At 43.9% G+C, this 144,179-nt stretch overlaps 2 protein-coding genes across 10 annotated transcripts; one reads left to right on the plus strand and one right to left on the minus strand.

Annotated features, from left to right (window-relative positions):
- Positions 1 to 11,979: 11,979 nt before the first annotated feature.
- On the plus strand, positions 11,980 to 15,498 carry LOC135525242 (homeobox protein DBX1-B-like). The gene is made up of 4 exons (XM_064952962.1): positions 11,980 to 12,346; positions 12,525 to 12,629; positions 14,808 to 15,010; positions 15,190 to 15,498. The coding sequence occupies exons 1-4, from the start codon at positions 11,980 to 11,982 to the stop codon at positions 15,496 to 15,498; spliced, it is 984 nt and encodes a 327-aa protein (XP_064809034.1).
- Positions 15,499 to 16,545: 1,047 nt separating this feature from the next.
- Positions 16,546 to 108,338, minus strand: LOC135524152 (neuron navigator 2-like). 9 transcript variants are annotated; one of them, XM_064951383.1, is made up of 30 exons: positions 108,283 to 108,338; positions 96,091 to 96,471; positions 85,461 to 85,586; positions 67,129 to 67,258; positions 58,123 to 58,429; positions 57,084 to 57,747; positions 55,752 to 56,192; positions 55,361 to 55,432; positions 54,587 to 54,747; positions 53,034 to 53,210; positions 48,251 to 48,303; positions 47,819 to 47,842; positions 47,591 to 47,665; positions 44,424 to 44,507; positions 44,190 to 44,313; positions 43,884 to 44,035; positions 41,783 to 41,958; positions 34,567 to 34,647; positions 33,961 to 34,114; positions 33,575 to 33,725; positions 33,335 to 33,432; positions 33,115 to 33,210; positions 32,825 to 32,993; positions 32,396 to 32,631; positions 21,424 to 21,578; positions 21,191 to 21,262; positions 20,763 to 20,959; positions 20,499 to 20,617; positions 18,740 to 18,943; positions 16,546 to 18,456 (listed from the first exon to the last, which is right to left on the minus strand). In XM_064951383.1, exons 2-30 carry the CDS (start codon positions 96,414 to 96,416, stop codon positions 18,322 to 18,324), a joined length of 4,959 nt encoding a protein of 1,652 aa, XP_064807455.1. In that variant the 5' UTR covers positions 96,417 to 96,471; positions 108,283 to 108,338; the 3' UTR covers positions 16,546 to 18,321. The 9 variants fall into 9 exon arrangements, with proteins under 9 accessions (XP_064807455.1, XP_064807451.1, XP_064807449.1 ...); XM_064951379.1 differs by lacking the exon at positions 108,283 to 108,338 and adding an exon at positions 99,704 to 99,799 and having other exon boundaries at positions 53,034 to 53,207; XM_064951377.1 differs by lacking the exon at positions 108,283 to 108,338 and adding an exon at positions 99,704 to 99,799.
- Positions 108,339 to 144,179: the final 35,841 nt, after the last annotated feature.

The raw sequence follows: 144,179 nt of genomic DNA on the forward strand, positions 1-144,179 counted from the left end.
GGGAGGGGGCAGGTTCAAAGGGGTTTTCTTGTGATGGACACAGAAGGAGAATCATTTTGGCAGAGAACAATATAGTGTCAATATCACTCTTTTACTGATCTGATTTAGGATATGTGGGTTCAATATGTGGGGAAAAAGAGAGGGCTTCCATACTTTAGGTCTATTATTTCTCTCGTCTCAAAATGCGCACTAGCCAATGAAAATCGTCGATGTGGTTGTGCGTGATAAAACGCCACATGTTAGCTGTTCACACACTTAGCCCTACGATAACAAATTCTGCATTAGCCAATCAAAGATCTTAGACTTTGTATCCTACAACCAATGGCATTTAAAAAAAAAATAGGTCAACTTGGCCATGAGACATATTTTATGCCTCCGAAATCAAGGTTTACTTTTGTTCCTCTTGGTCTGTCTTGGTCTGTCTTGGTCTGTCTTGGTCTGTCACAATTGTTGTGTGTCAAAGTTGCATGATGCATCCTTGACTCGGCTACTAACTACTAACCTTAGACAACTCTGGAGGCACGTTAGACCAAATTAAATAGGCACGTTTTCTCATATATGATAAAATTTGACATTTTTGCTTATCACACACGTCCATGTGCTTTTATGCAAACATTTGAAATTAGGTTCAGAGTGTGAATTATACCGTGACATTCAGGGGAGGCTCTATTGGGTGCACGTGCACACATTTATTTGATGGGCCTATGGGAAAATTACAGGGGTGACATGAGCTCCTCTCTAAATATTGATAATTTGACCGAAACGTGCGCCTCCAGCAAAAGCATCAATCTCACCGGAGAAAGCATCCGAGCGAAACAGCGCCCCCCTGTTTCTGTATGTGTAGCCCATGTATCTGATGCTGTCTGGCCAAAAAGAGGGCCACTGTTTCGCTCGCTTGGATGCTTTCTCCGGTGAGATTGATGCTCTTGCTGTCGGCACGCATCTTGGTCAAATTATCAATATTTAGAACCCCCCCCCCTCCCCACTTAAGTTTGACTTTTGTTTCCTTAAGAGGAGCTCATGTCTCCCCTGTAATTTGCACTCTATGTAAGTTTACTGTACATAAAAAAAGATTAAGTGCCTATGGATTCAAATAGCTGCCATGTACCACTATTGCCATCTCTTCCAGGTGGCACGCATCACTAAAGTGGTTGACTTGAAATCTGCATGGCACGTTAACTGTTGCTATGCGCCCCCCCCTTGTGTGAAGATGTTTTGTTAAGCAAAACCCTGTTCACTGCTAGTCCTCGATGTGTTGATTCAAATAATGCATATGGGATGAAGTGGATGATTATAATAATGCATATCAAATGTTGTTCATGTAAAAATGTTCTTCCTCTTAATCTTAATTTTTCAAGGTTTTGGCAGCACTTCCCTTCGCACCACACCTAACACAATAAATATAATTATACATTTCAAAGGAAAAAACGACATCTCACCTGGGATTCAAATTTACCACAAACTGCGAAAATTACCAAGAACCAGGCTCGCTCCCCTGAGCTTTTTGTCCAGTTTATATTTTGCACACATTTTTGTTCGTTTTGACTATCAGATCATGCCATTTGACCTCTCTGTTAAAGGACGTTTTCATGAAAAAGTGTTCAATCACGTCCACCTACATCAACATCTGTAATTGGCTGATGCAGAATTTGTTACTGGAAATAATCATGTCCAGCTGGTCAGGTTAGCATATAGAGCTAAGTCTGCCAGGTTATGTGGTGGGAACAGCGAACACGTAGCATTTTATCACGTGCAACTACGTTGATGATTTCAATTGGCTGATGCATATTTTGAGACAGAGAAAAAGTTGAAACGTAAAACTTTTTATAATGTTCACACGTATGGACCCAGGGACTTTAGGTAAACCCAGCCTTTCGATAGACCTACTCTGTTTTTGAAAATTAAACAGATGAGTCAAACAACACTGTGCTCCAGAACCAGAACTGAAATCTTAATTCCTGAGACCATATATTGTTTAATGTCAGTGGGACCTGTTGCTATTCGTGGGGAGTGCATAACCAAACAAACCTTACTAAATTAAATTGTGTTTTCACATTTCTATTGGCTATTGTTTTTTCTTTGGTTTTACCCCCCCCCCAGTTTAACATGAATGTGCTAAACAGGTCTTTTGAATGAATGACAGTTATCACATTGCGAGAAATTGAGGCGATGGAAACTTCTGGTTGCAGTTCCCTTTTTGTTTTTATACAAGTGGATTAAGGACTGATCATATTTCCTTGGTACATTTGTATAATAACAAACAATGAACTCCATTAAAAATGATAATATTTAGAAAAGCAGGCCTCCTACCTTTAAAAAAAAGAGAAGAAGAATGAAGCCGTAAAAACAACGCAAAGAACAACAACAAACAATTGTTTGTGAAATGATATCGCGTGAGATTCACAGCACTTCGGGTGTATTACAGTGCCTTAGCCTGACATTACTGCTCCTTTAGTGGGAAAAGTGAAATGTCATTGTCTGGAATTTTCCCTCTCCCTTTTGATTATCCCTGTGAGAAACCCTGCTCCTCCTAAAGTACATGAATAGTATACACTTCCAATTACACTTTACACTTAACAGGGGCTAGGCCAGGGAAGCCTTCAGAAAAAGACATACTCACACACAGAAAAGGCAAACGGCCTTTGCTGTTATGCAAATATATCAGTCGGTAAACGGTTAAATGCGAATTATATTTGAATTAAATGAGTCTTTGGCTTTCTATAACTGAATTGCAAGGCGAAGTCTCAATACAGAATCCCCACGCCGCGGCCACGCATATTAGGCACTTGGCGAAATGCGAACCGACATGGCTCACTTTCAATCCGATTACTCGGCTAAACCACATCAATACCATCCAGCCAACAGGCGCTAGCGTCCCCCCATTCAAGTTGCCAGAGAACAACCCCAGCTCCTCCTTGGTACACAAGCGCCCTCGCTGCTGCTGCAGAGCCCCCACGCTCAACCCATCAGCGAAACTCAAAAGAGCCCTTTCGACAAGGTGCTTTCCTCAGCTCTCCAAGCTCTGGCCTAAAAGAAAGCTAAAGATTGTGTCGACGTGCCCAAACTCCCACTGCAGCCCCGTCAGCACATACAAGTACTCAGGTTTAAAAAAATACTCTCCCCTCCAAGGACTCGGGGCTCTTTCGGTGTGCCATCTTATTGGTTAGGTTTTCCCAATGTGTTCCCATTATCAGAGACGCCATGCCCATACGGGGCACAGGGGCACGTGCCCCCTCAGATTTGTCCTGTTTAAAAAATATATATAATAATAATAAAAATATTGTTGTTTCTGTGTAATACTACTAGCCACATAGTAATTTTATTTAGTTGGTTTATAGCCTAGATCTCCCAACCTAATAACTAGCTACAAAGAAGCCATTTCAGGGTATCAATCAAATTAGAGTAGCTAGCTTGTCTAACTACAGGTAACTGCCAAAATAAAGGAAACACTAACATAAAATTTATTCAAGGGTGTTGGGCCACCACAAACCAGAACAGCTTCAATGCACCTTTGCATAGATTCTACAAGTGTCTGGAACTCTATTGGAGGGATGCGACACCATTCTTCAATAATAAATTCCAGAATTTGGTGTTTTGTTGATGGTGGTGGAAAACGCTGTCTCAGGCACCTCTCCAGAATCTCCCATAAGTGTTCAATTGGGTTGAGATCTGGTGACTGAGACAGCCATGACATATGGCTTAGATTGTTTTCATGCTCATCAAACCATTCAGTGACTAATCTTGGATGGGGACATTGTCATCCTATGGGGGCATAGCCATGGTAGCCAAAATAATGACATGCCCTGCATTTTTATACATGACCCTAAGCATGAGGGGATGTTAATTGCTTAATTATGTCAGGAACCACATATTTGGAAGCACCTGCTTTCAATATACTTTGTATCCCTCATTTACTCAAGTGTTTCCATTATTTGGCAGTTTCCTGTATCTTAGGTGGTATGCCTCCTGGCAAGATTGGTAAGACTTTAGAAAAGCAAGCAATACCTTAATGTACTGAATAATACTTTACCCAGGTTTTAGCAGAGATGCAGAGAAGCATATTTAGTTTATTTGAAAAAAGAACCACCAGTCAGGAGTATACAGACAGATCAAGAGGTATGCTTAGATACGCAGAAAAATATATACATCTTTTTTACATAACATTAAGCATACTGATTATGGCTCTAGATAACAGGATAAAGCTGTTTCAGGTGTTTGAAAAATACAAAATTCTACAACCTCTGGGCAGGGGGACTAGCCCCCCTCCGCACCACCCCCCAGCCTCATGTACTTTGTGCACCCTCAGATTTTTCGGGTACACGACGCCTCTGGACATTATAATGATCAATAACAATAATTACACAGTTAGCATGACTAAGAGATGTTAGCAACCAGCCCTTCATTTAAACTGGTGTTGACAACCACTAAGATTCCCCCCTTTTTGGGCTTTGTGGCAGCACTTTGGTTTTTCGTGGAGCACATTTTTATCAGAGGCGTTTACAAGACTTTTCTAAACAACCTGCCAGGTGCAGAGGGATCCCTAAAGATCCAGCTAGGCAGTGCAATGCTATGAGGACCAAAAATATTAGAATGTTTATTAAATATGTCCCCTGCGCTCCCATGACTGATTTAAGATGAATGAGCATTCTATGAGGGTTTCAAAAAGTTCTATGTTTTTAGCCATCTATCTTAATGAGAGAAAATAACCAAGTTTTGAATTGAAATGGTTTGTTGAGCTAAGGGAGGTTACATAAAGACAATATTGAGGCAAATGTTTCCCATATACAGTACCAGTCAAAAGTATGGTCACACCTACTGATTCAAGGATTTTTCTTTATTTGTATTATTTTCTACATTGTAGAATAATAGGGAAGACATCGAAACTATGAAATAACACACATGGAATCAATGTAGTAACCAAAAAACAAATCAGAATATATTTTACATTTGAGATTCTTGAAAGTAGCCACCCTTTGCCTTGATGACATCTTTGCACACTCTTGGCATTCTCTCAACCAGCTTCATGAGGTAGTCACCTGGAATTCATTTCAATTAACAGGTGTGCCTTGTTATTAAAAGTTAATTTGTGGAATGTCTTTCCTTCTTAATGCGTTTGAGCCAATCAGTTGTTGTGACATGGTAGGGGGGCTATACAGAAGATAACCCTTTTTGGTAAAATACCAAGTCCATATTATGGCAAGAACAGCTCAAATAAGCAAAGAGAAACGACAGTCCATCATTACTTTAAGACACGAAGGTCAGTCAATCCGTAAAATGTCAAGAACTTTGAAAGTTTCTTCAAGTGCAGTCCAAGTGTTACCACGAAACCCATGTGTCAATTGGTAGAGCAAGGTGCTTGCAATGCCATGGTTGTGGGTTTGATTCCCATTGGGACCGGTAAGAAATTGTATGCTCTCACTATTGTAAGTCACTCTGGATAAGAGTGTTTTCTAAATGACAAAAACAATATATATAGTTAACTAAGCAAAACGTAATTATGAATATGACCAGATATAGCATGGACTAACTGACATTGGTAGGGGATCGAGAGGAAAGCCGTCATAGACAGATTGGCTACCAATGAAATTGGGGAACAGGTGCATCGAGAGCAACACACACTGAAACGCTTTGTCCGTTGGACTTGTGCCTCTCTCCGTTTGAAAACGGGGGTTATATTTAAATGCAAAGTTAATATCGATGTAATGCTGGTCAGAACTTCTCTGTATTTTAGGCCATTCCTAATCCCTTCAATGTTCCGCAGTGGCCGGATCCTAGTCAGAAACAGATGCTGAGCCAGACTTGAAGAGGGAGAGCCCGCGCAAGCAAGGCGGCTTAGCGAAGGTGTTAAGACCAAAGCAAAGCAGCGTGCAAAATAAATACCATGCAAAAACACAATTTAAACTTGATGATTATCTTCTAATAATATAACCAATAATAGCCCACGTTACTTTTTAACAGATTTGGTAGTATAGTTTTTTAATTTTTAATTTCCCTGAATGTTGTCATAATTTGCAATCGTGATCAAACCCCCTCCTTATTAGGGTATTTATTTGTTTAAAGGAAAATAATTTAATTTGTCTAAATTCAAATGATGGGCATCTGCTCACTAAGTTGGCTACTCTTTAATATATTGAATAGACTGGCAGAGTGAAAATCAGATAAAGAGTCCAATATATTCGGTTAAACAAATAGAGGTTGCAAGAAGGCAATATATATATTTTCAAAATGTTAAATCACTTTACTTAATTAACCTGAATTTAAAACAGTTATTCTAGTAGGCTAAACGGTTCAAATAACCACGAGGCAGTATTAACGACTGAATCATTTTCATTTTAATGCAGCCACATCTTGTGTTTAGGGACAACGAGGGTGGGTGGTGAGAGTGCACCTTATGTGGATATAATATCTTAAAAATGGGTTTAAATCTTTAAACTGGATTAATTCAGCGACTGACCAGCTGTTGTATCTCTATTTGGTTAAGAGAAAACAATCGTGCTGGCTTGGAAAGCTAGTAGAAATTAGTTTCGGTCACTGGGGCTAAGCTATATTTCCTGCAAACCATCTGCTTGATTTGTACAATAGGGGGATTTTCGAGGGATCGCCAAAGAATAAAATGCTTTGAACATACCAGTGATGTTTTTTTTTCTTCTGTGAAGGTGGGTGCTGTGTTAAGGTGTCTTAATATGGGTTTGGCTACAGTTTGTCTTTGCCCTGATAAATACACGATTCAATGGTCTGAGAGTAGGCTTCATCAATGTTAATGTGGAAGTGTTTCTGAGGATGGTATTATTGTCATTGTCAACGCTATTAACCTGAAAATAGGTTAAATAGTCCAAAATAACTCCTTCGACCCTGCTTACGTAACATGCAGGACTATTGGATCAGAGGGATGGGTAGTGGGCAGCCAGCCTACTAGTGTGAGATCATTTGTCAAATAGATTTAAATCATTACAATTCATGTTGTTGTTAGTTATGGAAGTACGCTACCACACTGTAAACAAAATATAGTTGTTTCAACTATTATTAAGTAACTGGTTTCATAGCCTTTTTTTGTTTATTCAACTTTTTTACCTAAATGTAAAAAAATGTTGTTAGCCCAAACTTAGCTTCAACATAAGAAAACGTAGGCAAAACAAATCTGTAAATTTAAAATCATGTGTTTTCTCAATTTGTCTCGTATGTTCTTTAAACTAGAAATTATTATTTTGGCATTTTACATTCAAAAAAGGCCTGAGGAACTAGTTACACACACTGCTTTTAATAGACAACGTTTTCAACTAACATATTTGACACACGTTAACTACATTGTGCATGTTTATTTTTACAGTAATTAGTAGCCTATTAAACATGTCTTCGCCTGGGATTTGAACTCACAACCTCGTAGAGTGGTAGGTAGCCATAGGGGTTAAGAGCATTGGGCAAGTAACAAACGGTTGCTGGTTTGAATTCCCGAGCCGGCAAGGTGGAAAAGTCTACCCTTCAGCAAGGCAGTTACCCCCAACAACTGCTCCCCAGGCGCCAATGACGTGAGACATCGATTAAGGCAGCCCTCCATGATTCAGAGGCGTTGAGTTAATGCGGAACAGCATTTCAGTTGAGTGCAACTGTCTTGGTATCCCATCCTTTCCAACAGTATTCCAAACTTCCTGTTACCCCACAATGTCTGTGTCAATAACTGATTTCGCCTGTATTGGTGCACTTCAGAGTACATCTCAGCTCTGTTAAAAGTACACTCAAGAAAATATATTTTATTTATCATAGTGAAGGAGTAACACTAAAACAGATTAATATGTTCCACCATTAGACACCTGTACAACTATAAACAAATACATCGAATCGAAGATGAGATAATAGATTAACTGATATTCTACACAGACATGGGGTGAATATCAGGAAGATCGGAATGCCATGAACCAAGAGGTTGTCAGTGCAAATCCCAGGTGAAGACATATTGAATAATGATTACTGTATACATGAACAATGTAACCACGTGTCAAGTATGTAATTTGAAACCATTGTATGGCAAAAGCCTGTTCCACAGCCGTTTCTTAGTTGCATGAACATATGAGACAAATTGAGCAAACTCATAATTTGAAATGTATTTCACGTTTGAGTACATTTTATCATGTTGGTTGGTCATGTTTTTTTCGCGTAACACTTTTATTGTTTTTACAGTGCATGCATCTATCTTCCTGGGAAGTGCCTATAGAGCATAATTTCATGGAGATTTACCTTTTGCGCCATCATTTAGGACACACCCGGGCTATCTCTTCCCTTCGCATTCAAAGCAGAACAGTTGACTCTTCAGAAAGAAATATGTAAGGCAACCACTTGAAAATGAATGGTTAGGATTTAGGAGAACAAACCCGAGAGCAGCAGTCAAACACCATTAGTTGCAGGTCTTAGCCAACAGGCCTCAGGATTCACCTCTCCTGTCGTAATCACACAGAAAATAACTTCGAAATACTGTATATTCTTCCTCAAATAAACTCTGTTGTTAACTTCCTCCCCCTGTTTTATGATCTATTTCATCAATGGGCGTTTATCATTTTCCTCCTGCAAGCTATCCTGAAACGTTTTTGCTTTGACTTACTACAATGAAATGAACCCACGTGTGGCCCAGCATGCGTCTGATCGAGCACTCTAAACAATGTCTCCCCCTCTACCCGCAGAATACCGTGCAAGAAAAGTAAGTAACGGAAAAAATCATGCCCTCCATCTATTTGATTCAACTTGTTTCTAAACTTTTAACTCTTAAAAATATTATCTGACATTAATTGAATGACAGCCGTGTAAACTATGTATAGCTGTCATATTATAGGCTACCCAGTTTATTGGTGATTTATGACTAGGCCTATACATAGGGTACTAGGGGGTAACTAGTCCCCCTTAAGAACAATGTCTAATTGATGACACAAAAAAAAAAATTGGGAAAAAATGGTATGTGGATGAAGGTCATGCTTAGGTGCATAAACTATAAAGGGAACTAAATGGCTACAGTTCACACTTTTTTAGTTATGTCATGAAATCTTGTTTTTAGAAAAGGGGCGTTCTTCTTAAAAACCACCAGTTACTCCGGTGGAAGATTACAGCATAGGGTTTCATACAAGTGTGTTAAAATCCATTTAATCCGTTTTATTTAGAGCATTGTTAGTAAGTGATACTTAAAAGCTAAGTCTAGTTGTCTTATTTTAACGATTTAAATCAAATATGGGTGTGAAATGGTGTTGCACCATTAATATCTGTACTATGAGGAGACTTGATGTAAAGTCCCTTTCTAACTCACCTGCAAATAAATGTTATTTGTCCTTTCTTTGTTTTGTTTTGTTTTTCCTTTTCCATACCATACCATGCACTAAATTTGATTTGAATAGTGCAAGATTTTAAATCCCAGCAGTCTTTAAAATTACATTCGGGAGCAAAAGGTTTTCAACAGCTGTTTTTATTGAATACGAAAATAATTTATTGGAATGGAATATAAATAATACAATTAAATAACATTGGAATATAACATTAACTTAACTAATTAACTCAGTGTACCATTGATGTGGCAACTCTCTTGTGCTCTGCTATTGCACGATTCTAATTTGTACCTGTAGGTCACACATTTTTTTATCTTTTACTTTTATTTAACCTTTATTTAACTAGACAAGTCAGTTAAGAAAAAAATCTTATTTATAATGACGGCCTACCCCGGCCAAACCCTAACCCAGACGACGCTGGGCCAATTGTGCACTGCCCTATGGGACTCTCAGTATTGCAATGCCTTAGACCATTGCGCCACTCAGGAGGCCCCAAATAAAGCTATTCCCACTCACATTGGAGCACAACTCATGAGCCCACCTCATGCACTGCTCACACCTAATCCAGTCTCCACCTGTGGCTAAAAACAGGGGGAGAGATACCAATTGAAAAGCTCTCTCTTAAAAATGTAGATAGCTACCTAGCTATATGACATAAAAATCTGTGTAAAATAGTTTAAAGGTTCTAAAGTTGCATTAACTTTAAAGCTATCGTCACCTATTTAAACATTTACAACTGAAATGCAAGTTACATTATCGTTTTTAATGTATTTTTTTATGTATTTTACCTCAGATGTATTTTACCTCGTAGTAAGATTAGTAGCTAGTACTCCTAGCAGCTTATGCTAACTAGCTAGCATTTACTGCTAGTGAAGTTGCTAGCTAGCAAGTTAGCATAAACTAGCGTTAACTGGGCTAGTCATGGGGAACGGGGTGAGTTGCCCCCAACACACTCATCCAACTTGTACTACTTTACAAAATAAATATATATTTTTTCTCTCTAAACAAGTGGATTATTTATCTTAAGGCCTTCCAACTTGTACATATGTATTAAAATATATAGATCTAACTTCACTGGAATATATCTACATCTTTTTCAAAATGTATATATTTTTTTAGATCAATTTACCACAAAGGATTTTGTCACAGACAGGTAAAGTGTTGAGAAAATAATTTGGTGACATCTTGTGTTCTTTATGTGAACTACAGTGAGTGTGTGTGTGTGTGGGGGGGGGGGGCAGTTACCCCAGGAGGCTCGTTACCGCCTACTACCCTAACTATCATGAATTTTTAAATAAAAAAGGCCCTATGTCCTTTCTTTTTCTTTTTTTTATAGATAAATCATAGGGTTCATTCTCGTCCAGTATAAAGCTTATAATGACTGTTAAAAGATAATGAGCATCTAATTAGGCTCAGTGCTTCTTTTTTTTTTGTCCTGTGTTTTGGTCTTCCAAGAAATAGGACACTAATTGCCAAGGCGCACACTGGAACACAACAGTTATTTTGAATAAATTCAGTCATTAAATTCAAAACCGTTTCATCTAATGGTGTCTTACGGCCAAATTCCCTTTCACTAAAGAATGATATTCTAACCGCACATTGAAATCAAGCTGAAAACGATTTTCCAGAAAGATTTGTGTAAGAAATAAAAAATGTTGAGAGTTTGACAGTTACTTCATGGATAAGAGATAAGAGCGCCAAGGCCAGAGCTGCACATTATTTTCAGCGGGACCATCGACATCAGTTTTTAACACACCAGTTAAAATGCTCGGATATATAACCTGTCTGATTTCCAATGAGAAAAACTGATTGGCACAGATGACAAAGCCTATTGTGCTCATAATATCCTATTGAATATGCTACAAAAAAAATTAACAAGAGAAAAGGGTCATGCAAAAAATTATAATACAGTCGGCTGATAATAATCATCACAAAAACAATAATAATTATGATCATCATCATACCATAATAATAACAATAATACCCTAATAATAAAACAATAGCCTAGCTACAACAATATTTTGAAAACAAGTGAATGTGGATAATATTTACAATTATGACATTTTACAATCAACTTTTGTGGTCATTTAAATAGTCTCACATTGCAACGCATCCTAATAGAAATGAGGGAATCACTATATTATCCTAGTTCCTCTAACAAGTCCGAAACTAACGTCATTATGCAGTTAGGTGCTCAAGTTAATTTAATATATATGTTTTTATAAACCCCCTATTCACAGACTAACGTTGTTTTGGAGTCCTTTAAAAATAACTTTTTTTATTAGTTTGTGTGTGCTGCCACCATTATCACAGTGAAAGTTATACCAGAGTGGTAAGTATATGTAAAACGGATGACTACACTTTCTTTGTTATCGGACATTGTCTAGTCTTTGCTTATGAAGTCTAATCCAATCATAAATTGTTTATTCGGACCAATCAGGAGGCACTGAATTTCCCCTGAAAGAAATTCACGTCGAGAACTTTGTTGAACTTCATTGTTAGGCTGTCAGTTTCGAAAGGGCTTTGGTGAAGGTCCACTATAAAACCCTTCTTCTAAAGGGAAGGGCCAGAAGAGAACTGTGAGTCTTTCCACTTGGATCCTATAGGCGAGGGGAACCACCTTCAGTGAGAAAGGGCTCTTTACAATTACTTTTCCTTTACCCATCCAAACTGAGCAATGATGTTCCCTAATGCACTTGCGCCTCCCGCTATATGCCCAGGTCTTCTTAGACCGCCGGCGGGTCTCTCTCTGCCCCAGTCCTTGCATTCAGCTTTCCCCGCCCACTCGAGTTTTTTGGTGGAGGACCTGTTGCGGATCAGTCGGCCGGTGAGCTACTTCCACCCGACGATTCCCTCACCCAGCGTGTCTCCCCTGGCATCAGGAGCCACCACGCTGACCTGCAGCCATCACACTCACCAAGCTGTCATCTCCACTTTAGCACAGACAAGGACGGGTTCTCCTCAGACCGCACTCTCCATCAACCACGACCCTAACTATCTGAAGTTTGGAGTTAATGCCATCCTAGCACCATCAACGAGAAACGGTAAGATTATTGCGAAAGTATAGGCTAATGTACAAATTGTTAAGAGTGAATTTAGCCTACAAACAGGCGAGCTGCTTTGAATTTATGCAAATGCATGGAGATTATGTATATTTTGTCTATATGATTTAACGAAACGACAGACAATTAATGTAAATGTTTCTTTCATTTTGAATCACAGCATCGTCTCCACGTTTAATGCATCATGCTATGCACGCAAAAGCCTTCCCTCTGCCATATTTTGACTGTTCGTTTCATCCCTTCATCAGAGCATCATATTTTCCAGGTAAATCCACTTAACCCTGTCATGCCCATGTATTCAGCTGATGTTGTTGAACCTAATAACAATCTGCCTTTATTAGTTGAACCTAAGGAGAATACAATCATTAGTTCAGAGGTTGGGAGCCGTAGAACTCCGTGGAATCAGTCTCGCCAATTTGATGCCCTATTTAGCAGTGCTGACATTTTGCATCAGTCCCCCTAATCTACAAATTAGCCGCAATTGTCATGGTCTAAATTTGAGGCGGATCCCCTCTCACAAGAAAGCTGCTGGCGTCTCTTCATTGCTTCTTTTTCCCACCGAGCCAGTGAATTTAGCTACTGATAACTCACAAAGCTTTCAGCACCATGACCAATTGGTCAGCTCCCTCCGGGAAGCCACACTTGACTTAAACATGCTGTTGATAGGCATTTACCAGTCATGGACTAATTCCCCATTAGAGGCTATTCACTATTTCAATATTCTCACAAGACCACATAGAGTGTTATGCATGTTTATGCATAGTGCTGTTGTGAGAAATCTAAAGTTAGCAAACAGTAAATGGCACAGGATCCTGGAGTAATATAGTTCAAATATAATGACAGGCTAGCTAATGCTACAATGCTAGGTGTTATATATTTCAAGATTAAGAATAGCTATAGTGAATTCACACGTCCTTTGGCTTTTGAATAGTCAACAATAAAGATAGTGATAAGAAGAATCTAAAATGGCTACGCAATAAGGTACAGATCTGTGTTAAGAAGACTTCTTTTGAGAGCAATAAAACAACTTCAGCCTTATGACTAGCTTTTTGTGTTGATTTAATGACAATGATGGGACAAAAATAGGGCCCAGCCATCACTAGGCTATTCTCCTGGACCCAATTTCCTAAAAGTATTTTTAAAGCTTAGTTCATCGTCAGAACCTTTGTAGGAGCATCGCTAAGGGCTCTATTCAATCCGTATCACAGAAGTTAAGCGTTACAGCGTGATTGAAATTTAATGGCAATGTTCCCGTGTTGGCTGAGACAGCATTCACGGTAAAAGCTGCATATGTCGGCTCAATAGGAAATTACTTGTAAATGTAGCCCAGGTGGCGCAATCTGTAACGCTTCAGCGATACAGATTGAATAGAGCCCTAAATATCTGAGCTGTTTCCCCAAAACCATCGTTGTAGGCCTACTAAAGTTGCAATTGAAAACGCTCGTTATTTACCGACTGCCTCAGACCATGTAGAACAGCTAAGAGCGTCTTTAGATGCCTTTTGCCCTTCGCGTCACTTCATATACAGCGGATTCCCAATAAACATATCAAGATGTGTAGGCCCTACAGTATCTGTCTCTCTCTGACCACCGATAACTTCCGAACGATGTTGCCTACAAATACAAATTAGCCAATGTCTTTGCAGTTGTTACAAACACGCGTAGGATAAAAATAGACTTCAAATGAAAACAGAGGGGACTGCATTCAAATATAAAACAGTAGGCTACATAGGCCTATTTTTTTCCCCCAATAGTTGACTTTTGAAATCAATATCATGTTCAATCTATTTAGTTATATTTTGCCAATTGTAGGCTACTGTATCATAAGCTATGTAAATATCTGACTGAATATATTTAATGATGTGTAACAACATGAGCGCAATTATGTGCCAAATCTGTGATTTAGGCTACTGCTTTATTAGAGGGTAAGCCATTGGAATCGCTATTGGGAAACCGAGGCCAGATGATCTAGGCATGCGGTTGTGTTTAGTTTGAAAGTATAAATCTCTTTTGTGGCAGTAATATATGGCTTTAGTGTCCTGTCCTAAGCCTTTTTCAGTTAGTTCATTACTACACAATTACCGTTCACGCTTCATCAGCCCCTCTATCTTTCATTGGGGCTTTCGAAAGGGATACTCTGCCTTTTTACCATACCAATGCTATACGGGACCAAGCAATGTGCTAATTAGCTGCTTCGTGCCAATTCATTCAGACGGACTGCATTTAAGAACTTAAGAACAAAAAAAACGTCAATATTTATAGACTTCGAGAGTTTGCTTTAGACTACGAAAGAATTCGCTTTTATGCACGTTTATCCCCTCCACCCACTCCCTGAAAAAAAGAAGGCTAGGCTACTTTGTTAAGCAAGGCTTACTTTGTTAGCCTATGTGTGCATTTCCTGGAATGACACGACGCAAAGCTAATGGTATGTTTTTTTCTTTTAGCATCCTCTTCAGTGGTTCCTATCCCCGGTACATTTTCATGGCCGCTGGCTGCAAGAGGAAAGCCCAGGAGGGGGATGCTACGACGGGCAGTGTTCTCTGATGTCCAGCGCAAAGCCCTGGAGAAAATGTTTCAGAAACAGAAATACATCAGCAAACCAGACAGAAAGAAGTTGGCTGCAAAACTTGGGCTTAAAGACTCACAGGTAAAAAAAAAAAAAAAAAAAAAAAAAAAAAATACAAAAACAACCAGTAGTCTAAGTGAATAAGACCCACATCAATGTAAAATATTAATTGTATGTATATTTTCATTACTGGCATGTTATAATATTATTAGAATAAACCATGACTAGATAGCCTTATAATATTTAATGTATTTTTCAAGGTGAAAATCTGGTTCCAAAACCGAAGAATGAAATGGCGCAATTGCAAAGAGAGGGAGTTGTTGTCGTCCGGAGGTTGCCGGGAGCAAACCCTTCCGACTAAGATGAACCCCCACCCTGACCTCAGTGACGTCGGGAAGAAGTCTTGCGAGGAGGAGGTAGACGCGTTCAGCCCGCGCGCGGCCTTCTGCCGCTCTCCATCAGAGCGCGAACTTTTGAACAGTGTGGAGTCGCACCTCTCTTCGCCTTGCAACTCCAGCAAGCACTCCGACTTTTCAGAATCAGAGGAGGAAGAGATTACAGTGTCTTAATTATGAATAATACACACGTTATGTTTGTATAAAGTTGTTGGATCACATATATTGTTGCATATATTGTATATATAGATATTATTACCCAAATTAGATCCACAATCCTTTGATTTGAGTATATTATTTGTCCGTGATATTACCAATTCACCTAGCCCTATACATACATGTAGGGGCCATATTGGTTGTGGTAGATATTTCAGTGCTTATTAAGGGATTCACTTAGTAAATTAGATGTATTCTTGCATCTTTTGCTATTTGTACCATATTTTGTAAGGGCCACTTTCATATCAAGAGGATTATACCTGATTTAAATGCTTATATTAGATGCATTGCTTTTAATCTATGTAGATGTTAAATCTATAACTTAAAAATAAATATATTATTTGTATGCTTTGTTTAAATGTTGTACTTTGAGAGTATTTTTTCAAATAAAACTAAAATGTAAAGAACAACTGCTGCTTTCTTGACAATGGTACAACAAACAGAATAACACTTAAATAGTTTCATTATATTCCCACTATAACAAGTAAACCATTTTTGATAAGGCTTGTCACTGCTTTTTTAGCTTTTCTTATAAGAAAGACAAGCGTGTCTGAGAGAGTGCAGTGTCTTCTATTGCCTTAGAAATGAGAAGGAAAAACTCACCATCTGGGGTTTACACATTTCTACAGTTATTTTCATTTGACTATGCAAGTCAGTTAAGAACAAATTCTTAATTTCAATGACAGACTAAGAACAAACAGTGGGTTAACTGCCTTGTTCAGGGGCCAAATGATAGATTTGTACCTTGTCAGCTCAGGGATTTGATCTTGCAACCTTTCAGTTACGAGTCCAACACTCTAAACACTAGACTACCTGCCACCCCAGTATAGGGCTATACACCAGGACGTCAGTCACATAGGTAGCCTAAATAATAACAGCCCATTACATTATTTCCAACAATGCTACTGAGTTGAGACAATTGAAATGAGTTCAACACACTGAACATTGCTGAACAATATTTAAAACCACATGAGGTCAAATAAAACTTTAACCATTTAAAACAACTTAATAAATAAACACTGGTTTATTGATTTCTCTATGAATAAAAAAATAAGAAAGATGGAAAGTACCGTGTTGTGACCAGATTTATTCTCACAGTCTCATAGTTGTTCACTCTTATAGAAAAAGGAACAACCTGTGGAGGAAACCTAACTGTAGGCCTACACACATTACTCTGTAGTTTAGTAAAAGATGTACAGAAAATGTTTTGAAAACGTGGGATTCATGATCAAATATATACATCTTCACATTACAAAATAAAAATGTGCATAAACAAAATTCAAACAACTCAACAATTATCAACCACTAGATTCAATAGCATACCTTTTACATCATTCCAACATCCTAACTGTGTGGGACCAAGAAAAGACAAACGACCACTTTGATTTGTGCTTGCACCACCCTTTACAGTCCAGCAAGATATGCTAGTGAACATTTCAACCTTGCAAAATATTCACAGTTCAATGTACCTGCAATACAAATCTTGACAATACTTAAAAATACAAGTAAACTGTTTTGGCTTCAGTCGAAAGTTCCAAATGAATGTTGAAAAGAATTTGTTACTAAGAACACTCATGGGATGAATAGCAACAACACTGACAGATAATGGGGACATTGTGAGGGGGAGCAACCAAAGTGGTACCTCATAGTAGAGTAAGCTGCTCTGAGAATACTCCATTTTATGAGGGAATAAAGCCTAGTTACTTCAATACAGCAACTCCCAGGATCTCATTAACACTGGACGCAAATGGAACCGGTGCCAATTCTTCAGAATGAGCATCTAGACACGCCAGCCTCCGTCTCAAAGCCATGCAGTCGCTCTGATCCTTTTCTAGCTAGAGACCTTTCAGATGTGGGTCTACATGTCCACTGCGCCTCTATACAGGGAAACACCGTGTAGGAACATTTCATGCAGGGATGGAGCTCTGTCTAGAGCTGAACAAAAGACAAACAAGGGCATTTTGGGATACTGTTTGAAACGCTCACGAGGTGTAAAGTTCTCATCTTCCTCATTAGAGCACCAACAATCCGAAAAGTATCACTGATTTCAAGATATCCAAAACAAAAGCCTAGACCTTCTCGCTACCAGCTAGCTGCACATAAACGACGTGGAGTCATTTTCAGCAAAGTACGAGCACGTTAGCAGCCCCTAAACTCTGCACCACCTCTATAGAAATCAGGTTTATCAAAGGCATTGTCAATGCATGTGACCACCGTTGTTAATAAAGGCAGCAAGGCTTCATTTGAAAGTTAAGCACCAAAGAGATGTCTCTTCACTAAGAAAATGCACACAGGTCAAGCTCTGTGAAGCGGAGTGACCGTATGTACAGTTTTTGCTACTCAGTTTGGACCACATAGCTATAGCCTAGATTAGGTCACAGTCAAGGCAACTGGTTTGATGTCTCATAAACTACGTCATTCATTCTATATGGCTGTGTCTTTGTCTGTGACTGTAAACAGACTCCTAATAAACACTGAACACAGTAGAAATACTGAGGTGAAATTATTCAGGCTATTGAACTTCGACTGGGATTTCCATCTCGGGTTACCTGCACCCAGTACATCTATTTATTCTATTATGTATCAGTACACAGTGTAAATAGTGAGTTCCAACTGGTATATAAGATGCTCTGACTGCCTAAAGACATGAAATCGCAAAGGTCAAATTCTAACTTGAAATACATGACCGAACATTGAACCTCATATCAATGGATGATTAACGCAAAAGGTATGTTCATTTAGGATATGTCCCAATGTGAGTACTAGCTGACAGAGGGAGACTCATAGTGTGTACTCCCGTGGTGAGTCCAGCATGTTGTCTTCATGGGGATCCTGGTTGCTGTTGGAGTCGCTGTCGTAACTCTGAGTGCTGCCGGAGCAGTGGGCTGCGTCCTTCAACCTCATCAGCATGTTCATCTGTGGAGATGTATAGAGGTCAGAGGTCAGATAGCTTGTCACCTACATAGAGACACTCATGCTAAACATAAAGCCGCATATAGTCTGTCAATAAGGTGCTTTTAAAGAGTATGTTCTTGGATACAAATTTCAAGTCAAACCTTTGTTCATACAAACTATCACATACCGGATTATTGTGTAATGCCATACCAAACATACTTTCTTGATTATTTCCAAATCCAACTATTTAGGTTAAAGGTTGTCAGAAAAGTTAACAGGAGGTGTAAGACTTGTATCAACGTACCAGGGGGTCTCCGTCTGTGCATCCCTGGGGAAGCTGTTTTCTGGGACAGCCATCTTTGGAGATGGAGTATCCATCGAAGCCCACATCCTCTGGCCGGAGCTGCAGCAGCTGGGGCCATTCGTGTTGCAGGGGGCTGGCTGCCCAGGGGTAGCTCTCCATCACCCACCGTGCTGGATCCTCCCAAGGAGCTCTCCTCCCATACATCTGGAGGATGGACAGAATCATAATAACTGCTCAGTGATTTTCATTAAGAACAGTAAGTGTGTGTCAGCTAATTATAAACAGTGCCTTCAGAAAGTATTCACACTCCTTGACTTTTTGTTGTGTTACAAAGTGGGATTAAAATGGATTTCCTTGTCAGTTTTTGACAGCAATCTGCACAAAATACTCTGTAATGTCAAAGTGGAAGAAAAATCAGAAGATTTGTAAAAAATGTTAAATAAAACAGTAATATATCTTGATTAGATAAGTATTCAACCACCAGAGTCAATACATGTTTGAATCACCTTTGGCAGTGTGCCTTTCTAGGTAAGTCTCTAAAAGCTTTCACAAGTGGATTATGCAACATTTGCCCATTATTATTTTATCAATTCTTCTAACTCTGTCAAATTGGTTGTTGATCATTGCTAGACAACCATTTTCAGGTCATGCCATAGATTGTCAAACAGATTTAAGTCAAAATTATAACTTGGCCACCCAGGAACATTCACTGTCTTCTTGGTAAGCAACTCCAGTTTGGCCTTGTGTTTTAGGTTGTTGTCCTGCTGAAAGTTGAATTCCTCTCCCATTGTCTGGTGGAAAGTAGACTGAAACAGGTTTTCCTCTAGGATTTGTAGGGAATTTCCTCCCGAGTCTGTAGGGGAGTTGCAGTGATGGGACAACCAATGCAACTACCAATTGGATATTACGAAATTAGGGAGAAAAAGGGGGTAAAAGTACAAAAATGAAGAAAAAAAAACTTTCCCTTTGTATTCAGGAAAATAAGTTCATTCCTTTGGAACATTTTTTGCAGTATAACTTTAGTGACTTGTTTCAAACATGATGTATGTTTTGGAATATTTGATTCTGTACAGGCTTCCTTCTTTTCACTGTCATTTAGGTTAGTATTGTGGAGTAAATACAGTGTTGTAGATCAATCCTCAGTTTTCTCCCATCTCAGCCATTAAACTCTGTAACTGTTTTAAAGTCAACATTGGCCTCATGGTGAAATCCCTGAGCGGTGTCCTTCCTCTCCGGCAACTGAGTTAGGAAGGATGCCTGTATCTTTGTAGTGCCTGGGTGTATTGATACACCGTCCAAAGTGTATTTAATAACTTCACCATGCTCAAAGGGATATTCAATGTCTTCTTTAAAAAAAATATCTACCAATAGGTACCCTTCTTTGTGAGGGATTGGAAAACCTCCCTGGTTTTTGTGATTGAATCTGTGTTTGAAATTCACTGCTCAACTGAGGGACATTACAGATAACATTTCAGCTTTTCATTTTGAATTCATTTGTAAGCATTTTGAAAAACAGAATGGGGTATTGTGTGTAGACCAATGACAAAAACATCTACATTGAATCCATTTTAAATTCAGGCTGTAACACAACAAAATGTGGAAAAAGTCAAGGGGTGTGAATACTTTCTGAAGGCACTAGAGAGTGCCTCTATGTAGTATCTCTCTGTGTCCGTGCGTTAGTTTACGAACCATTATTAAAAGGGATAGCGCTACTACAAATGTAAATTGATGCCACATTTCAAACGTTATGTCATTGTACCTGCAGCCCCTCTCGGACAGCCTCCAGCATGTAGGGAATGATGGAATAGTTCCACAGATCTGTGAACCACACTCTGGATCCCTCCACATCCATGGGACAAGACAGGAAGAGGCGGGGCCCTGGGAGGAAGAGAATTGAAAAGTACATGTTCATTCAAGTATAGTCTTTTAATTTATTAAATCATAATGTAAAAAAACATGGCCAGATAATGTAATAACAAAAGGAGAAAAGAAGAAGATGAATGTGATTTCCTTTGAATCTTACCGATGGTGACATCCGAGGAGCTGTGGGACTCTAGGAAGCGGTTGAGGTGATGCCAGACAGTAGGGATCCACTCGATGATCCTCACCAGCTCAGCGTTGCGCTGCCGGCTGCTGATCTCCGTCTCCATCAGCCTCCTCCTCAGGAACCGACCCAGGAAGCCCTTCACTGGCTCAGTATGGTTGGCACACAGCACCCACCTAGAGAGGACACACAGGAAACAGACAACAGCAGAGAGGGTTATCAGTTACTGTTCAAACAGACCTCAAATGAGGGTTAGGCAGAGGACATGTCACTATTTAAATACCGCCCTCTTGTGGCGGGCGACATAACACAGCAATTACATTTTACATTTCAGAATCGAGATGACATCAAATAACATTATCTTGTAACTGAAAAAAAGACAGTAACACATTATAGATATGATGTACCTGAAGTTATGATGTAGCTGCAGGTTGGGAGTGGATGATGTAGCCTGGTTCATTGTTCCAATGATATAAGGACTGGGAACAAACAAGGCAATACATTTAAAATTAAGAACAAGCAAATAAACACTGTGTGAGTGTGTGCACCTGTGTGCATGCGAGCCTGTGTGTGTGTGCGCCTGTGTGTGTGTCTGTGTGTCTCTGCGTGTGTGTGTCTGTGTGTGTGTATGTGTACTGACCATCGGTGGTGCTTGCAGCTGAGCAGGCCATTGAAGACCTCTCCTAGAGAGCTGACGTTGTGCAGGTTGTCCAGTACTACCACCAGGGGCATGTCCACCCCATGACTCGTACTGTTGCAATGGTCAGCCAGGTTAGACAGGTACTGACGCAGCTCCTGGACACCAGAGAGAAGAGTTTACAAAGACAGTACAGTTAATCATTTCACATGAACCACAAAATGATTCCCCATACAGCCTCTAAAATACCACAGTACATTACTAATGACATATCAAGCATTTCATCTATAGAGGGGTTGCAGGTGCTTCACAAATCACCGAGCAATCACACCAGGCTCCATGCTGGAAGACCAGAGTCAGTCTGCTGGAACTTTGGTGCCTGTGTGTCCTCCAATCTTCCACATGGCTGGCTGTAGTGATGGGAAACCGAGGCTTTGTGAACCCTTTGGGGCTTTCATGAAATTCCAATAGTGTGCAACTGCAGCCCGCAATTTGGGGTGTTCCTGCATGTGCAAGAACGCCTCCCCTCGAGCATCCCATTGGTTCCTGCATGAACTCTTACTAGTTAGATAGCACACCGTGTCGCCCCCGGCTCCCGCCTGCTGTGTACCAAAGTCCTCCTTAGGACTAGCTGGCTAAGCTAGAACACAGTGTCCTTTTCTCCCACCTGCCGAACAGCTGTTCTCGCCGTCGTTAACAGAAGTGCTGGAAAACATAGCCCGAAAGGCAGGGGTGAACGACACGGTCTACCGGTGTACGGCTAGCTAGCCTCTTAAGGATCGGACCCTTTTTTTCAATTTTCGCCTAAAATGACATACCTAAATCTAACTGCCTGTAGGTCAGGACCTGAAGCAAGGAAATGCATATTCTTGATATCATTTGAAAGGAAACCCTTTGAAGTTTGTGGGAATTTGAAATTAATGTAGGAGAATATAACACATTAGATCTGGTAAAATTATTTTTGAAATGCAAGATAAAGGTCACAATTGTATTATTCCATTAGGCACAGTTTAGGTTTTGGCCACTAAATGGTAGCAGTGTATTTGCAAAGTTTTAGACTGATCCAATGAATCATTGCATTTCTGTTCAAAATGTTGTTTCAAGTCTGCCCAAACGTGCCTAATTAGTTTATTAATACAGTTTCAAATTCATTACTGTGCACTGTCCTCAAAGAATAGCATGGTATTCTTTCACTGTAATAGCTACTGTACATTGGACAGTGCAGTTAGATTAACAATCATTTAAGCTTTCTGCCCATTTCAGATATGTCTATGTCCTGGGAAATGTCCTTGTTACTTACAACCTTATGCTAATCACATTAGTGCACATTAGTGCACATTAGTGCATGTTAGCTCAACCGTCCCGTGGGGGACACACCGATCCTGCAGAGGCTAGGTACTGCTGTCGCCCCAGCCCCTTCTCCTGTGGGGTTGATCGGCTGCTGGCATCCAACGTTATTGTGCATTACAGCCATCTACCTTACCGGAGCGCCCCCGCCTTCCGCCTGTTCTAACAAAAAAATGTACCAATTGAAGTATAAAGAGGAGTTCCTGCATATGCAGGAATGCCAATATGCAGGAATGCCCTGAAATGTGGGCAGCAATTGCACCCATTTCCCAAATTGTGCCGAATAAACGGTTCATTACTCTGAGCTTTTCTCACAGTGCATATTAGTGACATCTGCTGGTGCATATTAGTGACATCTGCTGGTCAGGAATAAATATCAACATGTTTGATATTTACATAGGCTTGTTTTCCTATTGCGCCCATCAATACGTTATGGCGCAATGGATAGGAATACCACATCCAGGTTTCCCTTTTTTCTTCCTGGTTCATTATTTCAAATTCTGAAGACAAAAGATTATCATAGGCTAAACTAATAAACTATTATAACAAATTATTATATTATATTTTGTGCCAATGCTGATGTCTGATCCCAAATCCCCGTCCCTACTTCCTGAGCTACCATTCAGGTGCTATAAATGGGAAGAAAAGTAACTAAATGTGTAAATAAAGTGTCCACTAGAGGTCAGTGTTTGAAGGCAACTATGCATCAAAAAAGCACCGGCACCACAGTGAAATCAGTGGGATCTCACATTTTGCGACATGCGGTTCGAAAAAGCATGTGATCTAACGAAGCTTCGGACGTCATTGATCACATGGTAATGTTACTTTGAAACAAGCAACCTCGATTTTGTGTTACAAACAAAACATTTACAGAAGACGTCGGCTCCATTGCGTGATTTAAGATGTTAAATAAAAAGACTGAACAGCCTATGATAATTGAAACTCATCATGTAAAAAAGGTAGAAATATAATGTTGCCAGTATTTCAATAATAATTCATACAGGGATTTGATCCTGAGCCTCCACAAGGCAAGAGACTCACTCATTGCTCTATGGGCAGATCCACCTGTTAGGTAAGAAATGGAGAACAATATCTTGAGTAAGTCTGTAAGTGGTATCCAGCAGAGGTCTATTTGGAAGCCACAGCGGGATCCACTGTCTGAGGCATCAAACAAAGTAATTTATCACACGGTAACTGCTTGTCGACTTTGCCTTGGGTTTGAATTAAACTTTTTCAACTCACTTAAAAAAAAACTTTGGATCCATAAGTTGATGATTACCAATAACTACTAGAGAGGTTTCATTTACAATCACTGTTAAAAATAAAAATCTAAAATCGGTCCTCTCAAGATTCTATAAAAGTGCTATGATTTCAGGATAGAATCCTCTGACATTTGGCTCTAGGCCCTGAGCTATCTTTCCACCTGCTGTTGCAATTTGACCTCAGAGCATTTCATATGATTCTGTACGTAATTCAGAGACGCATCATTGAGCATGATGTTACGTTTCATATGGTATGCATTCATTTTGGATGTTACTCACCCATTTGTATATGTTACAAATTTGCAGAACGTATAATATATTACGAATTTTCTAAATGTATGATATATTACGGATTCTAGTGGCTAACATTAGCTAGTTCACTAACGTTAGCTAGGGGTTAGGGTTAAGTTTAGGCAGTAGGTTAGAGGGTTAAGGTTAGGGGAATGGTTAGCTAACATGGTAAGTAGATGAAAAGTAGTCAGTTGCTATGTAGATAAAATGCTAAAGCTGTCTGTGATGAGAATCGAACTCGCAAATTCTGGAATAACGCCCACTCATTCACCCCGACCAACCACCCTTCTACCTTTTTTGATTTAAGTATCCATCTGTCTTATTTAGCCATTCCAAACGTAACATATCATACTAAATGGAGTGTCGCGAATTTGAGACCAGGTTGGCTAAGAAGGTGAAATATCTAGTTAAAAAACCGAAAGCTTTCAGCAGAGGTTGGTGCACTCGGTTACGAGTTCCAACACCTGTCAGATGATAGTGTGACGTCCAAAGCTTTGAACGTCATTATCACGTGCTATTGTTACTTTGATCAGAGAGGAAGAGAGGCCCAACTCGGCGGAAAATCTGTCTCCCTCCAGCAGGTAAAAAAATGTATGGCCTATTTGCTACATGAGGTTTATTTGATGGAATAGATGTTTCGTAATGCTGAAGTTGTTACGAGTACCGACATAAGTTGGACACCTGACATCCCGGCAAACTGTGAGAAAATATCGGAGTTGTCTCTGCATATTCATGACATGAGGCTAGTAGGCCCAGCGTCGCCAGGGTAGGCCGTCATTGTAAATAAGAATTTGTTCTTAACTAACTTGGCTAGTTAAATAAAAACTTCATATTAGCTAGATATCTTGATGTATGTATCATTGAAAACTAAAAACTCAAAATGCATTTGTAGCTAGGTAGCTAACAGCCATGGACGGTGAAAAGATTAACTTTAGCAGCTCCAGCTGTCAGAGAATGGAGAGAGTAGGCTACTCTGGATAGGGCAAGTACCTTTGTGGTACTATTATGAAAATATTCTCCAGTACCAGTCCCTAGAGGGGAAAACTTAGGACAGAGATATACATGTAGCAACATAATATTCAGTGCTGTCTAATTTGAGTATATAATGAAACCCGTTTCTTTGATGTTTTCTGTTCTCAGGTAGAGAGCTGTGAAACCCTGCCTGCAGATGAAGATGTCCCAAGAGAACAAGGATACTTGCAAAAGTATTCATCCTATTCCTATTTTGTTGCATTACAACCTGTAATTTAAATAGATTTTTATTTGGAGTTCATGTAATGGACATACACAAAATAGTCCAAATTGGTGAAGTGAAATTAAAAATGACTTGTTTATTTTATTTTTTAAACGTAATTGGGAAAAAAAGTTTTGCGTGTATATGTATTCACCCCCTTTGCAATGAAGCCCCTAAATAAGATCTGATACAACCAATTACCTTCAGAAGTCACATAATTAGTTAAATAAAGTCCACCTATGTGCAATCTAAGTGTCACATGATCTCAGTATATATACACCTATTCTGAATGGCCCCAGAGTCTATCCAAGATATCCAAGATGGCGTAGCAGTAAGACGTGTCGAGTCGTGTCCCTTGTATATATCGTCTTTTTTCGTTTTTACACATTTTTCTTCGCACATCCTTTAAAACATTTTGCTAAACCTCAGCTTCCAAATACTCTCCTGCAACCCGCCTCACCCAATGTAGCTATTTTTCCTAAGTATTTATATTTACTTCGGAACCGGAACCCCTCAACTGAAGCAAGCCAGCTAACTACCAGCTATGCTAGCGGTCTTCAGCTAACCGGTCATCAGCTAACCTTTAGCTCGGAAAGCTCTCGCCAGTTCGAACAACGCGACTCTAACCAGAGCATAACGGACCTATTTATTTTTTATCCCCGGATTCCCACCGCAAACGGAACATCTTTCAGCTGGATCTTCACAACTAGCTATCTAGCTAAACCGCAACCCCGGATGATTTACTCCTGGCTAGCGTTTCCACCCACTTAGCTTGAAGCTTGCCCGGCCAGAGCCCCTGTGCTACCACGGTAGCAGACTCCTGGGCTACAATACCTACCACCGTAGCATACTCCTGGGCTACAATACCCGGACCCACGACCGGTCTATCGATGTCACCGCATGAAGAGGAATAAACAGACTCACCCCATCGCGACATCCCCCAAAGGCTAACTCTCTAGCCCTTGCTATCTCCTTGCTTGCTATTTCGGCCTGCTAACTGCCAGCTTGTTTAGCCCCGGTCCGCTAACTGCTACCTTGTTTAGCCCCGGCCTGCTAACTGTTAGCTTGTTAGCACAGGCCTGCTAACCGTCTGAATCGCCACGTCCCAAACACTCACTGGACCCATATTTACTCTATCTCTTTTCGATTTTTAATTTGTTTATACCTTCCGGTAACCTGCCTCACCCAATGTGATACGGAATCGCTATTATTTTTAATTTTTAGAACACACTCAAGAACCTCCAGAAGCTAACCAGCTAACTAGCTACAAGCTATTTAGTCATTGTTAGTTTTTTAAAACCTGGATAACACTCACCAATCCAGCTTCCCTGCCCCCTGGACACTGATCACTTGGCTACATAGCTGATGCACGCTGGACTGTCCATTAATCACGGTACTCCATTCTGCTTGTTTATGTTTTATCTGTCAGCCCCGTTGCCTAGTCAACGTCATTTTACCTGCTGTTGTTGTGCTAGCTGATTAGCTGTTGTTGTCTCACCTACTGTTTTAGCTAGCTTTCCCAATTCAACACCTGTGATTACTGTATGCCTCGCTGTATGTCTTTCTCAAATGTCAATATGCCTTGTATACTGTTGTTCAGGTTAGTTATCATTGTTTTAGTTCACAATGGAGCCCCTAGTTCCACTCTTCATATCCCTGATACCTCCTTTGTCCCACCTCCCACACATGCGGTGACCTCACCCATTACAACCAGCATGTCCAGAGATACAACCTCTCTCATCATCACCCAGTGCCTGGGCTTACCTCCGCTGTACCCGCACCCCACCATACCCCTGTCTGCGCATTATGCCCTGAATATATTCTACCATGCCCAGAAACCTGCTCCTCTTATTCTCTGTCCCAAATGCTCTAGGCGACCAGTTTTGATAGCCTTTAGTCGCACCCTCATACTACTCCTTCTCTGTTCCGCAGGTGATGTGGAGGTAAACCCAGGCCCTGCATGTCCCCAGGCACCCTCATTTGTTGACTTCTGTGATCGAAAAAGCCTCGGTTTCATGCATGTCAACATCAGAAGCCTCCTCCCTAAGTTTGTTTTACTCACTGCTTTAGCACACTCTGCTAACCCTGATGTCCTTGCCGTGTCTGAATCCTGGCTCAGGAAGGCCACCAAAAATTCAGAGATTTCCATACCCAACTATAACATCTTCCGTCAAGATAGAACTGCCAAAGGGGGAGGAGTTGCAGTCTACTGCAGAGATAACCTGCAAAGTAATGTCATACTTTCCAGGTCCATACCCAAACAGTTCGAACTACTAATTTTGAAAATTACTCTCTCCAGAAATAAGTCTCTCACTGTTGCCGCCTGCTACCGACCCCCTCAGCTCCCAGCTGTGCCCTGGACACCATTTGTGAATTGATCGCCCCCCATCTAGCTTCAGAGTTTGTTCTTTTAGGTGACCTAAACTGGGATATGCTTAACACCCCGGCAGTCCTACAATCTAAGCTAGATGCCCTCAATCTCACACAAATCATCAAGGAACCCACCAGGTACAACCCTAACTCTGTAAACAAGGGCACCCTCATAGACGTCATCCTGACCAACTGGCCCTCCAAATACACCTCCGCTGTCTTCAACCAGGATCTCAGCGATCACTGCCTTATTGCCTGTATCCGCTACGGAGCCGCAGTCAAACGACCACCCCTCATCACTGTCAAACGCTCCCTAAAACACCTTTCTAATCGACCTGGCCCGGGTATCCTGGAAGGACATTGACCTCATCCCGTCAGTTGAGGATGCCTGGTCATTCTTTAAAAGTAACTTCCTCACCATTTTAGATAAGCATGCTCCGTTCAAAAAAATGCAGAACTAAGAACAGATACAGCCCTTGGTTCACTCCAGACCTGACTGCCCTCGACCAGCACAAAAACATCCTGTGGCGGACTGCAATAGCATCGAATAGTCCCCGCGATATGCAACTGTTCAGGGAAGTCAGGAACCAATACACACAGTCAGTCAGGAAAGCTAAGGCCAGCTTCTTCAGGCAGAAGTTTGCATTCCGTAGCTCCAACTCCAAAAAGTTCTGGGACACTGTGAAGTCCATGGAGAACAAGAGCACCTCCTCCCAGCTGCCCACTGCACTGAGGCTAGGTAACACGGTCACCACCGATAAATCTATGATTAACCTCGGCCAACAGCTCCGCCCCCCCCGCAGCTCCTCGCCCAAGCCCCTCCAGGTTCTCCTTTACCCAAATCCAGATAGCAGATGTTCTGAAAGAGCTGCAAAACCTGGACCTGTATAAATCAGCTGGGCTTGACAATCTGGACCCTCTATTTCTGAAACTATCCGCCGCCATTGTCGCAACCCCTATTACCAGCCTGTTCAACCTCTGTTTCATATCGTCTGAGATCCCCAAGGATTGGAAAGCTGCCGCAGTCATCCCCCTCTTCAAAGGGGGAGACACCCTGGACCCAAACTGTTACAGACCTATATCCATCCTGCCCTGCCTATCTAAGGTCTTCGAAAGCCAAGTCAACAAACAGGTCACTGACCATCTCGAATCACACCGTACCTTCTCCGCTGTGCAATCTGGTTTCCGAGCCGGTCACGGGTGCACCTCAGCCACACTCAAGGTACTAAACGATATCATAACCGCCATCGATAAAAGACAGTACTGTGCAGCCGTCTTCATCGACCTTGCCAAGGCTTTCGACTCTGTCAATCACCATATTCTTATCGGCAGACTCAGTAGCCTCGGTTTTTTGGATGACTGCCTTGCTTGGTTCACCAATTACTTTGCAGACAGAGTTCAGTGTGTCAAATCGGAGGGCATGCTGTCCGGTCCTCTGGTAGTCTCTATGGGGGTGCCACAGGGTTCAATTCCCGGGCCGACTCTTTTCTCTGTATATATCAATGATGTTGCTCTTGCTGCGGGCGATTCCCTGATCCACCTCTACGCAGACGACACCATTCTATATACTTCCGGCCCGTCCTTGGACACTGTGCTATCTAACCTCCAAACGAGCTTCAATGCCATACAACACTCCTGCCGTGGCCTCCAACTGCTCTTAAACGCTAGTAAAACCAAATGCATGCTTTTCAACCGATCGCTGCCTGCACCCGCATGCCCGACGAGCATCACCACCCTGGATGGTTCCGACCTTGAATATGTGTACATCTATAAGTACCTAGGTGTCTGGCTAGACTGTAAACTCTCCTTCCAGACTCATATCAAACATCTCCAATCGAAAATCAAATCAAGAGTCAGCTTTCTATTCCGCAACAAAGCCTCCTTCACTCACGCCGCCAAACTTACCCTAGTAAAACTGACTATCCTACCGATCCTCGACTTCGGCGATGTCATCTACAAAATTGCTTCCAACACTCTACTCAGCAAACTGGATGCAGTTTACCACAGTGCCATCCGTTTTGTCACTAAAGCACCTTATACCACCCACCACTGCGACTTGTATGCTCTAGTCGGCTGGCCCTCACTACATATTCGTCGCCAGACCCACTGGCTCCAGGTCATCTACAAGTCCATGCTAGGTAAAGCTCTGCCTTATCTCAGTTCACTGGTCACGATGGCAACACCCATCCATAGCACGCGCTCCAGCAGGTGTATCTCACTGATCATCCCTAAAGCCAACACCTCATTTGGCCGCCTTTCGTTCCAGTACTCTGCTGCCTGTGACTGGAACGAATTGCAAAAATCCCTGAAGTTGGAGACTTTTATCTCCCTCACCAACTTCAAACATCTGCTATCTGAGCAGCTAACCGATCGCTGCAGCTTTACATAGTCTACTGGTAAATAGCCCACCCATTTTCACCTACCTCATCCCCATACTGTTTTTATGCATTTACTTTTCTGCTCTTTTGCACACCAATATCTCTACCTGTACATGACCATCTGATCATTTATCACTCCAGTGTTAATCTGCAAAATTGTAATTATTCGCCTACCTCCTCATGCCTTTTGCACACAATGTATATAGACTCCCCTTTTTTTCTACTGTGTTATTGACTTGCTAATTGTTTACTCCATGTGAAACTCTGTTGTCTGTTCACACTGCTATGCTTTATCTTGGCCAGGTCGCAGTTGCAAATGAGAACTTGTTCTCAACTAGCCTACCTGGTTAAATAAAGGTGAAAAAAAAGAAAAGAAAAAAAACACCACTAAGCAAGGGGCACCACCAAGCAAGCGGCACCATGAAGACCAAGGATCTCTCCAAACAGGTCAGGGAAAAAGTTGTGTAGAAGTACAGATCAGGGTTGGGTTATAAAAAAAAAATCAGAAACTTTGAACATCCCACGGCGCACCATTAAATCCATTATTTAAAAATTGAAAGAATATGGCAGCACAACAAACCTGCCAAGAGAGGGCCGCTCACCAAAACTCACAGATCAGGCAAGGAGGGCATTCATCAGAGAGGCAACAAAGAGACCAAAGATAATCCTGAAGAAGCTGCAAAGCTCCACAGCGGAGATTGGAGTATCTGTCCACAAGACCACCATAAGCCGTACACTCCACAGAGCTGGGCTTTTACAGAAGAGAAAAAGCCATTGCTTAAAGAAAGAAAATAAGCAAACATGTTTGGTGTTTGCCAAAATGCACGTGGGAGACTCCCCAAACATAATGAAGAAGGTACTCTGGTCAGATGAGACTAAAATTAAGCTTTTTGGCCATCAAGGAAAACTATGTCTGGTGCAAACACAACACCTCTCATCACCCCGAGAACCTCATCCCCACAGTGAAGCGTGGCAGTGTCATGCTGTGGGGATGGTTTTTATTGGCAGGGACTGGGAAACTGGTCAGAATTGAAGGAATGATGGATGGCGCTAAATACATGGAAATTCTTGAGGGAAAACTTTTTCATTCTTCCAGAGATTTGAGACTGGGATGGATGTTCACCTTCCAACTGGACAATGACCCTAAACATAATGCTGAAGCAATACTCTAGTGGTTTAAGGAGAAACATTTAAATGGCTTAGAATGGCCTAGTCAAAGCCCAGACCTCAATCCAATTGAAAATCTGTGGTATGACTTAAAGATTGCTGTACACCAGCAGAACCCATCTAACTTAAAGGAGCTGTAGCAGTTTTGCCTTGAAGAATGGGCAAAAATCCCAGTAGCTACACGTGCCAAGCTTATAGTGACACACCCCAAGAGACGTGCAGCTGTAATTGCTGCAAAAGGTGGCTCTACAAAGTATTGACTTAGGTTGTGAATAGTTATGTACCCTCAAGTTCTGTTTTTTATCTTATTTCTTGTTAGTTTCACAATAAAAAATATTTTTCATCTTCAAAGTGGTACGCATGTTGTGTAACTCAAATGATACAACAACCCCCCCAACAAATCCATTTTAATTCCAGGTTTTAAGGCAACAAAATAGGAAAATTGCCAAGGGGGTGAATACTTTCGCAAGCCACTGTAATCCTTCTATACCATGGTTTATATGTGTACCTATGTTAGCAAAAATACAGTTTAAAAGCCACGCACAATGTATAAACCTATTACAACTGGAGCAGACCAAACCTGCTGGGCTTGTGAACGTTAGACATTTTAGTATGAAGTAGAGTATTACTACAAAAGCAAAAAAAAGTAAATACCAGAGATGGCGAACCTCGCCCCACTGATTGTTGATCTACGTTGATCTATCTACGTCATATGTCACCTGGCAACACTCTTTTCCAATTACTGTATCCTCCAACAGTTCCAATTTGCAAATTAAGGGGAATAAACATTTCCATTTGTGAATCTCCTCTCTCATAAATTTCCATATCAGTTACATTTTGGCACCTCCACTATCATACAAAAAATATCCCTTGGTAAAGGTTCTTTCCTACATTCAACATATTAATCATGATAGTGTTTGACAGACCTTGCTGGACTTGTGGTCTACGTTGAACGTGGCAATGGTCCCGTCGGTGACCTCTCTCCCTTCCCTTAGCACTATGTGTTCGGCCAATCGGCTGGCCAGGAAACTCTTCCCGGTGCCACTGGGGCCAGACAGGATGATCCGACGGTGCTCATGGAGCTGAGACACATAGCGCTGCAGCAGGGGTTTGGGGATCAGCGTCTCAAACACCAAGTCGTCTGGGCTGTGCTCACACACACCTGCAGGCAGGGGGCAGCAGTGGACACATATATTAAAGGATAGGTTCACTGGTGTTGTTATTGACTGATCCAGACCGCTTTGAATTACAGGGTTCAAATTTATTTAAATATTGACTGCCAGCAAAAACAACGCGAGTGGTAGAGGTATAGTTCGAATTTTCCAAACTTCCGAGAGTTCCATTCTTGCCCATACCTTTGAGGGAGACCGAGATGGTGTCACTGTCTCCAACAAGGTATCCACAGGGCAGAAGTTCAGGGGTGTCAGTCCCACGTGTGCGATGGATGTCCCCGATGCTATAGCCCAGGACACTGTCTGAGTTTAGACCCAGCTGGCTCACTGGGTCCACGTGGATAATGTACTCCTGCAGGACCAGGGACCAATCAAACATCAGAAAAAGGACCACCAACCAATCACATGTCAGATACAAGTGTCACTCTAGTCACTCCTATACCAGGCTGAGTTTTTAGTGTCTGTTGATTTACCTTAAAGAGACGTCTGACCACCCCATCCAGCACATCCCATTTGGTTTTCCCACTGACACCAATGCAACCAAGCAGGAACTGGCGAGGTCTGCGCTCCTATAAAATATGAGGACGAACTTATCATAAGATCTGATATTAAGGACAAATAGGGTGAAAGGCATACATTTTTTTGGTAGCCATTGTAATTTCTGGTGGGTTGGAAGTGTTAGAAGTTTCGTACCTCTTTCCACTTGGCATCCTCATCTAGAGTTACGACCACCTTGACATGTCGTCCTTCTTTCCGTGAGCTACCGTCCCCGTTGTCCTCCAACAACATGTCTACAGAGACAGGGACATAGTTATTAGCTACAGCAGACAGGACTACAAACACACACGGACAGGTGAATGCACGTGCTCGCGCACAAAGACTAACACAGGCGCGCGCACGCACGCTCACTCACTCACATTCTCTCTCTCTTACCGAGGCTGGTGGACTCTGTTAGAGCGAGGCTATGCTGTGACTGGCCCGCTGAGGGTGATGCCATTGAGGCTTGTGAGGCTGCTCTGCTGCAGCCGCCCTGAGTCTCCATCTTCAGACAATCGTTCTCGGTCTTCAGTTTCTCTATCTCTCCCTGAGGACAGGTTACAACACACCAGGTCAAACACAGCTCACAGCATCGTATAACTTTGTATTTGGCATGCTTTGTGATGGCCAATGTTTGCGTGGCCATTGCTAGGGTGAGGAGTTTCCCCCTGACCATGAAAACCTTGACTAGGAAAATGCCAGGTCACAAGGTCAGGGAAACCTCCAGGCCCTCATCATGTCATATCAATGGTCATATGTGGTCCTGTTTCAGTCACCCTCACCTGCATGCGGTTCATTGACTCCCTGAGCTGGTCCAGCTGATGGGCGGAGCTGAGGGCCTCCAGGCGTATGTCAGTCAGCTTCATCTCCTTGTCTCGGAGCTCGCTGCGGAGCGCCATCACCGTCTCCGCCTCGCTGTCTGTGCACTCTGAGATCCTGCACACGAGACAGATGTCTGGTCAGTTCAGGGATAAACAGAATGCTAGTCCTCAAGAGCACATCCCCGAGAAACTTCATGGAGCACAATGATCATTTTCTTACAAAGATTTTTTTTTTTTTACTCAGTAACATGCTGTACAAATTATTGGTTTGTCACTGCAAAAAATTATTGTCGCTTATTCCAAGTTAATCCAGAGGCACTGAATCACTGTGCGATAGATAGGGGTTCAGGCAATTGTAAACAGGACAAGATCAAGGTCCTGTGAAGGATGTGTGTGATTGGCTCAGAATTCCAGTTGCAATGGCACAACATGACATGAGTGATCGAGTCGATATTAATTGGTTAAATAATAATTTGGTGCATCAATGACATTTGTTAGGATTAGCCATCATCAGAATTGCTCATAAAGTGAATGTGGGTTATTCAGACATTTTTCATACTCTATTACCGAGCGAGAGAACCAGTCCTCAACACCCCAGTGATACCGCCCCAGCCACGCCCACTAACAGGCAGGGGAGAGAGAAAGGGACTAGAGACACACACAGACAAACAGACGGACAAGAGAAGAACAGCTTCAATACAAACATCCAACTATTGACTAAAACAATGAGGCCATGCAGTCTCTAATGATAACACACACATACATACACAGCTTGGGGTACTGGGATATACAGTGTATACACACACACACACATATACAGTAACAGTCAAAAGTTTGGACACACCTACTCATTCAAGGGTTTTTCTTTATTTTTAGAATAATAGTAAAGACATCAACACTATGAAAGAACACATTTAGAATCATGAAGTAAGCAAAAAAGTGTTAAACAAATCAAAATATATTTTATATTTGAGATTCTTCAAAGTAGCCACCATTTGCCTTGATGACAGCTTTGCACACTCTTGGCATTCTCTCAACCAACTTCATGGGGAATGCTTTCCAACAGTCTTGAAGGAGTTCCCACATATGCTGAGCACTTGTTGGCTGCTTTTCCTTCACTCTGAGGTCCAACTCATCCCAAACCCTCTCAAATGGGTTGAGGTCGGGTGATTGTGGAGGCCAGGTCATCTGATGCAGCACTCCATCACTCTCTTTCTTGTTCAAATAGCCCTTACACAGCCTGGAGGTGTGTTGGGTCATTGTCCTGTCGAAAAACAAATGATAGTACCACTAAGCTCAAACCAGACGGGATGGCATATTGCTGTAGAATGCTGTGGGAGCCTTGCTGGTTAAGTGTGCCTTGAATTCTAAATAAATCACTGACAGTGTCACCAGCAAAGCACCCCCACACCATCACACCTTCTCCTCCACGCTTCACGGTTGGAACCACACCTGAAGAGATCAACTGTTTACCTACTCTGCGTCTCACAAAGACACGGCAGTTGGAATCTAAAATGTGGACTCATTAAACCAAAGGACAGATTTCTACCGGTCTAATGTCCATTGCTCGTGTTTCTTGGCCCAAGCAAGTCTCTTCTTATTATTGGTGTCCTTTAGTAGTGGTTTCTTTGCAGCAATTCGAACATGAAGACATGAAGATTCACATTGTCTCCTCTGAACAGTTGATGTTGAGATGTGAATGTTACTTGAACTCTGTGAAGCATTTGTTGTTTGGGCTGCAATCTGGAGGTGCAGTTAACTCAGTTAATTTTGTTAATTTTTCCTCTACAGCAGAGGTAATGCTGGGTCTTCCTTTCCTGTGGAGGTCCTCGTGAAAGCCAGTTTCATCATAGCGCTGGATGGTTTTTGCGACTGCACTTGAAGAAACTTTCAAAGTTTTTGAAATTTGAAATATTTCTGATTGGCTCAAAAGAAGGAAATAAATTCTACAAATTAACTTTTAACAAGGCACAAGGTTAATTGAAATGCATTTCAGGTGACTACCTCATGAAGCTGGTTGAGAGAACGCGAAGTGTGTGCAAAGCTGTCATCAAGGCAACTTTGAAGAATCTCAAATATATTTTGATTTGTTGAACACTTTTTTTGGTTACTACATGATTCCATGTGTGTTATTTCATAGTTTTGATGTCTTTCCCCATTATTCTACAATGTAGAAAACTGCACAAATAAAGAAAAACCATTGAATGAGTAGGTGTGTCCAAACTTTTGACTGGTACTGTATATATACAGTGGCAAGAAAAAGTATGTGAACCCTTTGGAATTACCTGTATTTCTGCATAAATGTGCCATAACATTTGATCTGATCTGCATCTAGGTCACAACAACAGACAAACACAGTCTGCTTAAACTAATAACACACTCGTGTTTTTATTGAACACGCCGTGTAAACATTCATAGTGCAGGGTGGGAAAAGTATGTGAACCCTTGGATTTAATAACTGGTTGACCCTCCTTTTTGGCAGCAATAACCTCAATCAAACATGTTCTGTATTTGTGGATCAGACCTGCACAACGGTCAGGAGGAATTTTGGACCATTCCTCTTTACAAAACTGTTTCAGTTCAGCAATATTCTTGGGATGGCTGGTGTAATCTGCTCTATTGAGGTCATGCCACAGCATCTCAATCGGGTTGAGGTCAGGACTCTCCAGAAGGCGTATTTTCTTCTGTTGAAGCCATTCTGTTGTTGATTTACTACTGTGTTTTGGGTCGTTGTCCTGTTGCATCACCCAACTTCTGTTGAGCTTCAATTGGCGGACAGAGACACTTGGGAATTCATTTTTCTGTGATAACAAGCTATCCAGGCCCTGAGGCAGCAAAGCAGCCCCTAACCATGATGCTCCCTCCACAATATATTACAGTTGGGATGAGGTTTTGATGTTGGTGTGCTGTGCCTTTTTTCTCCACACGGTGTTGTGTGATCCTTCCAAACAACTCAACTGTAGTTTCATCTGTCCAGAGAATATTTTGCAAGTAGCACTGTGGAACATCCAGGTGCACTTTGGTAAACTTCAGAAATGCAGCAATGTTTTTTTTGGACAGCAGTGGCTTCTTCTGTGGTGTCCTCCCATGAACACCATTCTTGTTTAGTGTTGACTCATCTAACAGAGATGTTAGCATGTTCCAGAGATTTCTGTAAGTCTTTAACTGACACTAGGATTATTCTTAACCTAATTGAGCATTCTGCGCTGTGCTCTTGCAGTCATCTTTGCAGGACGACCACTCCTAGGGAGATTAGCAACAGTGCTGAACTTTCTCCATTTATAGACAACTAGTCTTACTGTGGACTGATGAACATCAAGGCTTTTAGAGATACTTTTGTAACCCTTTCCAGCTTTATGCAAGTCAGCAATTCCTCATCTGAGGTCTTCTGAGATCTCTTTTGTTTGAGGAATGGTTCACATCAGGCAATGCTTCTTGTGAATAGCAAACTCAAATTTTTTTGTGTTTTTTTTATAGGGCAAGGCAGCTCTAACCAACATCTCCAATCTCGTCTTATTGATTGGGCTCCAGGTTTAGCTGACTCCTGACCCCATTAGCCTTGGGGTTCATATACTTTTTCCAACCTACACTGTGAATGTTTAAATGATGTATTCAATATAGACAAGAAAAATACAATAATTTGTGTGTTATTAGTTTAAGCACACTATGTTTGTCTATTGTTGTGACTTAGATGAAGATCAGATCAATTTATGCAGAAACCCAGGTAATTCCAAAAGGTTAACATACTTTTTCTTGCCACTGTATACTGAACAAAACTATAAACGCAACATGTAAAGAATTGGTCCCATGTTTCACGAGCTGAAATAAAAGATTCCAGAAATGTTCCATACAGACATAAATCGTATTTCTCTCAAATTTTGTGCAAAAATTTGTTTACGTCGCTGTTAGTGAGCATTTCTCCTTTGCCAAGATAATCCATCCACCTGACAGGTGTGACATATCAAGAAGTTGATTAAACAGCATGGTCATTACACAGGTGCACGCTGTGCTGGGGACAATAAGAAGGCCAGGCTAAAATGTGCAGTTTTGTCACACAACACAATGCCACAGATGTCTGTGAGTTGAGGGAGCTCGCAATTGGCATGCTGACTGCAGTAATGTCCATCAGAGCTGATGCCTGAGAATTTAATGTTAATTTCTCTACCATAAGCTGCCTACGACGTCAATTTTAGAGAATTTGGCAATTTTATAAAAATGTAAAAAACTGAACCAATCACATTTATGTAACTAGTCAGACCCTTTACTCAGTACTTTGTTGAAGCCCCATTGGCAGCGATTACAGACTCCAGTCTTCTTGGGTATGACACTACAAGCTTGGCACACCTGTATTTGGGGAGTTTCTCCCATTCTTCTCTGCAGATTCTCTTAAGCTCTGTCAGGTTGTATGGGGAGTGTCGTTGCACAGCTATTTTCAGGTCTCTCCAGAGATGTTTGATCAGATTCAAGTCCGGGCTCTGGCTGGGCCACTCAAGGACATTCAGAGACCTGTGTTGTCTGACTGTGTGCTTAGGGTCATGTCCTGTTGGAAAGTGAACCTTTGCCCAAGTCTGTGATCCTGAGCGCTCTGGAGCAGGCTTTCATCAAGGATCTCTTTGTACTTTGCTCCGTTCATCTTTCCCTCAATCCTGACTAGTCTCCCAGTCCCTGCTGCTGAAAAACATCCCCACAGCATGATGCTGCTACCACCATGCTTCACTGTAGGGATCGTGCCAGGTTTCCTCCAGATGTGACGCTTGGCATTCAGGCCAAAGAGTTCAATCTTGGTTTCATCAGACCAGAAAATCTTGTTTCTCATGGTCTGAGTCCTTGCTGGCTGTCATGTCTTTAATGAGGTGTGGCTTCCGTCTCACCACTCTACAATAAAGGCCTGATTGGTGGAGTGCTGCAGAGATTGTTGTCCTTCTGGAAGGTTCTCCCATCTCCACAGAAGAACTCTGGAGCTCTGTCAGAGTGACCATCGGGTTCTTGGTCACGTCCCTGACTAAGGCCCTTCTCCCCCAATTGCTCAGTTTGGCCGGGTGGCCAGCTCTACGTCTTGGTGGTTCCAGACTTCTTCCATTTAAGAATTATGGAGGCCACTGTGTTATTGAGTACCTTCAATGCTGCAGACATTTTTTGGTACCCTTCCCCAGATCTGTGCCTCAACACAATCCTGTCTCGGAACTCTACAGACAATTCCTTCAACCTCATGGCTTGGTTTTTGCTCTGACATGCACTGTCAACCAGACCTTATATAAACAGGTGTGTGCCTTTCACAATCATATCCAATCAATTGAATTTACCACAGGTGGACTCCAATCAAGTTGCAGAAACTTCTCAAGGATGATCAATGGAAACAGGATGCACCTGAGCTCAATTTCAAGTCTTACAGCAAAGGGTCTGAATACCTATGTAAATAAGGTATTTCTGTCTTTTGGTGGTGGAGGCTATGTGATGGTCTGGGGGTCTTTCAACAGATCTTCTGTTGAATCTGACAATTAATCTTAATGGTTGTACAGTCGTCTCAAATAAAACTGTGAAGGACCTCGGCGTTACTCTGGACCCTGATCTCTCTTCTGGTGAACATATAGACTGTTTCAAGGACAGCTTTTTTCCATCTACGTAACATTGCAAAAATCAGAAACTTTCTGTGCAAAAATGATGCAGAAAAATTAATCCATGCTTTTGTTACTTCTAGGTTAGACTACTGAAATGCTCTACTTTCCGGCTACCCGGATAAAGCACTAAATAAACTTCCTGACTGGAACCAAGCAATTTTATCTTATTACTCCAGTGCTAGCCTCCCTACACTGGCTTCCTGCCAAGGCAAGGGCTGATTTCAAGGTTTTACTGCTAACCTGCAAAGCATTACAGGGCTTGCTCCTACCTATCTCTCTGATTTGGTCCTGCCGTACATACCTACACGTACGCTACGGTCACAAGACGCAGGCCTCCTAATAGTCCCTAGAATTTCTAAGCAAATAGCTGGAGGCAGGGCTTTCTCCTATAGAGCTCCATTTTTATGGAATGGTCTGCCTACTCATGTGAGAGACGCAAAATCGGTCTCAACCTTCAAGTCTTTACTGAAGAGTCATCTCTTCAGTGGGTCATATGATTGTGTGTGGTCTGTCCCAGGAGTGTGAAGGTGAACGGAAAGGCTCTGGAGCAACGAACCGCCCTTGCTGTCTCTGCATGGCCGGTTCCCCTCTTTCCACTAGGATTCTCTGCCTCTAACCCTATTACAGGGGCTGAGCCACTGGCTTACTGGTGCTCTTTCATGCCATCCCTAGGAGGGGTGCGTCATTTGAGTGGGTTGAGTCACTGATGTGATCTTCCTGTCTGGGTTGAGCCGTGGCGGAGATATTTGTGGGCTATAATCGGCCTTGTCTCAGGATGGTAAGTTGGTGGTTGAAGATATCCCTCTAGTGGTATTTATGCTGCAGTACTTTATGTGTTGGGGGGCTAGGGTCAGTTTGTTATATCTGGAGTACTTCTCCCTGTCTTATCCGGTGTCGTGTGTGAATTTAAGTATGCACTCTCTAATTCTCTTTCTCTCTTTCTTTCTCTCTCTCGGAGGACCTGAGCCCTAGGACCATGCCTCAGGACTACCTGGCATGATGACTCCTTGCTGTCCCAAGTCCACCTGGCCGTGCTGCTGCTCCAGTTTCAACTGTTCTGCCTGTGATCATTATTATTTGACCATGCTGGTCATTTATGAACATTTGAACATCTTGGCCATGTTCTGTTATAATCTCCACCCGGCACAGCCAGAAGAGGACTGGCCACCCCTCATAGCCTGGTTCCTCTCTAGGTTTCTTCCTAGGTTTTGGCCTTTCTAGGGAGTTTTTCCTAGTCACCGTGCTTCTACACCTGCATTGCTTGCTGTTTGGGGTTTTAGGCTGGGTTTCTGTACAGCACTTTGAGATATCAGCTGATGTTCAAAGGGCTATATAAAAACATTTGATTTGATTTGATTTTTGGTGGTGGTAAAGTGGGAGATTTGTACAGGGTAAAAGGTGGAAGATGGAAGGCTATCATTCCATTTTGCAATGCCATACCACACCCTGTGAACGGTACTTACTTGGAGCCAATTTCCTCCTACAACAGGAAAATGACCCAAAGCACAGCTCCAAACTATGCAAGAACTATTTAGGGAAGAAGCAGTCAGCTGGTATTCTGTCTATAATGGAGTGGCCAGCACAGTCACCGGATCTCAACCGGATTGAGCTGTTGTGGGAGCAGCTTGACCGTATGGTACATAAGAAGTGCCCATCAAGCCAATCCAACTTGTGGGAAGTGCTTCAGGAAGCATGGGGTGAAATCTCTTCAGATTACCTCAACAAATTGACAACTAGAATTCCAAAGGTCTGCAAGGCTGTAATTACGGCAAATGGAGGATTCTTTTGAACGAAAGCAAAGTTTGAAGGACTTATTATTTCAATTATTATTTCAATCAAAAATCATTATTTATAACCTTGTCAACGTCTTGACTATATTTCCTATTCCTTTTGCAACTGATTTCATCTATGTTTTCATGGGAAACAAGGGCATTTCTAAGTGACCCCAAACCTTTGAACGTTAGTGAATATATAATATAAAGCTGTTGAGCGAGCAGTATCAGACACTATGGGAGTCCGTAGTAATCATTAATACGGTCATGTGATCATCCAGACCCCTGAGTTGACTGTATTAAATGAGAAAACAGGGAGCTTCCACTATGATCCACAATCCCCTCCCATTTAGAAACAGGTGAGTGTCTAATAGCCTGGGCCCTGGTACTCACAGAGAGTTGGAGTGGGAGTTCCGGATCATGGCTGTTGAGGCGGTGGAGCCGTTGTATGCAGTTAGCTTGGGGGAGGAGGGCAGGGAACAGTCGGCCATCTCTTCTACGTCGGAGTGGGAGGACGCAGACTTGGATGACTTCTTCTTCCCAAATGCCTGCTTGAAGGAGCTCCGCAGCTGCAGCCAAGGATAGGGTCAGAGAAGAGAAGAAAACAGAGAGACTTGATTACATAGTAAACCACACAGACATATAAGGGGCCTAGAAATACATTTTGAATCACAAAACAGTTTACAAACTACTCTACTCTTTCACTATCTCCACCTAATCAAGGAATAAAAGTCCATTTTGGAAATGAGTGTGTTAATCTTACCTCATAAACCTCCACACGATAGGAGAGCACAAGAGGGGAAAGACAAGACCATAGCATGCTGATCATAGACCATTTCAACTTGGAGACACAATAGAGGTAGGGTGGATTTGTTTTGTTTAAGACAGGTCTTAACAGACAGGCTGTCCACAAGGCGGCTCACTAAAGAGACTGAACGCAAACTATACCCTCACAGCTACAAACAAGGAATGAACACAAGGCTAGGGAGGAAGAGTTATCACCTTTTACAAACTTCTCACTAATTGACACGACTACTCAACCACTAAAGGGGAGATGTAGATATTTAAACTCAGTAGTCATCTGCCCCCTTGTGGTCAAATAGTCAGGTACGCCACGGTTGTACTTCTAACTAATACACAGATACTAGTATCATCACCGTCTGCGTACATAGTCATCATTCACCTTCCCTCCAGCACACGCAACAGCATCATGTCAGGACAAAAGAACGCACGCGCAGACATTTTCATTTGACTTCATTAGGTTAGTACAGGCAGTGTTCAAACAACATACATACTGTGTCCACACCTCTTTTCTACAGGCAGAAAATGCATGAGTATATTGACCTAACCTCGTGTCTCCCGACTAACAGATTACAGGAGACCTTTTCGTAGTTGCGTGCAGTTTCTTTGCGGTTTTGCCATGTGTAATAAGGTAACACCTCACAATTCTCAACTCACAATCTAGTTTCTAGAGCAGCTCACTAATAACAATAACCATATTCACCTTTGCTCCTGTGCAAGAAGGCTGAGCACAAACAGAAGGATTGGAGGAAAGGGCAAGAACATCTGACAGATTAGACGTGCAGACAGAGACAGACAGACGAACAGACAGAGCGACAGACAGCTAGCCAGCCATGTTGATAGACAGACAGACATAGAGGGACAGACAGACAGCTAGCCAGCCATGTTGATAGACAGACAGACATAGAGGGACAGACAGACAGCTAGCCTGCCATGTTGATAAACAGACAGACAGAGGGACAGACAGAGAGCTAGCCAGCCATGTTGATAGACGAACAGACATAGAGGGACAGACAGACAGCTAGCCAGCCATGTTGATAAACAGACAGACATAGAGGGACAGACAGACAGCTAGCCAGCCATGTTGATAAACAGACAGACATAGAGGGACAGACAGCTAGCCAGCCATGTTGATAGACAGACAGACAGACAGCTAGCCAGCCATGTTGATAAACAGACAGAGATAGAGGGACAGACAGACAGCTAGACAGCCATGTTGATAGACAGACAGACATAGAGGGACGGACAGACAGACAACTAGCCAGCCATGTTGATAAACAGACAGACATAGAGGGACAGACAGACAGCTAGCCAGCCATGTTGATAGACAGACAGACATAGAGGGACAGACAGACAGCTAGCCAGCCATGTTGATAGACAGACAGACATAGAGGGACAGACAGACAGCTAGCCAGCCATGTTGATAAACAGACAGACATAGAGGGACAGACAGACAGCTAGCCAGCCATGTTGATAGACAGACATAGAGGGACAGACAGACAGCTTGCCAGCCATGTTGATAGACAGACAGACATAGAGGGACAGACAGACAGCTAGCCAGCCATGTTGATAGACAGACAGAAATAGAGGGACAGACAGACAGCTAGCCAGCCATGTAGATAAACAGACAGACATAGAGGGACAGACAGACAACTAGCCAGCCAGCTAGATAGACAGAGAGTGGAGGACCTACCCAGTTCTTCTTCGTCTTTTTGTTCTTGGCATCCAGCTCCAAGTTGCTGCCCACGCTGGAGTGGCTGGTGGCGCTGGTGATGCTAGACACACTGTCAGACGAGTGCTGTCTGCGGATACACAGATCCTGCTGAGACTGGGGGCTTTCATTGGCTGAGGCCGTGGGATGCACAAGAGAGAGAGTGAGACACAGACCAGCATAGAATTCTAATCCATTCTGATTCGGTGTCAGATGCCCTTTTTCTCACTAGCAAACAGTCATTTGTTCTTGCTGGGTTTCATGTTAATGTGGGAGGTAACTTCTCACCTGGCCTATCACCTTTGCATGTGAGCTCTGGCAGGTTGATGACACCGTCGATGGCTGCCTGGGCTGCTGTGTTCTGCTTCTTCATGTGCTCTACGGTTTTCCTCAGGTCGTTCAGCTCAGAATCCTAAAATACAACAACATGATGAAGCAACACAGGTAGCATCACAATCCATCCAAGGAAAGACAGACATATTTCTGAGGGAACCGACATTTTGACGGCCCCAGTCCTTTTACCTTCTGCTCAGCCGTGGTGGTAAGGCCTTGGAGACGGATGGTCATGTTCCCCAAGCTCTGCTCAAACGCTGCGACCAGGTGAGCCTGCGGACATGCACACAGCAGTACGCATTCAGCTATCCATGTGTTAAGTTTGCAAACTGACCTGCAGACAATGTCATTTGTCCTCCTTCAACTGACACACATTTGTTTGATTCGCAAGCCCCCCCCCGGGTCTGGGAAAGTTTTAGGAAAAGGTCTCGCTCGTAAGAACACACCCATATACCTTTCACGACATGCAGACACAGAGCCAAAACAAAAACATACACAGGCGATGACGGCTTCCGTGTCAAGGTGTACGTTGAGTATTCTGAGTAAGAACGACGGGAGTCGGGTTGCTCCACAGGGACAGCTGGGGGAGTCACTGCATGTTAGAAATGGATCCATGCTGATATAATGGGCCAGGCTCTCTGCCGACTACCTGTCTACCTGTCTGGGCAGGGTTCCGTGGTTCAGTAGCCTGGTAGAGATGAACATGCCAACACGAGTCCTAAAAAAACAAACACTCTAGCTAGCCACCATTGGGCTTCGTGAAACCAGAGACCTGCTACCTTCTCACCGCCACAGACGAGCAGAGAGAAAGGAAAAAGAGGGATTCGGGTTAAGGGGAAAACATTTAGGATGTTTTCTCCTCGTACGCAGAGTAAACGGATCAGACGTATTTGTAGAGATACAGGTGTGAGAGAAACATGCTGCTTCAAGTCATACTGGTTATCAACTTGCACGTCGATTTACTCATCAATGCCACAGCTGGAAATTTGACGAAGGTGTACAAAGAGATTGCAGTCCGACTCAGTGCGCAGTCAGTTTGGAAATCATATGCATCCAAAGAAACCACCTCAAATGCATGAAATCAATGGATGGCTTGTGTTGTAGAAGATAAATGCTAAAACTATTCCATACCGTAAGCTGCGGTGGGTTTTAGATAGTACATATTCTCTTATGCATCGCCGTTGTTGATATGCTTTGCAAAGGACAAGAATCGGCGCAATCGATTCACATTACACAGAAAACCTAAAGCATGCAATTAAAAAAAGAAGAAAAATCAAACATGAAATCAAACATCACGTTCCTGGTAGTTGATAACAGCTTCACAGGCTAAACAAAAGCAGAACGTCAAGAGCATTGCAACAGAGACGAGCCTGTCCTCTGACATATCTAGGACAGACACACTGAGCTCCAACCTCTAGTTACAGCTCACAACCCAGCCATGTACTGTAGTAGCAGTAGTACGCAATACTGCTGTCTCCACAATAAACAGACAAATACCCAGGATGTAGTAGCAGTGGTACGCTATACTGCTGGCTCCACAATAAACAGACAAATAGCCAGGATGTAGTAGCAGTAGTAGGCTATACTGCTGGCTCCACAATAAACAAATACCCAGGATGTAGTAGCAGTAGTAGGCTATACTGCTGGCTCCACAATAAACAGACAAATACCCAGGATGTAGTAGCAGTAGTAGGCTATACTGCTGGCTCCACAATAAACAAATACCCAGGATGTAGTAGCAGTAGTAGGCTATACTGCTGGCTCCACAATAAACAGACAAATACCCAGGATGTAGTAGCAGTAGTAGGCTATACTGCTGGCTCCACAATAAACAGACACATACCCAGGATGTAGTAGCAGTGGTACGCTACACTGCTGGCTCCACAATAAACAGACAAATACCCAGGATGTTGTAGCAGTAGTACACAATTCTGCTGGCTCCACAATAAACAGACAAATAACCAGGATGTAGTAGCAGTAGTAGGCTATACTGCTAGCTCCACAATAAACAGACAAATACCCACAGGCCAACATTCAAGCTCACTTCCCAAAACAAAACATCCAGAGACTCAAAGCTCCTGAAGCCCTGTGAGAGCCCAGAGGTTCCAGTCAGATCCCACCTCAGTGAGGTCCTGCTGTATGTTGCTGTCCTCCTTGTGGCCTGCAGGGCTGTAACTCTGGCTACGTCTCAGCCTGGGCTGCAGCTTGCGTCTGGCCTTCCCTCTGGTTGCCTCCTTCCCCAGGGACGGGTAGTGGTTCAGGGGACACCACGTCACCATCACCGGGCTGCTAGCCCCCGGACTGGGGCTTTTGGCTGACATGGCTAAAGCGCCTCAGCTCAGGGTGATCCAGGTCCAGTCAGGGACCAGTCTGACTTTGATAAAGAATGAGTCCGGTAGCAGACAGACGCTGAAGACGGATACTTAGGTGCTTCTGTTCTGATCATCACACAGAGGTATGAGTAAACACATGTTCTGATTCCTATCACAGCCCAGAGCCCGGCCTGCCACGGAATATGAGCTGATAGCTTGGCAGAAGGGAAGGCGGGGAACAGATCTGGAGGGTTTCCATCAGACAGAGGGGCTGGTGTTGGGGCATGTGGCAGGCTGGCTGATTCCTCCACTATCAGGCTGTATAGTCTGTCAGGTCCTAGTGCAGGTATGTCTTACAGGGCTGGTAAGACCAGGGGCTCAGGCCATACTCTAGCAGCCTAACCCGAGTCCTCTTACAGGGAACTACAGCCTTCATACTCCACCCAAGCCCCCCACAGCTGCTCTAGCCTGCTGTGTTGTGAAATCTCTGTTTGTGAGATCACATAACCAGTGTGGATGTGGGCCCGAGGATGTACCATTTCATTAGGCTGTTACTGACGCTGTTTCTGCTGCAGGGCTGTCATGTTTGTTTACATTCAGAGAGCAGATAATGGGGCTGAACGCCTGCTTCCCCTCTCAGACCATTACCCAGTGTCATGTTCGATGTGCAGTAGGAAGCCATGCAAAGGTAAACAAAAACACCAAGCGCAATGCTGGAACTCTTTGACTTCTAGGTAGTTTAAATTCTGGTAATACGCAACACTAGGACAAATCCATTCCAATGACCACAACCAAGGCATTATATACAGTTAGCAGGGTTGGGGTCAATTCCATTTAAATTCCAGTCAATTCACAACGTACACTGAAAGTCCAATTCCAATTCTCTTCCGTGCTTTTCAATGAGGAAAATGTGGAATTGGAATTTGGTTTACTTTATGAATTGGCCGAAATTTAAATGCAATTGACCCCAACCCTGACAGTTAGTACCAGCGGAACCATGATGCCACAGTGCTTAGCATAGTAACCATTTGCCATCAAACTTACATTAGCACTCAGCTGAGTGGTCAAACCAGACACCTTCTCCTGGGAGGCGTCCAATTCTCTCCGCAGCTTACGAATCTGAGAACAGACAAACAAGATAATGCTTATCGATAGGAAACATAATATTAGGATATAGAGTATATAGTACCCAAATAACTTGCTGGCTCATTAACAGTTATGATGTTACAGTCCCAAAGGTAATCAATGGTGGAAACTAAAAGTTGTTCTTACCTCCGACTGAGATTTCTCCTCCGGCTATGAAAAAGAGGGGAGAGGAGAAGAGAGGTTTATGCGGGTCACCGTATGCATGGGAAAAGACAGCAAGACAGACAATCTGAACATATTCAGTTTCCACCTCAGGCTATAAGGATTCCCACAAGCAGTTGATTAGCAATGCAACTCGGCAGTCAAGTCAGACACATTGAGATGGTCCCTCTTCCCTTTCACCCATAAAGCTCACTGAGGGCTGGTTTCCCAGACACAGATGAACCCTAGTCCTGAACTAAAAAGCATGCTCAAGGAAGAACCTCAATTCAAATAACTTTTTTTTTTTTTTGCCCGGGACTAGGCTTAATCTTTGTCTGGGAAACCAGTCCTAAGTATATTAACATTGGTACTGTGTGTTTGGACAGTGCATCAAACATGAATCAAAGTGTCGCTCACCATGGAGTGGGCAGAGGAAGTGCTGGACACTAGAGACAGAGAGGAGCCGTGGACTGGAGAGAAACAAAACAACAACACTCGACTCATTCCTCTGGCGACGTCAATCATGGATAATGGCTTCATGCAAGCAGGGATTCATCTCCCCTCTGACGACTTTGGAGACAGGAACGTGCATAAACAGCTCCCCTGGGTGAACATTTACAACAGAGGTGCTGCTCTAGGTGTGTGTGTGTGTGTGTGTGTGTGTGACCGCGCGTGAGTGCGTGCGTGGCACTGTTATGTTACTGTGACTCGCTCACGTTGTAGCCTACCCTTTAATTGACATCCACACATCAGCCCCGATATCTAACTGCCTGACTACACTCACATAACCACATGTCCAGACTTAAAATCGCCCCGGTGAGACATACAGTATGACACATTCACACTTTAGCAGCAGTCATCAGCCTATACATCATCATCATTACGCTTTAGTGAGTGCTGTTACTACACTAACACAGCCTCGCTATATGAGCTGTCTCTCTCTCCATTAATCATAATGGAATGGAACCACAACATCACCGTAGGACTAAAATGACAGCAGGGGGAAGTGCCAAACTTAAAGGTCCAATGCAGCCATTATTATCTCAAATCATTTCTGGGTAACGATGAAGCACCTTACTGTGATTGTTTTCAATTAAAATAGTCAAAAATAAACAAAAATAGCTTCTTAGCAAAGAGCAATTTCATAAGAAAGAATTTTGCTAGAACTGTCTGGGGGTGGTCTGAGTAGGTGCAGAAAAACGGGAAACTAGCTGTTATTGGACGAGAGTTTTGGAACTCTTTCTTATTGGTCTATTAACTATACTGAACAAAAATATAAATTCAACATGCAACAATTTCAAAGATTTGACTGAGTTACAGTTCATAAGGAAATCAGTCAATTGAAATGAATTCATTAGGCCCTAATCTATGCATTTCAAATGACTCGGCAGGGGTGCAGCCATGGGTGGGCCTGTGAAGGCATAGGCCCACACACTGGGGAGCCAGGCCCAGCCAATCAGAATGAATTTTTCTCCATAAAAGGGCTTTTCACATACATAAATGCTCCATTTCTGGGATCTTTTATTTCAGCTCATGAAACATGGGACCAACACTTTGCATGTTGCGTTTATATTTTTGTTCAGTATAATTTACTGCCTGGTGATGTTACCAGGCAGGCCAAAACAGGCTGTAATTACAGGTGGTCTTTTCAAACAGCTCTTAAACTAAAAGGCATTATCATATTCACAATTTTCCAGTATTTCCCCAATCTCATAGTGTGGAAATGTGTGTGTGTGTGTATATATAATATATATATATATAACACAGAGAAATCACGTTTTTGCCTGCACTGGGCCTTTAACTAAATGCTTAGCTGCTTGCCAAGCCTTTGTACAATTATTTAGAGCCCTGAATGTGTTCTCTAATGTCCCAGAGTCCACTGAAGCGTGTGGATGTATAGTGGGGTAAAATCATTCCATAACAGTCTGGATTTCCAGGCACTGGTGTCAAAACCAAGGGCAGGTCTTATAGGACTACAAGCTCAAGGAAACCCATGAAGAGTTACGGGGTTCAGGTAGTTACAGATAGTGACATTTAGTCCAGGTATACACTTAGTTGCCAGTTTATTAGGTACACCCATATAGTACCGGGTCGCATTCCTCTTTGCCTACAGAACAGCTTGAATTCTTTGGAGCGTGGAAACATTGCTCAATTGGTATCAAGGGACCTATTGTGTGCCAGGAAAACACACCATTACACCACCACCACCAGCCTGTACAGTTGACAGCAGGCAGGATGGGGACATGGACTCATGCTGCTTACGCCAAATCCTGACTTTGCGGACGCAACAGGAACCGGGATTCGTCGGACCAGGCAATGTTTTGTCCAGTGTTGGTGATCACTTGCCGCTTCTTCTTGTTTTAGCCGATAGGAGTTGAACCCAGTGTGGTCGTCTGCTGCAATAGCTTCATCCATGACAAGGACAGACAAGTTTTGCGTTCCAAGATTCCGTTCTGCACACCACTGTTGTACTGCGCTGTTATTTACCTGTTATTTTACCTGCACACCTGTTTGCCTGCACGATTCTTGCCTTTCTCCTTTGACCTCTCCTCAATGAGCTGCTTTCACCCACAGGACTACCACTGACCGGATGTTTTTTGTCTGTCGCCCCATTCTCGGTAAACCCTAGACACTGTCGTACGTGAAAAGCACAGGAGGCAATCTGTTTCTGAGATACTGGAACTGGCGAGCCCGGCACCGAAGATCTTACCAGCCTGAAAGTCAACTTAGGTCACGCGTTTTGGCTCTTCTAACGTTCAAGCAAACAGTAATTGAATGCTTCGATGCCTGTCTGCCTGCTTTATACAGCAAGCCGCGGCCGCGTGACTCACTGAACCATTTTCGTGAACAGGGTGGTGTACCTAATAAACTGTATATCATTGCAGTAGGCCTATACAGTGCCTTCGGGAAAGTATTCAGACCCCTTCACTTTTTCCACATTTTGCTACCTTACAGCCTTATTCTAAAATTGTAATAGTTTTGCACGCCCAAATTTTCAGTTTTTGATTTGTTAAAAAAGTTTGAAATATCCAATAAATGTCGTTCCACTTCATGATTGTGTCCCACTTGTTGTTGATTCTTCACAAAAAAATACAGTTTTATATCTTTATGTTTGAAGCCTGAAATGTGGCAAAAGGTCGCAAAGTTCAAGGGGGCCGAATACTTTCGCAAGGCACTGTATACTTTTTACTGGTGACGTCGGCTCCCGCGCCTCGGCCGGCTCCCGCGCATTCACTATACTTGCTTCTTGACTCCCAGCATACACGTTACACTTAAGGTATTTCTACAACTTGATTGGAGTCCACCTGTGTTAAATTCAATTGATTGGACATGATTTGGAAAGGCACACACCTATCTATATAAGGTCCCACAGTTGACAGTGCAAGTCAGAGCAAAACAACTAACCATGAGGTTGAAGGAATTGTCCATAGAGCTCCGAGACAGTATTGTGTCGAGGCACAGATCTGTGGAAGGGTACCAAAACATTCCTGCAGCATTGAAGGTACCCAAGAACACAGTGGCCTCCATCATTCTTAAAGGGAACAAGTTTGGAACCACCCAGACTCTTCCTAGAGCAGGCCACCCAGCAAAACATGAACATGATGGTCACTCTGACAGAGCTCCAGAGTTCCTCTGTGGAGATGGGTGAACCTTCCAGAAGGACAACCATCTCTGCAGCACTCCACCAATCAGGCCTTTATGGTAAAGCGGCTAGACAGAAGCCACTCCTCAGTAAAATGTACATGACAGCCCACTTAGAGTTTTCCAAAAGGCACCTAAAGACTCTCAAACCATAAGAAACAAGATTCTCTGGTCTGATGAAATCAAGATTCAACTCTTTGGCCTGAATGCCACATCTGGAGGAAACCTGGCACCATTCCTACGGTGAAGCATGGTTCTGATAGCAACATGCTGTGGGGGTGTTTTTCAGCGGCAGGGACTGGGACACTAGTCAGGATCGAGGCAAAGATGAACGAAGAGATCCTTGATGAAAACCTGCTCCAGAGTGCACAGGACCTCAGACTGGGGTGAAGGTTCACCTTCCAACAGGACAATGACCCTAAGCATACAGCCAAGACAGCGCAGGAGTGGATTCATTACAAGCCTCTGAATGTCCTTGAGTGGCCCAGCCAGAGTGCGGACTTGAACCCAATCGAACAATGAGGGCCTTCTACACCTTCAGAGAAGGGCTAAGGATTTATATAATAATTCTAATAATAATAATTCTAATTACATTATTCTTTTCAATGATGTTCTGATTCAAATCTTTTCAGTTTTTGTTGGAATGGGTTAACAATTAAGTGAAAAGAATATCCAATCAGGATTTTTCTTTAGTGGTCTCGGGAAGAAATTACGAGTCCTCACTGTCCTAGAACGAGTCAAGACAGAGTACAAATGCATCAGACTCCGAGACAAGACCGAGATGCTCAAAATGTGGTCTCGAGACTGGACTCGAGACCTACAACACAGATATGTATACTGTTACTGGAGCAGGGATTTTCCCATGTTTACTCTATAATCTGTGATCTCCTGTCAGGAGGCTGGTGTTGAGTCAGATGCCTGTCTGCGATGGGGGGAGGTGAGGAGATGCTTATCAGCCTTTCTCCTCCTCCTCCTCACCCTGGCCTGCATGCCACAACACCAGCCAAGAACCTGGCATCATAGAGGGATCAGCTAAAGTGAGAGCCTCAGGACAAGCACAAACCACAAGAGCAACAAGCCATTCAGAGCCAAAGAAGTGCAGTCAATCATCAAACCTCAGTCTATGTACATTTCGCAAATCGAACAAAGTGCTTCTTTCTATTTCCCAATTCAACTGTAGATGTGTGGAAAGTCAACACAGGTTCCAAAAGACACTGGCACACTAAATGTAATGAATGATTTCACTGGTGATTTAAGTGGTTGGTTGAAGAAGCATGTCGATTCAATAAATATTCATTTTGTAAGAAAAATATGAATCTTTCACTAGCGTCCTGTAAAGAATGAAAGCTTTCAAAAAATGATCTTTGTTAAGCAAAAGCTTGATTTTCTAAGGGAGTTATAATCCATTCAGAAGTAAAATGATAGTTCCGTCATGCATGTGGAGTGTCAAAACAACATTCTAAAAAAACTTGAATAAACAAAAAATGACTTGACCGGTATTTCTCTGAGGCCATGTGTGAGAGCAGATACTGTAGGTAGAAGAGTGTGTCAGTCTTACCCTCCTCTAGTCCATCCCTGAAGGACCCAGAGCTGCTCATGGTGCGACTCTTCTCCTCCAGAGACATGGACGAGTTCCTCAGGCGTTCACTATACGGGTCACACGGCCCTTCCTGATTGGCCAGGCCGCTTCGGAGGTTGGCCAGGTTGATTTGTGCAGCTGTGGTAGGGCTGCCTGCTGGGACACATCCGTTACATAACACAGGTCAAAGGTTATCTTAAAAACAGACATGGGCAGAGGGCATTGATCAGACATCTTTGCTTGCTGTCTGTTACTCTTCACTTCAAGTGGAAAGTAAGAGTGAAATTCAACATTGAAGTGATAATGCCAGAGCTTTGCTAACCGTGCCAATATGTCCTCCAAACACCGGCTTCGAGGGTATTATCACTTTTGTACAACGGGTTACCAACATATTCAAATAATGATTGCCATATTTTCATTAAAAACTTTATTTTTATGAATTTATTCATACTATTTCATGCCGACACAAATCTAGGGTTGCTACCCAAGCCGGCTGGTCATTCGTTCTATCGGTTCGGTTGCTAGAGACTCGGCGACCCAGTCATTCAGTCTTTTTGCTCTGTATCTATTCGTTCATTCTAAATGTTCCATTGCCATACTGGGTGGCAATGTTCTTATCCCTTGCTTGCTAGCTAGCCAACTAATGCTAACTTACAGTTACTTCAAAAAGTGCAGCCAGAGTAACAGCAAAGTTGCCGCATTTGTTTAAGCTGTTTTCTAGTGACATTTACTTGGATACATCGATAACAATGAGCTAATGAGGTGCGATTTTCGCTTGGCTTAGAAAATGTGCTCTCATCAGGACAGTGTTGTTGTTCAGAGGAACTTGCCAACAACACACACTTCAAACTGAAGCCGGAAAGACTGCAAACTAGCTGCACTTTATTTAGTTGTACCTTTTTTCATTGACATTTCTTTATATATATATATCCATAAAAACGAAGCCAGCTGACTCATGACTTAGACTGGCTGAGAAACGCAACCTGTCTGTCTGTCTCATTCCATCTCCTGACACGTTCATTATTATGGGACAGCTGGAGATCGAATTTGAATATTGAAACAATGTTGCAAACATTGGAGAGACAGACAAGGTTTCTTCAAATCTCAGCTTTTGAAAACAAAATGTTAGTCAAAAAGAAATGTGAGATAATGTCTGGATGATTTTTATAGAGGAGATCATGTTTATAAATTGCTTGGCTGGGCTGAAGAGACAGTGGATTGCACAGTCAGATGGAACAGAGTAAATAGGCATTTTAACATAGATTTAGCTGGTGGCAACTTGTAGAATTGACACCGTCTGGAATGCGGTTTAACCAATCAGCATTCAGGATTAAACCAACCCTTTGTATAAAATAGATATAATCACTACTACTTTTCCTTACGTCACCACTAATATCACTGTAGTCTCTTGAAAGAGACGAAACATTAAGCCAGCATGCACACAATATTTAGTTCTGGGTGCAGAGATGACTATCACTGCTCCTGCAATGATTATCATAGCGATGAGTAGAGAGGGCTGAGGCTACACCTACCAAGCTGGGAGAAGTTAAAGCGGGCTCCGGAGGGCGAGGTGAGGCTGGAAGCGGGGGAGAAGGGGGAGCTGCCGGCAGACTCCTGAAGACCTCCTGCAGAGTGGGAACGCAGCCAGTCCCGGGGGTCGTCATGACTACGCAGCTGGGGCAGGTGGCCGTACCTTGAGAGAGATGGGAGATGCTGAAAAGCCACCTCACATCCACATCTATGTGTGAATGTTGCAAGTCACTAGCTGCACAGATATAATGACCTATGTTGTTGATGGACAGGGAGGCACGTGGATAACGTCAAGGCTGTCTGATAATGTGCATCTAGTACAATTTTTCTCAATGTGTCTATTTATTTTCCTGAGTAAAAATCTCATGGAAATGGTGATTTACGGAGAAGTATTTTGGGAGTTCTGCCCTTGTTAAAGTAAAAGAAAACTGGTGTAACATGCATCTAATCACAGGGCCAATTCCTGTGTTGGTGCAGGTAGGTGTGTTGTCATTCTGAACATATAGAGACAGGAGACAGCTTCAGCTAACTGATCTCTTATCTATAGAAGCATCACAGCTGCTGTGTCCTATATGCTTTCATGTACATCTCAAGATTAGGCCTCAGACTACAGGCCTGCCCTTCTTAGTTCAGCCAGAGGATGGCGCTGTGCATGCGGTGAAAGAGATGCAAGCAGTGAAAACATCCAACGCTCACTTCACTTCACAACACAGTACACCACACACAGGCAGCTGTTTCACTATCAAGCAAGCCTAGCTCCATATAGACACATTTACCTGTCCTGTTTCCGGGGTAAAGTGTTTCTGCTGAATTTGGGACTAGCTGAGGGAGAGGAGAGGGGGCTAAGACTAGGGGGTAGGGAGAAGGGGGTTAGGGGGTAGGGGTAGACAAAACAGAGAGAGGAGCAGCACCAAGAGAAGGGGCAAAACAGAGAGATCATCAGTCATGATAGAATCCATGCTTTCATCCCACCAACACCTGCTAGGAGTCAGTCTCCTATCATCTCCTTTATCATCAATATGGCCAGTCAAACACTTCTGTTAACCCTCATGCACACAACAGTTTAAAGGTCGAGATACAAAGGGAGAAAAAGGGAGGGGAGTTTGTAGTAGATATACAAACACATAGCCACACCTGGCTGTTCCTGGAACCCGCCCCCGCTCCTACCTTTCTGAGATTCCCGTTTTGATGCCGTTGTTCCTGACGCAGGCTGGCAGTGTGTCGTGACCATGGCCGTGGTGTCCGTGGCCACCGCTGCCCAGGGACACATCGATGGACTCGCTGCTGGTGGCAAGGCTGCTGAGGGAGGGGTAGCCGGGGCTCAGGGTATCCCTGCTCATGGTGCTACTCCAGGCCAGGCTGTGGGAAGGGGTGGACAGGGCCGAGCCTGGGCTGGAAGCCAGGGGGGAGAGGGAATGGGCCTCAACACCCAGACGACCTCCACCCCCATACAGAGGGCTACTGCTCCCGCTACTGGCCGAGGGGGAGTCCAGAGCGCCGCCCTGCTGGCCAGAGTTGGCATGGGGGTTGGAGATGACGGTGGAGTTCTTCATGTTCTCTGCGGTGGTGACTGGGGCCTGCTGCTTAGCCTGCTTGCCGCCGAACAGTCTGGATGGCAGGGGAGAGGAGTGACAGGAGAATTATATGCGGTACATGGGTTTTAAGTAGAGAATTGTTGAAGGAATTTGTAATGAAAATGCTGGTTAACGCAAAGAGAATCGAAACAAATACATATCACAACGTTGCCACGGGAACACAATACCTACTTCATGGTATAACCATATAATCACAAATAAAATTCATCTCTCTCTCTGATTCACTGGTCCGTTTTGGGCGTCCGTGTGAACAGCTATCATACATCTTCTACCGTGGCTTTTAATCAACAGGTCATTTATATTAATTAAAGCAGGATGTAAAGCGTGTGCCACAGACACCACATTTGTTTTGACAACATTAAATCAACAAGGTTTAAATGAGAAGGGAGACTCTCAGACTACTGAGGGAAAACAGCTGCTCTCTTTTCTCATTACCTCATCAGGCGATTAGTCCGATAAGTCCTAGCACCAGCAGCATCAGTTAAAGCAACACCAGGCAGCCCAGTCCTGGGTTCGAGCTAGAGAAAACACTGGCCTCTCAGTCTGGGCCCCGTCACCCTGCTTTTAATGAGTAGTGATAGGCCATTATTTCACAGGCCACAAGGGAAGAGAGGCCCTCTAGCTGCCTAGTGATAAAGCCTTTTGGTTTATGGGACAAAAAGTCCCCTGATAAGGGCTCTCGAAATGTTCTTTAATGCCGATATGATGATTATCCCAACTCAAATCTGTTTGCACTGTGCCTGAATACATCGCCCCTTGAAACACAAGCAGGATGGTGTGGTAGTGCTGTCAGGGCTGGAGGGAAGGAACGATCAGACTCATCGACATTCAGTGTAAGACAGACCCTGATATATGGGGGTTGGTGGACTTTAAGTAGACTGTAGTATGGAGGTGATGGGCTCACCTGCGCAGAGTAGGGGAGGAGATGTCTGGGTACTTTCCCCCTGGCTGCCTGGCTCCCTGAGGGGGTAGAGTTGTTGAGCCCTGGGCCATGGGATTGGCTTCAGAGGACACCCCCTTCTCCTTGTCTGTCTGGTTAGATCCAGAGCCAGGCAGAGGGATGCCACCGGCGCTAGGCTTGGGGACTTGGCTACGGCTTTTGGGGCCGTGGTGAATGTTGGACCTGGAGCTGAGGTTGGACTCAATGCTGGTGCTGGAGGAGCGGTTGGTGCTGCGAACCCCACCAGAGGCTCTGCTAGGCCGGGGGAGGCTGCGGTACTGCAGGGTGGAGTGGGAGCTCACAGGCAGGTAGCCATCATCCACACTGGCCTGGCGACCAAGACCCCGACCCCCGTGGAGCTGCACTGATTTGGGGATCTTCCCCAGGGTGGCAGAGCCACCGGTGATGGTGACTCCACTGGCTGTCACCATGGTCATACCTCCTCCTGCGTGCTTCTTGAAGCCAAACGTGTTGGTGGTGGGGGTGCGGCTGGAGCTGGAGGTGGAGGGGGTCTTCTTGGCTTCGTCTCCACTGCTGCGGCCCGTGTCTGATGGGGAGCGCTGCATACTGCTGTTGGCCCGGGGCGAGAGATGACCCTTCTCAGACACCTTGGTGTCGTCCGTTTTACCTGTGGGTGGAGACATGACACAGTCTGTCAACCATGGACCAAGCACATTCACTCAGCAGTGCAGTTATACAGTAGCATCAGACATCCTGCTGAGTTCCAACATGTTTCAACTCAAAGGCCTCTCTATCTACCACTTCAATAATAAAAAGGTAAGAGATCACGTCTTCAGAACAGTTCTCCGGAGAGTGGTTTCATCACCTGGCAACCTGAGCCATGATCTCACCAGATAAAACCTCTCTGTGGTTGACTGTTGGCTGTCTTTTCACATGCTCCAGGAACCCATGCAGTTCCGACTGACAGAGCACAATACACAGACAGTGTGGCTGTTGGGACTACAGACAGAGACAACATAGCTCTACTCTGTATGTAACGTGCCTGTCCCATGGGTCTTCAGCGTTCCGCAGACTGGCGTGACAGGTGCCTTGGTCCTGGGCGAGGTCACGCCCACCTGGGCACTCAGGCCTCGCCTCCAGGAGCCTGTGTGGGCCATGGAAGGCGTTTTGCGGTCCGAGGAGCTCCTGCCCGACTCGTCCGACATGTCTGAGGGGCGGCGGCACCACTTGGAGCCCGATTCCATTTTGAACCCGCTGTCCGAGCCCCCGTCTGACCTCTTGACCTCGTCGCTGCTGGACCACACAGAGTTCTGCTCGACGGCTGAGTGCTTCTCCGCGTCCGTCTGGAGCTGAGGGGGAAACCAAACATAAAACATCTGTAACTTCTGTTTATTCAAGTGGTGTAGATACTATACATACCATATCAGTACAATAACAGGTGAATCATCTCACAAGGAGAGCAAGCAGAAAGAAAAGCAACGATCTACTATAGCATCTCCCCTCATAAGCTCACCCTTATGCTATCATTCCAGTCAAACAACTCCCCATGCCCCTATTACTGTGAATGCTTTAACATTCTCATCAGCAAACAGCACTCGTTAAAGAAACACTGTTAAGACCAGGGTGCTTTCCTTAGTAACGTATGCCCCCGTCCACCTGAGGATCTGTCTATTTTCAGTCATCTATCTCCTGTGTTTGAGGGTTGCAAAATCCACTTGTCACTTCAATCTAGCTGAGACTAAGTTATTCTTTTTTTTTAATGTTTTTTTCTTCACCTTTTATTTAACCAGATGGGCCAGTTGAGAACAAGTTCTCATTTACAACTGCGACCTGGCCAAGATAAAGGAAAGCAGTGCGACACAAACAACCACACAGAGTTACACATGGAATAAACAAACGTATAGTCAATAACACAATAGAAACATCTATGTACAGTGTGTGCAAATGTAGTAAGATTAGGAGGTAAGGCAATATATAGTCCATAGAGGCGAAATAATAACAATTTAGCATTAACACTGGAGTGCTAGATGTGCAGATGATGATGTGCAAGTAGAGATACTGGGGGTGCAAAAAGCAACATTTAAAAAAAAACTATATGGGGATGAGGTAGTTGGGTGTGCTATTTACAGATGGGCTGTGTACAGGTACAGTGATTGGTAAGCTGCTCTGACACCTGATGCTTAAAGTTAGAGAGGGAGATATGAGTCTCCAGCTTCAGTGATTTTTGAAATTCGTTCCAGTCATTGGCAGCAGAGAACTGGAAGGAAAGGCGGACAAAGGGGGTGTTGGCTTTGGGGATGACCAGTGAGATATACCTGCTGGAGTACGTGCTACGGGTGGGTGTTGCTATGGTGACCAGTGAGCTGAGATAAGGTGGGGCTTTACCTAGCAAAGACTTATAGATGACCTGGAACCAGTGGGTTTGCCGATGAATATGTAGCGAGGGCCAGCCAACGAGAGCATACAGGTCACAGTGGTGGGTAGTATATGGGGCTTCGGTGACAAAACTACATCCAATTTGCTGAGTAGAGTGTTGGAGGCTATTTTGTAAATTACATCGCCAAAGTCAATGAACGGTAGGATAGTCAGTTTTAAGAGGGTATGTTTGGCAGCATGAGTGAAGGAGGCTTTGTTGTGAAATAGGAAGCCGATTCTAGATTTAATTTTGGATTGGAGATGCTTAATGTGAGTCTGGAAGGAGAGTTTACAGTTTAACCATACAGCTAGGTATTTGTAAGTTGTCCACATATTCTAAGTCAGAACCGTCCAGAGTAGTGATGCTAGTCGGGTGGACGGGTGCGGGCAGCAATCGGTTGAAGAGCATGCATTTAGTTTTACTAACATTTAAAGCAGTTGGAGGCCACATAAGGAGTGTTGTATGGCATTGAAGCTTGTTAACACAGTGTTCAAAGGAGGGCCAGATGTATACAGAATGGTGTCGTCTGCGTAGAGGTGGATCAGAGAATCACCAGCAGCAAGAGCAACATCATTGATATATACAGAGAAAAGAGTCGGCCCGAGAATTGAACCCTGTGGCACCCCGTAGAGACCGCCAGAGGTCCGGACAAGAGGCCATCCGATTTGACACACTGAACTCTATCTGAGAAGTAGTTGGTGAACCAGGCGAGACAGTCATTTGAGAAATAAGAATTAAGTAGTGGACTACAATGGAGGCCTACAAATCCTGACAAGACCTGAAGTGATTACCACAGGAAATCAGCAAAGATGGCTCTTTCATGCTTTACGAATCAACATTACCGCCTTGAAAAAAATGAAAAAAAGTGGAGACTGGAGAGTGAAGCGGGCAAACAGGACCATTACGTTGGGCCTACAAATAAACAATGTGTTGGAGCAGTATAGTGTGTTTTCCCGGCGCTCACCAAGCTTACTTAAGCCCCAGTTATAACAGGGTATTGTTTAAATAGCTACTGAAAATACTAATAAAAATGGATTGCCAGGGAAAGAATTTGAATGGCCTTGTTCTTTATCAGCATGAATCTGAAACACTTATCTCTAGGCCTATACCTGCAATAATATATCCAAACTATATTTTACAGAGCAGCAGAAAAATGCAACACAAAGCAATTCTATACAAGGCAATAGTTGCAGAGAAAATGGGAGGGATTTTGTGATTGATTATTGGCTTGAAGAGCTGGTTTTGGGGCCGGACTTCAATCATCTGTTGATGTTTAAGTCACTCGTTGGCACAGGAGGATGCAGAGAAAATCTTAATGGTAGAAAACATGAAAACTAAACGGGTGCCAAAGCAGCAGTCTCTGCTCTCGTCTACCAGTGCATTTTCTAGGACTGGAAATAACCTTGCTGCAGTCTTCTACACTGCAGTGCTTTTTCTAGGACTGGAAATAACCTTGCTGCAGTCTTCTACACTGCAGTGCTTTTTCTAGGACTGGAAATAACCTTGCTGCAGTCTTCTACACTGCAGTGCTTTTTCTAGGACTGGAAATAACCTTGCTGCAGTCTTCTACACTGCAGTGCTTTTTCTAGGACTGGAAATAACCTTGCTGCAGTCTTCTACACTGTAGTGCTTTTTCTAGGACTGGAAATAACCTTGCTGCAGTCTTCTACACTGCAGTGCTTTTTCTAGGACTGGAAATAACCTTGCTGCAGTCTTCTACACTGTAAAAAAATATATTTTGTTTTTACGTTAACTTACTGGCAGCCAGTTACCTGTACTTTACTGTAAAAAAATGTACAGTATGTTACCGTAACTGGCTGCCAATAAGTTACTGTAAAAACTGGATTATTTTTTTTACAGTGTACAATATCACAACCATGCCAACTGCTTTATTCCTGAGAAAACTCATTCAGTGCTGTTCTCATGATGTTCCATTGAAAAGAGACTATATAGGAGCATTGTGTGGTTAACTTGGGAAAAACATGAACTGCTTGGAAAGGCTACAGACTTCTATGACACAGACTTCAACATAGGCAATGTTGACAGACATAACCCACTGGGCACAAACTGGTTGAATCAACTTAATTTGTCTACTTATTGTGATGTGGAATCTAGGTGTAAAATACATTGGATTTGAAAAAAAGTCAGCAACTGTGGTTTTGAGGGAGAAATTTCAACCACATGATTATGACATCATGGTAACAAACGTCAACATAGACACATCTTGTGTAAAATATTCCTTTAAAACAACATCAATTCTTTAATGTTATATCCAATATCAGAAAAAAACTATAGGCTGGGCAGTACCTCTTACTGGAGAGTTGACCTATAGCCAATACCCTTTGGTCTCCCATACAGGGTTTTAACCAATCCCAGCCATGCTATGATACAATACTTGTCACTGAGTATTGCCAATGTGCTATCGTGAGAATGATTGTTGATCGCGCTCCACTTAAAAACTAAATAGATTCACTGTTGCTACCGAAGTCATTCCAAACAGTAGATTTAACAGAGCAAATCAAATGTGACCAATCTTTATCACTCCTATATAGTCAATGGTGCTATTTAGGCCTATATAACATTTACAAAGTCATCAACAGCAATTGTTTCAATTCAACCAAGGGGTTCAACTAAAAATAGACAATACAATAGTCCTTTGGTTTCAAGCTCTGGTTGATTTCAAATGTTATGATATTTAGTGACTTTGAATTGTGTTTGGTTTGTCAACGCAACCAAATATCAACATGTAAAGGAGATGCATCTTCTGCTTGGATAGTTCAATCTGTGCCACTGACTTAGTCTGGACTTAATAACATTTTGTCTACAAATGAATCATTGATATGTTAGATTCACGGTCTGCATCTCAACCACAAATCTGACTGAATCGAATCATACTTTGATTAAAGTTCATTTAAAGTTTGATTTGATTTAGTCCTATTCTTTAATAAATAAAAGTTGGAGAAAAGGATTAAGCCAGTGGCTCAAATGGAACTACCCAAGCAGTTGGTACAGCTCCTTTAAATGTTGATGTTTTTGTGTTGTCAACCAAACACAATTCAATATTACTTTCAAAGTAAATAGCCTAAAGTTAAGGCTAACTTACAAACTAATGTAACAGTATTTCTTCAACCTTAAAATGAGTAACAGATCCATGGTCCTATTTTGAGGTGACTGTAACTCTACAATTCTTCTTATATCATTATATAAAGTCTGCATGTTCAAGATAGCGTGCATAGGTCATCGCAGGTCTGTGTAGATATTCACAATAGCTGTAATAATCTCTGCAGGATCTCAAATAGCATTGATCACTTGCACCATGCCCTTCTAATCAGGGCAGGTGTTGTGGGCAGGCCCTAGGGGGTCTGGCACGCCCTACCGTACCTCCTTGACTGTCCTAAATAAAACATTGAAATATGAATAATTGATTTGACCGACAGACAGAACGACACATCAATCTCATATAAAGCATCCGTGCGAGAAAAAGAGCCCCTCTGTCTCAGTACGTGTAGCCCATGTATCTGATGCTGTCTGAACAAGAGTATGGCATGTCGTACTCTTTTTGTCCAGACAGCATCAGATACATGGTTCACCTACAGTGAGACAGAGGGGCGCTGTTTCGCTCACCCGGATGCTTTCTCCAGTGAGATAGTTTCAGCCACTAGCGAGTTGAACAGGGATGTAGTGCTGCCGGAGGCGTAGTAAAATAATATTTCTGGATACATCTTAAATAAATGATTTAATTGCTACAAAAATCCATGAAAACGATAGAATGACAAACCAAATAAATATGTAGGCTGTAGCAGCCTCTAGGTAGGTAAATGGTGCTTTCTTCCCGACCTCTCAATTCAATTCAATTCAACGGCCTTTATTGGCATGGGAAACATATGGTAACATTGCCAAAACAAGTGAAGTAGATAATATACAAAAGTGAAATAAACTATAAAAATGAACAGTAAACATTACACTCACAGAAGTTCCAAAAGAATAAAGACATTACAAATTTCACATTATGTATATATACAGTGTTGTCATGATGTGCAAATGGTTAAAGTACAAAAGGGAAAATAAATAAACATAAATATGGGTTGTATTTATGTAATGTAATTTGTTCTTCACTGGTTACCCTTTTCTTGTGGCAGCAGGTCAAAATTTTGCTGCTGTGATGGGCCACTGTGGTATTTCACCCAGTAGATACTGTATGGGAGTTTATCAAAATCAAGTTTGGGTTCGAATTCTTTGTGGATCTGTGTAATCTGAGGGAAATATGTGTCTCTAATATGGTCATACATTTGGCAAGTTAGGAAGTGCAGCTCAGTTTCCACCTCATTTTGTCTTCTCTTGAGAGCCAGGTCTGCCTACGGCAGCCTTTCTCAATAGTAAGGCTATGCTCACTGAGTCTGTACACATTCAAAGCTTTCCTTAAATTTGGGTCAGTCACAGTGGTCAGGAATTCTGCCACTGTCTACTCTCTGTTTAAGGCCAAATAGAATTCTAGTTTGCTCTGTTTTTTTTGTTAATTCTTTCCAATGTGTCAAGTAATTATCTTTTTGTTTTCTCATGATTTGGTTGTGTCTAATTGTGTTGCTGTCCTGGGGCTCTATGGGGTCTGTTTGTGTTTGTGAACAGAGCCCCAGGACCAGCTTGCTTAGGGGACTCTTCTCCAGGTTCATCTCTCTGTCGGTGATGGCTTTGTTATGGAAGGTTTGGGAATCACTTCCTTTTAGTTGGTTGTAGAATTTAACGGATCTTTTCTGGATATTGATAATTAGCGGGTATCGGCCTAATTCTGCTCTGCATGCAGTAGGTTAGGTTGTACACGGAGGATATTTTTGTCTCAATTTGGTGTTTGTTCCATTTAGTGAATTCTTGGTTGGTGAGCAGACCGCAGATCTCACAACCATAAAGGGCAATGGGTTCTATAATTGATTCAAGTATTTTTAGCCAGATCCTAATTGATATGTCGAATTTTATGTTATTTTTGATGGCATAGAATGCCCTTCTTGCCTTGTCTCTTAAATCGTTCACAGCTTTGTGGAAGTTACCTGTGGCGCTGATGTTTAGGCCGAGGTATGCATAGTTTTTTTGTGGGCTCTAGGGAGTCTAGATGGAATTTCTATTTGTGGTCCTGGTCAACTGGACCTATTTTTGGAACACCATTATTTGGTCTTACTGAGATTTACTGTCAGGGCCCAGGTCTGGTAGAATCTGTGCAGAAGATCTAGGTACTGCTGTAGGCCCTCCCTGGTTGGTAACAGAAGCACCAGACCATCAGTAAACAGTAGACATTTGACTTCCGATTCTAGTAGGGTGAGTCCGGGTGCTGCAGACTTTTCTAGTGCCCCTTGCCAATTCGTTGACCTTCTCTCACTCTCTCTCTGGCGGTGGTGCAAATGATGAAGAACTGCAGATGTGTGTAAAGAGGCCTGTCAGTGGGAGGGTTGACCTCTTCGAGTGGGCCAAATCCAAGAACAGCCACAGACTGAAACCACGACCAGGGGGTGATAAAACGTCTGTCCTCAAAACAGTTTGTTACGGACTTGGGGTTCATGTACGACGCATTTGAGCTCGCCCTACTGTCCGAGCGTTAAGCTGACAGAAAAGTACTACCTCTATTGCGTATGCAGGCAAACTGATCCACCGCATGAACCATATCATCCCACCAACGGGATCGAGCATCGAAATTCACTGCGTGTCCGCCTTGATGTTCATAAAACTCCACGGTCCTCCTCTTAAGCAGTGGGACCCAAAACGATATGTGACCAACCCGGTTAGGGAGTTGACCATCTTGTTTTTCTCTGTAAGCTTAGGACTCGGACAGTAGGGCGGTTTCAAGTGCGTCATCCAGCACCACATTTTAAAGGGCGCTCAAATTGCTTAATTGAACCCTTATCAAGTTCCGCTGCCTACACCTACTCATCACATATTAGTATTATTAGTATTGCAATTACAAATAAAAAAGACTACCACTTCTCACAATGGTGCTCGTTTAGTAAAGGTAGATCCAAGCTGAATCATTGCCTCACAAAATCACATCATGATTTTACATAACAGAACAGAATATAATAGCATGTTCTGTACAGTAGTATTAGGTGTATAATATGTTACACCAAAAACACCTCAGTCATTTCTTATCTAGAGCTGAATAGTCCAAAATGTTTGGAAAGGAAAGGAAAATACCTGTCTATTTGTGGAAACCCCCTCCCCCTGATTAACTCTTTAGTCATATCCCAGTTTACCTTTTTGCTTATGGCCTTGCCTACACCTAGCAAACAGTTTTTTAAATTATACGAACAAAGAATTCCATTTTATTTGATACGGCAAGCCAGACAAAATTAAACAGGCCTATTTTATATAATGAATATGAATTCGGAGGGCAGAAATGATTAAATATGAAAGCATTAGACCTCTCACTAAAGGCTTCAGTCATACAGTTATACTTAAATCTGAACTTATTTCAGCTCATGAAACATGGGACCAACACTTTACATGTTGCGTTTATATTTTTGTTCAGTGTAGTTTTAATTAGTGTTCAGCGGCGTGTCGCCCAGGACCTGGGGGGCTGCTGGGCAAGAGAGTTTCCCACCACACCACGTCTTGCCTGTCACCAACCCTGATGGGCCCTAACCAAGACACCGTTTTAAAGGAGGTTTTTGTGGAGGCCAGGAGATAAGAAATAGTTGGGATGTCTGGGTCTCATGCAAACTGCCTTCTGTATAATGACAGACAGCTCCACACCAGGGCCTCCCTGTGGGTTCACACCGAGGAAACCTTTAATTACAGGAGTGGAGGTCTGACTGAAAATGTTGCTATTCTCAGGGCCAGATTTAAAAAATGTAACTAACTTTGAGCTGGTTTCCTTGTGTTTTCACCGGGGTTTTATTGCTCAAAAAACTTGCGGGCCCAAATAAAACCAACCGCAGTTCAAATTCGGCCGCGGGCCACCAGTTGGAGAACCATGACCTGCAGGAAATGCACCATAAGTCTCTAGAACCAAGATTGAGACAGGTTTACTGTATGGCAAACAAAGTCTGCACCTCAGATCGATGGTCTAAAAAGTTGAAAATGTGCACTTAAGAATAAATACCTACTGATGGGATTGTCGGGATAAGATGAACCGTGAACCTGGGTGGTGGTGCGCATGGCTGCGATTTCAATACACACTTTGAAGCAACCACATCAGCACATACTGCAGAACAGACACAGATGTGTATTTTTCACTATTCTTATAACTGCAGTGAGAAAGTTGAAGTGAAGCCTAGTGTATGCAGTTCCTTCCAGCTTACGATACCCATTCAAATGATTGGGGCCAAGAGAATCAAAGTATATAAACTTAGATTCCCTATAAGTCCCTGGTATATTACATAGGAGAGCCTAAGCTCTCATACATTAGACTAATAAGAATATAAGCTATGGTAATGTCTGGCTGCAGACATCATGTGATCTATATATTCTGAGTCTCTTAAAGGGAAATAAAAGTTTAATAAAAGAAAAGTTTTTTTTTTAACTTAATAAAAAAAATCAACATGTTTTAAAGGCAAAGATGCTGCCACCCTAGAAATAACATGTTCGTTCACCCTTGTAGTAATTCTCATAATATGCCACCTCCTACAGTGTGATTGGGGCAGAACCTACCTGGCCCTCTAGGTCCTTGCAGGAGACGGACGGAGTGTTGACATAGGAGCTGACTGAGGAGCTGGTGTTGATGTCATCTGTGTCGACGGTGTCACTGATCCCACTGCTCACCGAGCTGCTGTCGTCCCAACTGGGAGCGAGGAACACAGAAGAGAGAAAGAGTACGAGTTCGAATGTTATGTGGTAGGAGTCCGTAGCGAGAAAGGGGGAAGACATGATAGACCGAACGACAGGGAGAAAGCAAGAGACACTGTAGAGCAGGGGTGTCAGACCAGTCCCCCCCCCAAACGTGCTACTTTTGATCATCTCATGTTTCAAAGCCAAAGATGCTAACATCATAAAAAAGAAGCTTGTTCAGGCCACTTCTCTCTCTGTAGTTGATTATGGTGACTTGCTGTATATGCATGCAACCTCCTCTGTCTTACAGAGACTGGACTCTGTTAATCATATTACAAATGCCAAGTCACTTGCCCACCATTGCACCAAATTGGTAGCTTGGACCTCACTTTATATGCGCAGAAAGATACTTTTGTATGTGTTCATATACAAAGCCCTTTTGGGTAAACTCCCTCTCTACCTCTGTAGTCTGGTCTCCTTCACCACCAGCAGTCGCCATACCCGGTCTGCTAGGTGGTTGCTACTTAAAGTCCCCAGGACATTCACAGTATTAGGCAAGTCTGCCTTCTCTTTGTGTGCAACAGACACATGGAATAGTCTGCAATCCATGCTTCATCTAGATATGTTGGTGCCACTGAATGAATTTAAAATATTGATGAGAGACTCTGTGACAGAGGAGTGTAAATGCTTTTTTTTCTAGGCTGGATCATGTTGTTGTATTGTTTTGTTGTATGTTTTAATGATGTCATGTATTGATTGTTGCTGCCTTCTTGGCCAGGTCTCAATGAGTCTCAATGAGTTTTTTCCTGGTTAAATAAAGGTTAAATAAATAAAAATAAAATCAGGGAGGTTCTGAGGGTGGAACTTAAAATGTGTTATATGTCCTTGTCATCAAAATGTACAAAAGACTGGTCTCCTCCCTGGCTGTCTAGCGACATGCGGTCAGGGTGCCCACCCTGTGAAAATTAATGGAAAAAAATAACTGTCATGTAAAAATAAAAAAAATACACATTTTTATCAATAAACATTTTATCAATGAGCTTAAGGACATACAGCAAAAGAAGGGACAGAAAATAACAGGATCATTTCAAACTGAGCGTTATCAACGGAAAAACTGTCTCTGGCTGCGCTGCTCGCAATCAACTCGACTGCTTCCCCTGCCTGCTGTTCTCCACCAGCAACAGCGTGTGGACAAGAGCTGGTGACTGCGACTTGAACAACGAGCCCACAGCACTCAACAAGCATGAGAAATCTGTGCCTCCCATCCAGAGCCAGATAGCTCTGAAGAGATTCAGTAGCTCACCGCTAGATCTGCCATTGAATGAACAACGGAGGTTGAACATCGGCATGCACAATATGAAAAGGTAAACGAGAACCGTGAGATTTTGAAAGACCTAGCTAATTAATGCTACATGCTACCTAAACAGGAGATGCCATTTCGTGGCAACGATGAGAGTGCCAGCTCATCAAACAGGCTCAGGGGCAACCATGTGGAGCTAGTACACGCCTTAAGGCCGAGCTGAAAAAGATGAACCGTTAGCAACCCGTCGAGAGACGCCACCGTGTTTGATTTTTGCTCGCAGGCCCATGGAATTTTCAAAGAAACAGTCGCGCTCTTCTGTGTTCTGCAGAACCAAAAAGATGAATATGGGTTTCTGCCGTACCCGTAACGGCGGCACAATGAAAGAGCTGGAACGGCAACGACAAGGCTTTGATCGTTTCTATGAGCCATTCAAGCAGAAATCCAATGATCCGGGCCTGGCAGAAAGCGAAGCTCGTAGTAAACAGCCAATCAGTAGAGAGGGGGCGAATCTACTACTAGATGCGGGACAATATTAATGTTCAGATGAGAGCCAGGTTTGACCACTTTGGTGACTTTCATTTCCTTGGCTTAGAGGACTGCAAAAAAAATTGAAACAATGTCACACATTTCGACACCAGCAAACGAGAGCCTGTCAAATTATGCCAATTACTTCGATTTTGTTTAGACCGAAGGAAGATCTCGTCGGATTGTGCAGTTAACAAATGGTACAGGACAAATCACACAGACAGCTCCTCATTTTTTTCTCAGCTGGTGCTCACTATACCAGCCACAACAGCATCCGTTGAGAGGTCATTTTCGCCGCTGATACGGATAAAGACATACAGTCAAAACCGGACCGATAAAGGGCGACTCTCATCCCTTGCCATCATCTCCATTGAGAATCGACACCGAGAGACTTTTAAAACGGAGGGCCAACAGGGAGGAGTTCTACAGGTCAGTCGCTGATGTCTTTACCCAGAAGGAAAGAGGGAGGGAGGGAGCGCCACTACTATAATCACATTACATGTCTATTGTGTTAGTATATATCTCAATCAGTAGCACCGACTACTAGGCATTTAGTGTGTGTAGCGCTGTCTACAAGTAGCCCTACTCGCTGGCATTTGGGTCGCTGTCTGTGGTGCTGAAAGTTGCCTGGCCGTGCAGGGCAGTTGCGCATTAGGGCCTGTGAATGTGTGCCTAAAGGTTGTTCCGCCGACCTGTTGCTGTTTGATGGTTGGTTGTGGTTGTTTGATGGTTATCTTTGTGATCGCGTCATACTGAAAAACAGCGTAGCAACAAATCCGCTTTATGGGTGTGTGCGTGTGGAGTGAGTGACAGACAATAGAAAGTGTCGACCCGGCCTCGGACCTGATCGCACGTCACTGTTTGCTTCGACGACATTCGCAAGCTGGACAGAGTGAAAAGACTTTAGGCGGAGGCCCGTTATCCTTTCTTCACGGTTTCAGCCATTTCAACGTCGATTCAAATACTCAAACCACCCGCGGGGCCTTGAGTTTAACACGCGCTGCAGAGAGACAGAGATACATTAATAAGACTGGACAGGGTAGAAAGAAGAAAAGAAAATCCTATTATTCTTCCTCTTTTACCAGGTCTGTTGGCCAGAGACAGCATTCCCATCATGCCTGTGACGTTAGGAACGTCTCCCTCCAAATTCCTAACTAGTTTTAATTAGCGTTCAGCAGAGTGTCTCCCAGGTCCTGGGGAGGGGGGGCTGCTGGGTAAGAGAGTTTCCCACCATACCACGTCCTGCCTGTCACCAACCCCGATGGGCCCTAACCAAGACACCATTCTAAAGGAGGTTTTTGTGGAGGCCAGGAGATAAGAAATAGTTGGGATGCCTGGGTCTCATGCAAGCTGCCTTCTGTGTGATGACAGACAGCTCCACACCAGGGCCTCCCTGTGGGTTCACACTGAGGATACCTTTAATTACAGGAGTGGAGGTCTGACTGAAAATGTTGCTATTGTCAGGGCCAAAGGCTCTATCTGTGTGTGAACGGACTTACAGATGTGTGTGTGTGTGTTAGTGTGTGTCTGCGTGCATGTAGATGTGTGAGGAGTTTATCATCCAATAGAACCACTCCTTTCACAGTACTCACAAAGGTGTTGAAGTGTGGAGGGAGTTGGGGGGGGTGGGGGGTGTGTGTGTGTGTGTGTGTGTGGGGGGGGGGGGGGGGTTCTCTTTATGATTCTAAGTTCACATTATGATTCTAAGTTCACACGGATCAGGACACTCACTCCTTCCAAGTCTGCCTGTCTGTCTGTCCTCAGTCTCCCATGCCAGTGTGATTGTTGCTGAGCTAACCAAAACAAACTCGGCCAGCCACAGCCAGACACTGCTGAGCGTTCCCTGTGAGAGCATCAACACCTCAGCCAGAAGCAACAGACCCCTCAATTCACAGGTCTACTCAGTCCACTGTCTCAACTAAGTCCAACCCTTTCAGTATAGTACCACGTTTACTGTGAGGAATATAAAATGGTAGCAGGGCGGAAATCAGAGTCCATAGATGACCATAATGAATGGTGAACTGACTCAACAGTAGTCCTAAACATCACCCACAGGTTCCAGTCTGGCAGGTAGGTGGGCAGAGGTTTGGCTCTAATCTAACACTAGCCAGGCTTGGGTTGCAAAGCTACCGGTAAATTTACCAAAGTTACCAGAATCTTCAGTAATTTTGGGTAATTAACCAAAATCTATGGCAATCTATCGTATTTGATCATTTAAACTTGAATAACCTACTTATTTGTTATTGATATATAGTATGGTCCATACGTTTGTAACAGATAGACCATATGATTCAAGAGAAAATAGCACGATTCATGAAAAAAGCATCTTAATCAACAACGCCAATGTTTTCAATTAACTCTGCAACTCTTCCATTGACATGGTCAAATGAGGTGTGTAGAAAATAACATGCTGAAACCCTCATATTAAACATCAATGGTATTCACTCAGTTGGTTTGTATTTAGGATAATGTTTTACAGCTTTGTCATTTTATTTTGTATTTTAAAATCATCTTATTTAATTATTTCATATATTTTACATGTGATAAGGCCAGACAGGGGGCCAAAGATAATTACAGACGCCTGCGATAATCTGAAGTACCCAAAATGGCCACTAGATGTCTTGTGATAGATGACATAAAATCCCACATTCTGGTAGTTTACTGGTAAAATGTGAAAGTTTCCAGTAATATACCCTCCCTCTGCAACCCTAAGCCAGGCACAGTTGCTACATTTCCATTGAGGATTTACCACAATGTTTAACCCAAAAGGCTCAGACTTTTCTGTTTCCATCTCCATGGGCTGGCACCGGTGTCTCCCTAGGCCATGGCTCCGGCGGACCTACTCTAACTTGGAGCCAAGGCAAGTACCCTGGGTACTTTTCAGTTTTCATTTACATAACAATGTCTAACTGTGAACTTTAACACCTTCTCACAAAGCAATCTTGAATGATGCCGAGGTTGTTGATTCTGATTGCCAGAAGTCTTTAGTGTCACACTCCTGATGGAAACACCATAACACTAGAGCTGGCATTAACATAAAACACTGGCGGCCCACTGGAGTGGGGGTAAGTGTCAGTGGTAGAGCACCAGGTGTGTTCTGCTGGCCAGATGCCTGCCCGGTGTCCTGCAGTGCCCAATCCAGCCTTTGTTTCACTGCACAGGTCTTCGCACACACACACACACTAGAACTCCATCCACACAGCTACACCAAAACAATTCATCTTTTCACTGAGCCAGGGCCGAGACATGCAAGACAAGGCCAGGGGCTGGAGTGGGGTGGCAAAGGTGGAAGAGGTCCAGCACAAAGACTCAGTCACTCAGTATTCGGAATGTCTCCCTTCCTCCGTTTCAGCTTGGGAGAGTTCTACTGTATACTTTATGGACTTGTGGTCAAAACAATACATTTTTCAGATGGACCCATTCTGCTTCTAGCCACCCAGCACAGAACTAATCATGGCTGGAGGGCTGAGGTTCAGACAGGTTACTGTTCAACCTTTGCTATGCTATCAACCCTGATTATTTGTTAAATGGAGGAGGGAGTCTCCTGGGTGTGTTCTAGGCTGTGAGTCAGAGATCGACTGGGGGTAGAGTGAGCTCTCAACCCATGGCTGACTGACACTGTAGCTCCTCCAGGGCCTGGGGCAGATATAGGTTAGGTACAGGTTAGGCCCTCCCCTCCCCGGCTCCTGATGCTGCAGTGCTGCTGTCTCTGCTTCCTACAGTCTGAATAATGAGCAGAGACTGGAGCTGGCAGGGTACACCTGGCCCCTAATCAACATCGCCCCTAAGCCACCATTAGTGTCTCTCTCTCTCTCTCTCTCTCTCTCTCTCTCTCTCTCTCTCTCTCTCTCTCTCTCTCTCTCTCTCTCTCTCTCTCTCTCTCTCTCTCTCTCTCTCTCTGTATCTCTCTCTCTCTCTCTCTCTCTCTCTCTCTCTCTCTCTCTCTCTCTCTCTCTCTCTCTCTCTCTCTCTCTCTCTCTCTCTCTCTCTCTCTCTCTCAGACACTTCACTCTTTCTTTCTACTTCTCATCTCTCTTCCCATCCCTCCTCTCATGTCCCCTTGACTGGGAGATTGTCTCATCAAAAATGTGTACTTGCAAAGAAAGATGACCAATATATTCCATGACCAGAAAAGTATGTGAAAGACTAAGGTGAGTTGATATTGTTGTGTTTGTTTAGATATTAAAGACTGGGGTCTCTATAGAGTGATTTGGGGGTGGTGTGGCGGCACACACTGTATACCCCCCTGTTTCTGTGTGGCGAATGCAGGATTAGAGACACAGGGGACTCTCTGGGACAAGACATTGGGTGACTTTGGTCTGAGAGGCCAGTGGAGGGAAGTGAGCCGAGCTCAATCCAGAGGCCCCCACACCACACTGTCCTGCATGTCCACTCTGTTTGGTCAGGGTGGGAAGACATTAGTTCTACTAGACTTCTCACCCCCTCAGCAATATATTCAAAGCTGTTGCCAAGCGATGAACACCTAACTCCAAGCTGCTCAGGTCATTACACAGACAAAAGTGTCACATAACCGTTTTATACTTGCTTGGAATAAAAACAACACCATAACTATAATTTGATAACAAATTATATTAGAATGGCTGATTGCTGACATAAAAAAGCCAGTCTGTCAGTACACTAAAGCAGACAGATTAGGGAGAAAACAAACCAGGCAAAGACAAAACAACTGGGCACACCGCGTCATTTCAACGTGGGAATATGGGTATTTTTCGGTTGAGATGTTGATCAATGAAATTTCAACCTTTATTCGCCCAATCAAAAAGACTGGCAGAAGTTTGTTGAATTCCCAATGTATTATCATTCTGCACCACCAGATTCCAATAGAAAAACAATGTCTGATGTTTGGTTTAGCTGTCATATAAATGTGTTATCACTGCACTTTCAACCATTTAAAAGCAGAACAAAATTCAAATTGGAATACAATGTCGGATATTTCTGTATTTATACAACTTAATGTGCTCTCACTGTGCTTCATCTAATACCACAACTAAATGACCTGGATCGCAGTTGAGATTACATTCAAAGTACATGGTGCAAGTGATCAATGCCGTTCGGGATTCTGCACAGATACTTGTATTGTGAAGATCTTCACAGACCTGCGACCTTTGCACGCTATCTTGAACATGTACACTTTTCTATGATAGCATAATACGATTTTTAGAGTTACAGTCACCTCAAAATGTGGCCATGGATGAGTTACTCATTTTATTGTTGAATTAAAACTGTTACATTAGTTTCACAGACGAGGCGTAACATAGTAGATGTAAATCCGGGACAATCCAATTGGTGTGATATGTAACATTTGGTATGGTTACATAAGACGAAAGTTTGCTTAATGCAAAAACTAAAAGGAGGGTGGTTGGTCGGTGTGGATGGATGGATAGGCGTATAACGCGAACGTCTAGCAACCCAAATTGAGACATGGATTGTGTATGTGTGCCATTCAGAGGGTGAACAGGCAAGACAAAGATTTAAGTGCCTTTGAATGGGATAATGTTCCCCATAGCTTCCCCGGCACTGCTGCGCAGAAGAAATATCAACCCACACAGAGAAGCACGAGATTGAACTTGAGAGTTTTCCCCCTTAGTTAACACTATCAACGTTTCTCTTTACTGTGGCAACAGTGATCGAATCAGCGCAATATTAGCCAGTTTCAATGCAACACACCGAAACAAAATGAACTATGCAAGAGATTTCGTTGTAGGCAGAAGGCATCGGAGTAGGATTCTGTTGAATTGACAAGCAGGACTCAGCCAGTACTCCACACATACTGGTGTGTATAACCAATCAGAGCTGCAGTAGGCCTGTATGCAAATAGACCATTGCCATATATGGATCTGTGCCATTCACTTTGAACTGGACTGTGTTTACAGCATGAGTGGTCATGAGTTGATGCGCTTGTTTTGAGACCAAAGCAGGAGCTGCACGTAGCAACATGTTCATATCCTTTGCTGGTTAGTGAGTTATTAGGCCGGTTATAGATCATTTGTAGTCAACAAGGGGGGATTGTTTGCTTCCTACAAGGGCACAAAGCGTGTACATTTCTAGACACCTTCGGAAAGCAAGTCAGGTAAAGAGCTTTTTTTTGTTTTTGTCTAAAAGGGGCAGTGTTGTATTTTGAGACGGTCTTGACTAAGCTAAGTAGCCAATAGGCAGAAGGTAGCATAATTTGTCTGATTCTCTGTTATAATGGTATGGGAATAATGATGCACTTTATTTTGTAAAGTGGTTCCTTGCAACAAACTACAATTCTCTGGAGAGAATTGCTTGTGGAAGATTAACGAGCGCATGTTTCCATGGGATATCTGTTGCTGCTGAGGAGGACCGTCTGCATTGATAGCCGTGCTTGCTGTGGATCTTGTGAGGACACCTGCACGGAACTGCCCTACTTCGCCGAGGGAATATCTACGAGTCGTGAGGTGGGGTTCTTCGGGACATTATGAGTGTCGTCATTTCTTTTGAGCTCCAACGGGTTTAAGCAGGCTTTGCAAGTCATTTGGGCAGAGGTTGTGAGAAACCATTGGGGTTGATTCCTTTTATTTCTTTTGATGTGGTACATTGAAAATGCGATCATATATGACCTTGAACCTTATGTCTGTTCTATCTGAAGTTAATACTCTCGCTGTCATCACCCTAGTGAGTTTACAATAGGGATTCTTCTTGGAGACATCCTTCTTAACTAACATCCGTTGAGATATTCTAAGGTCATATCGTGAGAGTCAAATTCGAGCCTGGTGAGAGGGTTACACTAGCAAGCAAGGGAAAAGGACGCTGTAAGCCAATATGGCAATGGAACATTTCGAACAAACGACTGGCTTGCGTCCATAGATACCGAACAAAATGACTGAACGACTGGGTGTCGTCTCTGGCAACCGAACCGATAGATCGAACGACCTGCCGGCTTGGGTAGCAACCCTAGATTTGTGTCCGGACTATATCTTGTGGAAGGATTAAATAGTATGAATAATGTCATAATAATAAATATTTGAATGAAAATATGTAAATCATTATTTGTATATGTTGGTAACTCGCTGTGCAACAGTAATAATGCCATCGAAGGCGGTGTTTGGAGGATATATTGGCACGATTTGTCGGCCCTTGACTTCGTCTCTGGCCTAACAGCACCCGTGCCAATATATCCTCCAAACAACGGCTTCTCGGTTATTATCACTTAAATAGCCACGGTAGCCTACTTGACCACTGTCTGAAACTGTAACTCAAAGCGGGTTCAGCCTCAGTGTTCACAGTAAACACGCGCTGGAAGTTGCACAGAATTTTCACAACGTTAAAAGTTTGTGCTCAGCAGACCGGAAATTTGCTCAGTACCAAAAAAAATAGAGGTAACATTGGTAGTAGGTACCAGGTGCACCAGTTTGTGTCAAGAACTGCAACCCTGCTGGGTTTTTCACACTCAACAGTTTCCACGTGTGTGTCAATAACGTTGCACCACCCAAGGACATCGAGCCAACTTGACACAACTGTGGGAAGCATTGGACCCAACATGGGTCAGCATCCCTGTGGAACGCTTTTGACACCCTGCAGAGGCCATGCCCCGACCAAATTGAGGCTGTTTTGAGGGCAAAATGGGGGGGGGGGGAGGGACTCAATATTAGGAAGGTGCTCTTAACGTTTTGAACACTAAGTGTTTGACTTACATTTGGTTACGTTTAATTTGCTCTGTTAAACCTTCCCGTTGGAATAACTTCTCAATAGCAACAGTGAATCTATTTAGTTATTAAGAGATCTCTCAATAGTCATTCTAACGACAGCACATTGGTCGTAGTCATTGACAAATATCAATGCTGGGCTACGTCAAAACCCTGGATGGGAGACCAAATGGATAGCTATAGATAGATCAACTCTTCAGTAGGAGGTGCTGCCCATCCTGTTGTTTTTTCCCGATAGCGGATATAACATCGAAGACCTGACGTTGATTCAAAGGCATAAATTCAACATATTTTAAACAAGGTTTGTCCATGTTAAAAATTGGTTAGCATTATGACACAATTCTGTTGTTGAAATGTCATCCTCAAAACAACAGTGAATGACTTTCTGCAAATCCAATGTGTTTTCCACACAGGTTCTACGGCACAATACGTTGACAAATTACGCTAAAACAACGTTGATTCAACCAGCTTGTGCCCAGAGGGAAGCTCTCTGTAACCATTGTCTGTAGGCCTTCAGCACTCGGCAATGAACCGTTCACATTAATAAAACACATCACTCAAAAGGAGTAACACTGTTTAAGGACAATTTGCATGCATGAATAGGAACACGTGGCCTGACATTAAGCGATGCGCTACATTCAAGGATAAATTACATTTAGCTGCCATTTTAGGAGCTCCTGTGAAGGTTTTGTCACATATTCACCACGTCTAAAAAGAGTCCATTAAAACAAACACACCTGTAAAAATGTATAAGAAATGTACCCGTTTTAAAGTCCAACACAAAATTGCAGAGCTCCACAACACCACAAATTAAGATTCTCTATTCTAATCTCACACAAACAAGACAATGATAGTGAGCCAAAGCCAACGCAGACCCACAAGTCTGTGGTCCTGCAGGATTCCCTGTCTGTCTGTCTGTCTGTCTGTCTGTCTGTCTGTCTGTCTGTCTGTCTGTCTGTCTGTCTGTCTGTCTGTCTGTCTGTCTGTCTGTCTGTCTGTCTGTCCATACCTGAGAGAGCCAGCAGCAGTAGCAGCCCACTGTGATATCCCCTGGCTGCAGTAGGAGCTACTAGGAGCTCGCTGAGGGAAGCAGCTGAAGTTGGACTGACTACACTTCCCCCGTCCTACTCAGTCCCCCGCTACAGCACACTGACTGACTTACTGACTGATCTCTCCCCCTGCAGCGAAACAGACAGCCACACACACACACACTGGGGGGGAGCGGCCTCACACACACAAACACGCACACACCTTCAGAACTGCCACAGAGGGGAGTAATCTGAACTGGGAGCAGAGTTAACCTGGGAAGTACTTCAAACACCACTTCAGCTTCTGAGTCACCATCCAGACAGCCAAGCCAGAGCTGATAAAACAGAACAGAACCTGTGAGGTCCTTCAAACATAGGTAGGTAAGCCTCAGATCTCAGAACAGCTTTACCTCTGAGATGTTCAAACAATAATAAGCTTTTAACATGATCTCAGAACAGCTAACCTAAGAAGCTCTTTAAACCCACATTTGTCCAAACCAAATGCTTTTATTTTGCCAGGTGGATGGTGCGTATGCTTGGGGGGTATTTGTAAAGACAACAAGCCCAGGAGGACACGTTGGTGGATTTTCCTAAGCCAATCTAAATTATACATTCCAATGAGGCTCATGTTCTTTCCCTGCTTTCCCTTAAAAGGATTGTTCAGGGTCACGTCCCCGGGTCAGGGATCAAGTTTTAAAAATGGCTGACTCACTAACTCAGAGGAAAACATCAACATTAAGCAAGAAAGCCAAACCAGCCCCCCTGGTCATGTTCAATATCTCTCTCCACTTTCCAGTGATATTCAAGTGACATGCATTTCACAAAGATCTTTAGAATGACTGAAAGTAAGGTGGTGGCCCAGGACTGTTACCAAACTCTAACAAGCTGACTGACCCATATTTTAAATTCACTTCATAAGCAGAAACCAACAACACACATATAGCAGAACCGCACTTGACAAGCAAAAAATATAAAATGTAGTATTATACTTATATGCGTGTTTTTTTTACGCACACTTAGAAAAAAGTTGTCATCTAGAACGTAAAACGGCTCTTTGTCTGTGCCTATAGGAGAACCCTTTGAAGAACCCTTTTTGGTCCCCAGTAGAACCCTTTTGGTTCCAAGTAGAACAGTTTTAGGTTCCAGTAGAACTCTTTCCACAGCGGGTTCTACATGAAACCCAAAATGGTTCTACCTGGAACAAAAGTTTTTTTTAACCTGGAACCAAAAAGGGGACAGCCTTTAAGAACCCTTTTTTCTAACAGTGCATCATAAAACTGGACCGCTATACATTTAGCTTCAGATTCAGTGTGTAGAGGGAGTTTGATTGGCACATTCCAGGCTAGCAGGCTAACAGCCCAAACCTCTGAAGCCAGTCGTGTGTAATGGCATGGCTGCCTCAAAGCCGGAGGACTGCCAGGAATTCAGCAGAACAACAAATCTCTCGATGGACTCAAGTCTTTCTCTCTTTCTCTCTCTCTCTCTCCCCCTTCTTTCTCTCGCTCTCTCTTTCTGACGCGCGTGTCTGTCTCTCAAATGAGTGGAGTAATCAAGCAGCAGAGAAATGACACAATTTCCACTGTATTCTGTAGTTTCAGCTGTCCTGGAAAAAAAACATTCCACTTCTGAATAAATTCGGTTCCCGAATGAAAAAGAAATGAAGAAAAAGACATTGCTGACAAGCTGACCTAAATATAAGTAGATAAGTCAAATTGTTTCTTTTCTGAGCATGTGCATAACCTTAAGTAGTCCAGTTTCTTTGCAAGCTATTGGCTGCTAGCTGCTACCAGCAAAACATTTGACCCAGAGTGATCATGTGTTATATGCTCCTCTGGCCTGGTCCGGCTGTGATTTCACATCTCTGATGTAAACCCAAGCCGAGTTCCCTCTCCTTGTTCCAGTGTTACTCTGCTGAGACGGTGGGAGCTGGAGTCGGACTGTGGAATAGCAGGTCACAGGGCGGAGTAGTGCTCTACACACACACACCCCCACACGCAAAGTTACTCAAGCAGACATACAGTCGGGCAAAAAAGTATTTAGTCAGCCACCAATTGTGCAAGTTCTCCCACTTAAAAATATGAGAGAGGCCTGCAATTTTCATCATAGGTACACTTCAACTATGACAGACAAATGAGAGAAAAAAATTCCAGAAAATCACATTGTAGGATTTTTAATGAATTTATTTGCAAATTAAGTATTTGGTCAATAACAAAAGTTTATCTCAATACTTTGTTATATACCCTTTGTTGGCAATGACAGAGGTCAAATGTTTTTTTTTGTAAGTCTTCACAAGGTTTTCACACATCGTTGCTGGTATTTTGGCCCATTCCTCCATGCAGATCTCCTCTAGAGCAATGATGTTTTGGGGCTGTTGCCGGGCAACACACTTTCAACTCCCTCCAAAGATTTTCTATGGGGTTGAGATCTGGAGACTGGCTAGGCCACTCCAGGACCTTGAAATGCTTTTTACGAAGCTACTCCTTCGTTGCCCGGGCAGTGTGTTTGGGATCATTGTCATGCTGAAAGACCCAGCCACGTTTCATCTTCAATGCCCTTGCTGATGGAAGGAGGTTTTCAATCAAAATCTCACGATACATAGCCCCATCCATTCTTTCCTTTACACGGATCAGTCGTCCTGGTCCCTTTGCAGGTCCCCCGGTGTGGTTCTGGGATTTTTGCTCACCGTTCTTGTGATCATTTTGACCCCACGGGGTGAGATCTTGCGTAGAGCCCCAGATCGAGGGAGATTATCAGTGGTCTTGTAGGTCTTCCATTTCCTAATAATTGCTCCCACAGTTGATTTCTTCAAACCAAGCTGCTTACCTATTGCAGATTCAGTCTTCCCAGCCTGGTGCAGGTCTACAATTTTGTTTCTGGTGTCCTTTGACAGCTCTTTGGTCTTGGCCATAGTGGAGTTTGGAGTGTGACTGTTTGAGGTTGTGGACAGGTGTATTTTATACTGATAACAAGTTCAAACAGGTGCCATTAATACAGGTAACGAGTGGAGGACATAGGAGCCTCTTATTTTCCAACATAATTTGCAAATAAATTCATTAAAAATCCTACAATGTGATTTTCAGGTTTTTGTTTTCTCATTTTGTCTGTCATAGTTGAAGTGTACCTATGGTGAAAATTATAGGCCTCTCTCATCTCACCTCTTAAGTGAGAGAACTTGCACAATTGGTGGCTGACGAAACACTTTTTTGCCCCACTGTACATGCACACTGCATTTCAGAACAAAAAATGTGTGGGCGAGCACACACAGATACAAACATAAACACACACACACAATCGAAGCTCAAAATGCAGCTCAAATCCAGAACACGACATGCCACAATAACAAACGCTGATAGTGTCACACTAGCGTTGAGTGTTCTTTTGTTATCGCTCTCTGAGTGTTGAACATTCTATTGCTTCTGCAGAGAAAGACGCAGGGAAATGACAGAGCACTTCATTCACTTCCACATTAAATCCACTTCCATCATCCATCGCTCCAGGTGACAGAGTACGATTTACACCTTCCCTTCCTTGCTTCCTTTTCACGCCGACTCATTTGCATGCCAATCGGCTGCAGGATGTTATTCCTCTCAAGCATAATTAAGACTATTGTCTGGAGCACTCAATTACCACAATTTATGGTGTGAAATGCCTCCATTTCGAAACACTCTGACTGAAGGGCCAAACACAATGTAGTTTCACATCAGCGTGGAGAGGAGTTTGAAGAGGCCTCTCTTCCTATCCACATGACATGTTGTGGTCAAGAGCTGAGATGTAAAAAAAAAAGAAGCTATTTTCATTCATTGTTTTCCGTATAGGCTTGGCTTTCCATCGGATTCTCATACAACAGTCCAATCATGTGCAAATATATCCGCATCCATCCATTCAGCCGTCAGCGAAAAAGCATTTTGATCGCTGACGTTCCAACGCATCGCTTGTGTTGATCTTGCTCTGCAAAGTGGTGGTTTCTTAACCAGATGAACATTTAAAAGCTAAGCTCATAGCCCAGACTCACCAGACCAGACACGCTGGGGTCGGGCATGAAACACAGCCAGCAACACATCGCTAAATCACTTTCACACCACTCTGGACTCCTCTATCTCTCTGGTTTAACTCCTAGACAATAAAACAATATGGTGTTAGTGTTCACGTAGTGTTTGCCGAGATTTCAGCCAATATCACACCGTGTCCTAAACGAAATCACATGGGCCACCTTTAACTGTGTCAACAAGTGGCATCTGCTCAGAAGCTACTGACGTGAACTCCATAGGAGGTCGTCAACCTTTCGTAGCCGTTCCCCGTGTTCCAGTGGCATAGTGTCATCCCTAGAGAACCAAGGGAGGTCCTTCACTTCTTCCCAGGGCGCAAATCACGTGGACATAAAGAATGCTCATTCTCGCCGTAAGTTCTCACACTTTCTGCTTGTACCGTTAGAGCCCAATGACACTGCTCACTTATCTGTTGTGTAGTGGGCTATTCCTCTGGTTTTCACAGCTGGACTTCTGGCTTGTGATTGGGTAAGAGAGCCAGTGGGCCACTCCGAGATCATAACGAATGGCTCACCGTTCATCAACATTACACGAGATAGGAAGTCTTCAATACCAAACAGGCCCGACTGACATCCTGTCCGATCACACCAACCCTGAGAACGTTCTCATTCCTCCACATCACATTTAAAACATGCCAATTCACATTAATAAACATACAAAAAAAAACACTTACTCCGCAGCTTACATTCTCCACTTTGTTATATTGTTCTCTGTATCCAGTTTGTCCCTTTGCGTTGCAGACAGCCTCTCATTCCCACTGCATGCATAACAGAGCAGAGCCGGAGCCCGGTCTGCACACCATGGACCTGCACTCAACAGGTAAGCAGCCCAGCAGACAGACAGCACGGTCACGACGACAGCCCTCTGCCAGCCACCCAGACAGCCACCCAGACAGCACAGGGTTATCACTGATCACTATCAGCCCTCAGCCCAGACAGACAAAACCGGAGGATTCTAAGCTATCAGCATTGTGCTCCCCGACAGACTGGAGTGGAGCCCCTCCCTGCTAGTTCTCTCTCTGGCTGAGGTGTGTGTGTGTGTGTGTGTGTGTACAGTCGAGAGTCCTGGGGCTAGAGCAATGAGACACGGAAGATCCTCCCCTCTCTCTTTTTCCTCTCCACCAGATTCAAGCCCCCTCCAGCGCACTCTGCTACTCCCACATACATTGCTGGTGCTCCACTCCTCTGCGTGTGTGTGTATGCCTCTCTGATCATCATCTGAATACAAATGCATGTTTGTACTGTAGCGGTGTACTGTAGGTGTAGCTTTGAGGGGATGGATTCTCACTTGAAATGCGTGGGGGGCCGAGCTAAACGCAGCGCAAATGCTCAAACAGACCGGTGGAAAGAGCTTTTGGCGAACACAAGTACTCTGGAACTACTGTAAGGACTATAAAAACGAGCCAGGTTTCGACATCAAATCAAATATCCGATGCATCTCTGTCTGAGACAACACAGTCCTCCCTCCAAAAATGCCGCTTTCCAAAAGCCCTTGTAGGGCTGAGATTACAGAGTGGAGCATCGATCAGAGTCCGAGAGACACAGCGTAGGGGCTTTTTTTTTTAAACCGTTGTCAGCATCTCAAAGACAATAAGGCTGAGCAACTGCGACGGCTGGGGGACAAGAACGCATGTAATCAGGCAGAGTGCCAGGTTACACTGTTCTGTCTACCTCAGACTGCCTCGAGGCAGCGGACTGCCACCAGACCCCCCCACACACACACTGGCTCTGAGCGTCCAGAATACACATGCATACATTTACACAGCCATGGTTAGGACACAGCTTACACCGTCCTGTCAGCCACAACACAGGTCTGATTGTACGGCGTACTTCCTCTCCGTCACCTAATTTGAACCGTTGTTTTTTTTTTTAAAGACGCAAAAGTAGGTTTTCATTAAGGCTCTCTTGTTCGTGTTGTCACAATCTTCACCTGACCATGCCGAGCAAACTTTACAATTCTAAAGATGTATAATAAAGAGCAGATGAAACAGGGGTAAAATGACAAAACAACTGGTTTGCCATGTTGCCAGAGTTTACTGGTCCTATATGTCTCCCATTGGAAGCAGAAGCTCAGTGTGTCTGTGTCGAGTCGTGGCCTGTGGACTTTCCACTAGAGCCCAGGGTAACAGGGGGGGAAGGAGGACTGAGTTTCCATGCCTGGAGTAAAGAGGGCTTTGTCCAGACAGGTTGGACACAGTGGGGTGGGACTATAACATTCTGCAGGATGGATAGTCGAGTAAAACAATCGGCACCCTCATGCATCTAGACTACAGTTACTTCACAGGTACACAAAAGACGGCATAGTAACGTCCATAAAATTGTCCTTTTTTTTTTGCGAACGTGCATTATAGAAGTCCGTGCAATTATCAATGGTAGCGATACTGTTCCTGCTGTTATGGTTGTTATTCCTGCCAGTACGTGAGCTCAGCAGCTCTCCTGTAAGGTGGTCCATTATTACAGCCACTAGAACCCCTCTAATGTATCCCATTAGCTCTAACTCTGTGGGAGGGGGGCTGGCACCGGGTTTGTGCTTTATACTAATCTTGTTAATACGTGGAACCACCTTAATTAATTACCCCCCCCGACGGAATTCTTGATCTCTCAACAAAGGCCCAAACCACAAACGGCACTGTTAACAAGTGTTGACTGTGTTGCCATACCATCTGTGATGTCTATATAAGATAGTAGTGTCCTTTCTGGTGTAAACCTCAGGACACCCCTGTCGGTTTGTGCGGAAAGCGCACAGGGCAGTTTACTGTGCGGAGGAACACAGCTGGATCGTCTTTGTGTACCTCTCTAACCTCCATTCATTAGGTTGTAAACACCACAAGGGAATCAGAAAAGAGATGAGCCTGCAATGTTGTCTAGATCTGTAACACAGGCACATGGGAGAGGAATCAAGAAAGCGTACAGCGGTGTATCGAGCCATTAGAGAACTCCACTCTCATATTGCTCAAATGAACAGCAAACCAGTTTAAAAAAAATATAGATTTTTTTAAAGATAATGAAAAACCTCACGGCACAATACCTCTTCCCTGTCGGACCTTGATATTTTGTGTGTACGTACTGTTATGTAGGCTACGTGTGCCATTTTAAAATGTATGTAGTTCTGTACTTGAGTTGTTCTTGTCTATTGATGTTCTGTATTATGTCACTCTGTATTATGTTTCATGTTTTGTGTGGACTCCAGGAAGAGTATAACTATTAGGGGATCCTAATAAAATACCACAATACCAATTACCTCCAAAAAGGAGTTGGTTGGCTGAAGACAATGAGGGGGGGACTGTGAGTGTCTACTGTCTACTCCGAAACCATCCATTACCCATCCATAGCCTGTAGCACTGAGGAAAATGCAGTCTGTTTTCACTCAGACTCAGTCAGCCTCCCAACAATGGCAGCTCTGTTGCTTCTAGACTGATCCTATTGGATGACTCAACATTCTACTGGATTCTTTGGCAGAAGCAGGGACCTAATTCACAACCCAATCCAAAACTGGCCAAACTTACAGTAAACCTCTGTCCGGTACATGGTTCCTCGATAGGAACGTGTGACTGTACAGAAGCCTCACCTGACCCAGACACTGCAGGTGGGGTGAGGGGACAGGGGAATGGGTGGTGCTGACCTACCTGTCAGTGCAGTCCCCTTGGCCCTTGAATGTGTTGCGATGGAGCGTCTCTCGGACGGCGGCCATGCCATCTGGCAGGCGGTTGAGGCAGTGCGTGTACCGGCTCAGCCCGCCGTCTGTCATATAGCTGCAGACAGACAACACAACAGGCCTGTCAGTCACAGTCTCTGCACCTGTCTCAATATCGGTGTCTGTCCTGGTCTCTGTCCTTGTCCTTGTCTCTGTTACAGTCCCTGTCTCAGTTCCTGTCCTTGTCTCTGTCACAGTCCCTGTCTCAGTCCTTGTCTCCATGTATATCTATTTCCCTGTTTCAGTCTCGGTCCCGGTATCTGTCCCGGTATCTGTCCCTGTCTCTGTCCCTGTCTCTGTCCCTGTCCCTGTCCCTGTCCCTGTCTCTGTCTCTGTCTCTGTCTCGGTCCCTGTCTCTGTCCCGGTCCCTGTCTCTGACTCGGTCCCTGTCTCTGTCTCTGTCTCGGTCCCTGTCTCTGTCCCTGTCTCTGTCCCTGTCTCTGTCCCGGTCCCTGTCTCTGTCTCTGTCCCGGTCCCGGTCTCTGTCCCGGTCCCTGTCTCTGTCCCGGTCCCTGTCTCTGTCTCGGTCCCTGTCTCTGTCTCGGTCCCTGTCTCTGTCTCTGTCTCGGTCCCGGTCTCTGTCTCGGTCCCGGTCTCTGTCTCGGTCCCTGTATCTGTCACATCTCTGTCTCTGCTGTGTTACATGACAGGCTGTACCGATCCACTTCACTGACAGGATTACAGCCTTCAACACATTTACAATCCTGTTATATACTTTTATGCTGTGTCTGACCTTAAGACCCCTATACAGAACAACCATGACGTATGCAATCCGGAAAATGCACTGGAGACAGCTCAGTTGGAGACGCATATTTGGTTCGTATCATCTGGTAACACTATCATTGTTATTCCACATAGTATGTGTGTGATGTCAGTGCCAATAATACCGCAAAAAAATAAAAACCACGATATCTCCTGTCAACATGGCTACAGAATATGGCACGGGCATTCAGAACGGTCACACCATCCCTGCAGTTGGAGAGGTGGGGGTTTGACACGACGGAAGAAAGGACAACATATAAAACAGGAGAACGTGTCCAACGTCATCTCAGCATACGAGATGATTAACCCCGCCGCAGCTAAATAAACATTCACATTTGCTCTCAGTCAACACCAACTAACCCCCCATAATTACCCATTTTCAGTTACTCAGTTCGAGGGCCATTGTCATGCCTTCAGCCCAGAGCAACGCCATAGGCTTACCAGCTTAGGCTGAGATAAATTCATTGAGGCAGTCCCATTGAAAGCACAGCTTTACTGTCATCCCTGCAACTTCACATAATCCCGAGCACGGTTTCACGCTAATCCAGGTGACGCAGGGAGTCTCGGCGTGTCTTGGAGTGTGACAGGAAATCATGGGAAACTGCCTCTGTTTAAACTACCACTCATTAAACACATACAATTGCTTCCCAAGGCTGTAGTGCTACTTCTGTAAAAATGGGTTTGTTACTGCAAAGCATTTTCTATCTCTAACTGTTAGGAGAGTTGAGCAACACCCAACCTGAGGGCTTGGTTTTCGAAACAAAAAGTGAGGAAGTTTATGTTACCATTGTCATGTTGTGTGTCCCAGAGCCATTTATAACCATGTATATTAATGGCTTTGGTGTGTAGAGACACGACAGCTCCCAAATCAACGTTGAAAAGGTGAATTTGAGTCATAATGAAAGCCACATTTCAATGGGACTACTGATTAACTTGGGTTTTGTCCACACATTTTGGGAGTCATTACTTGGGTTAGCACACCCACCTCGGCATAAGGTGCCTGACCCTAAACTGAAGTCCTTCAGTCAGTTTACGCTTTTTAACATAAAACATTTGTTATTTTCCTCTGCTTTTTAAAATTTTTGAGTAGATTGGAAAACATACCTGTCAATATTGAGCTTCTAGAAAATGCCAATCCTGCAGGTTGGTCAGAGGAGAGATTTCACTACTGAATGGTCAACTAAAGGTGGTCCGACACAAAGTCATCCGAGTCACCCAGCCAGTTCTCCTTCACTACTATCCTCTCTTTCTCTGTCACTCTCTCTCTCCTTAACACAACTGCCTCTCTGTCTCTCTACCCCTCTCATCCCTGTCTGTTCAGATGGCGGAGCTCTTTAGGAGGAATGATGGGGTCGTTGGTAACAGAAGGAGCAGACGAAGTGTTTCAGTGTTTCAGGCGGAGGCAGAGTGAGAGGAAGAGGGGAAGGACATGGCAGTACAGGACAGGAGAGCCCCAGCACAGGAGGGGAGGGGGTGTTGTTTGCGGAAGGGGTAGGGGTAAGAGGAGGGGCTGGGGTAAATGTCTCGGGGGTATGGGCTGTGAGTCAGGGAGTAGCTGATTAGAATGATTTTCCTCAGAGCATCTTCCCCCATTAACTGGAGGAAGGATATGATTCGTTAAGGCCACAATAGGTCACTTTTTGGGCAACCCAACCAAATTCACATAGAAATGTGAGTTAATGATCTGTCATTCTTATTGAAAGCAAGTATAAGAAGCCATAGATATGTTCTATGTGCGATATTTCTATGCGGCCCATTCCTACGTTTCCTTTTACTTTTGGTTTTATACACCAGCTTCAAACAGCTGAAAATACAATATTTTTGGTTATGGAAAATATATTTCAAAGCGGTTTAGATGGTACAATTATTCTCTACACAAGGACTGCTTTTTTTGTCAAATAAATTAGGCAAACTTTTAGAATCAAACTGAGCAAACAGAGAGACTATGATTACTCCCCAAAATCATTTATACAAAAAATCCTTACTCTCTAAAAAGTTACTGTTTAAGCCAACCTGATTATGGGCGTTAGGTAATAACACTTCATAGTGATGAAAGAGAGAGACACCAACCTAAATTCAATATCACCTTTCATCTCAAAGATCAGGAAGTGCCAATTACATGCAAGCCCCGGCAGCACTAGCATGAACAAAAGGCCCAGCATTTCCTCTGATAAGCAAAAGACCTAAATAGCAGCCACATTTCCTGGGACAAACTCTTTTGAGTGGTTTGAGGTGGACAGTGACTGATGTGACTGGAGCTTTACTGTAGGCAGCTATTAAAGCGGAGTCAGACCAGTTGTTGACTAACCAGCCGAACAGGTAAAAAGCCCTAAAACCGTTGTCAAAGGAGGGAGTGGAGTGTATTCCTTATGCCTTAATGTAAACAAAAAACAGCACCTACATGGGGAAACAAAAGACAAGTTAGGATTTTGAATTAACCGCCTGTTGCCATGAGACACGGCACAGCGGATGACTCATTGACGGGCTCACTTTGTTATTAAGAAATAACGCAAATGTAATTCAATGCAAGCAAACCAAGTACAATGCAATATATTTCCAAGCAGGTCAGTGGCATATGGTATATACACTGCTCAAAAAAATAAAGGGAACACTAAAATAACACATCCTAGATCTGAATGAATGAATGAAATATTCTTATTAAATACTTTTTTCTTTACATAGTTGAATGTGCTGACAACAAAATCACACAAAAAGTAACAATGGAAATCAAATTTATCAACCCATGGAGGTCTGGATTTGGAGTCACACTCAAAATTAAAGTGGAAAACCACACTACAGGCTGATCCAACTCTGATGTAATGTCCTTAAAACAAGTCAAAATGATGCTCAGTAGAGTATGTGGCCTCCACGTGCCTGCATGACCTCCCTACAACGCCTGGGCATGCTCCTGATGAGGTGGCGGATGGTCTCCTGAGGGATCTCTTCCCAGACCTGGACTAAAGCATCCGCCAACTCCTGGACAGTCTGTGGTGCAACGTGGCGTTGGTGGATGGAGAGAGACATGATGTCCCAGATGTGCTCAATTGGATTCATGTCTGGGGAACGGGCGGGCCAGTCCATAGCATCAATGCCTTCCTCTTGCAGGAACTGCTGACACACTCCAGCCACATGAGGTCCAGCATTGTCTTGCATTAGGAGGAACCCAGGTCCAACCGCACCAGCATATTGCCTCACAAGGGGTCTGAGGATCTCATCTCAGTACCTAATGGCAGTCAGGCTACCTCTGGCGAGCACATGGCGGGCTGTGCGGCCCCCCAAAGAAATGCCACCCCACACCATGACTGACCTACCGCCAAACCGGTCATGCTGGAGGATGTTGCAGGCAGCAGAACGTTCTCCATGGCGTCTCCAGACTCTGTCACGTCTGTCACATGTGATCAGTGTGAACCTGCTTTCATCTGTGAAGAGCACAGGGCGCCAGTGGCGAATTTGCCAATCTTGGTGTTCTCTGGCAAATTCCAAACGTCCTGCACGGTGTTGGGCTGTAAGCACAACCCCCACTTGTGGACGTCGGGTCTTCATACCACCCTCATGGAGTCTGTTTCTGACCGTTTGAGCAGACACATGCACATTTGTGGCCTGCTGGAGGTCATTTTGCAGGGCTCTGGCAGTGCTCCTCCTGCTCCTCCTTGCACAAAGGCGGAGGTAGCGGTCTTGCTGCTGGGTTGTTGCCCTCCTACGGCCTCCTCCACGTCTCCTGATGTACCGGCCTGTCTCCTGGTAGCGCCTCCATGCTCTGGACACTACGCTGACAGACACAGCAAACCTTCTTGCCACAGCTCGCATTGATGTGCCATCCTGGATGATCTACACTACCTGAGCCACTTGTGTGGGTTGTAGACTCCGTCTCATGCTACCACTAGAGTGAAAGCACCGCCAGCATTCAAAAGTGACCAAAACATCAGCCAGGAAGCATAGAAACTGAGAAGTGGTCTGTGGTCGCCACCTGCAGAACCACTCCTTTATTGGGGGTGTCTTGCTAATTGCCTATAATTTCCACCTGCTGTCTATTCCATTTGCACAACAGCATGTGAAATGTATTGTCAATCAGTGTTGCTTCCTCAGTGGACAGTTTGATTTCACAGAAGTGTGATTGACTTGGAGTTACATTGTGTTGTTTAAGTGTTCCCTTTATTTTTTTGAGCAGTGTATATGTATATACACAACCCAAAGCACAAGTTCATAGAAGTACAAGTTCATAGAAGTGGTCTGATGTTGGTCCATACCTCTTCAAAGGGCATAAAATCAATAACTTGAAAATCTGCCAATGTTTAGGTTTTAGTGCTGCGTGCTTGCAGTGGGCCATCCACTAACTCTGGTTACTGAACAACACCGGTCGGATTGAGCAGTACTAAGTACTAAGTCACTCAACTCTCGACCACGTCAGGCCTTGGTTCAAAACAGAGTGAAACCCAGTAGAGTATAAAGGTCACGTTAGTATTAGGCCTATGTGTTAAAAAAAATACAAAATACATTTTTAAATAGATTTAAAAAATACAGTGAAATATTTAAAATTGGCTAAATATTGTATTTATTTATACATTTGAAATACATTCCAAAATATATAACAGCATTCATGTAAAATTTATATATCAATATAGGTCAAATGTATATCACAAGATATGTTAAATGGTTCAGAAAATGTATTTAATATATTTAAAAATACATTCTGAAATAGATTAAAGAATGTATTTTAGAATATATTTTCACATGCTCTTTCAAACTGATTCTGTTGCAAAATGCGAGATCCCACTGACTCTTAAGTAAAAATAATTTGAAGTACTACTTATTAAGTAGTTTTTGGGATATCTGTACTTGACTATTTATATTTTTGACAACTTTTACTTTTACTCCACTACATTCCTAAAATAATGTACTTTTTACTCCACCCATTTTCCTTGACACCCAAAAGTACTCATTACATTTTGAATCCTTAGCAAGAGAAAAATGGTCCAATTCAGACTCTTATCAAAATAACACCCCTGTCATCCCTACTGCCCCTGATCTGGCAGACTCACTAAACACAAATACTTCGTTTGAAAATTACTTCTGAGTGTTGGAGTGTGCCTCTGGCAATCTGTAAAAAAAGTAAACATTTATAATCGTGCCGTCTGGTTTGCTTAATATAAGGAATGTGAAATGATTTATACATTTACTTTTGATACTTAAGTATATTTAAAGCTAAAGACCTTTACTCAAGTAGTAGTATACTGGGTGACTTTCACTTTTACTTGAGTCATTTTCTATTAAGGTATCTTTACTTTTACTCAAGTACTGTACAAATATAGTTAGGATTTTGTACAAAAAGTTTCACCTGACTGATATCTTAACAGGTAGAGTAGGGAACTATGGCACATTCAAAGGACCTGAGGGTATGAGGTCAAATCCCGTTTAAAGGCACACTATTTCGATTTTAAAGAAAGAAGTGAAACCACAGTTTCTGCGCTGTTGTTTAAATAATTTGTTTTATTTTGTATAGTATAAACTTCTGTCTTAAGCATCCCAAATAATGCCATAGATTCAGTTTCTGAAAAATTGTAAACTTGAAGGCAAAAAAGGGAAGCATGATGTGAACTCGGTGTGTATTCCAACTGACGACAGGCTACTAAAACCAACGACTTATCACTGCACCACAGCGCTTTGATGAAAACAGTGGAGAAAGAAATACTTGTATCTGATCATTAAACGCTGCTATTGAATGGTGACCAGAAGATATCACTAATGTGCATTGTGAACAGAGCTCAGAGTAATGAACTGTTTTTCAGCACAATATAGTGAAAGCCTCAGTTTCCCATCACTAGCTGTTGACTGTATTAACGATGAAGCTCCAGATGGCTCTTCAGTAGCACATGCACTTATTGTCAGTCTAATTGCTCCTGCAGAACAGGCAGTGTACAAACTTAACCTTCAACCAGAGAACACAACATATCACATTAACTGGCATGACAATCTGTCACATGGTGAGGCCAAAAAGCACTACGACAAAGCCACACCCCCAACACGCCATGCCTCCAAGTCTTCTAATAGGCTACTGCTGCTACAATATATTTTGTCAAAATTTGGCTGTGAACCCGTATAAACCGTATACCAGGGTACTTGTAAATAGCCTCGGGCTTGGTTTTTCAAAAACCCTCAGTACCATTGAAACAATTCTTTTGAAGTTTTAAAAATTCATTTTTATATTAGTAGCTACACTTTAAGAAAATACCTGCAGTCAACAAGTGCAATATGTTAGGAGATAAAACAGATCGCATTCTTCATTTCATCTGTCACATTATTTTACATTATGAAGCTTACCATACTGTCGTTCCCCAGGACAGTTGAGCCAGTTACGTGTTTGTTTGTAAATTACACAATGGGAGAAAGCGGGAGCAGATGAGTCCAGCTGTTTATTGACAGGGATCTGGGTTTACATTGAAAGTCAACAGTGTTTTTTTTGTTGCTTCAATAGAGTGATAAGAGACTATAGTTTTCCTTCACAAGTGCAAATGACAACAGAAGTAAATTAGTTTACAATGAAAAAGCAAGGTATTTTTTTGAAAAAAAAAAACAACAACATATTTCTAATGTTTATCATAGAAGGAATGTAACCAGCTACATTTCCTCATGTTGTGCTTAAATTTAATCTGGCATTTTACCGGAGAAAAGTAGGCTGGCTACACCAAGAAAGGCTACACATCAATCAGAGCCCTGTCTTTTGATAGAAAGCCCTTTTGTGAATTCTCATCCGAGTGGAGAAGCGCAACTGAAGCACAACATTAGTTTGATGCTGAGCAGAAATTACAATAAGAAGCATTTTAAATACGCGTTTTATCTTTTTTTCCTGCGTTAAAAATGAAGATTTCTGCGTTAGGGCAACCCCTAAGTTTAACTTGCTAGTTATCTAAGTAAGTGGCTGAATTAATAAGATCACGGAGCATCATAGTGTGTTAGCTTTCTGCCGTGTTTGAGAAGTCAAAGCCCTTTGCATGAGTTATCTACAGCTGCCACTGCAGCTTGATTTCCTTGCGTTTTTCCTACTCTCTCTTCAGGGCCGTCTGCTTCTCCCCCCTATCTTCTCCTGAGCAGAGCAGGCAGGCCCATTACCGTAGAGAGACACCCCAGACACCACACAGACACAGCCCATTGCCGTAGAGAGACACCCCAGACACCACACAGACACAGCCCATTGCCGTAGAGAGACACCCCAGACACCACACAGACACAGCCCATTACCGTAGAGAGACACCCCAGACACCACACAGACACAGCCCATTACCGTAGAGAGACACCCCAGACACCACACAGACACAGCCCATTGCCGTAGAGAGACACCCCAGACACCACACAGACACAGCGTGTACACAGTACTCTTCTTCCTTCAGACAAGCATGCATCAAAACTTTGTTCATTTGCACAATGTCTCTTGTTCACATTCGCTTGTAAATATCCAAACTCACCAAAAAATAACATTTGGTAGCTCCTACCTACTTTATGAGTTGGACTGCCTGTCTTTACAATTTGTTTATTTTCATTTGCGCTAATTAGCATATTTAGGTAGCAGCCTCCATGGAAATTCGCTATTACTTGTGCTAATTTAGTTTGCATTCTGGTAATAGACAACCAATGGCCTTTTTTGCGTTTTTGGTGCCCCCTTGTGTACTAAGCCAGTAATACGGTGAGAGAAGGACAGTAAATGATATGAAAATCTGCATACCGCCCAACCCTAGTCAAAATGCATTTTTATTGCACTTGACACATTCCAAAAGCATATCAAAAGTACTAACATCGATTTAAATTACTACAAAAATGACTACAAACACAATATATTATCGGTCATGTAGTGACTCCATGACTTCCATGCGCATATGACAAATAAACAAATTAACTTGATGAGAGAATTGCAACTAACGTCCAACGGGCAGAATTTAACATGTACTGGGTCGTTCCACGAAATTAGTGTTTTTCTTTTGTGTCCCTTTGATAAGTTAAGTAGAAAGGATGCACCCATATAGAATTTTAAAAGCCAAATATATCGTGCCCTTAAATATACACCACATGGAGAGCTCAATGAATCTGATTTTCAATATGAATAAAGACTAGTGCAAGTACTCTTTTTGGCAATTGTCTGGTGTTTTGGGGTGAAAACTGAGCATAACACGTTAACCCCGTTAACCATAGGTAGACAGGCTAAAAACATGTGAATAATTACATTTTTTTTGTAAATGTTGCATTCAATTGCCCTTCCCTGTTGCACACAACACGCTTATATTCCCCCTGTCACATGGGGATTCATGGCTGATTTAACTAGTAATTACCAGTTGGGGGGCCGTTCAAGTGGATTTTTACCAGATGTTCCCACTTCCCACTTGGTTACGAATGCACCATAACACCGCTAACCAGCCACCGTAGAGCCGTATAATAACACTTATTAAAAGCACAAGACCTTGACATATTGTGGTGTGTTGTACGATGTATAGTTTTGTTTAAATCGATAAAAATTTGAAATAAAAAAAATAGCAAAAACAGGCACTAGATTTCTTTTCATTATTTAATTCAGCTGGAGCGAGGCACTTTGCTATAGTCTTCTTTTTTTTACCTCTTGAGATGGGAGATTATTTTTAGTTTTTTAATGAGGTTGAACATGTGCTATTCATGACAGAATGTAAAAAAAGATGTGACAATTGAAATATATATCACTTCCAAAGAGTCATTTAAGAAGCTGAATTAGGAACCACTTTGTCCACCCTGTAGACTCGATGTCAATAGCCAAGCATTTCTGGAATATTGTCAGGCATTAAACGCATTTGAGCAAAAGATGCAAATATATCTACTGTAAACGTATTTTTAAATACATTTCACGTGACGTTAAATACATGGAATAATTATTATTAATTTCTTTGTATGGGAACTCGCACCCTTTGACAGGTGTGGTCGTCCTATCCGTTTTTTTGACAAAGTGCTATCACATCACCAAGACATTCATAATGAACTTGCATAACGCCTTTCCAGAGCAAGGACCCTGTCACCACCGACCTTCTCCATTGCTTCCGGGTCCTAGAGGACAATCAGATTATAAGGACGATTGTGGTGAACAACATCCAAGTTCTCCAGCGTCCAGTGCCTGTTTCAAGATGATGGTAAAAGTAAACAGCCTATTTTGTCCAATTCCACTGAGATGAAACACACAGCATTCTATGTCATCACATCATCTACAGACATAACCTGACCTGCATTTGGCTCCGTGTCACATGACTTACCTCTTTGTAGAGACCTCTGGTTGACTATGTGAGGTTGTTACCACAGAACCTCTCGAGGCCCAGTAAAGGAGAGGATTCAAATCGATGCGGGACCAGCATTCTTTCTCTAGGAGTGCATGTTGCATATGAATAAGAGCTCTCGCTTTCTCATGTCATCTGAAGGCTAAGAAGAATATTTCCCATGAGCTGCTTTCTCTCTAGCGCACAAAGGGCAGTTTATTTTTTCAAAATCAAAACTCTCTTCCCCCTGAGAGCTTTCCAGATAAGACAGCATGTCACCAAGCTATCTTCCAAACGAAAGACGTTGCCTGATGTCTCAAGTGATCTCTCATCTGTCGTTCTCTCTGAGCTACCACTGACAACTAAGAGACATTAGCAGAGAGGACAGTCACACTCACAAGGAGAGAAGACAGAAACACTACCATCTAGTGACAAGAAAGCAGAAAACAGAGGTGGTCCATTCATAGCAGGGTTATTGCTCTTCCCCTGGTTGCTTTCGTCAGTTGAATACATAAAAGTACAGATGTCGTGTGCACTCACCCACTGGAGACTTTGTCCATGCGGAGATTCTTCCCCAGCACGTCACCGTCGCTCATGTACCCCATGGTCTCCATGGCGATGCCCTCCAGCTCCTCCATATTATCTGGCGAGTCCAGGTCACACACACTGTTCCTCTCCTGGCCTAGTGTCTGCCCGCCGCGGAGGTAGCGCCCGATCTCGGGGCTCACCATGCGACTGGCACTGTCCCGTGTTGCCACCTCATACCCGTTCCCCACTGAGGGGGCGTCGCCCGCCTGCAGACGGGGGCTGGAGGGGCCCAGTCGCCAGGGCAGCGCTGGGTTGGGGCGGGGGGACAGGTTGAGCATGCCTCTCCCGCTGACCTCTGTGGTGACGCTGCCGTCAAAGGTGGTCTCCAGGGTACTGGGGAGAGAGAGGGAGGCGAGGATGGAAGGAGGATGGGGGGGGGGGTAAGATCCAGATTCAAAATTAGATAGACCCCTGCTGCGAGAGGCTGTAGTGAGTCAGGAGCCAGACATGAACAAGTCCCTGTCCAGGGCAACGGGCTGTCACTCAAATAAATCAAAGGTTTGTTCAGGGGGTGAGTGGGTCAGGACAGGAGCCTGCTGAAACCAACAGCATAGCCCAGCATACATTTTGTTTGTGACCAGCCTTCGCTGTGTTTTGGACTAGAGGTCGACCGATTAATCATTAATGGTTGATGATATTACTAGGTTAATTAGCTTGTTCTGCATTGCATATGATCAATGTGGTGCCTGTTAATTTATCATCGAATCACAGCCTAATTCAACTTTGCCAAACGGGTGAAGCGCATTCGTGAAAAAAGCACATTCATTGCACAAATGTACCTAACCATAAACATCAATGCCTTTCTATGATTTGATATATGATAGAGCAGTCTGACTGAGCGGTGGTAGGCAGCAGCAGGCTCGTAAGCATCCATTCAAACAGCACTTCACTGCGTTTGCGAGCAGCTCTTAGCAATGCTTGAAACACAGCACTGTTTATAACTTCAAGCCTATCAACTCCCGAGATTAGGCTGGCAATACTATAGTGCCTATAAGAACATCCAATAGTCAACGGTATATGACATGCAAATGGTATAAAGATAAATAGTTGATGCGTCATAATTCCTATAATAACTACAACCTAAAATTTCTTAACTGGGAATATTGAAGAACTGGGAATATTGAACCACGAGCTTTCATATGTTCTCATGTTCTGAGCAAGGAACTTAAACGTTAGCTTTTTTTACATGGCACATATTGCACTTTTACGTTCTTCTCCAACACTGTGTTTTTTGCATTATTTAAACCAAATTGAATATGTTTCATTATTTATTTGAGACTAAATAGATTTTATTTCTGTATTATATTAAGATAAAATAAAAATGTTCATTGTTCATTCAGTATTGTTGCAATTGTCGTTTATTACAAATATATATATATACAAATTGGCCAATTAATCGGTATCAGCTTTTTTTGGTCCTCCAATAATCGGTATCGGCGTTGAAAAATCATAACCGGTCGTCCTCTAGTTTGGACTCTCATGACCAGTCTTCACTGTGTTTTTGACACATACCAGCTTATGCTGGTGATGCTGGTATGCTGGTGACAAAGCTGGTCCAGCATGGTCTAGCTGATCTGACTATCAGGTCTGACCTTGCCCATCATTATCATATTTCCCTGCATTCTCTATTGCAGCTGATTTTTAGAATTGTTTGTTTCAATTTTTGTTTGTTGCGTTTTTGCATGTACATTGGTTCATTAATCTTATAGTAAACAAAGATTAATAACATGTTGTTTAAAAAAAAATGTAAACTAATCCAATCTGTTAGTTGGACTTATCCCACCGGATACTGAAATGGTTGTTCCAGTTTAGATGGTTTGTGTCGTCTCATTTATCATACTTTCTAACCCTGGCAGACATTCTGCAAACATATTATGGGTGAACAAAAGTTCAAATTGTTGGATATCCCCACTTTGGCTAGATTCCAGTAGGAATTAAACGTCACTTTTCAAGCCAGCATGACGTGACTTGATGCTGGTTTTGCTGGTGACCAGCATAAGTGTCCAAAACACAGTGAAGGTTTCTCACCAGCAACAACAAAAAACACAGTGAAGGTTGCTCACCAGCAACAACAAAAAACACAGTGAAGGCAGGTCACCAGCAAAACACAGCGAAGGCACCACGAAAACACGGCGAAGGCACCACGAAAACACGACGAAGGCACCACGGAAACACGGCGAAGGCACCACGGAAACACGGCGAAGGCACCACGGAAATACGGTGAAGGCACCACGGAAACACGGCGAAGGCACCACGGAAACATGGCAAAGGCACCACGGAAACACAGAGAAGGCACCATGGAAACACAGCGAAGGCACCACAGAAACATGGTGAAGGCACCACGGAAACACAGCGAAGGCACCATGGAAACACAGCGAAGGCACCACGAAAAACACGGCGGAGGCACCACGAAAACACGGCAAAGGCACCACGGAAACACGGCGAAGGCACCACGAAAACACGGCGAAGGCACCACGAAAACGCAAAAAAGGCACCACAAATACACAATGAGCCACCACGAAGACACAGATGAGGCTAATCACCAGCACCTATGCTGGACCAACCAATGCTGGTCTATGACGGGTTTTTTTTTCCAGCTGGGGAGTTACCTCTCTCACTCACTGACAGACTAAAGATCAGACTGGTCAAAATGGCAAAAATAAAATATGTTCAATATACAAAACAATAAATGTAAGAGGTGAGAGAGAGAGAGAGAGAGAGAGAGAGAGAGAGAGAGAGAGAGAGAGAGACATGAGATGAGCCACTTCAACATGAAAAGCTGCATTTACATGCCGTTCAGAGAGCATGTCAATCAAAACCCCATCAAAACCCCATATGAACATGTTTGTCCTGGCTGAACAATCCTACGAGTTGAACTGAACTTTTCCCTCCCATATGATGCTAAAGAGTGTAGAAATGCTTGTGGCATTGTAGATCAGCCCACCAGGAGTGCTTTTCATGTATGTTCTCCCCTTTTATCGACTCGGGAGACAAAAGCAGCTTTGAACCCAGTGCTGGCTGACCACGGGGGTCCAGTCAACGCCTCTGAGCCGATTTCACGGCTGGGCTCAGGACGAGGCGACTGGGCAACACATCAGATTCATCAGACCAGAGACAAAAGAGGATGCCTCCAGATCAACATCTGCTCTACCAGTCCAACTGCCAATCAGGCTAAAGCCTTTAGACCCCGAAGGCAGACTCTGTCATGTAGACAAGATGGAATCCAAATGGTTCACATGCTGCACATAATGGTCCTCATTTTGAACGCTTCCTTCCCACATCAATCAAAAATGAATGTCATGTTTTTGTTTCACCCTGCTGTTCTTCTGCCCTCGGTAATAGATCGCCGATGCATTACAGAGCTTGTGAAGACCCCGACATTAAATGCTCCGTGGAGAGCACTTTGCAAAGTAAGTATCCAATCATGTTTGGGAAGTGCGGCGCCAAACCACTCAAATAAACCTCTCAGTCCATAAAGAGCATCAGAAATGACACACACTCGCATAAAATGGGTGAGTAATGAGTGACACACACAGATGGTGCTGAAGCAAGGTCAGTGATCTACCTGTGGCTGATCTGGGTTCCCCTCAGACTGGACATGGTCTCTTCCAGGTTCTGCCTCAGATCGGCAATGTTCTTGACCGTCCGCAAGCGCCTGGCCTCAGGGTCTTCACCTAGGAGTGGAGGGGGCGGGTCTGTTAGAGACAGCCTACCTGAAACAGCTGCTACGTCAAACCACACATGTGGCACAGGCTCGTCAGGACATCCTCAGAAATGTGCATCTTTCCTTCAAAAGGTACCCAATTAACACTTGAAACAGACCATTCACGACAAGAGGTTCCCATACGTTGCATTACCGTCCTGTAGCTCCTTCAGGGCCAATCAGAAAAAATAGACATAAAAAATAAATAAAAACGGCATATGAATTCTCTGTGCTTTTGAGGAAAGAAAACGTTGATAAAGTTCTTACGATCAGTCAAAACAGCTGCTGGGAAGGAGAAAAGCTTGGCCAACTAATTCACCCATTCACCGTTTTTCCAAATAAACATGAGCGGTAGGTGTGTGGAGGGTGTTGCTGGGCAGATTGAAATGTATTTGCCTATCACACACACACACACACGCGCACGCACACACGCACGCACGCACGCACGCACGCACACACGCACACACGCTGCCGTGACATGGAAACGTGGGCTGGAGAGCTGAGGAGCACTACCAGTCAAGGCATTCCAGGGGGGCCTTGAAGGGAACACAAACGAGCCCATTCACAGGGCTAAACCTGCCCTTTACAACACCACTAACTCCTTACAGGCAGCCCTTTGATGGAGGGATTGTGTAACTTTTCTCCCGTTTTAAAGCTGACCTCCCTTGACCAAGTCCGGATTCACGTCAGCTTCACTGAGAAACATAACGGTGAGGGCTGACGGAATGTTCCGCAGGCAGAGTAACGGTAACATGCTCTGAATGCTTTGAGAGCATGAACAAACTTTTGCTCTGCGAATGAAAAAAGCCGCATCTAGGTCCGAGAGGTCTGGGACGGTAAAGGGAAGCAGCCCTGAAGACCACATGCAGAGGGCAGTGGGGGGGGGGCACACATACACAAGCACTTACTCTCGTGTTTCTCATATATCTCCAGCATGGTGAGGAGGATCTCCTCGTTGAGTTGGGCGATGCCGTCCCAGACACAGGTCTGCTGCAGGTGCACCTGGTACAGCCGGCTCTGCCTCCGACTGGACACATAGTTCTCCTCCCAGGTCACATGCTTGGTTCTGACCTCTGACGTCCTGGCTGTCTGCCTCAGGGTCACAGGGTCACAGCTCTCGGCGCCCTCTCTTCCTGGACTCTCCAGAGTCTCCACAGAGGTGTTTAGCTCAATGGCTGGTTGTCTAGTTTCGTCTGGGGTTGGTCTGGTGGGGATGGGGATGTGACAGGCGGGGTGGCTGTGCTGGCTGGAGCCCCTCAGGGTAACACTGCCCAGGGACAGCCTGGTCCTGGTTCGGTCTCTGCTGTGTCCTACCTCTCTGCCACTGGCTCTGCTGGGTGAAGAGTCATTGCTGCTGCCATTCTTACCAACACCCTCCTTGTTTCCGTGAGGAAGCATTTCTTCTCTCTCCATGTAGTCCTTACTAGGTGCTCCAAGTCTCTGACACAAGTCCTGCCCGATATTGACACATCCTCTCCATGACACGGATTCGGATCGGAACAGAACGTAAGCGAGTGCTTGTTTTCTTGAAAATCCTTCTGCCTCGAATTGACAGAGAGAGAATGATGTCGCTGACACAACTGCTCCAGCGTTGCCCACTCCTCCTGTGGTGACTGGTTTGTCTGGAGAAAGGCCTCTCCAGCCATCCACAACGCACGCACACGCACACGCGCACGCACACACGCACACACACACACACACACACACACACACACACACACACACACACACACACACACACACACACACACACACACACACACACACACACACACACACACACACACACACACACACACACAGTGTGGTGAGGAGCCTTGGCAACTCCATGACATCCACAGCCTTTAACATGCAGATGAGCTTTTCCTGTTCCATTCAGTCAGCCCCTGGCCTTTTCTCTCCCCCCTGGCTGCCATGTTAGACACAGAGACACAGATTCCGGGCTGGGGCTGCCTCAGGACAAAACTCCATCACTTCACCAGTCAACTCCAGGGTCAAAACAAGCCTCTCTCTCCACACTCTCTCAACGAGTCTTGCAATTCATACAAAGCTCAATACGAATCCAGTGTTTCACTTTTCTTTATTTTTCCATCTCAATATTTTTCTGTTTCCTGTGTGGCAGCAGAGCAGCTCTCCAAATGAACAGTACCAACCAACATAAACCCACTTACTTCCTGGCTGAGAAACTAAGAGTTTCCAATAACGTTTTTTTCCACAGTGCTGTTAATTGAATTCAGACAGACTTTGTGTGGGCCTGCCAAATCATTGTGAACTTTGAGGCAATATCTCTGATCCATTACGAAGAGGCTAAAAAGAATCCACAGGGAACTGAGGCTTTTGCCCTCCATGGTGGCATTTTGATTCAGTCCTCGCTATAGAGTACTGACATGTATAGCTGGGAAGAGAGACCCTCATTTGTGCCTGGGAACAATACGAGGCTGAAAAAAATGGTTTCCATGGACAGGATCCTTTGATGCTAATGAGAGTTAGCTATTTATCACCAGAAACCGATGCTGGCACGAAGACTACACTCACTGAGCTGTAGAAGGCCATAAGCAAACAAGAAAATCCCTTTAATGCAGGAAAAACTTAAATCTGTTTTAACTGCTTTCTAACAGGACGTCACAAAACACTCAAGACCACCTTCATTCCACAAACAGAGACACATGCAAAGCTCTCCCTCGCCCTCCATTTGGAAAATCTGACCAGAATTCTATCCTGATTCCTGCTTACAAGAAAAAACTAAAGCAGGAAGTACTAGTGACTCGCTCTATACTGAAGTGGTCAGATGACGCGGATGCTAAGCTACAGGGCTGTTTTGCTAGCACAGACTGGAAATATGTTCTGGGATTCCTCCGATGGCATTGAGGAGTACACCACCTCAGTCACCGGCTTCATCAATAAGTGCATTGATGATGTCGTCCCCACAGTGACCGTACATACAGTGGGCAGAACAAGTATTTGATACAATGCTGATTTTGCAGGTTTTCCTACTTACAAAGCATGTAGCGGTCTGTCATTTTTATCATAGGTACACTTCAACCGTGAGAGACAGAATCTAAAACAAAAAATCCAGAAAATCACATTGTGTGATTTTTAAGTAATTAATTTGCATTTTATTGCATGACATAAGTATTTGATACATCAGAAAAGCAGAACTTAATATTTGGTACAGAAACCTTTGTTTGCAAATACAGAGATCATACGTTTCCTGTAGTTCTTGACCAGGTTTGCACACACTGCAGCAGGGATTTTGGCTCCCTCCAAAGATTTTCTATTGGGTTCAGGTCTGGAGACTGGCTAGGCCACTCCAGGACCTTGAGATGTTTCTTATGGAGCCACTCCTTAGTTGCCCTGGCTGTGTGCTTCGGGTCGTTGTCATGCTGGAAGACCCAGCCACGACCCATCTTCAATGCTCTTTCTGAGGGAAGGAGGTTGTTGGCCAAGATCTCGCGATACATGGCCCCATCCATCCTCCCCTCAATACGGTGCAGTCGTCCTGTCCCCTTTGCAGAAAAGCATCCACAAAGAATTATGTTTCCACCTCCATGCTTCACGGTTGGGATGGTGTTCTTGGGGTTTTACTCATCCCTCTTCTTCCTCCAAACATGGCGAGTGGAGTTTTGACCAAAAAGCTCTATTTTTGTCTCATCAGACCACATGACCTTCTCCCATTGCTCCTCTGGATCATCCAGATGGTCATTGGCAAACTTCAGACGGGACATGCGCTGGCTTGAGCAGGGGGACCTTGCATGCGCTGCAGGATTTTAATCCATGACGGCCTAGTGTGTTACTAATGGTTTTCTTTGAGACTGTGGTCCCAGCTCTCTTCAGGTCATTGACCAGGTCCTGTCGTGTAGTTCTGGGCTGATCCCTCACCTTCCTCATGATCATTGATGCCCCATGAGGTGAGATCTTGCATGGAGCCCCAGACCGAGGGTGATTGACCGCCATCTTGAACTTCTTCCATTTTCTAATAATTGCGCCAACAGTTGTTGCCTTCTCACCAAGCTGCTTGCCTATTGTCCTGTAGCCGATCCCAGCCTTGTGCAGGTCTACAATTTTATCCCTGATGTGCTTACACAGCTTTCTGGTCTTGGCCATTGTGGAGAGGTTGGAGTCTGTTTGATTGAGTGTGTGGACAGGTGTCTTTTATACAGGTAACGAGTTCAAACAGATGCAGTTAATACAGGTAATGAGTGGAGAACAGGAGTTCTTCTTAAAGAAAAACTAACATGTCTGTGAGAGCCGGGATTCTTACTGGTTGGTAGGTGATCAAATAGTTATATCATGCAATTAAAATGCAAATTAATTACTTAAAAATCATACAATGTGATTTTCTGGATTTTTGTTTTAGATTCCGTCTCTCACAGTTGAAGTGTACCTATGGTAAAAATTACAGACCTCTACATGCTTTGTAAGTAGGAAAACCTGCAAAATTGGCAGTGTATAAAATACTTGTTCTCCTTACTGTACATACCCCAACCAGAAGCCATGGATTACAGGCAACATCTGCACCGAGCTAAACGCTAGATCTGCCACTTTCAAGGAGCGGGACACTAATCCGGACTCTTATAAGAAATCCTGCTATGCCCTCAGACAAACCATCAAACAGGCAAAGCATCAATACAGGACTAAGATTGAATCCTACTACACCGGCTCTGACGCTTGTCGGATGTGGTAGGGCTTGAAAAATATTACGGACTACAAAGGGAAACCAAGCCGCGAGCTGCCCAGTGACGTGAGCCTACCAGACAGGCTAAATGCCTTTTATGCTCGGCAAGCAACACTGAAGGATGCATGAGAGCATCAGCTGTTCCGGACAACTGTGTGATCACGCTCTCCGTAGCCGATGTGAGTATGACCTTTAAACAGGTCAACACTCATAAGGACGCAGAGCCAGATGGATTATCAGTGAAGGCTCCTCAGATGACTAAGGGGAGGACCATCCTCCTCAGTGAATTTCATAAAAATGGTAAAACATTGAAAAGTTATCCTTTTTAGATAGAACTATACTAAATATATTCACATGTCACCAAATAACTGATTAAAACACAGTTTTGCAACAGAGTGCTGTTGAGGCTACTACACTCTGTTGAGGCTAGCTTACGTCCTCCTCTTGGTACATTGACTTCAATACAAAACCTAGGTTGCTCTTGGTTCTCACCCCCTTTCATTGAACCCCACATTAATTATGACAACAAATGCAGCTGGCTAGTATAGTTACTCAAACACCCGGCTCAAACAGAGGGATGCAGTCAGCTAGTTGGCTATGACTATCCAACACAACATTAGAACTCTTCCAAGTCAAGGTAAGCTTTTGGATTTTTTATTGCCACCGGCTTAACTGCTTACTGACTGTACACTGTAACGTTACTGCATGATTGTAGCGGGTTTACTAACGCATTTGTTCTATTAGCTATGTTACTTTAGCTAATATGGGAACAACAATGTAGGCTGTGTGTAGCGGTTATGACATGGTTTGGCTTGGAAAGGTTTTTTCGCCTGGTCACATACAGCTGATGTGTTGTTCATTGAAGTCCACAAATGAAGGGAAAAGGTGAAAGGAGGAGAGTGCATAGAGGCGAGAAGGAATACAATGTGGCTGCTATGAAAGTGAACTGTGTTTATGCATGATCAGGGGTGAATTCATTCCGCCGATCCTGTTGAAAAACGTTTCTTAAACGTAAACAAATGAAACGGGGATAAAATACCTGAATTTGTCCAATAGAAACTCTCGTTTGTAACTGCTGGACTAATGATTACACCCTAGATAAGCTAGATGCAGGCAAGAGTGTGCAAGGCAAGAGTGTGCAAGGCAAAATGTAATGTGTCACCGTCTGTTCATGTGTCACTGTTTGTCATCTCAACATTTTCTCCCGACCTGTTGTGCACCAACGTTGTAAACTTTCATTCACAGGCTAGGTTGTAGCATGATGGGTATAAGGAAAATGCAAGTATCATGTAGTAGCCTAAACCTATCTATGCTACATTGAGCTGGGTGAATATGAATGACAGACATCCAACATGCTGTAATAGAAATAGGGCCATGCTCATGAAAAAAAAATGGTCCTCCCTCATCATAAACGGCACTGACCGCCACTGGTCTTCACTGACATTTTCAACCTCTCCCTGACCGAGTCTGTAATACCTACATGGTTCAAGCAGACCACCATAGTCCCTGTGCCCAAGGAAGTGCTTTGAAAACCTGGTCATGGCTCACATCAACACCATCATCTCGGAAACCCTAGACCCACAACAATACAACAAAAAGATTCACAGATGACGCAATCACAATTGCCCTCCACACTGCCCTTTCCCACCTGGACAAAAGGAACACCTATGTGAGAATGCTGTTCATTGATTACAGCTCAGTGTTCAACACCATAGTGCCCTCAAAGCTCATCACTAAGCTAAGGACCCTGGGACTAAACTCCTCCCTCTGCAACTAGATCCTGGACTTCCTGACGGGCCGCCTAAAGGTGGTAAGGGTAGGTAACAACACATCTGCCATGCTGATCCGCAACACGAGGGCCCCTCAGAGGTGTGTGCTTAGTCCCCTCCTGTATTCCTTGTTAATCCACGACTGCGTTGCCAAGCACGACTCCAACACCATCATTAAGTTTGCCGATGACGCAACAGTGGTAGGCCTGATCACCGACAACAACGAGACAGCCTATAGGGAGGAGGTCAGAGACCTGGCCATGTGGTGCCAGGACAACCACCTCTCCCTCAACGTGATCAAGACAAAGGAGCTGATCGTGGACTACGGGAAAAGAAGGGCTGAATACGCACCCATTCTTATTGACGGTGCTGTAGTGGAGTAGGTCAAAAGTTTCAAGTTCATTGGTGTCCACATCACCAACAAACTATCATGGTCCAAACACACCAAGACAGTCGCGAAAATGGCACGACAACGCCTATTCCCTTTCAGGAGACTGAAAAGATTTGGCATGGATTTCCAGATACTCAAAAAGTTCTACAGCTGCACCATCGAGAGCATCCTGACCGGTTGCATCACCGCCTGGAATGGCAACTGCCCAACCTCCGACCGTAAGGCACTATAGAGGGTAGTGCGAATGGCTCAGTTTATCACTGGGGCCAAGCTACCTGCCATCAAGGGCCTCTATATTAGACGGTGTCAGAGGAAGGCCCAAAAAATTGTCAAAGACTCAAGTCATAGACTGTTCTCTCTGCTACCGCACAGCAAGCTGTACCGGAGTGCAAAGTCTAGGTCTAAAAGGCTCCTTAACAGCTTCTACCCCCAAGCCATAAGACTGCTGAACAATTAATCAAATGGCTACCCAGACTATTTGCATTGACCCCCCCCCCCACACACTTTACCCCCTACCTACATATACCTATTACCTCAGTTACCTCGACTAACCTGTACCCCCACACATTGACTCAGAACTGGTGTCACTTGTATACAACATAGCCTCATTATTGTCATTTTATTTTGTAACTTTTTTTATTTTCTTAAAATTGCATTGTTGGTTAAAAACTTTTTCGGGATCGGTGTCTCTTCCAAGGGACGGTTGAGCTAACGTCGGCTAATGCGATTAAGCATGAGGTTGTAAGTAACAAGAACATTTCCCAGGACATAGACATATCTAATATTGACAGAAAGCTTACATTCTTGTTAATCTAACAGCACTGTCCAATTTACAGTAGCTGTTACAGTGAAATAATACCATGATATTGTTTGAGGAGAGTTCAGTTTTGAACATGAAAAGGTATTAATAAACAAATTAGGCACATTTAAAACTTCTAAAACTTTGTACATACACTGCTGCCATCTAGTGGCCAAATTCTAAATTGCAGCTGGCCTGGAATAATACATTACAGCCTTTCTCTTGCATTTCAAAGATGATGGTACAAAAAAATACAAAAGAACAGTTGTTTTTTTCTTTGTATTATTTTTTACCAGATCTATTGTGTGTTATTCTCCTACAGTCCTTTCACATTTCCACAAACTTCAAAATGTTTCCTTTCAAATGGTACCAAGAATATGCATACAGGCAGTTCGATTTGGGTATGTCATTTTAGGCGAAAATTGAAAAAAGGGGCAAATCCTTAAGAGGTTTAAGGGCTCGTAAGTAAGCATTTCACAGTCGTATTCAGCGCATCAAATTTGATTTTGATTTGTATTTCGATTTTTGCCGTTCACAATACTCTCATCTTCTTAACTACAGTCTTTTACCGGAACAGTGAAAAAAATACCAATGAAAAACCGATAGGGAAATTGAAGTCACGAAGAACAGTATGCAAATGCCCCGTTTCAATCTGCATGTGCAGTGTGGGGAGAATCTCTTGAATAACTACTCAGCAAACACAAATAAGGTCTAGTATGCTCGGAAAGCTGTGAGGTTTAACCAGTGAACGGACATTGTGATGTACAGCAACACATGTACTCATACATCGTAGTGAGCCAGTCTTACCTGTGAGGTCCGACAGGGAGTTGTGTGCTGATTTGCTGTAGGCTGCAGTCTCCCTGTGACACTCCAGTGACCCTGCTGCCTCCATCATCGTGTCTGCTCCGGTCACATCTGGCTGAGACCTATAGGACATGACAGCAACAACAAAGACAGCGAGAGATGTCACAGAGCCCTCTCTCAGTCTACGTCTCTGTGCCTCTCTCTACCTCTGCGCTCCATCAGAAGTAAACAGTTGCCAGTGAGTATATGTAGTTCAATCCTCTCCAATTAGTCATTTAATATAATCTTTAAGCTTATACAGATCCTCGACAATCGGTAAAAAGGTTTGATATGTGGTATGTATAAAATGTTTGACATTGTGGTATATTCCTACTATCTAACTATGAAAGCTCAAATTCTGTACATCAAAGCGGGCGTAGTACCTGTACATGAATGGTGCAACAGTAGCAGTGTTGGGGTGGTTGTATTGCTGCTGAGGATGAGGTAGCTGAACACTGATGGTGTTGCTGGCTGTGGTAGCGACTGGGGGCACTCCGTTGGTGTGGTGATAGTGAGACCTCCCTTCAGAGGCGGCCAGGCTGGAGCAGGAGCTTCTGCTGTCCAGTTGGCCCTTGTGCACCGAGAGACCACCACCCCCACCGGCCCTCAAAGTGCGGGGCCTCTCTCCATCTCGACCAGAAGAGGTCTTCCCTGCCTTGGAACCTGGCTTTGGTATTCCACTGTGTGCTGCTGAGGCTGAGCTCTCCTTTGTGCCACTGCCAGCCTTGCCTCCTTTTGGGATGAAGCTAGTGATCTTGGCCTTCCTCTTGGGCTCCGCTGCGTCTGAACCTTCTACCTCCTGCCTGGTGTTGTCCCTGCGTACCTCCTGCTCTGTGACTGACCCCAACTTGGAGCCTTCCTCCTGGGCCTTGTCTCTCTCCTTGAGCCTGGCCTTGTCTTTCTCCTCCCCAGTCTTCAGAGAGCTCTTCCTGGGGGTGAGGGCCCGGCTGAAAGTGCGCTGGGCAATGCCCTTCAGGGCCAGTTTGGGGCTGGTCGCCATGGAGCTGGGGGGCCGGGAGTTCCCATTCGCCTCTTCTAGGGGATCCACGCCGGTGGGGCGCACCTCCATCGCTTCCGTCTCCTTCCCCGTCGGACTGTCAGTCAGGACTCCAGCTGCCTTGGAGGTCCCTTTGGTGTTGAAAAGCTTGAGTTTCTCCAGCATGGACTTCTGGGCAATGACTTTAGGGGGGACCTCTAGGGGTGGGGCCACGGGCTGCCTGGTGGGAGGGTCCTGCTTGACGGACAGCATGGAGGAGGTGGCGCTGTGCTTGACGTTCAGGGACTTACTCCTCCAGGGCTTGCTGCTGTTGCCTGCATCGGGCTGGGGGATGGAGGAAGAAGAGCAACCATTGATGGGCCCTGGAGACAGACCATGCTCAGTCATGATGGGAGAGGCCATGGAGCTTCTCTCTGTGGAGATACACAAACAGAGGCAGGGAGAGATGAGGGAGGACAGAGTGCCTGCTGTAGATCGAGATCTCTCATTGAATAGTTATAGTTGGGATAAGGGATGAACCATCCCTGGCAAAGCCATCAATCACGTGACACCATTCATTCCAATGTGAAGACTCAGTAGCGCATTGAAGCCAAATGAAGTTGTTTAAGATGGCATCTCATGGAGACATAACATGAGCTGTTTGAGCTTCTCCAGGAAGTGACATTGCAGGCTAGCTCAGCGCTGCCCCCTCTCATTGAGTAACTCCAGTTGAAGGTTGACTGGAGTACTGCGAGCTGCCATTAGAAACAACAATTATCTTCTTCTGTGTGCAATAAAAAAAAGATGGTTCAAGGACATAGATCTGATGTATTAGAAGCAATTTTTTGGTACCATGATTGTCTTCTAAACATTGACCATGACGATTGTAATTTTTCCATTCACTATAATGGGGGATCCTGTTTTCTGCAGTACCAAGGTTGACCTTGAACCTCTGTGACTTCAATGAGAGGTGGCAGTCGTTCTCCCCTAGGATGGATGGATGTCTGTCACTCACTCACTCACTCACTCACTCACTCACTCACTCACTCACTCACTCACTCACTCACTCACTCACTCACTCACTCACTCACTCACTCACTCACACTGGTCTCCATGGCTACACTGGGCTTCACACAATACTGATCTAATGCAATACAAAAGTATTACTCTGTGAATTACATACTGAGTAAACACATACTCTATCTACAATTTGGCATAAGAGTCATGAAATACACTCCAAAATTCGAAATATGAATTGCAAACAGTTCTGATAAAAAAAATAAAAAATACATTTCTCAGTATAATTTAGAGTACCCCGGCAATCTTTAACATGCAGATATTTAATGATCAATTAGCTGGGAAATCTATTGTTGTTAACATGCTTTAAGCATATCTGACCTACCTCTAAGTCCAGTAGTCTACAACAAGCAGGGGAACTCGTTTCAGACGTTAATCTCAGTAAGCACACCTTCAGAGTAGACCCAGCCACATACCTGTCTTTTACCATGCCTGAGGGGAGGTAAACAAAAATGTACTGCCCCAGCTAGCAGACGTTTCAATTTCAAACCCAAACATCAGCGGAGGGTTGTGTACAGTTCAGAGTGCAAGCTATGCAGAATACCTGGGAGAGAGAGTCAATCATGAAAGACTGTCTGTTCTTGCCAACTCAACACTGAACACCAGTGACCATATACAACGGTCACACACACACACACACACACACACACACACACACACACACACACACACACACACACACACACACACACACACACACACACACACACACACACACACACACACACACACACCTCAGCTCACAGATAACGCTCTAACAATGTTGAGCTTTGTAACACAAAACATTAAGAACAGCTGCTCTTTCCATGACATAGACTGACCAGGTGAATCCAGGTGAAAATGGTGATCCCTTATGGATGTCCCTTATTGATGTTAAATCCACTTCAATCCGTGTAGATGAAAAGGAGGAGACAGGATAAAGAAGGATTTTGAAGTCTTGAGACAATTGAGACATGGATTGTGCATTGTGTGCCATTTAGAGGGTGAATGACAAAAGATTTAAGTGCCTTTGAAAGGGGTATGACAGTAGCTGACAACTGTGGGAAGCATTGGAGTCAACATGGGCCAGCAACCCTGTGGAAGGCTCGCGACACCTCGTAGAGTCCATGCCCCGACCAAATTGAGTCTGTTAATGAGGACAAAAAGGGGAACGCAACTCAATAGTAGGAAGGTTAATTAATGTTTTTTTTTAACTCTCGGCGTATGTTGTTTTTAGACCTCAGAGGCATCAACGACTTGATTTGTTATCAGGCTGACTTGTTAAGCTCATAACCCTGGCTAGGAAGTAGCGTGTTTCAAGTGCAACATTTATCAGCAGTGTTGCGCACCAGTCTCCAACGAAACGTACAACTCAACACCAAACCCTTTCCCTCCCCGAAAAGTGTCGATTCTTCCCCAACAAATGGATATCCAGCAGGTGTCCTGGCCTCTCTGTGTCCACCACTAGTGCTCTGGTTTACAGGTAAAATCACCAGAGACACTTGGCCAAAAGCACTCAACTCCCCGTTAGGTGCACTATATACTCAGTAGCTTCAGATGCTCCGTCCGGTATACTTCCCTGTGTACCAGTGCCGTGTAATGGTCTGCTCACAGCATTCCCAGCCCAGCAGCTGCTCCAGGGTCTAACGGTCAAACGCAGCAGGAAACTGTTTTACATTCTCAATTACTAGACAGTAATTGTGTTTGTGTGGGAACCCTTTAACGATCATGAGTACTTCCTTTCACCTCAGTCACTCGCGGCTACATACAAGTGTTCTGTTCCACCTGGTGTAACTAGAAACACATTGGGGACCTTTCACATCATGGGGCGGCAGGGTAGCCTAGTGGTTAGAGCGTTGGGCTAGTAACCAGAAGGTTGCAAGTTCAAATCCCCAAGCTGACAAGGTACAAATCTGTCGTTCTGCCCCTGAACAGGCAGTTAACCCACTGTTCCTAGGCCGTCATTGAAAATAAGAATTTGTTCTTAACTGACTTGCCTAGTTAAATAAAGGTAAAATAAAAAAAATCATATAGTAGGACAGAATTGAGGTGAACAAGATTTTTTTTTGTGAATGTGGCGAATTCATTGTCGTCGTCATTCACCGCCTAAAGAAATGCATCTACGTTGTGCATGTTTAAGTGAGTTCGACAATATGCTCTGGGTCTTTATAGACACTGGTAGCTCAGTTGGCAGATCATGGCACTTGCAATGCCAGGGTTGTGGGTTCGGTTCCCATGAGGCACTTGTATGAAAATGTTGGCACTCACCCCTGTAAGTCGCTCTGTGCAAGAGCGTCTGCTAAATGAAGTAAAAAGTGAAAGTTCCTTCACAAGAATAAACACAAATAGAACATCATCTGGGATAATCATCCTGTTCTAGCAGAGAGGAATGACAGTGACTTTACTTCATCAAATCTCCTATTGACTCCACCACAATAAACATTTTGTAAAGCATAAGGACAGACAGACACATAAACAATCTACAGCCAAGCTCTCGTGTCTACTGTTTCATTAGCATAATCCTATACCCCCCCCAGTCTAAATTTGGCAACAAAAACAAATCTATTTACCCCCCCCCCCTCCCCCTACTCACCCTCTCAGATGATCCTTGATTGACGGGTCAGGAATGACAGTGGTCATTGTATAGTTCCAATCATGCTTCTATCCTCTCCCAAGAAGTGAACACTAACCGTTTCTGATTCCCGTAACTCTCACTATGTCCTTTCCACCAGAGATCTACACTTAACAAGCTATGAGGCTCTCTCCCTCACTGCCTATCTTTTCCCCTCTCTACCCTTTCCTATCTGTTCATCTCTCGTTCACTCGCTATCCCTCCCTCCCTGTCGCTATCCCTCCCTCCCTGTCGCTATCCCACCCTCCCTGTCGCTATCCCACCCTCCCTGTCGCTATCCCACCCTCCCGGTCGCTATCCCACCCTCCCTGTCGCTATCCCACCCTCCCTGTCGCTATCCCACCCTCCCTGTCGCTATCCCACCCTCCCTGTCGCTATCTCTCCCTCCCTGTCGCTATCTCTCCCTCTCTGTCGTTCCCTCTATCCCTCCCTCTCCTTACCACAAGTACACTAATTAGGGCTCAATCAATGCACAGTGAATGCCTCATCAACACAGCAGCAGCAGCAGCAGCTTACCACAGGCTGGCTTCAGTAGACCGTAGACTGGGTTATCCAGGCCCCGGCCCAGCCAGAGCAAACTCCCACTGTCACGCCGCTCTGCTCGGCTCTGCTTTCACTAACATACATCACTGTACTTGGGGAATACCGCCTGACTGGCTTCATACCACCGAGGACACAATCTGTCAATCTAGGACTTAGTCGTACAGTGGGTATACATTATGGGATGTATAATTCTACGTCAATCAAGGCCATCTTTTCATACAGATGTATTTACACCACTACGATCGTAAAGCCATGGTGTGATGTGACGTCCACCACACTATAATCCAACACAGAGGCAGGAATAAACAGTAAATATAGGCTTCAGAAAGGAGAGGAAGTGGCACATTTGTTATGTCAAATGTAGCACTTTGCAATACTCAAATAGAGGATAAGAGGTGGCAAGCCAGCTGAAATGATAGGTGCCGAAATAGCTCTTTACTTCACAAACAGAAATGGCAACGGCTTAAAGGTTATCTGTGAAGCACTACAAATAAAACCTCAACCCTAAACCTAAGACCTCATGTAAAAAAGACACCGAAATAATTCATATCTTTCATCTCGTGCAACATTTGACCTCGAACGATCCACAGGGGAGCCTGTACACCAGCTTGAGGGACACCAGTGTTGTTAAATCATCACCTGCTCCTCTTAAGAGCAGAGGAAATGTAAAGGCAGAAACCACATCTACATAGGTCATCTATCTGTGTGTGTGTGTGTGTGTGTGTGTGTGTGTGTGTTTAGGATCACTGTCTATGCGGTTAGCTATTTATGTGTGTGTGTGTGTGTGTGTGTGTGTGTGTGTGTGTGTGTGTGTGTGTGTTGTTTAGGATCACTGTCTATGCGGTTAGCTATTTATGTGTGTGTGTGTGTGTGTGTTTAGGATCACTGTCTATGCGGTTAGCTATTTATGTGTGTGTGTGTGTGTGTGTGTGTGTGTGTGTGTGTGTGTGTGTGTGTGTGTGTGTGTGTGTGTGTGTTCCGGCTCAGGGAAACCATGCCTTCTCACCTCCCTGTGGTCCAGTCTGTTAATGTACCTCTAATGGCGCGACTGTTGACAGTTCAGTCACACGGTAGTGGATAAATGGTTCTCTCCCAGCAGACAGTTGTTTCCCACACCATTCTTCTCAGGAAGTGGTCTTTAACTCGCAGCACGACTCAACCAGCTAACAGCACACAACTAATAGACTGTACGATAGACAGGATTGCCCCCAATCCAGATGTGTTTAGATATTTTTCTGTTGTTGTCGCCCTGGACGACCACCCATTGATTTATAAAACGGGTGTCCCCGAAAGTGGTTTCCCTCTAAAAGCACAGACCCGACATCCTCCTGTACTGTAACTCACCTCTGTCGCTGCTGGAGGGCTTGGGCTTGTCGTAGTGGTTGAAGCTCTGGCTGCGACGGTTGCCGTTGGAGGCCGCGCGGGGCTTCACCTCGCTGCCTGGAGCTGAGACCCGCATGGTGGGAGCTGGCAGTCTGTGGGCCACAGGGGGGGGACAAAAGTTACAGGTTCAATAAAACACCCAGCAGTATAAAAAACATCTCCTAAAGAGGATTAAATAATATTCCTCAAATCAGTCTAAATAACTCCCTTTTAAGGAGTGCATTCAGCATCTCGTAAGTACTTGAACAGACGCTCTATGGACAAGAGCTCAAGAAAGACGCATGTGGTTGCACAGTTATTCCATTAGGTGGTGCTATTGCATAACCTCATGCTGGGTATTTCCCGAACTCATCCAAAGCTACTGCATATACTCACACACAGTAAAACAGAATACCTGTTTTTCTAAGGACAAGTTGAAAAGCACTTCCAGTCTACTGAAACCATGCACACAGCAAACCCACCAGGAAGCAAGTGTTAATAGATCAAAAGTAGTCTAACATACTACAAGACAACCTGAAGTTAGGTGGGAGAATGGGGATGGTGGCAGCTTTTCAAACACAATACGTGGTGCCTCTCCAGTGTGAGTGGATTGCGGCATGCAGTGTCTATGGAAGTGAGATAGAGGACAGCTGACCTAGAGGATTTTCTTTGAGCCACAGAGAGCTTTAGCCCTTTACTCTGAGTGGAAGAAGCCATGGATGACAGACTGCATGGAGGAGAAAAGAGAGAGACAGGTAAGAACGAATGTTAAGAGTAGACAGAGATATGAAAGCTGATTGGGTGGGACCAAGAGGATCACAGAGATTTGAACAAGTTAACGGAAAGCGAAGCGATTCACAGACGTGGAATGAAGGTGGCCTGCTACGCATGGAAGCCGCAGAAGACGAGACAACGCGCAATTCGAATGGATGACATAAACAAACCTGAGGAATCAGTGTCTTGAGGAAACATGAGGAATCAACGTCACATTTTATGGGGAATGACTGGGGGGTCACTCACAAATAACCTCGCATACTATATCTGAGCTTCTCCAAACCATTGATCTCTTGCCATGCGTGGAAGCTGGAGGCTGGGTTGTTACCAAGGTACTGTTACCTCGACAGCATATCTGATGATGCTTTGTGTGCTGGTGCGGTGGAGCTGTGGGTATGATGGGTGTGGGTCTGAGCGGGGGCTGGTGACCCATGGGGAGTATGTCCAGGCTGGTTGCTGTGCTCTGGGTGATAAGAGGCCTGCTGCTTCAAGACCTTCTGCTGCTGCTGCTTGTAGCGGGACAAGCTGAAGAACAGGCCCAGGATGGTCTTCAGGTTCCCATGAAGGATCTCTGCAATAGGAGGAGAGACAGAGAGGTTGGTCACCTTTGGTATCATTTCCTCTTCACAGTCGGCTCTAACGTGGAGTTACTCGTTAGAGGCTCCAGATGAGAAGTCGATATGAGGGAGATGACGTACCTTCTGCACTGAGTCCCTGGATGTTCACCCCTTTAGCTGCCAGGAATCCTAGGCAGGTATTGATGTTCTCAATCTGGGGGAGAGGGGAGAGGGGAGAGGGGAGAGGAGAGGGAGAGGGGAGAGGGGAGAGGGGAGAGGGGAGAGGGAGAGAGGGAGAGGGGGGAGAGAGGAGAGAGGGAGAGGGGGGGGGAGAGGAGAGGGGGGGAGAGGGGAGAGAGGGGAGGAGAGGAGAGAGGGAGAGGGGAGAGGGAGAGGGGAGGGAGGGGAGAGGAGAGAGGGGGGAGGGGGGGGGGGGAGAGAGGGGAGAGGGGGAGAGGGGAGGGAGAGGGGGAGAGGGAGAGGAGAGGGGAGAGGGAGGGGAGAGGGGAGAGGGAGGGAGGAGAGGGAGAGAGGGGGGAGAGGGAGAGGGGAGAGGGGAGAGGGAGAGGGGAGAGGGGGAGAGGGGAGGGGGAGAGGGAGAGGGGAGAGGAGGGCACTTTGTCAGTGCAGATAAAGCAGAATCATCCATGAACAAATATTTCCCCCCATACAATGACAAGGTAATATTAGGCTTGATGTTTGTCTGCGATGTAGGAAAACCTGAGTCAAATCGAGAACCATATGGTCCTCTGTGGATTATAACCAACCACTAGTGATGCAAGGTGAAGCAATTCTGTCTGATCCACAAGCAGAAATCATCCTTCAGACAGTTCAAACATAGTAGTAAAGGAGTAGAACTAAACTAGCATACAGGCCACAATGGAATGATTAACCTCCCTTAATTCAGAACTTTACCACAGATCCTATCACCCATTGGTAAGAGCAGGGACGTTTCCCAACAACGAAAAGCAACGTGTTTCTGAGGAAATCTAAACGTGTTCCCACCCATTGGACTAAACTCCAGGAAGTTCACTTTGAGGGAGCCCAGATTACTGAAAGACTTCCATTCATGGAGCTACTCCTTATTTGAATCATATTTTCCCAATTTCTGGCCAGCCACAAGAGAAAAAAATGTTGTACAACAATGGGATCTGTCATTTAATGTGTAGGGGAGCTGGTGCCGGTGGGTGAGCCAGGGTGAGTCAGCTAGAGTGAGATATATTAGACGGAGGGAGGTGGTCCAAGTGACAGACAGCTTGTAGGAGTGGGAATAAGGCCAGAGAAAGAGAATGAGCTGCAAAATTGAAAGCAAGGGAGATATCTAATAATATTAAAAGGTCCAACACAGCAGTTTTGATCTGAACATCAAGTCATTTCTGGTTAACAATTAAGTACCTTTACTATCATAGTTTTTAATTCAAATGGTCAAAACATCAACAAAAGTAGCTTTTAATAAGCAAAGAGCAATTACTCAAGCAAGATTTTGATAGGACTGCCTGGTCTGAGTAAGGGCGGGAAACCTGAAAACAAGCTTTTATTGGAAGAGATGTTTGGTCTCTTTCTTAATGGTCTACTAACTACTTTACCGCCTTGTGACGCCTCCCGGCAGGCTAAAACTCCATCCCACCGAAACAGGCGGAAATTTCAGGCTGTCTTTTCAAACAACTCTTACACTGAAAGGGCATTGTCAAAACGTTCACAATTTCACAGTATTATTTTAACTTCAAAGTGTAGAAATATATATAAAACACATGAATATCAGGTTTTTGACTGCACTGGGCCTTTAAACTAATTATCTTGGATCATCATACAACCCAAATAGAGGCTTCTAAAGTATGTCGAGCGCGATCACAACAATAACGAAGTGAACGGATGTTTAACCCATGGATCCATGGATAAGTATGTGGGCACAGACAAGACTGGTTCAATCCCAAAATAGGCAAGGGAGGTTGTTTGGGTGTCAGCGGGACACCGGCCTATTTAATGCCTCCCCACAGCCTCCCCACTGTGCTAGTAGGGCATCACTAGAAAGGCTGGTCTCTTATAGGAAACAGTGAGGAAAGAAGCACATGCCACCAAGGGTCCTCACTCAGCGTCAGGATTTCAGACTTGGGACGGATCATCCGGGTTGTGTTCGCACAATTACCACACATGCGATAACTCATTATCCGTACTATGAAGTACTGCTAGGCTCACGCCTCCCTGTTATCACTGTTTTAGGGGCTGGAGGGCTGGTTCGATTATGTTACAGAATAAACACAACACTCACCATCTGAGTCTGGCTCTTTGGGTAGCCATTGATGTCTTTTATCTTCTCATTCGCTAGAAAAGAATGATGAAAAGAGAGGGAGAGGGCAAGAAAAGAAAGAGGATATTTAACGACGACGTAACACATCCTCCTTGGGACTTCCCCTGCACTACGACGAGTCACATTGAAGACGCCCGTACAGTGTCCATCCTAAAGCAGTAATAACTTACGCTAACCGTGGGAAGCAGCCGGGTTTTGCACCTGATGCCATCTCAGTCAAATACCACCGCTATGATCCTCATTTAGCCTCCGCTAACCACGCTGCCTCTATTCACCCCACTTAAATATAATGTACAGTGCAGACACACAGGAAATAATGACAGGCTTGGCTGCTCCACCTCTCATCCACCCTGGGAGGCTAAAAGCAGAGCTGGAATCTCAAATGGCTGAATTTCCCGAGCAGGAAAGACTTGATTTTAAAGACCTTCCTGACCTAAAGATCCCGCCTAACCTCTCCACAGTAAAGACCCGTAGAGGCCACTGAGTTGGAGGCCAGAGAAGAGAGAGGCAAGAGGCCACTGAGTTGGAGGCCAGAGAAGAGAGAGGCAAGAGGCCACTGAGTTGGAGGCCAGAGAAGAGAGAAGCACTGTGACATATCATACTCATCATAGCACACTAATATTAGGCTATATAATATGATAAGCATGCAAAAAGTTTGTTCTTGTCATTGCATTGCAATGGAAAGCCAATAGGAAACGCATAATGGTTACATGGAAGCATTCCAATTGATCTGCTGATTTAAAAAAAAAAAGTTACCAATAGAATGCCAGGCAAGTCCTTACCCACAACCTGTATGATCTCAGCCAATAGCACTCCATCTGTAACATCCTGCTGCAAGTCCTTACCGACAACCTGTATGATCTCAGCCAATAGCACTCCATCTGTAACATCCTGCTGCAAGTCCTTACCGACAACCTGTATGATCTCAGCCAATAGCACTCCATCTGTAACATCCTGCTGTAAGTCCTTACCGACAACCTGTATGATCTCAGCCAATAGCACTCCATCTGTAACATCCTGCTGCAAGTCCTTACCGACAACCTGTATGATCTCAGCCAATAGCACTCCATCTGTAACATCCTGCTGCAAGTCCTTACCGACAACCTGTATGATCTCAGCCAATAGCACTCCATCTGTAACATCCTGCTGCAAGTCCTTACCGACAACCTGTATGATCTCAGCCAATAGCACTCCATCTGTAACATCCTGCTGCAAGTCCTTACCGACAACCTGTATGATCTCAGCCAATAGCACTCCATCTGTAACATCCTGCTGCAAGTCCTTACCGACAACCTGTATGATCTCAGCCAATAGCACTCCATCTGTAACATCCTGCTGCAAGTCCTTGATCAGTCGCTGACGGCCCGACTTCACCAGGTAATGGTTGGCCCAGTCCGTGTAAATCTGCCCAACAACAAAACACAAAGGAATACAATTTGACATATTAGAAATACAAGCAATTCACTTAATACCAGACCATTACCAGTTAATGCAGGTAAAGCAATAGCCTGTAGATAACCCCTTTCAAACACCTTTCAGAACACACTCGCTTTTCAAGGCGTGACACTCACATTCCTCCAGAAATCAGGCCACCGAGCACAACGTACGCTCTGCTCTGAGAGTGAGAAATCATGTCTTTCAAAGAGTAGGAAGTATGACGTCACGTATTAAGACAGAAACTCACTGGCTGAGAGCACCGGTGTGTGGTGTCTGTAATCTGAGGAGCTTTTTTTCAGTAATTGGATGATTACTGCTGCTGCATTTTAACATCTCAGTCATTTTAACATCTCAGTCATTTTAACATCTCAGTCATTTTAACATCTCAGTCATTTTTTAAGTCTGTTTGATCTGACGGAAAATAGTCTACACTTTTTTGCACCAAACTGTTTATGAGATTATTATGCTTATACTGTAGCTAGATAATACAGATCCACCCAGAGTTTACGCTCTATGAGAACCAGGGGGATAAGTACTTCAACATGCTGTTAAGAGGAGTTACCATGTGGTTAAGAGGAGTTACCAGGGGGTTAAGAGGGAGGCACCAGACGGGTAATCGGACATGAAAGTGAAACAGATGAAGAAAATCTGTGGGATTGAATGGCAAAACTGAACAGGTGATCGAGGGTAGGTAGAGCGCTTAATGTGGACAACAGAAAGTAGCCTGGCAGAGAAAGATGGTTTTAAGAAATGTACACCTTTCAAGGTACTATAAAGACATTACAAAACAGCTAAGAGCACAACACAGGTTTGCTATTCTGTTTCCTGCATGGTGTTTCGCTGACCTGTTTCTGGTGGATTTGCATGAAAAAAAGAGTGTTGAGTTTGACACTAAAACCTCAGGCTGTCTCCTATAGATAAAGCTATGACTTTCACTATGGTACAAAATACAAAGCAACAATAGGGTCAATAAAAAGTCACAAACCAATCAAGTAGCTCATGAAGCTCAATATATAGATAAATAGTTACAAATGTGCACATTGCTTTCAGAAACTTAATGAAAACTTAATGTGAAGAACTTGAAAGTAAGATGGCGCCAGAGAGGAAGGCAGATGTTTTACGTGTCGCCAACCTGTTGTGTTTTTTTGTTTGTTTATTTGCGTTTTTGTAACTTATTGTTTCACTTATTTTGTACATACCCTCTCTTATGACCGAAAATAACTTCTAGACATCAGGACTGCGATTACTCACCACAGACTAGCAGAATGCTTTTTTTGCCTTACACGACACTGACGAGCCCGACGAGAAGGATATACTGCTTTCTCGGGAACCGGCCCAGATCCCCGTGATTTGCGTGAAGAGAAGGCAGAGGAAAGAGCAAAGGGTCCAAAGGGCGGGCTGCTTTCTGATAATTCGTAGGCGATCGAATAAACCCTCACTTTCCTCCATTCTGCTAGCAAACGTGCAATCTGTGGAGAATAAAATCGACGGAGTCGTGGCTGAATCACGACACTATCTGCTGGCTGGTTGGTTACACGGTATACCGACAGGATAGAACAGCGGTGTCTGGTAAGACAAGGTGCGGCGGACTATGTATTTTTGTAAATAACCACATCTAAGGAAGTCACAATATCTAAGGATGTCTCAAGCTATTGCTCGCTTGAGGTAGAGTATCTCATGATAAGCTGTAGACCACACTATCTACCTAGAGAGTTTTCATCTGTATTTTTCGTAGTTGTTTACATACCACCACAGTCAGATGCTGGCAATAAGACAGTATTGAATGAGCTGTATTCCACCATAAGCAAACAAGAAAACGCTCACCCAGAGGCGGGGCTCCTAGTAGCAGGGGACTTTAATGCAAGGAAACTGTGCAACCAGGGAAAAAACTCTGGACCACCTACAGTGACTTGCGAAAGTATTCACCCTTGGCATTTTTTCCTATTTTGTTCCCTTACAACCTGGAATTAAAATAGATTTTTTTGGGGGTTTGTATCACTTGATTTACACAACATGCCTACCACTTAGAAGATGCAAAACATATTTTATTGTGAAACAAACAAGAAATAAGACAAAAAACTGAACACTTTGTAGAGCCACCCTTTGCAGAAATTACAGCTGCAAGTCTCTTGGGGTATGTCTCTATAAGCTTGGCACATCGAGACACTGGGATTTTTGCCCATTCTTCAATGCAAAACTGCTCCATCTCCTTCAAGTAGTATGAGTTCCGCTGGTGTACAGCAATCTTTAAGTCATACCACAGATTCTCAATTGGATTGAGGTCTGGGCTTTGACTAGGCCATTCCAGACATTTAAATGTTTCCCCTTAAACCACTCGAGTGTTGCTTTAGCAGTATGCTTTGAATCATTGTCCTGTTGGAAGGTGAACCTGTCCCAGTTTCAAATCTCTGGAAGAGTTAAACAGGTTTCCCTCAAGAATTTCCCTGTATTTAGCGCCATCCATCATTCCTTCAATTCTGACCAGTTTCCCAGTCCCTGCCGATGAAAAACATCCTCACAGCATGATGCTGCCACCACCATGCTTCACTGTGGGGATGGTAATCTCAGGGTGATGAGAGGTGTTGGGTTTGTGCCAGAGTTTTCCTTGATGGCCAAAAAGCTAAATTTTAGTCTCATCTGACCAGAGCTTTGCAGCTCCTACAGGGTTATCTTTGGTCTCTTTTTTGCCTCTGATTAATGCCCTCCTTGCCTGGTCTGTGAGTTTTGGTGGGCGGCCCTCACTTGGCAGGTATGTTGTGGTGCCATATTCTTTACATTTTTTAATAATGGATTTAATGGTGCTCCGTGGGATGTTCAAAGTTTCGGATATTTTTTTATATCTCAACCCTGATCTGTACTTCTCCAAAACGTTGTCCCTGACCTGTTTGGAGAGCTCATTGGTCTTCATGGTGTCGCTTGCTTGGTGGTGTTGCAGCCTTTCAGAACAGGTGTATATATACTGAGATCATGTGACACTTAAATAAAGTCTACCTGTGTGCAATCTAACTAATTATGTGACTTCTGAAGGTAATTGGTTGCACCAGATCTTATTTAGGGGCTTTATTTATTTATTTATATATAAAAAAAAAAAAACACACATTTTTATTTTCACTTCACCAATTTGGACTATTTTGTGTATGTCCATTACATGAAATCCAAATAAAAATCAATTTAAAATACAGGTTGTAATGCAACAAAACAGGAAAAACCCCAAGGGGGATTGTCACGCCCTGACTGTAGAGAGCTTGTAATATCTCTATTTTTGGTTTGGTATCCTCCTGATTCCTGCTTACAAGCAAAAATGAAAGCAGGAATCACCAGTGACTAGATCATTTAAAAAGTGTTGAAATCCAAATAAAAAAAGTGTTCAGATGAAGCAGATGAAGCAGATGCTGAACTATAGGACTATTTTGCTAGCACAGACTGTAAAATGTTCCGGGATTCCTCCAATGTTATTGAGGAGTACACCACATCAGTCACTGGCTTCATCAATAAGTGCATTGATGACGTCGTCCCCACAGTGATCGTACGTACAGTACATTCCCCAACAAGAAGACATAGATTACAGGCAGCATCCGCACTGAGCTAAAGGCTAGGGCTTCCGCTTTCAAAGAGCGGGACTCTAACCCGGAAGCTTATAAGAAATCCCGCTATACCCTCCAATGAACTATCAAACAGGCAAAGCGTCAATACAGGACTAAGATCGAATCATACTACACCAGCTCTAATACTCATCGGATGTGGCAGGGCTTGCAAACCACAGACTACAAAGGGAAGCACATCCGAGAGCTGCCCAGTGACATGAGCCTACCAGACGAGCTAAACTACTTCTATGCTGACTTCGAGGCAAATAACACTGAAACATGCATGAGAGCACCAGCTGTTCCGAAAGACTGTGTGGTCCGGTCCGCAAGGCACCAAAGGTAGTGCGAACGGCCCAGTTCATCACTGGGGCCAAGCTTCCTGCCATCCAGGACCTCTATACCAGGCAGTGTCAGAAGAAGGTGCTTAAAATTGTCAAAGACTCCAGCCACCCTAGTCATAGATTGTCCTCTCTGCTACTGCATGGCAAGTGATACCGGAGTGCATAGTCTAGGTCCAAGAGGCTTCTAAACAGCTTCTACCCCCAAATCATAAGACTCTTGAACATCTAATCAAATGGCTACCCAGACTATTTGCATTGCTCCACCCCCTTATTTACACTGCTGCTACTCTCTATTGTTGTAATCTATGCATAGTCACTTCAATAACTCAAACTACATGTACATACTACCTCAACTAACTGATGCACCCGCACATTGACTCTCTACCGGTACCCACCTGTATATAGTATCGCTATTGTTGTTTCACTGCTGCTCTTGAATTACTTGTTACTTTCATATCTTATTCTTGTCCGGATTTTTTGGAACTGCATTGTTGGTCGGGGGCTCGTAAGTAAGCATTTCGATGTTGTATGCGGCGCATGTGACTAATACAATTTGATTTGAACAGCCATTTATATCCTATAGTTAGCTACCACTGAAAACAAAAGGCTCAGGGCTTAAGTTACCTCTCCAACCAGACAGAGAAGGGGTGTGTAGATCCTAGACGTAACATCATTGTATCTGTCCCATTATTGTGTCTGTGAGTAGTACATTTTATTAATCTACTACTTCCATGAGTTGGCAAACAAACTGAAAAGACGAATACTGCCACCGCGACTGTGTTGTTTGAACAGGTATAAAAGCCAAGGTGGGTGATTTACTGCCACCTGCAGTTATGAAATGTTTGCTTGAGAGTATAATTCATTGGCTGATCCCTCCCGATGACCTGGACGGAATTATATGATCTTTCTTAATTAACCCATAGGAAGTCCCACCCAGTTAACTACTTCAAAATGCTGAAAGTCATCAATGGCGCTTCCCATACTAAAACATACTCCATCTATCGCTATGGTGTCGATCCGCATGAGTGTCGATCCGCATGAGGACGCTGCGTGAGCCAAGAAACACCAACCACAAAGTGCGGCAAACAGTGAGAATATTCTTGATATAACATTGAATGAGGCGAGCACCGCTTTCACCATCCAGCTGGGGTGTCCATTCGTAAGCATTAGTCATGTCTAACACCGTCATTGTTTAACAAAATATCAAGAGGCACCTACTGTCCATCACAGTTCTACACCCCCAGTAGCTTGACTTTCTGTTTAGATTTGTTTGATTTGATTTTTATCTCTTTTGCGTCTAGTTTTTATTTTATGATTTGTTTGTTTGTCCACACTGCTGAATCTGTGTGATTTATGGTCATTAGGTGGAGGCTACTCGACAAGCCCGTTTGTGCTTTTTCCCTCCTGCGTGTAGCGTTTTAGCTTTTTTCAACTGTTACAAACTGTCTCTCTATTTGTGCAAATTAAAATAAAATAAACTAGTCTAAACTATCCTGTCCTGTCCAGGTGGGAAAAGCCAACACTAGGGGGCAGTGTTGGAGTGTGTGTGTGTGTGTGTGTGTGTGTGTGTGTGGCCAGTGCATCCCATGTGTCAGTGGACCAGAGGTAATCTATTCTAACACATCATGTTACTGTTCCCCCCTCCTCCTCTTCCTCCCTCAAAGCCACTCTATTTCATTATTAATGTCCCACACACACACACACACACACACACACACACACACACACACACACACACACGAATGCATGCACACGCACTCACACACAATTAACTCATCCAGAATTAGGCTGTATCTGATCCTGCTTTTTGTTTGCTTGTAGTATTGCAGGGAGCAACCGAGAACTACTCCACCCAACCAAACCTTATGCATTACGGCACCACTTCAGACCATCGGCGGTGTTCATGTGATCCTCACATAAATAAACACGTAACCATCCTGGTGGAATGGAACCCTGTCTGTGGTGGTGTTCGGCTGGAAGTCAGTGCAGGCCAGCTGGACGTGTGTTTACTGCAGAAGAAGGCTGTGATGGTGTCTTAAAGAGTTTCTCTCTTCCTGGTGGGACTGAACGAGTGGTTGCAGACCCCCCCCCCACGCCCCCGCGCACAGTAGGCCTGCTAAACTCATTAAACTCATGCCGCCAGCAGCAGGTGTTGTCGAGTAGCAAATGACTACCAGCGATCTTCACTATACCAAATGTCATGTACTGTATGAATGTAGCTGATAAATCACGTTTTAGATGGAAGAGAAGCTGTGTGTATTCTCATTTGGTAGAGAGAGTGCAGGTAATCAGCAGTAAGATTCACTGTGATCTTCTTCACTGACGTGCTGAGACTGTGTCAAGGAATCACTCATCTTGTCTGGTTCACTGGGCGTACAGTGTTCATTGTGAACATACTGTGCTTCCATTCAGGAAATATATATCCCATTTAGCAAAATATCTGGGATCTCAAGACTGAGATCTGGTAGTCGCTTCTCCAAAATTTCACAATATGTAAAACAAACACACCCCAATCTCACTGGGCACACACTGGTTGATCAACGTGGTTTCCACATCATTTCATTGAAATGGACGTGGAACCAACGTGGAATAGACGTTGAATTGACGTCTGTGTCTGGTAGTTCTACGCCACAAAACACCACACTGGCTAACTCTTCATGATTCCATAATGTACCAATCCCAGAAAGAGGAATTTTCATTCTAATCTTTCACCATATGTCCCCCATTAGGGTACGCCAACAAAATAAAAAGGAAATATGAAATTCGACAATATTATTCTCCGCTTGTGTGTTCCCGTTTCCTCTCCAGTGGGCCCCTGGCCCCCCAGCCCCATGAACTCTGTAGCCGGGCTGCAGTGTGGAGCACACTGAGCCACAGCACCGTACTGCCACTCCAAATAGAGCGCTGGAGAAAACCCCCTGACCGCTGTTCACTCTCACTGTGTAATGATAGGCTATGCAGGAATCTTTCATCCTCCCCACCACATGAAGCGGAACATCAGCTCCTGCTGCCTGCCTGGGACAGTAGGCTATGGGATAGGCCAAATTCACATAGGCTACATATAGGCTATACATGGCCAGGCCAGCAATATAGACACAAGACCGGCACTCCTGGACTATAATCTATAGTCACTTTCAGTTGAACTATAATCTTTGTACAGTTCTGCAAATATACGAATATAAAGGCATACGTTAGCAGACATCAGCCAGACCAGGTGTGTAGAGCCCATCCGCCTGCCACTCACACATCTGCCTGCCACTCACACATCTGCCTGCCACTCACACATCTGCCTGCCACTCACACATCTGCCTGCCACTCACACATCTGCCTGCCACTCACACATCCGCCTGCCACTCACACATCCGCCTGCCACTCACACATCTGCCTGCCACTCACACAGGCCAACATAAGGGGGTAAAATTGTCACACCAGCAACTGCCATGAGGCCAAACCCTGCTGTTGTATTCTGTTCTCACTGCGAACCTTAGTCTTTTCAAATTTCCCCGTGAAAAAGTAACTAAGCTACGTCGAAGAGAATTAGATATCTATTGAAATGAATACATTACATACAGAAGATTTCAAACAAACACTTCCTTTGCATGGGGCTCCATGAGTGGCGCAGCGGTGTCAGGCACTGCATCTCAGTGCAAGAGTTGGCCACTACAGTCCCTGGTTTGGATCCAGGCTGTATCATATCTGGCTCGTGATTGGGAGTCCAGTATGGGCGGTGCGCAATTAGCCCGGCGTCGGCCGGGTTAGGCAGTCATTGTAAATCAGAATTTCTTCTAAACTGACTTGCCTAGTTAAATACGACACAAACTCCACATAGTAGTGACAGTGAAGACAAGGGAAAAGTCGTTGTTCTCTATGTGCACCGCTGAATAACCGTCTGATTAGAGTACTAAATCCTCCTCTTCACTGCCTTAAACAACATGCAACTAATGCTTTAACCTGTGACATGTGTTTACATTACTTACCACACGCACACACACGCCATTCATCATTACGTGCCTTAGACACATTAGCCTACATCTCTCCTATACACACAGCAGCTGCAAACGCCGATAGTGTTCGCTGTCCAATTACACATGCTGAACAGGTGCAGAGATCCTATATTTTATCCCAGTTCACTCCGGGTTTTGTCTTTTTAGTACGTAACAAATATGAGATTGAGAAGAACAGTGCTCTGACCTGAGGGTCCTCTCGGTCTTCACTCTCTGCGGTGGAGAGGCTTCTGTTGGGGGTGGGGGTCGTCTCTCCCTTTCCCTGGCCCTCTCCCTGCCGGTGAAGGGCTTTCAGGGGGCTGTGTCTGAGGGCTGGAGATCTGGCCCTGTGAGGGCTGGAGGTCCTGGACCTGGTAAGGTTCTGTGCCTGAGGGATGGGCAGGGCGCTGTGCACCGGTTTGGGTAGTCCTGACTTCATCTTAGAGGCGAACAGAATTGCCAGGATCTTCCACTCATCTCAGAAACCTCTCCACACACATACAAGCACTCCGAATCTCCCTCTCTCTTTCTCTCTCACTCCACTGCTTTTTAGGAAGGTTGGCCAAAAGCAGCCATACTCTCACACAGAAGCTCCACAGCTGGGGTAGCTCAGCCTACATATAGACATGTACAGCAGGAGGATCTCTGTGGTTCACACAAACTCACCAAAACACTCTCTCACACACACACACACACACACACACACACACACACACACACACACACACACACACACACACACACACACACAGTCCAAAAGTAAACCTTGCGACGCTCGGAGAGATCAGAGCTCTGTTTGTCCAGGCAGACAGCAGAAGTGTCTTAGAGACTCTAATGACTAAACACCGTTGGGTGGCAGCCTGGAGGGACGTACAGCAGTATCCTCCTCCTCCTCCTCCTCCTTCCTCAGCTTGTCAAGTAGTCAATGGAGACAGCCTCTCTCTCTCTCTCTCTCTCTCTCTCTCTCTGTACACCGATACTGAGAAGTGGGAGAGGAGCCCGATTCTAATTGGCCCAGTGTTGCTGTATAAAAGAGAGTAGGGTTTCTGGGTTCTGCTGATCTCTGCAGGAGGGGAGGGGCTCCAGTTCTGATGCCCCCTCCCTGGGTTTTATATTATGCTCCCCACGGCTTTGAAGTCAACTGTTAACTCCACAGTGCCAGAACAATTTGGATGTGCATAGGGATGAATATGACGTTATCAAGTGCTTTTCTATGTACTTTGTAATTCTGTACGGTTGATTCTCAGTGTCATGTAAACTTTCAGTCAGCAGACAGACTGAGGGGGGGGGGTTGTTATTATTCAGAGCCAGCCCAGGCAGAAGCTTTGTGAGGTTTCAAATAGTGCTGCAGCCAGCAGTTCCTCCAGCCGGTGGATTGAACCCTGTAATCCCTATGGGTCTAAGTCAAACAGAACTCTCTCTAACTCTGTTTCAACACAAACCATCCATATGCTGAGGTTTTTCATCCTCCTCTAAAAGGACCGTCTATCCCCCTTTGCCGTGAAAGCAAATCAAAGGTCATACAATCTGGAGAAACCACAGGCTGAGTGATAATCCACTGGGCCATCTTTTCACACCACTTTGATAACCAAAATGACCTTTTCATCGCAGGTTAGGATAATTAATAGCAGGTTAGGAGTCTGAGGTTAAGGTTAGGGTTAGCAAAAACGCTCTCCTAACCTGCTACGACAATCACTTTGCATCGAGGTGGCGTGAAAAGAGTTGGTCGCAGTCAACCAACCCTCCACTCTCATTCACTGTCATCTGTTTTCTGTACAAGACCGAGCTAGTTTGCCTTTGTTTCTATCCTACACACCTGCGTATTGATTGAATAGTTCACGTGTATTATAGAAATTAATAGAAATGAATGTGCTTCAGAGGTCTACGTGTGCCTGTTACTACAGTGTTGATGAGCCTGATCCCCATTCTGTGTATGTGTTTGTGTTCGTGCCGACTAAAACGTTCACCTCACTGATCACCCGGGTGGCACAGTGACCCCGCTGTGTCGTGACTTCTCTGATAGGGTCATAGAGAGGTCTTTTTTTTTCCAAATACTGTGCGGCGAAGACGCACAAGGCACGTCTTTCTCCACTAATGAGCACATTCATTGTTTTCACGGCGTGAATTGTTTGTCAATGTTTATGAACCATCCATCAGAAGTATCACCAGCAGTAAAATGTAGGCTATCGTCTTTACCATTTCCTCATTCATCTAAAATGTTTGGTTACGGTCATTTCTATTCATTCAATGTACAGTACCAGCCCAAAGTTTGGACACACCTACTCATTCGAGGGTTTTTCTTTATTTTTTAAATAATTTTCTACATTGTAGAATAATAGTGAAGACATCAAAACTATGAAAACTATGAAATAACACATATGGAATCATGTAGTAACCAAAAAAAGTGTTAAACACATTTTAGATTCTTCAAAGTAACCACCCTTTGCCTTGATGACTGTTACGCCCTGATCTGTTTCACCTGTCCTTGTGCTTGTCTCCACCCCCTCCAGGTGTCGCTTATTATCCCCGGTGTATTTATCCTTGTGTTTCCTGTCACTCCGTGCCAGTTCGTCTTGTTTGTCAGGTCAACCAGCTTTTTAGTGTCTCAGCTCCTTCTTTTCCCAGTCTATTTTCCCAGCCCCCCTGCCTGACTACTCTGTCTGCCCCCAACCTCGAGCCTGCCTATCGTCTTGTACCGTTTAGACTCTGACCTGGTTACTGAATCCTTGCCTGTCCTGACCTCGAGCCTGCCTATCGTCTTGTACCGTTTAGACTCTGACCTGGTTACTGAATCCTTGCCTGTCCTGACCTCGAGCCTGCCTATCGTCTTGTACCGTTTAGACTCTGACCTGGTTACTGAATCCTTGCCTGTCCTGACCTCGAGCCTGCCTATCGTCTTGTACCGTTTAGACTCTGACCTGGTTACTGAATCCTTGCTTGTCCTGACCTCGAGCCTGCCTATCGTCTTGTACCGTTTAGACTCTGACCTGGTTACTGAATCCTTGCCTGTCCTGACCTCGAGCCTGCCTATCGTCTTGTACCGTTTAGACTCTGACCTGGTTACTGAATCCTTGCCTGTCCTGACCTCGAGCCTGCCTATCGTCTTGTACCGTTTAGACTCTGACCTGGTTACTGAATCCTTGCCTGTCCTGACCTCGAGCCTGCCTATCGTCTTGTACCGTTTAGACTCTGACCTGGTTACTGAATCCTTGCCTGTCCTGACCTCGAGCCTGCCTATCGTCTTGTACCGTTTAGACTCTGACCTGGTTACTGAATCCTTGCCTGTCCTGACCTCGAGCCTGCCTATCGTCTTGTACCGTTTAGACTCTGACCTGGTTACTGAATCCTTGCCTGTCCTGACCTCGAGCCTGCCTATCGTCTTGTACCGTTTAGACTCTGACCTGGTTACTGAATCCTTGCCTGTCCTGACCTCGAGCCTGCCTATCGTCTTGTACCGTTTAGACTCTGACCTGGTTACTGAATCCTTGCCTGTCCTGACCTCGAGCCTGCCTATCGTCTTGTACCGTTTAGACTCTGACCTGGTTACTGAATCCTTGCCTGTCCTGACCTCGAGCCTGCCTATCGTCTTGTACCGTTTAGACTCTGACCTGGTTACTGAATCCTTGCCTGTCCTGACCTCGAGCCTGCCTATCGTCTTGTACCGTTTAGACTCTGACCTGGTTACTGAATCCTTGCCTGTCCTGACCTCGAGCCTGCTTATCGCCTGGTACTGTTTGGACTCTGACCTGGTTTATGAACTCTCGCCTGTCCCCCGACCTGCCTTTTGCCTACCCCTTTTGTTATAATAAATATCGGAGCTCATTTGGGTCTCGCCTTGTGCCCTTATAGATGGCAGATTTCCACACTCTTGACATTCTTTTCCAGCTTGGATGTCTTCACTATTATTCTACAATGTAGAAAATAGTAAAAGTAAAGAAAAACCCTTGAAACTTTTGAGTGGTACTGTATTAATAGTACCGTTCTCATTCTCACAGTGGACACATTGTTTGGAGAGCTCAAACTGCCCAGCGCTGTGATTTGTCAATTTCTTCCTTGTATTTCGTTTGGAGCACATTTCGGGTTTCTCCATCTTGTCACTGTGGCGTGAACACGTGCGCTTGAGTGCGCGCAGATGTACCCCCGGCCTGCGTTCGTTCCCTATCGCTAGGAAGCTCTCCTATCACAGCACGATCAGCTCCCTGACAAATCACATGGTAATCAAGCACCAAGAAACTTTCTCGGTGGGGAACAAGCAGCAGCAATCGCGCGTCACATCATTTGGCACTGCAAAAGCGCCGCTGTGACCACACCAGAGCCTGAACCGGTAACACAGCTCATTATGGCATCAATAAATGATTCTTAAATGGCACTCCATTTTTTTTTATTGACTGAATATACAGTATATGGGGCAAATTAAGATTTGTTACCTGTAATGTTTATGATAAATTGGGGGATGTTGTGCACTGTTAGCTTATAGATAAATACGCTCTTGTTTTTTTCTCCAGTAGGGGCCAGGTGTTCAACGTGTTTTTTTTCTTCTTCATTCGAGTACTTGGGGAAAAAAATCATGTGAGTACTTCAACAGTCAACAAAATGTCAAATGCCCATCCCTAGTCATTCAGTTGTGGTCTAACTGTGTCGTTGCCGGGGACCGCTGAGACTTGCTACAGATGAGAAATCAAGGGCTGGTTTTTCATAGAAGCACACCGGAGTGACTTATTCCATCCTTTAGAGAGAGAATGAGGAAGAGTGAGAGGAAGAGAGAGATGAGCATATTTCAGATGGCCTCTGGGCACCTGCTCAAATCTAACCAACGTGCCGTGCCGTACAGGCTGGGTCAGTCCCGTTGGGTTGTTGGGCTGGTGATAACAATGGGAGCTGAAGACAACATGACATCAGAAGGTTTTTTACCTGAACCCTGTCCTGTCACTCATCTATATCGCCTACCACACCGATTCAGCCACCTCAGTCCTGCCAGCCAATGAGTCAAGAGTAACCAGGTGAGTTCTACCAAACCAACAATCTGACACTTCGCTGTGTGTGTGGACAAAATCCTTCGTATGCAGTTGAGAGCTGAATGAACCAGCTGAATGAGTACATGCGTGTGTGACTGTCTTCACGAGCGTGTGTATGCGTGTAACTGTCTAAGTGTGACTTTCTGGGGACCTGTGATTCAGTGCAGAGGAAGCCCTACTGATATCTCTGGCATTGGGAGGGCCTGCAGTGACAGCAGCACTATCACCCTGGCTGTATCCTGTCCTGAGTGGGGGCCGCACAGCAGATAGGGTGGGTGCCAACTGAGTGAGTGCCTACAGGGTGGTGACGCTGCCGCGCCACCCTGGCCACCCTCCTCCCCTCCTGCTTTCTGGATGACAGCAGCACGTGCCGCCGATAAAACAGACACATATCGTCTTGTCCTCTGGTGATGTTACGCAGACAGAGGCCCAAATGAACATTTCGCGATGACAGCGGCGATTAACAGACCGAGACTAGATATGGAGGACAACAAGCCGCAAAAGGTACAGTGCAAATACATTTCCATGTTAAGCAAACAGGCTGCCTGCCACAATACTGTCTGCCGCTTTATGAAACCGTAAAATGACCTACGAAGAGGGGATATCAAATCGACTCTGTGAATGTGGTGCATTAACCCCTGTGAATGTGGTGCATTAACCTGCACACTGGATTTGGCCACAATTCCACATCCGGATGTAAATAACTCGTTATTGACAGATGGTTGTAACGTCAACCTCCCTCCAACTATATCAGAGGTCAAAGGTCGCCCCTCAGCCCCAGTCAGTCCCACTTCCACCATAGCATTTGGGGTTTTAAACACTGTAAAAGGGTGGCAGACGGCACGCTGGCAACACGGTTAATTCCACTTTCGTGAAAATCCCATGATTAGATTACAAGATGAGTGCCCAGTCAGCAAATAATCCCCTTAAGGGTTTAGGTGGAAGCAGGGCAGGATGGCACTACCACCGCTGGGTCAGTAAGCCAGGGCTCTCTGTCGCCTCCCCAGCTCAGCTCCTCTCTGATGGGCTTTTATACACCACAGTATAGTCAGACTGCAACTGGCAGGGGTTAATACGAGGAAGTCAGTAGGCTGTGTCCATTGGCAATATTTTGGGTTAATGGCGTAATGAAGCAAGTATTTTACCATTGGCCAGCATTTTTATTTTTTTGTTGCAGTTTAAAAGTTTTACAGACTATAATAATATGGTGCGTAATTGTTCTGGCACACTGTCGTCTTGGCTGACCAGGCTGCTCAGCTTCAGAAGCTCTTTTACGAAAGGCGCTAGATGAGATCGACAATGTGAAAACCAGACTATATCAATGATCTTCACATACGAGAGACTGGCCAGAGACAATCTGAGAGAAAGTAACTGTGAGAAAAAATTTTTTATGGGAAAGGATGTTTCCAGATTTTAAACCTCTGTCTTTGCTACTCATGGTGGCTGAAGGGCACCGGACTGGGTCAGAGATGGAGACATTCAGACATCCCCTGTTCTCTACCCCACAGGAAAACCCAAGGTACTGAGCTGAAAAGCTGTTGATACATCTGCCTATCAATAACACAGTATGCTGCTAAAAGGATTGATCCGCAGGCCACCATTTCATGCCAAGGGACATATGGTCTCCTTTCAATGAGCCAGTCTGCTGAACTTCCCATCATAAATCCATAGATGTGGCTGAAGAGATGTTCAGATTTATAGAGATGAGCTAATATGGCTGTATTTAATCATCATATGAAACTCAATTAACGGTGTAAGTTATGACCAAAGTGACATCCCTATTTCCCAGCATCATATATGCAATATCTGAGTGTGAGTGAGTCAATGGGGGGCCCCGCGCTTCCCATCCCCGCTGTCGACAGCGCGTCACTGCCACGCCATTCGGGTTTTAGTCATGTAGCGGAGCTTCCAACGAAGGCACATGAACAGCAATGACACAGAGGGAGCGGGCTAACCGAGAACGTTTCTGGTAGAAAGATAGAGGGGCCAGGGGCAGAGATATTAATGTATGGATGCTTTGACTAGGCGCAGTATGTTATAGGGACGTTCACTGGGTAGGGTGGGGGGGGGCACACATTGCACACCACCTGTTCTGCATCCTCCAACACCTCAATCCACTTACAGAGCTCACATACTGTATCAACATCACCAACACAACAGTTTTGTTCTATAGTGATTAGGGCAGCAACAGACCTGAATGGTAACAACCGCCTCAAGCTGTTGCCTACATGAAGTGGCTTACAGTTACGTGTCCAATATTCACATGGTGAGCATCTGATCGCATGTGAGAGTACACAGGTGCTATACATGCTTCACCAATAACATCAGCTGGATCAGCGGTGGATCAGCCATGTTGTGTTGTTGTCTTAGGTCTCTCTTCATGTAGTGTTTTGTTGTCTCTCTTGTGGTGATGTGTGTTTTGTCATATATATATATATATATTTTTATTTTTTTATTTATCCCAGCCCCTGTTCCCGCAGGAGGCCTTTTGGTAGGCCATCATTGTAAATAAGAATTTGTCCTCAACTAGTTAAATAAAGGTTAAATATTTTTTTTTTTTTTTTTAAATCTGGAGTCTTGACTGAAAAGATCCAAAACTCAGTAGCCTTAATTTTTATCTTATTTTATTTCACCTTTATTTAACCAGGTAGGCAAGTTGAGAACAAGTTGTCATTTACAATTGCGACCTGGCCAAGATAAAACAAAGCAGTTCGACACATACAACGACACAGTTACACATGGAGTAAAACAAACATACAGTCAATAATACAGTATAAACAAGTCTATATGAGATGTGAGCAAATGAGGTGAGATAAGGGAGGTAAAGGCAAAAAAAGGCCATGGTGGCAAAGTAAATACAATATAGCAAGTAAAACACTGGAATGGTAGATTTGCAGTGGAAGAATGTGCAAAGTAGAAATAAAAATAATGGGGTGCAAAGGAGAAAAATAAATAAATACATTAAATAAATACAGTAAGGAAAGAGGTAGTTGTTTGGGCTAAATTATAGGTGGGCTATGTACAGGTGCAGTAATCTGTGAGCTGCTCTGACAGTTGGTGCTTAAAGCTAGTGAGGGAGATAAGTGTTTCCAGTTTGAGATTTTTGTAGTTTGTTCCAGCCATTGGCAGCAGAGAACTGGAAGGAGAGGCGGCCAAAGAAAAACTTGGTTTTGGGGGTGACTAGAGAGATATACCTGCTGGAGCGCGTGCTAATACTGCACGGTCTATTCATAATGGAAACCTTACCCCAGGACTATTCATAATGGAAACCTTACCCCAGGACTATTCATAATGGAAACCTTACCCCAGGACTATTCATAATGGAAACCTTACCCCAGGACTATTCATAATGGAAACCTTACCCAAGGACTATTCATAATGGAAACCTTACCCAAGGACTATTCATAATGGAAACCTTACCCCAGGACTATTCATAATGGAAACCTTACCCAAGGACTATTCATAATGGAAACCTTACCCCAGGACTATTCATAATGGAAACCTTACCCCAGGACTATTCATAATGGAAACCTTACCCAAGGACTATTCATAATGGAAACCTTACCCCAAGGACTATTCATAATGGAAACCTTACCCCAGGACTATTCATAATGGAAACCTTACCCAAGGACTATTCATAATGGAAACCTTACCCAAGGACTATTCATAATGGAAACCTTACCCAAGGACTATTCATAATGGAAACCTTACCCAAGGACTATTCATAATGGAAACCTTACCCAAGGACTATTCATAATGGAAACCTTACCCAAGGACTATTCATAATGGAAACCTTACCCCAGGACTATTCTTAATGGAAACCTTACCCAAGGACTATTCATAATGGAAACCTTACCCAAGGACTATTCATATCAACGTTTTCTAACAGCTAAAACCCTGTGTGATTGACAGCAGACTAACACCCACAGAACAGTGCATCACGGTCGGCATTCTTTCCCTGGCTGGATCAGGTCAAAGGGGCAGCCAGGAAAGCTTCAGCAGTGAAGAGTGCTGTCATCCTGTCGATAAAAAAGGGTATATAAATAGTGCTGGGAACAGTAGGGCATTAAGGTGGCGCGAGAGAGGGCACAGGGAGAGAGGAAGCAGATGTGTGAAGACCCTTAAGACACTTCTTCTGGACCAATGCCAATAGATTAGAGCAGATATTGCTGGTTCTGGTGAACATCACAGCTCAAGTCTCCTCGGACATAAAGAAGCCCTTTGACGAGGATAGCTATAGCAACCCTCGAAACACGGTATTAATATTATCAATTTGTGATATTGTTATGAACTTGTGACATTGTCAAATACCTTGTTACGGTGTCTCTGGTGTGACTGGTGTTTAGAAGTACAGTGCATTCGGAAAGTATTCAGACCACTTAGATTTTTCCAAGTTACGTTACAGACGTATTCTAAAATTGATTAAATACTTGTTTTCCCTTTTATAAATCTACACACAATACCCTATCATGACAAAGCGAAAACAGGTTTTTAGATTTTTTTGAAAATGTATTAAAAATAAAAACAGATACCTTATTTACATAAGTATTCAGACCCTTTGCTATGAGACTCAAAATTGAGCTCAGGTGCATCCTGTTGCCATTGATCATCCTTGAGATGTTTCTCCAACTTCATTGGAGTCCACCTGTGTTAACTTCTCTAGGGTAGGGGGCAGCATTGGGAATTTTGGATGAAAAGCGTGCCCAAATTAAACTGCCTGCTACTCAGCCATAAAAGCTAGAATATGCATATAATTAGTAGATTTGGATAGAAAACACTCTGAAGTTTCTAAAAAAAATGAATAATGTCTGTGAGTATAACAGAACTCATATGGCAGGCAAAAATCTGAGAAAAAATCCAACCAGGAAGTGGGAAATCTGAGGTTTGTAGTTTTTCAACTCTTTTCCTATCAAATACACAGTGTCTGTGGGATCATATTGCACTTCCTAAGGATTCCACTAGACTTCAACAGTCTTTAGAACCTTGTTTGAGGCTTCTACTGTGAAGGAGGGGGGAATGAGAGGGGATTGAGTCAGAGGTCTGCCAGAGAGCCACGAGCTGACCATGCGCGTTCACGTGATAGTTAGCTTGCAATTCTACAGACAAAGGAATTCTTTGGTTGGAACATTATTGAAGATTTTAAAAACATCCTAAAGATTGATTATATACATAGTTTGACATGTTTCTACTGACTGTAACGGAACTTTTTGACTTTTCGTCTGCACCGAGATCGCGTCATGAATTTTGATTACTAGGCTAAACGCGCAAACAAAAAGTAGGTATTTGGACATAAATCATGAACTTTATCGAACAAATCAAACATTTATTGTGGAGTTGGGATTCCTGGGAGTGCATTCTGATGAAGATCATCAAATGTAAATGAATATTTATAATGCTATTTCTGACTTCTGTTGACTACACAACATGGCGGATATCTGTTTGGGCTGTTTTGGTCTCCGAGCGCTGTACTCAGATTATTGCATGGTGTGCTTTTTCAGTAAAGTTTTTTTTAAATCTGACACAGCGGTTGCATTATGGAGAAGTGGATCTAAAATTCCATGCATAACAGTTGTATCTTTTAGCAATGTTTATTATGAGTATTTCTGTAAATTGATGTGGCTCTCGGCAAAATCACCAGATGTTTTGGAACTACTGAACATAACGCGACAATGTAAACTCAGATTTGTGGATATAAATATGAACGTTACCGAACAAAACATACATGTATTGTGTAACATGAAGTCCTATGACTTGAAGTCCTATGACGCTAGCGTCCCACATACCCTAGTGAGGTTAAATTCAATTGATTGGACATGATTTGGAAAGGCACACACCTGTCTGTATAATGTCCCACAGTTGACAGTGCAAGACAGAGCAAAAACCAAGCCATGATGCAGAAGGAATTGTCCGTAGAGCTCCGAGATAGGATTGTGTTGAGGCACAGATCTGGGGAAGGGTGCCGAAGAATTTCTGCAGCATTGAAGGTCCCCAAGAACACAGGGGTCTCCATCATTCTTAAATGAAAGAAGTTTGAAACCACCAAAACTCTTCCTAGAGCTGGTCAGGGAGGTGAACAAGAACCCGATGTTCACTCTGACAAAGCTCCTGAGTTCCTCTGTGGAGATGGGAGAAACTTCCAGAAGGACAACCATCTCTGCAGCGCCCCACCAATCAGGCCTTTATGGTAGAGTGGCCAGATGGAAGCCTCTCCTCAGTAAAAAGCACATGACAGCCCGCTTGGAGTTTACCAAAAGGCTCCTAAAGACTCTCAGACCATGAGAAACAAGACTCTCTGATCTGATGAAACCAAGATTGAACACTTTGGCCTGAATGCCAAGTGTCAGGTCTGAGGTAAACCTGGCACCATCCCTACGGTGAAGCATGGTGGTGACAGCATCATGCTGTGGGGATGTTTTTCAGTGGCAGGGAACTGGGAGACTAGTCAGGATCGAGGTAAAGATGAATGGAGCAAAGTACAGAGAGATCCTTGATGAAAACCTGCTCCAGAGTGCTCAGGACCCCAGACTGGGGTTAAGGTTCACCTTCCAACAGGACAATGACCCTAAGCGCACAGCCAATACAATGCAGGAGTGACTTCAGGACAAGTCTCTGAATGTCCTCTAGTGGCCCAGCCAGAGCCTGGACTTGAACCCGATCAAACATCACTGGAGAGACCTGAAAATATATTTTAAGTGATGCTCCCCATCCAACCTGACAGAACTTGAGAGGATCTGCAGAGAAGAATGTGGGAAACTCCCAAAATACAGGTATGCCAAGCTTTTAGCATCATACCCAAGCCGACTCGAGACTGTAATCGCTGTCAAAGGTGCTTTAACAAAGTACTGAGTAAAGGGTCTGAATATTTATTATGTTTTATGAATTTGCAAGAATTTCAAAAAACCTGGTTTTGATGTGTCATTATGGGGTATTGTGTGTACATTGATTAGGGTAAAAAAGAAAGAAAGAAAAAACACTTTAAAAAACGATTTAATCCATTTTAGAATAAGGCTGTAATGTAACAAAATGTGGAAAAAGTCAAGGGGTCTGAATACTTTCCGAATACACTGTACATCTAAGTCATTTGAAGTAAAAAAAAAAAAAGCTTTATCCCACATTTCCATCATTGGACATATCTACAGGGCATTAGGACTAGTAAGCAGGGAATAAGGTTACATGGGCAATTCAGACACTCAGTTGATTGTTAGAGGCCACCATGAACGCATGAGGTAAAACAAGTCAGCCTTGAATTACGTGACTGCTATGGTTGCCCTAGCGACTGGGCGCATTGCAGACTATTGACTCAAGTCAGTCCGTACCATGGACTATGGCATCCATCTACTCCAACATCCGCCCGCCACAGTCACCCACTCTATTAAAAGTAATGACAGGAAACCCACAAAGCAATAACACATCATCACGGACAGACTGACGCCACACAAATCTGCGGACATCTTATGTCATTATTCATTACCAAACAATAACTAAGTAATATATATATTTAGCTAACTTTATATGTTTGGACGGTGAGGGGCCTCTTCTACATGATAACCGAGTGTGGCAGGAAAGGTTCATGCTCTTTTAAGTCATTCAGTTGGTCATCAGTTGGACCACAGCTGTGGTTACAAATCAAATCAAATACAAATAAGAACATGACCACCAGGAGATACAGAACAGTATATCATGTGCTGAGCGAACGAGACTTAACTACATCCCCTAATGAAAGTACTCCAGTTGCTACTCCTTCCTTTGCACCTCTGTACTCACACACTGTGGTGAATTGATTCCTGCACTACCCACAAGAGCCAAGTGAGGGCAGCATACACTGATTCTTTCTTTGCCACAAGAAATGCACGACCTTATCAGGCTGGTAACAAGGTTACCCCTTATTGGACTGACGGTAAACTCCATAAAACATGTATATGTTTGAATTAAAGGGGCACTTCTCCCACATCATCTTTTCCCCTGGGTCAACCCGTGTTTGTATCTCTATGTTCAATCTCTGTGTTTTAAATGTTGATATGTGTGAATAAAAATGACCTCAGTGAAATAATACAAGATAAATTCCTTCTATTACAATTCATCCTGTTGAGGTATTGAGACATGAATGTATGCCTTGTTCTTTATAAGGCTGGGAACCCGTCAATGTCTGTGTGTGAAGTTAACAGGGTAGAACTGAGCTGTTCTGTGGGTTAGATTGTAGCTCCACACAGTGAGAGTGCTGACTGAACACAAGAGGTCTCCTTCACTGCACTGTGCTGAAGGGATCAAATATCACTGTTTAAGTACCAGTAGCTTTACCAGGTTTCCTCAATGACCTTTCTCTCCCTTCATGCCAGTGCTCTAAAACAACTACTTCAAAAATGCGATAATACAACCCTCCAAAACAACTCCTTGAATAATGCAACAGCACACAATCAAACATTCACACGACTGCAACGTACAGAGACGCTCAAGTAAACTCCGTTCAGCGCGCAAATTACTCCATCACTCCGACACACAAGCACAACAATGTACAGTCAGGCGGTATTCCTTCTGTTTAGTGTCTGTAAACCTGGCCAGACCTTGTGGCCCTTCGCAGTCTGTCCACTCACCTTGTGTGATTGTGGAGTATTGCAGGCGCCTCATCTATTATTTACCGACGCAAAGCCTTGGAGGGAGGAAGCCAGAAAGAGGGGGAAGGGGAAGGGGGGGGGGAGAGGGGTTCTGCCCTTTGAAAAAACATCACCATGAGGTGATCCTTAGTCACACACTTATTTATTTATTAACGGACCTTGGCTCAATCTCCCCTCGCAAAAGGAGTGAGGGAGGGGAGGGAAAGAGAGAGATCGTGCCCTTTCACTACATCCCCTGTTTCCATACATCCCAGACTAGATCCTCATAGAGAAGGACTGTGCCCGCTCAGGGTATAACGAAATTCACCACTCTGTTCCTCCTCTCATTCCTTCATCCTCCTTTCTTCTCTCCCTGTCTGACCAGTCGCTCCCTACCAGGGTTCTGGCACAGCTCTGTGATACAGGATTACATGGACAGACCTGACCATGGTTGATGAGATTACAGCACAACAAAATAGTTGAAATAAAACGCTTGATGGGTCCTGCATGAGTGCCTCAGCTTGTGAGATTTATGAACCGAGAATTTAGCAGTTTCCGTTTTGGTTATTTCAGTTTGGTAACTCATTGGTAACACATAACTGCCACAACTATCATTGATTAACTTGGATGAATGAACCTATTCAAAATAGTTCTCTTTTCCCAATCTGATTTGAAAAGATGTGCTTGAGATGCAGTCAGCCACGAGGGCAACTCAGCATTGCATGCCCAGCCATTCCTCCTCATTCATTTGGCAAAAAGGAATATCTATTCAGTCAGACAGCTCAAGAGAGTAGACTTTTCACAGAGAATGGATTTAATACACATAGATTGAGCATTTCCTGCAAAAGACTGCAAGGAACTTTCATAGAACCTGTTAGCAGAATGTCCTCTTCTGTAATTTGTGTGCTAAATGTACGGCTCGGACACCACACATCCCTCATTTGAGGAACAAACAGCAAATAACAGCTCTGGCCAACATTTCTACAGACATACACTACTGGTCATAAGTTTTAGAACACCTACTCATTCAAGGGTTTTTCTTTATTTGTACTATTTTCTTCATCATAGAATAATAATGAAGACATCAAACTATGAAATAACACATATGGAATCATGTAGTAATCAAAAAAGTGTTAAACAAAAGCATATACAGTGGGGCAAAAAAAGTATTTAGTCAGCCACCAATTGTGCAAGTTCTCCCACTTAACAAGATGAGAGAGGCCTGTAATTTTCATCATAGGTAGACTTCAACTACGACAGACAAAATGAGGAGAAAAAATCCAGAAAAATCACATTGTATGATTTTTAATGAATTTGCAAATTATGGTGGAAAATAAGTATTTGGTCATCTACAAACAAGCAAGATTTCTGGCTCTCACAGACCTGTAACTTCTCCTTTAAGAGGCTCCTCTGTCCTCCACTCATTACCTGTATTAATGGCACCTGTTTGAACTTGTTATCAGTATAAAAGACACCTGTCCACAACCTCAAACAGTCACACTTCAAACTCCACTATGGTCAAGACCAAAGAGCTGTCAAAGGACACCAGAAACAAAATTATAGACCTGCATCAGGCTGGGAAGACTGAATCTGCAATAGGTAAGCAGCTTGGTTTGAAGAAATCAACTGTGGGAGCAATTATTAGGAAATGGAAGACATACAAGACCACTGATAATCTCCCTCGATCTGGGGCTCCACGCAAGATCTCACACCGTGGGGTCAAAATGATCACAAGAACGGTGAGCAAAAATCCCAGAACCACACGGGGGGACCTAGTGAATGACCTGCACCAGGCTGGGACCAAAGTAACAAAGCCTACCATCAGTAACACACTACGCCGCCAGGGACTCAAATCCTGCAGTGCCAGACGTGTCCCCCTGCATAAGCCAGTACATGTCCAGGCCCGTCTGAAGTTTGCTAGAGAGCATTTGGATGATCCAGAAGAAGATATTGGGAGAATGTCATATGGTCAGATGAAACTAAAATATAACTTTTTGGTAAAAACTCAACTCGTCCTGTTTGGAGGACAAAGAATGCTGAGTTGCATCCAAAGAACACCATACCTACTGTGAAGTATGGGGGTGGAAACATCATGCTTTGGGGCTGTTTTTCTGCAAAGGGACCAGGACAACTGATCCGTGTAAAGGAAAGAATGAATGGGGCCATGTATCGGGAGATTTTGAGTGAAAACCTCCTTCCATCAGCAAGGGCATTGAAGATGAAACGTTGCTGGGTCTTTCAGCATGACAATGATCCCAAACACACTGCCCGGGCAACAAAGGAGTGGCTTCGTAAGAAGCATTTCAAGGTCCTGGAGTGGCCTAGCCAGTCTCCAGATCTCAGCCCCATAGAAAATCTTTGGAAGGAGTTGAAAGTCCGTGTTGCCCAGCAACAGCCCCAAAACATCACTGCTCTAGAGGAGATCTGCATGGAGGAATAGGCCAAAATACCAGCAACAATGTGTGAAAACCTTGTGAAGACTTACAGAAAACATTTGACCTCTGTCATTGCCAACAACAGGTATATAACAAAGTATTGAGATAAACTTTTGTTATTGACCGAATACTTATTTTCCACCATAATTGGAAATAAATTCCTTAAAATCCTACAATGTGATTTTCTGGATTTTTTTTCTCATTTTGTCTGTCAAAGTTGAAGTGTACCTATGATGAAAATTAGAGGCCTCTGTCATCTTTTTAAGT

The sequence above is a fragment of the Oncorhynchus masou genome, chromosome 31, assembly GCF_036934945.1.
Source record: "Oncorhynchus masou masou isolate Uvic2021 chromosome 31, UVic_Omas_1.1, whole genome shotgun sequence".
NCBI classification, from domain to species: domain Eukaryota; kingdom Metazoa; phylum Chordata; class Actinopteri; order Salmoniformes; family Salmonidae; genus Oncorhynchus; species Oncorhynchus masou.

Coding starts and splice junctions, on each gene's coding strand:
- LOC135525242 (XM_064952962.1), top strand. CDS start 11,980: ATGATGTTCCCTAATGCACTTGCGCCTCCCGCTATATGCCCAGGTCTT. Junction 12,630..14,807: donor CAGAGCATCATATTTTCCAG/GTAAATCCACTT, acceptor TTTTTCTTTTAG/CATCCTCTTCAGTGGTTCCT. Junction 15,011..15,189: donor TTGGGCTTAAAGACTCACAG/GTAAAAAAAAAA, acceptor GTATTTTTCAAG/GTGAAAATCTGGTTCCAAAA.
- LOC135524152 (XM_064951377.1), bottom strand. CDS start 99,738: ATGTCCAGTCTGAGGGGAACCCAGATCAGCCACAG. Junction 56,193..57,083: donor TCCTCCCCTACTCTGCGCAG/GTGAGCCCATCA, acceptor CCTGCCATCCAG/ACTGTTCGGCGGCAAGCAGG. Junction 18,944..20,498: donor CTGTCCGAGAGGGGCTGCAG/GTACAATGACAT, acceptor TCCATCCTCCAG/ATGTATGGGAGGAGAGCTCC.